At 43.4% G+C, this 132,500-nt stretch overlaps 4 protein-coding genes across 5 annotated transcripts; 2 read left to right on the top strand and 2 right to left on the bottom strand.

Annotated features, from left to right (window-relative positions):
- Positions 1 to 31,119: 31,119 nt before the first annotated feature.
- Positions 31,120 to 74,853, bottom strand: LOC311062363 (Y+L amino acid transporter 2). Of its 2 annotated transcripts, none has more exons than XM_084081348.1 (12): positions 74,739 to 74,853; positions 67,390 to 67,907; positions 65,781 to 65,956; positions 63,702 to 63,844; positions 53,689 to 53,814; positions 52,880 to 53,024; positions 52,521 to 52,644; positions 49,409 to 49,512; positions 47,965 to 48,061; positions 40,016 to 40,165; positions 37,537 to 37,720; positions 31,120 to 35,266 (listed from the first exon to the last, which is right to left on the bottom strand). In XM_084081348.1, the coding sequence occupies exons 2-12, from the start codon at positions 67,519 to 67,521 to the stop codon at positions 35,172 to 35,174; spliced, it is 1,476 nt and encodes a 491-aa protein (XP_083937474.1). In that variant the 5' UTR covers positions 67,522 to 67,907; positions 74,739 to 74,853; the 3' UTR covers positions 31,120 to 35,171. The 2 variants fall into 2 exon arrangements, with proteins under 2 accessions (XP_083937474.1, XP_083937475.1); XM_084081349.1 differs by having other exon boundaries at positions 67,390 to 67,904; positions 74,739 to 74,822.
- Positions 41,618 to 44,113, top strand: LOC311062375 (uncharacterized protein). Its single transcript, XM_084081373.1, has 3 exons — positions 41,618 to 42,245; positions 42,827 to 42,889; positions 43,585 to 44,113. The coding sequence occupies exons 1-3, from the start codon at positions 41,861 to 41,863 to the stop codon at positions 43,626 to 43,628; spliced, it is 492 nt and encodes a 163-aa protein (XP_083937499.1). The 5' UTR covers positions 41,618 to 41,860; the 3' UTR covers positions 43,629 to 44,113.
- An 11,538-nt stretch (positions 74,854 to 86,391) lies between the features above and the next one.
- Positions 86,392 to 105,766, top strand: stmn2b (stathmin 2b). The gene is made up of 5 exons (XM_084079946.1): positions 86,392 to 86,526; positions 100,200 to 100,295; positions 101,270 to 101,451; positions 102,448 to 102,639; positions 103,290 to 105,766. The coding sequence occupies exons 1-5, from the start codon at positions 86,508 to 86,510 to the stop codon at positions 103,347 to 103,349; spliced, it is 549 nt and encodes a 182-aa protein (XP_083936072.1). The 5' UTR covers positions 86,392 to 86,507; the 3' UTR covers positions 103,350 to 105,766.
- Positions 105,767 to 109,185: 3,419 nt separating this feature from the next.
- On the bottom strand, positions 109,186 to 113,131 carry hey1 (hes-related family bHLH transcription factor with YRPW motif 1). The gene is made up of 5 exons (XM_084079978.1): positions 112,916 to 113,131; positions 112,179 to 112,254; positions 111,632 to 111,715; positions 111,283 to 111,364; positions 109,186 to 110,493 (listed from the first exon to the last, which is right to left on the bottom strand). The coding sequence occupies exons 1-5, from the start codon at positions 112,999 to 113,001 to the stop codon at positions 109,793 to 109,795; spliced, it is 1,029 nt and encodes a 342-aa protein (XP_083936104.1). The 5' UTR covers positions 113,002 to 113,131; the 3' UTR covers positions 109,186 to 109,792.
- Between the last annotated feature and the right edge of the window lie 19,369 nt (positions 113,132 to 132,500).

The raw sequence follows: 132,500 nt of genomic DNA, 5'->3' as shown, positions 1-132,500 counted from the left end.
TTCAAGTCTCCATGGGGTGAGTAATCGAAAATGTCATTTTCGGGGTGAACTATCCCTTTAAGCCCATGACCCACCTAATTCCATCAGACCATCACACTTTGCTAGTTTGGGGTGGCTCAGGGTAGAAAACAGGGTTAAGCAAATATCACTGGGATTGATAGTTAAGATAGTCAAAGAGACAGTGCCCTCAATACCCTCATACCTGTCTAACCACGTCTCCAAAGTGAGTGACACCCACAGCCACAACACTAGAGGGAGAGACCATGATCTGGTAACACCCACATTTAGAACAAACATGGTAAAGCTCTCATTCTACTAACTCTGGCACCAAACTGTGGGATGCCCTGACACCATCCATTCAAAGATGTGAATCACATGGTTTCTTTCAAAACTGGCCTGAAAATAAAACATCTATAAGGAGGATAGAGGTAAATGTAAATTCCTATCGAACGGAGGTGTCACTGCCGCCGTTTTCCCTTTTCTCCTTTGTACAAATAGTGTTTTATATTTGTTGATGACATGTATTATTGTGTCATTTTGTTATGCTATGTTGATACATGAATACATAGGACCACAATGGAAACAAGTTCCCAGGACTTTTTTTGTGTTGTCCTTTTAGCAATAAAGTCTTACTGTACCATGCTGACTCGGCACCATTCCAGTTGCATACCAGCTGTTTTCAGTATGTTTGAAATAGAGCTTAAGTGGTTCATTCACCACTTAGCCTACTTTCCCTTTCTAGAAATGTAGTTGAGTCAGAAGTACAATATGGCTTTGAAATGTAGTGGAGTGAAAGTCATGACAATCCAAAAATACAAATACTCAAGTACATATCGTCTCTGCCGGGTGGAAACGGTTACTCTTCTGGATTCAAATGTAAGAAAAGTAGCAAAAGTAGCAGATCTACAAGCTTGAAACGCGTCGCTTGCGATGCTTTTGTGTGACGCTATGTGGTATTATCAAGTGGGGCGTTAATTTACGAAAAAACACAAAAAGTTAGAATATGGAGATAAGAGGTTTCTGCCCGACAACAGCGATGTACTAAAACAATGTACTTAAGTACAGTACTCAATTAAATGTATTAGTAACTGTCCACCGCTGACAGTGTGTCATCATGACAGAGCTCATGTCTCACACACAGTTGACATTATTGTGTCACCTCTCGCCCCCCCCCAAGGCCAGGCCCCCCCAAACCCAGTCATTATCTGATGCTGCAGTGTTGCTACGGAAGGAAGGAAGGTGACTTCCTGTTTGGGGGTAGATGGGTAAACCAGATGGGCGGGGCTGTGTCAGGGTGGAGCAGCATTAACCCATTAAGACCGGGAACGCATCTCTGTGTCATTTTAAGATTTCTTTGGGCTATTCAAAAATAGCAGATCTACAAGCTCACAGCGCCGCGCTATGAGCTTGTAGATCTGCTATATTTTTTTTAAATCTTGAAGATGTGTGCAAATCTTTGAATATATGTATATTTTTAAAAGCAAAATCTTTTAACTTAAGTCTTTGCTTCTGGGGGGTCCGTGGAACAACATATTTTGAGATCCGCGGCCAAATACATGTAATTTTGGGGGTGCTTGCCATGGAACGGTTTGAGAACCACCGATTATAGCAACATAAGTTTTTTCAAAAAAGCTGTTTTAGAAGACATTTGTAGAATCCCCAGAAGCAAAGATTTGAGTTAGAAATGTTCGCTTAATTAAAAAAATATATGTGTATATATATTCAAAGATTTGCAAAACATTTCACGAATTTAAAAAAATAGCCAAAGAAATCTAAAAAATCTTTCCCGGTCCAAGTGGGTTAACAGGGCTGGCTGAATGAAAAAAAAGAAAACCACAACTTCCTTTCCCACGTATATACAGTACGCCACCCAGTAGCACCGGAACACACAGGCCATGCAACACCTGCCCAAACGCACCGCAGAATGAGGAAGGAGGCACTCTCTCCAACGAAACCGTGAAACGCGAGGACATGTTCACGCCTCGGCCCGGGGAAGGGTTTGTTTAGCCACTTAAAACTCAGTGGCCTTGTGGTTACACACAGTGTCTGCCCCCGAGACCGAGAGGTCAGGGGTTCAATGCCAAGACCGGGGTCATAGTAAAAAGACTATAAAAATTGCACCCGATGCCTCCCTGTTTGGCTCTCAGCATCAAGGGTTGAACTGGGTTGGTTAATAATAATAATAATAATAATAATAATAAATAATAATAATTTATGTCAAGGACCCCCAAAATGATATGTATTTGACCGCGGACCCCCATCTCAAAATATTTTGTTCCAGGGACCCCCCCAGAAGCAAAGATCTGAGCTACAAATGTTCGCTTTAAAAATATATATATATTCAAATGTTTGCACAAATGTTCATGATTTAAAAAACAATAGCAGATCTACAAGCTCAGAGCGTGGCACTCGGTGTAGACAGCTCATCATCCAGGGTTTACGGTCTGTAACCTATAGAATTTATTCATTTATTTGCATGTAAAAATGCAATAACCTAAATATATTTAAATATCTATATCTAATGTAAATGTATTTTTATAATAAATATAAGTAAATTACTGTCGATTGGGCCGGTCCATAATGCATCCATGTGCCTCACAGATGAAAAGTTTGCCCCACGGTAAACTCAAGTCCCATGTCGGCCCTGCTTGAGCAAGACTTTTAAATAAAAAAAATATATAAAACAAAGTCTCTCGGCTGGTTAATAAAAAGAGATCTTCTCTTTGATGAGAATGACGGTATCAAAACATCCTCAGTGTTGAGCCAAAATCTTTATTTAATATCTTTTTCATAAATTAAACGAGTCATAAATTAAAGCACTATTCTATGTGGTCATACGAGAGTGTCAAGCGGAAGTAACAGATAGCAGAAAGCAGAAATAGCAGATCTACAAGCTCACAAAAAAGTGTGTCTGTATTGGTTTTATAAATATTTAACCAATGAAAAGTATAAAAAATAGCTTGTGACTAAATAATAATATTGGAACACAGTTTATCATGTTTTTTCCATTTCCTGTAAAGTAACGTTTTTGGACATGTAAGGTTTCCACGTGACAGAGACGATAACCTTATCTGTGGTAAGTGGGGCATTAAGTGAGATACTGCAGATAGAAGATTGGGCAACGGTGTGTATAAAAAAAAGCCCCAAAAGAAAGCTTGTATCTCCATATTTCCACTTATGTTTTTTTTACTAAATCAATACCCTACTTCATCGCACAAGAATGCACCCAAAATGGTGAAGATAGCAGATCGACAAGCTCACGTCACAACGCGACGCGTTGTGAGCTTGTCGATCTGCTATGTTCACTATTTTGAATAGTTTTTTTAATTAACAATTTAAAAAAAAAGGAACTGGTTGTGGACTTACACGTTTTCCACCCGACAACAACATTATTGCAGCTGCTTATAGATATAGTTCCGGCTTAGGCAAGAGGATGCAAGACATGTGGAACAATTGCAATAATGGGTGTCACAAGCAGCGGTGTGAAGAACTACTCCCCTTTTATGAAGTAAAAGCAGCAATACACAGTATAAATCGTCGCTGTCGGGCAGAAACCTCTTATCCCCATACTCTTTTTGCGTTTTTTCATAAATCAACGCCCCCTACTTGATCATACAGTACTACAGCGTCACACAAAAGCATCAAGACTGTGGCTAATTTTGAATTTGAATCCTGAAAGGTAACAGTTTTGGACAAAATGAGGTTTCCACCCAACAGAGACGAAATACTCTGTTAAGTGTATAGTAAGAGTATTGGCATCAAATGGAGCAAAGATTACAATATTTTCTATTATTTCTAATATTAGTGTAAAGAAAATGTAATTTAAACGGATAGTTCACCCCCAAAATGACCCCATGGAGACTTGAATTCATGGATATTTTCTTATTTTTGTCGCATTCCTAAGCCAATAATTTGATGACCTGCAGCGCTTCCGGTAGGAGACACAAAGAGTCTCCTTTGTGTCTCCTACCGGAACCGCTAGCTACGGGTCCGTCTGGTCATCAAATTATTGGCTTAGGAATGCGACAAAAACAAAAAAACATCCATGAATTCAAGTCTCCATGGGGTGACTAATCGATATAGAAAAAAAATGTGTTTTTTTTTTTGGGTGAACTATCCCTTTAAGTAAGTAAAGTACATTAACATTGTACTATTAGTACTGGAGTAAATGTACTTAGTTACTTTCCACTACTGGTCCAAAGGAGGAGGCAGCATGTGCCATAGCAGGAGAATTAAACCAGCCGAAAGAGATACACATGTACAGTAGCACTGCTGCACCAATGGTCAGACAGAGACAGAGACAGAGACAGAGAGAGAGAGCATGGCCTGCCATTGGCCTGGCCTGGAACTCTATGGACAGCATGCCATCATTCAGGATGACGAAAAGTTCAATTTCAAAACGACTTAGACTAATGCCTGATTTGTACCTATTTGCATGCCAATGTTGTGTGCCTGAAAATAGCCCATCTAAAAGTGCTGTGACGTTTTGTGAGCTTGTACAGTAGATTGGCTATTTTCAGTGCGCGACACCTAGTCAGGCATTAGGTAGAGTTAAACATGTCGAAAAATATTTATAAATTGCCATCCAAAAATGTCCTCACAAGTATTGTAACACAAATGTGTGTGTGCGCACACACACACGCACGCACGCACGCACGCACGCACGCACGCACACACACACACACACACACACACACACACACACACACACACACACACACACACACACACACACACACACACACACACACACACACACACACACACACACACACACACACACACACACACACACACACACACACACACACACACACACACGACATCTGCTGTCTACACATCTGCGCCCTCCCCGGAGGAAAAAGAAAGAAAAAAAAGGAAAAATGTGAGCAACACCCACCAATGATGACCTACATACAACATCTCTGTCAATTACCATTTTCCTCCGCGTGCTGAAAGCCCTTATTGTTGTTGTTGTACTGCACACCCACGGGCACAATGCACACACTACAGTGGTGGACAAAGTGTATATACTCGAGTACAAGTATTCAAAAGTACAAAGAAATGACGGAGTGCATATTCAGACAAATTGGCAGGAATTGACAAAAATGTTCAAATAATAGTGAAAATAGATCTACAACGCAATGCAGGTAATGATATGTTTACGACCCTGGGGGGAGGCCAGGGTGGGCAATTAACTGAAAATACTGTTTATCTATAGTTTAGAACAGTGGTTCTCAAAGAGGGGTCCGGGGACCACCAGGGGTCCTTGAGGGGTTTCCAGGGGGTCCGCAACTAAATGATTGGGGGTGTCCAAATTGGAACCAAATGGACCCGTTAGGGGGGTCCGTGGGCTCATGCATGGTAAACTGGGGGTCATGGAAATGAAAAAAGTTTGAGAACCACTGGTTTAGAGATATTTTTTTATATATTAGTTTTCTTATCAACAACAACAACAACAACAACACATCAGACAGTCTACAAACGTATCCCCACCGGACATGAAAATGTCCCCGGTCCCCCGCCATCCCCCCCAGCAAGTGGAAGGAAACATTCGGTCCAGACTAAAAACAGAAGTTATTTTGTTCAAATCTACAGGCTTTCTTTTCCCTTCTTCCTGAGAAAGAGAGACGGACTGAGTCCGAGAGAGAAGAGAGAGATGAGAAACGGGGGGGAAAAGCAAGTGGAAAAGTAGCCAGTAGGCAGAGAGAGAGAGAGAGACAGAAAGAGAGAGAGAGAGAGAGAGAGAGAGAGAGAGAGAGAGAGAGAGCGAGAGAGAAAGAGAGAGAGTTTCTCAGAATCTTGGAGAATGCCATACTTTAAAAAAAATACATTTAACGAAAAATATAGATCGCCAGTCATAACTATATCCCTAAATCCCTAATCCCTAATCCTAACTTCTAAATGCCTAAATCCTAACACTAACCGCAACCTGAACCTTTTTTCAAATTGTAAACCTATCTCTACATTTTTTACACTTGTTGATGACCAGGAAAATGGTCCTCACCATGTCTGTTTCTCATATTCTACTATACTTGTGAGGAAATGTGGTCCTCACAAGTATAGTAACACATGTAACACACACACACACACACACACACACACACACACACACACACACACACACACACACACACACACACACACACACACACACACACACACACACACACACACACACACACACACACACACACACACACACACACACACACACACACACACACACAGAGAGAGAGAGAGAGAAAGAGTGTTTTTCTCACAGTCTTGGACAGAGTCTGGGCCAAAGTCCTTCAGTGCGGTTCATCAGCATGTGAATGTTCCTTCCCATCAGCACAGCCAGCGTGGACTTGAACCAAGAACAGCCACACTATAGCCACCAGGCTGGCATCCCGAGGAGAGGAACGGCCACTTAATAAAGCCACATCCTGTCCACCATGAAAAAAACATCAGGAGTTCCACTGAGACGGTACAAAGGGAGGGAATCTGGCAACCCCTTGCCCGAAGCCAATGACATGAAAACCCATGAGCTCATTGCGCCCCGGCGGTTGCCAGATCTTCCCATGCTGGCGCTGACAGTCTGTGAACGGGAATATCGATTGAGCAGGGCTCTTTTCTTTGTGTGCGTGTGTGTGTGTGTGTGTGTGTGTGTGTGTGTGTGTGTGTGTGTGTGTGTGTGTGTGTGCGGGCGGGTAAATTTGGGAAATAGACATTGTTGTGAGGACCATTTTTCTGATCCTCATAAGATAAATTCTTGTTTTATGTACGATGTACTCGTCTGCCATCGCAAACTTTCACTGTGTAAAAGCTTACACAGTGAAAAACAACCAGCCTATCTGACAAGTGCACGAGTGCAGAGAAAGAGTTCTGACAACGGCCAATAGAAGTCCGGAATGACCTCAATTTGTAAATTTGTAGTTATATCACCTCCCTTTATGAAGAAAAGTTTGGACGTAGGATGAGCATGTACTGGGCTAAACAGACATTGCTGACAAGAGGAAAAGGTCAAGAGAATGTTTGGCTCTGGTATCTGAAGGTAACACGAACAAATCCATCCATACAATCGAATCTAACAAACAGACATTCCTTTCGATCTCATTTAATTTGTTTATAAGCAGCGGTGGGAAAAAGTACTCAAATGTTTTACTTAAGTAAAAGTTTCAATACTGCAATGTAGAAGTACTCTGTTAGAAGTAAAAGTCAGAAATTCGAAATGTATTTCAGTAAAAGTACAAAAGTATTGGTATCAAAATGTACTTAAAGTACCAAAAGTAAAAGTACTAAAATGTTTGAAAATAGCAGATCTACAAGCTCACAACGCGTCGCGTATAAAATAGTGCTGAAGTGGTTAATGTATGTTTTATAATATAATAAGTTATATCTGCAAAGTAACTAGTAACTAAAGTTTTCAAATAATTGTAGTGGAGTAAAAGTAAAATATTTGCCTCTGAGATGTAGTGGAGTAGAAGTAAAAGCATACTTAGTTACTTTACACCACAGTTTATAAGTGATTCCCCTTCATGTTCTTATGTCCTCTAATATGGATCTAATACTCTAATGCAATGTACTGTAAACAGTCATGCTGTCTGCACGCTCCAAGGTCCGGAGCAGAAAATCCATAACACAATAAAAGAGCAGTGATGCACGGAGCGGAGCAACAAACAGGAATGGGCTAAATAAACCACACATCAAATGACATTTTCATGCAGCCACACACGTGTTAAAGTTCACATTGTCAGAGGATCGATATATAGGTCTAGGCCCTTTCTAGCAGGTGAGTGAGGTTATCACGTGGGGAGCGAGGACAGAACACGTAACACTGACTACGATTCCATAAAGATTATTTGAGGTATTCCTGCTTTAAAAGGGAAGAAATACTGTAACATGGGGTGATTCAGGTACTGCAGGGCTGAAACGACAGTATATTTTCTTCTATTCTTCCATTATGTTTTTCAATGAACTCATCCACCGCCATTGACGTCTTTTGACGGCTGTAAATAGAGTGCCCACACCGCCAATGACGTCTTTTGACGGCTGTAAATAGAGTGCCCACACCGCCAATGACGTCTTTTGACGGCTGTAAATAGGCCTGATGGAGGGGAAGGGAACTGGTTGGAATAACGTGTTCCTTCCACACGCTACGTCCAACCAGGGAAACTCCCTCCTGTCAGCAGGTGACAAGAAGGTCAGTTGGCTCTCATGCATTGAAGGAGGCATGAGCTCGGCCCTGGCCTCCCTAGGCTGGTGAGGGGAGTGTAGCGCCCAGGATCACTTAGAAAATTGGCACCGGGTGAAAAATAAGGGTTACAAAATCGTGGGATAAAAACATTTAGAAAAAAAAGAAAAGGTAAGACCATCGCAAAATCCTGGCAGTCTGGGCTTTTGGGGCTATTTAGTGAATGGCAGTGAATGAGGTAATAGAATAATCAAGAAGCACATTTAAAAAATATATATATATAATGTACATTTTTATGTATCAATGAATCAACACAAAAATTTGAATAGACTTTTTTTTCCCTGTTTGATGTAATTAACGCAAAAAAATATTTATAACTATATTGTAAATGCGCTCTACAAGCTCACAAGCATCTAAGGATGTGAGCTCTCAGAGCTACAGACCAGTATAAGATCTCAACGACCCCTGGGGGTCCCTGGACCCCCACCTAGAGAACCAGTGATCCAGAGAGAAAAGAGAGAGAAAGAGAGAGAGAGAGACAGACAGACAGAAGGGAGAGATGGGAGACTAATCTGAAGACAAAAGAGGACAAAAGCAGGAAGACAGACAGTGATGTAACATGTGACATGCTGTAAAGTGCTGTTATGTGGCTGTCAGAGGTACCTGCTGCGTGGGCCGTTGCCAAGACTGGGAGCGTTGCTATGGAGTGGAAGTACCATCACTAAAGAGCTTAGAGAGGAGAGGAGAGGAGAGGAGAGGTGTGAGAGGAGAGGGTTCTTCAAATACAATTAGGAAATGATACGAATCTCTGGATATAATGTATATAGAAACGGGCCAGCCTGTGATGTTAATCTTCTATGACATATGACTCAAAATGTCAGCCCAATCACAGCCCCATTGACCTTCGTTATAAAATTCAAGTAAACGTTTTAACTCGATCATACTACAGCGTCACACAAATCTGCTACTTTTGAATTTGAATACTGAAAAGTAACAATTTTGGACATATGAGTTTTCCAACCGACAGAGACGACACGTGAAAACAAAGGAGTAGAAGTACTTCTGTGGCCTACTGGCAGTGTGCTGTGCACAAGACATTTGCCGCTGATCAGTCCAGCTGTTTGATAAGATCTGAACAGACACACACACAGCATATAATCAGAAACCATTACTGGCCATGCCTGTTTGCACTCAACAGGGTTTTGTCCTGGAGGCTGGCTTACATAGACCCCTGTAGACGATATATTACACAACAAAAAAGATCAAACTGAAATCCAATTTGAAATATTATAAAAACAAAACAGAGGGAGTTGGGTCTCATTGATTGTGTAGCGTGTGTGTGTGTGTGTGTGTGTGTGTGTGTGTGTGTGTGTGTGTGTGTGTGTGTGTGTGTGTGTGTGTGTGTGTGTGTGTGTGCACATGCCGCAGATAAAACAGGATAATCTTTCTCAGCGTGTATTATTCATAAACTCAGGGTACCAGAGAGATATCACACACACGCACACACACGCACATGCAAACACACACACACAAGAATCAAAGTGTGTGTTTATAAACTACAGACAGGGCGCCCTCTACTGGCCATTGCTGGTTGGTTGAGAATCATTTCCACATCAATACAAGGCCCTGGAATATGCCATAGGAACACTAATCAGGTTATTATAGCAAAATGACAAATGGCAGTTTTACAAAGAGTCAACTTTTTGTTGACTTTTTTTTCATCGTCTGTAAACTTCAAATCCTGTAATGCAGTAATTCTCAACCTATTCTGAATCAGGGCCCAAAGTGTTCGCGGCCCACCAATCTGACCACTTAACACAGCTACCGTCTGTGAGATGGGTGGGGGCAGTACATAAGCCGAGAGGGAGACAGCGTAGGAGAAACAGACGGCAGGAAAGCAGAGAGAGAGACAGCTTGGGAGAGACAGACAGTATAGGAAAATATGATCTAGGAAGAGAAGCTACTCAGAAATCTTTCAGTACCTCAAATACTAGCAGTGCATATGAGCAGGGAATTGAATTAACGAATGCCAGGGTTCAGAAAACAGTGAGCTGGGGCACATTTGGAAACAAAGAACCATCTTTCTCCCTTTCATGGCAATCCAATTTTAACATGCTTCTGTGTTCACCAACCCCCTCCTTCCACTTTGCCAGCAATGCTGTAATGTGGAGAACTTGATTAGCTAGGCGCGCGCGCACACACACACACACACACACACACACACACACACACACACACACACACACACACACACACACACACACACACACTACTACAAGCACCCGTACAATAGCTTTTAGCTATTTCTGACATGTCTCTTGTGTACGCGAGCAAATGCGACTGAGTGCTCAATTAGCAATGGCGTCACGCAAAGAGAGACACACACACACACACACACACACACACACACACACACACACACACACACAGTCACACACAGTCACACACAGTCTCACACACACACACACACACACACACACACACACACACACACACACACACACACACACACACTTTTGCTTACTTATGGCTGTCCATCGATTTCGATGATGACGTTGCTCCAGGAATGGGTTATTGAGGGGGATTGCGGTTGTGCCATTGCATGTGACTGTGCAGGCCAATGCGTGACCCGCATGGTTTGCCACATGTGGGGCAGATGAAGTCCACACATGAAAGGGGGGCCCCTGCAGCACGCTGGTGTCGCTGCACACGTTGCTGCTTTCTCCTCTCTGTGGTCTGCTCCTGGAGGTGTGCGATCCCCTCGTGACTGGTGGTGCGCCAGGTATGGCGATCAGCAGCCAGGTCTTCTAGTGCCGAGGGTTGGATAGCACAGCGCTTCAGGAGGGTTTTTATGTGGTCCTTGTAGCGTTTCCGCTGTCCCCCGGGAGACCTACAGCCTTCCTGGAGTTGGCCGTAGAGGATCTGTCGGGGGAGCCTCTGGGTGGGCATGCGGATTACATGCCCCACCCAGCGCAGATGTCTTTGCGCAAGGAACACTTGAATGCTGGGTGTTTGGGTCCGGTCATAGATATCCACATATGGGACCCTGTCCTCCCAGGTCAGACCCAGGATCCGTTGTAGGCAGCGGATGTGGAATCTCTCCAGGATTCTGACGTGCCTTTGGTACAGGGTCCAGGCTTCCGAGCCATATAGCAGTGTGGACAAACAGACTGCTCTGTATACAGCTGCCTTGGTGGAAACTGTCAGGTTTCTACTGAGGAAGACCCTGGTTTTGAGCCTGCCGAATGCAGCAGAGGCTAAGCCAACACGGACCTGGATGTCATGGTCGATGTTACATGTGGGGGACAGGACGCTTCCGAGGTAAGTGAAGTGTGGAACGATGGTGAGCTGCTGGCCATCAATGTTGAAGACAGGCACTTCTGACTGGTGGGTAGAGTGTTGCATAATGACCTGGGTTTTTGATATGTTGACCTTGAGTCCTAAGGCACTGTATATGGATGAGACCACGTTAAGTGCACGTTGCAGAGAATCTGGCGTGTGGGCAAGGAGAGCACAATCGTCAGCATACTGAAGTTCAAGGATGGTTTGTTTTGTGGTTTTGGTGAAGGCCTGGAGGCGCCGGATGTTGAAGAGACTGCCGTCCAGCCGGAACTGTATGTGAATGCCGTCTGTGGGTCCCAGAGCTTTGTGGGAGAGGAGAGTGACTGCTGAGAGGAAGAGGTTGAAAATGACAGGGGCTAGGACACACCCTTGCCTGACCCCCACTTTCACGTTAAAAGAGGGGGATAGCTGGCCTCCGACGCGAACACAAGCTTGCATTCCTTCGTGCAGTTGTCTCAAGGTGTTGAGGAACTTTGGCGGGATCCCCAGCCTTCCCAGTAAGTCCCAAAGGAGATTCCGGTTGACGGTGTCAAACGCCTTGGACAGATCGATAAAGGCGATGTACAGATCCTGGTGGTGCTCCCGGCACTTTTCTTGTACCTGCCTGGCTACAAAGATCATGTCACTAGTGCTGCGATCTCTTCTGAACCCACACTGGGACTCAGGCAGGATGTTCTCGGAGATGTGAGCAACTAAGCGAGAGAGCATGACCCGGGCAAGTACCTTTCCAGCAACCGCAAGCAGGGAGATTCCTCTGCTGTTTCCAACGTCGGCTCTGTCACCTTTCCTCTTGTAGATGGTAATGATGGTGGCATCCTTCCATTCCTGGGGGATGGTTTCAGAGGACCAGATGATGTTCATCAGTTGGTGGAGCCGACGGGTGAGGAGGTAGCCACCATGCTTCAGGACCTCAGCTGGGATTCCGTCGGGGCCTGGGCTTTTGTTATTTTTCAGGCCCTTGATGGCTTTGTGTACCTCAGTGAAGCTAGGCGGGGAGTCCATATGTTCAACAGGGGGAATTGTTGGGAAATTGGCAAAAATGTCTTGGTCAGAGGGGTTTTCGGAGTTGAGAAGAGTGTTAAAGTGCTCAGCCCATCTATTTAGGATCTGGTGTGTGTCCTTGTAGAGGGTGACTCCGTCTGCCGATCTGACTGGGGTTATGTTTTTCCTCTGTGGACCATATATGGATTTGATGGCATCATAGAATCCATGGGAGTTGTTGGTGTCAGCATAAAGTTGGATCTCGCTGGCTTTCATGATCCACCAGTCATTTTCCATGGCTCTGAGGGTACGCTGGACTTCGGCTCTGATGGAGGAGAGTCGAGTCTTTAGTGTGATGGATTGTGGATTGGCCAGGTAAGCAGCGTGGGCTTTGTGTTTTGCCTGGAGGAGTTTATGGATATCCGGTGCACTGTTGTCAAACCAGTCTTGGTGTTTACGCCTGGTGAACCCTAGGGATTCCTCTGCTGCCTGTTGGATGGCAGTCCTTATGGTGTTCCAGCAGGTGTTGATGTCAGCGTCCAAGTGGGTATCAGGGATTGCAGACAAGTTTGCTGCAAGCTGTGCCCTAAGCTGGTCTACAGAGTGCCTGGATTTGAGTGCTTCACAATTGAGTCTTTTGTTTGGTGGTGTTTTCTTCAGTTGGGGACGGATTTCAATCTGAAATTTGGCTCTGATCATTCGGTGGTCAGTCCAGCAGTCCGCTCCACGCATGGCTCTGGAGATTAGCACCTCTTTCCTGTCTCTACGACGGGTGATGATGTAGTCGAGGAGGTGCCAATGTTTGGAGCGAGGATGTTGCCAGGAGGTCTTGAATTTATCCTTGAGCTGGAACAGGGTGTTGGTGATGATCAACTGGTGTTCAGAGCAGAGTGAAAGGAGGCGTAGTCCATTATCATTTAGCCTACCAACGCCGTGCTGACCGAGTGTTCCTGTCCAGAGCCCACTGTCAGAGCCCACCCTCGCGTTAAAATCCCCGAGGAGTATGAGCTTGTCGGTGGGAGGTGTTCCATCTATGGCGGAGCTTAGGGAGGCATAGAATGTGTCTTTGCTCTCGGGGTCTGCATCCAGGGTTGGGGCATATGCACTGATAAGGGTGACATGGCGGTTGTTGGTGAGTGGTACACGCCACGTCATGAGCCTCTCACTAATACCCACTGGAGACTCTGGGATCTTGTGAAGCAGGTTTGTTCTGACAGCAAAACCCACTCCATGTAGGCGGCGGGAGCCTTCTGGAAGACCCTTCCAGAAGAAGGTGTAGCCTTCTCCCGCCTCCGTGATTGAGTCTTCCCCATGTAACCGGGTTTCGCTCAGGGCGGCTATGTCGATGCCGTATCTGTTCAGTTCATGTGCAACCAGTGCTGTTCTTCGCTGCGGGCGGCAGGAGAGATCACGCATATCCAAGAGTGTGCGGACGTTCCATGTCGCTATTGTGAGGGGTATTTTGGTTTTCTTATATATTTGTTTTCGACCGCAAGAAGGGATGGCCCGGCAGCTGCGGTAGGCTGCCCGGGCGGAGAGGAACAGACCATTTTTTAGGCCACCTTTTCTAGGCCCTTCCCATTTCAGGGTGAGCAGGGTGGAGCTGCTCAGTCACGTGCGAAGCTGCCGGGGAGACACGCTGTTCCATCCCGTGCTACAACGACCATCACTCGCACGCCGCCTACGTGCAGGGTTGGGCTAGATACTGCCAGTCACATCCTTGACCTGTACCAGCCGCCCTTCCCCATCGCCGCAGGACTTGAACAGGGATGGGGGAGAGGAGCGGGGGGGGGGGGGGGGGGGGGGTTGGGTGTAGGGGGGAGCAAAGGCCTGCGCAGTGAGTTGATTAGAGTGGTCGTAGGGCTGCGCATTCCCTACTCACACTGTCTTGTCTTGGCCCCATGCGACGTCCTCCAGTGGCATGATGAGCTCATGACGACCTTCTGTCGCGTGGGGTTGCAGAGGACTGCCAGAACACCGGTCTGTTGGTGACTGCCTAATGCGGGTCTTCGCCACAGGTTTTTCTTTAGGGGTTTTCTCCCGTAGCCTATAACCAAAAGGTTAGCCAGTAGGCACTGGCCATGAGATCCCATGCTGTTTGGCCTGAGGCTGCAAAGCACACAGTTACCGGGGACTGCCACGAGGAGGCACAGCACAGGTCTTGGTGATGGAGAGGCTATGTACTGGCGAGGAAAGACTTACGCATTCTGCTTTTCCATCGCTTGGTTCTTAGTTAGCTAGCCAGCGGCAGTTCCTGGAAGCGAGAAGCAGCAAGCAGCAGGCATGCAACACAGCAAGCAGCAAACAAGCATGCAACTGTACTATCCGAGGGTGGCTGCACTAGACGCATCACACACACACACACACACAGTCACACACAGTCTCACACACACACACACACACACACACACACACACACACACACACACACACACACACACACACACACACACACACACACACACACACACACACACACACACACACACACACACACACACACACACACACACACACACACACACACACACACTATGCTTTTGAATACATCAACATTTTTGTCTCTGTAGTATCTACAGCATTTCCAAATTCTACTATACACTTGAGGGGACTCAAAAGTAATAAAGGTACAAGTGCACTGCCCCCCCCCCCCCCCCGCCCCACACACACACACACACACACACACACACACACACACACACACACACACACACACACACACACACACACACACACACACAAAGAGAGGAGCTAACGTCATCAGGATGTTGTGTCCACTAAGCAGTAAAGCTCATAAAGTGGAGACAACAGAGCACTCTGCTGAGCACTGATGCAGCACAGCTGCTTTATTCAGGAGTCAGCTTATCAAGATGCTGCTTATGTTTTCATCAATAACCACTTATGCTTCTGATTGGTCATTTGTTGTTACCATTACATCATCCTTTTACGATTGTGTGTGTGTAGATGTTGTGTTTACGGGTCTCTCAAGCCAGTGGTTCTCAACCTGTGGGCCGGGGGCCCACTGGTGGGCCGTGAGGATATTGCACGTGGGCCACCAAATAACTGACGAAACAATTATGAAATGATGTTTCTTTAAAACCTTGAAAAGTGAGTTTTCATTGTGATACCGATAAATAGGAACTTAAAGTATACTATGTTAGTTCCATTGATCCAAGCCGGAACACAATAAATTCATTTATCAGAACATGCTCTGAAAATGCACGCTGGCCCACCCATCTGACCACTTCAGGTCAGATGGGTGGGCCGTAAACACTTGAGATTTTCAAGTGGGCCCTGATCCAGAAAAGGTTGAGAACCACTGTCTAAACCAGTGGTTCTCAAACTTTTGTTCATGTCAGGGACCCCCAAAATGCTATGTGTTTGACCCATCTAAAAAAAAATTGTTCCAGGGACCCCCAGAAGCAAAGAATTGAGTTACAAATGTTCACTTTGAATATAAATATTCAAATATATATATATAAATATATATTCAAAAGGTTTGCATAAAAAAATAGCAGATCTACAAGCTCAAAGCATGGCATGAGCTTGTATATCTGCTATTTTTGAATAGTCAAAGAATAAAAGTTAAAGTGGTTAAAATTATTGTGATGCTATATTACCACATTTTGCTGGGGACCCCCTGGAACCCCCCGCCCCAGAACATAGGGACACTTGGGTTCATATGGTCAAGCGATACCACATTCTCTAAAGTGTCCCCGTCCTTGATTCTGATTAGCTGATTCCTGAGCTAATGGGACCCCCAGAAGCAAAAATTTGAGTCAAAATTGTTTGCTTTAAAAATATATATATAGTCAAAGATTTGCACACATTTTCCAAGATTTTTCCAAAAATAGCAGATTTACAAGCTCATAGCGCGGCACTCGGTGCCGCGCTATGAGCTTGTAGATATGCTATTTTTTTAATAGCCAAAGAAATCTGAAAATGACACAGATGCGTTCCCGATCTTTCAAAGGGTTAAAACAAGGCAGTTACCGCAGTGACACAGAATTCATTTGCGCAGCAACTTCCTGGTTTGTGCCGACCGTCACTTGGACTATTTGACTATTGAGGGGGAAAAAAGGGGATAAAGATATTTGGCAACTCTAAATTATACTTTAAAAAAACAGATCAGATATATCAGATATACATACATAAGGTGGGTGGTTAATAGCAGTGGGTCGGAGGCAGTTAAAATAGCAGCAAAGACTTCAAACGTAATCGTTTTAAGACGTAACACTCAAGCTGCTCAGGACATGGTTACTGTATATGCTCTGAACCAGGCGACTGAAAGTGAACACGGTCTTATGTAACAGCGGGTAATGAGGCCCGGTCTGGGTCCAGAGGAACACTCCATCAGTCCTACACGGCGGGGTCATACCAGGATCCAGTAGTTCTCAAACCTTTTTCATGTCAAATTGACACATATTAGCCCGCGGACCACCATTTGAAAAGGTTTTGTGCCAGGGACCCCCAGAAGAGAAGATTTGTGTTTGAAACATGTTGCATTTTTCAAACACTTTTTCCAAAATGTTCAAAAATAGCAGATGTACAAGCTCACAGCGCGGCACGAAGTGGCACGCTGTGAGCTTGTATTTCTGCTATTTTTGAATAGCCAACCTATAAAATATGGATAAGGGGTTAAAATGATTGTGACGCTATTAACTAATTTAGCTAGGTACCCCCCCCCCCCCCCACCCCCCAAGGACCCCTTGGGGTCCCCGGACCCCACTTTGAGAACCACTGCAGTAGAGCAGTGATTGGGTAGAATGTATTAGTTTGGTTCCATTTGTACACTACACGAACCTCTAGTTCATTATACTCTCTATTCAATGCATTGTGAGCTTGTAGATAGAGATAGATAGATAAAGTGATCAATTCATAATGAGACACCACATTTCTCTTTTGGGTCTGGAGTTGACAGAGTTTGAGAACTCTCCCCTGCAGTAGAGAGCCATGCTGTAATCCATTCTCTGGCGGTACAATCTGATCCCTTTCTAACAACAGCTACAGGTGCTGTGTGAATTAAACATCCACCACCGCACTGTCAACTGATCACACACACACCAAAATACACAGACTTAATGCAACTCTAATCCTTACGGGTCCATTTGGTTACAATTCATTTGTACACGATCTGAGTTCCAAAGTGGATAAATTAACAATGAGGATTTTACAGTGCAGCTGGTACTCATTCCATTGTATGCACGCTCACTTAAGTTACATTTTGTGCTTTCCACAATTACATATTTACAAAGCTTTAATTGTTGTTATAATACGGTATTACCATGTTTATGTGATATAACAAGAGTCTGTGGTGATTTGAAGTGGTTATAAATAATGCACTTTTGTTTTGTTTTTGAAATATTTGATTGTATTGACTGGTTGGCTAAGTTTAAAACGTGCCACAACTCCCAAAAGTCCAAAATCCTTGTTACGTCTCGTCTGCTTGCTTTGGACTATTATGATTGGTTGTAAACACACTCACATATACAGTACACACACGCACACGTGTGAGCGCGCGCACAGTCACACACACACACACACACACACACACACACACACACACACACACACACACACACACACACACACACACACACACACACACACACACACACACACACACACACACACACACACACACCCACACACACACACAGTACTAGCAGCACTAATGGCTTAGTGCTGAGGGAGCGTGGAAACAGCCATGTAGTGCTGGCTGTGCCAAATCGAATCAACAAATCAACAAACCCTTTTGTGAGCAGACACAGAATGAAGTCCTGGGGAGTGCTGTGGTAACACTGGCCTTGACTAGTAGCCTCAACTGACTTCTACAGTTACACTGCAGGCCTCGCATAGCCTATATCTACTGTACCAGTGTTTTTCCCAAACTATATGGGTTAGGTCCTATTTTGGGGTTGATAATCATAAATTACGAAATACGTAAGAAATATTGAAAATATTTTCTATTTTCACTATAAAATAGGGCTTAAGTGGTTAATTCATAATGCTTTTTTTAATGGTTTGGGTCCCGGAGAGACACAGAATTTATCTTTTGGGACTGGAGCTGAAAAAGGTATGCATGGGAACCAACTACTGACTATGTAGCTCGAAGTGACTTCACCGGTCCGGGGAGAGCATCTCAGTTACACTGCAGGCGTCATACACAGTTACAGTAAACACACACCCCGAAGACACTCACTGTCTTCTGAGGGAAGGCAGACAGGCGGCCCTCAAACAGTGGCAGACGCCAACCATCATACTGCATATCGCCGCTGTTGCTTGGAAACTCATATCTCCACAACTGTTACTTTTCAGGATTCAAAGTCAAAAGTATGAAAAGTAGCAGATCTACAAGCTCAAAACGCGGCGCGAAGCGCCGCGTTTTGAGCTTGTGGATCTGCTACTTTTCATACTTTTGTGTGACACTGTAGTATGATCAAATAGGGCATTCATTTACGAAAAAACTCAAATATATGGAGATAGGAGGTTTCTGCCCGACAGCGTCGATATGACACACAATACTTCATTTCAACACTGCTTGACACGGGGCGGCAGTGGCTCAGGGGTAGAGTGACCGGGTAGTGTGAGCTGGAAAACCGCAAGGTTCCCAGTTCGATCCCGGGCTGGGGCGCTCCCCTAGAGTTAGTGTCGAAGTGTCCTTGAGCAAGACGCTGAACCCCTAATTGCTCCCGATGAGCAGGTTGGTGCCTTGCATGGTTTCCTCCGCCATCGGTGTATGAATGTGTGTGTGAATGGGTTAATGGCACAATCAATGTAAAGCGCTTCGGATAGAAGCGCTATATAAATGCACCATTTACCATTTACCACAAGTTGTCTGTCTGAGAGGCAGCGTAAACAAAAGCGGGACACTGGCAAAGAGAGGGGTCAGGAAAAAATACCATATCCTAGACCTAGCCTATCCACACGTTCCAGCTCATGAGGTTAGGAAAAACAAGTTTATATCCTAACTAGGAAAAACTAGTTTTGACTGCATACTAGCATTGTGTATGATCTTCTACCGAACCCAGCTCATGAGGGCTTATGAAAAACAACTTTATATTGTAGCATGCATATAGTATACATCCACATATCCTAGTCCTTGATGGGCATAGAGGGATTAGGATTAGGGAAACAAGTGTATATCCTAGCATAGTGCATCCACATATCCTAACCCATGAAGGGTTAAGGATATGTTTATCCTAACTAGCATACAGTACTGCATCCACATGTCCAAACCTAACTCACAACAAGGAACAATACGTTTGTGGAATAATCTATGATTATGAAAGATAATTGTGGATTATTATTAATGAGATAGTAATGTACTTTGTTTCAAATGTCCTGTTGGCGAAAGTGGTGAGTTGGTCTAGTGGTGGCTTAGCATAATAGACCCCTGGTGAGCTAGCAGCTTCAAAGGGTTTCTTGCATACCAAGCGGGGGAAGGTTGTGAGATAAGAAACAATAGGTGGACAGGGCAGAAGGCCAGAGCTAGCCTCCCCTTGTGTGATGTGTAACAAGAGACAGGACCAAGCGCAAAGCCTTGTGGGTAACCAGAACTTCCTGTTGCTTAAAGATCTGCCCTAAAGGCGGACCTTATGTGTGAAGTTGATATAATGGGCTGCCTGAGCACAGGATTTTAGATTCAGAAGGAACAGTGCCGTGGGTTACCTGAAATATGGGTTTTTAGTAACTTACCGAGATCCTACAAGAGAGTGAGAGACCAATAGTGAGTAACATTGTAATTTTGTACTTGTGATGTGTACGTCTGATGTGAAGTCATATCCTTAATACTCTGTGTGTTATGTGCTTATTCTCTCTCTCAGGTTTTATTACCTAACCACTAACTACCGGTGCCTAAAGTGCTAACCGTTGCTAACTGGTAACTAAGTTTTAGACTAGATTATGTTTGTAATGTTTGTATAGTAAATAAAAAACCATCAAAGACACCAGGTATGAGTAATGTGCTTACAACTCTCTCCACTCTTCTTGAACCCTTTCAATGGGTCTAGCGATTGTAGCTTAGCTGCATCAAACGCAGAAAGTGCGATTTGCTACAAAATTGAACAGTAATAAAACTAATGGTGTCCCCGGAGGGGACAACCTAGAGTTTTAAGAAGATTAATTACAAAGTCATTAACAAAGTTTAAGTGTTACATAGTAATCAACCACTAGTGTGTCTGAGAGGGACAACTAGTTGTGTGTATTGGTTACATAGTCATTAAACAGAGATTAAATGTTACAGAGTAATTAAACAATTATAAACCCGTGGTAGCCTTGGTAAACTCTAAGAAAGTATTTGGCCATAGAAGCGGATGAACCTTGAGAAAAGGTCCCGTGGTAGCTTCTGTAATTCTAGGAAAGAGAGAGGCCTTGGAAGCGGATGTTATGCATGTTATATAAAGAATAACAAACTCCTATAGCCATAGGAATGAAGACGCACGGTCTCTTTAAGATGAGACGTGAGTTGTAATAATAAAATACTATAAGCCTGGTATGGGACAGGTTAAAATAGGTTAATAGCACTAACACTGGAGTAATGAACTAGTGGTAGAGTGAAAATCAGCAACTGAAGGGAGTCGTCAGATCCACGGAGGCGAAGGGGACGAACGGAGCAGCTTGCGGCCTACAAAGAGGACCGAGGCATTGAGACTGTACGTACCTACGAGGAACCTCCGGGAGAGAGACTATCACTATCAGGTTGCTATGAATGAAACAAAGCCCCACAGTTTGTGAAAACCGTGGAGAAAAGAGACTGTAGATTGTGAAACGCTGCGTGCTAAGAATAAGGAGCTGAGGGAGAAGCTAGAAGCTAACCACAGGTTATGTAGCTAGGCTACCGTTAAAAGTTTGATTAGCGTACCAATAAGGGGGTTTAGGAAGCTAACAGTCCTGAGAGCTACTCTTAGTGTCGCTAGCTCACAGTGCTAACAGATCTATTGTCTAGCATAAAGTGCTAGCTGCTAGCTAACTGCCACTGCCACTGTTGAGTGGTGGGGGAGAAAATTAGCATTGTCTTTGTTCACTAACAAGACAGTGCTAAGCTAACCGCCAAATTCTAACACGCCTTGAGAGGAGAAGTAGTTAGGTTTGGTTAATAATCTAATCATAGATGCTTGCTTTAAGCTGATTAGACAAACCTTAAAATAGTATTCATGGTTTAACTAGGCCGTATGAGAGACCAGACACTGCAATATAGCTAAAAATTAGACTAAATGACAGTGATTAGGAGGGGATCTTATAATGGGGAGTTAAAGGCCATTGTTTACTGATAAGGGGTGGGGGAGGTTTTCTACCACTAGTGTAATACCATGTTCAACCAGACTTTATGATAGACTAAAACTGGAGCAACTAGATGGTTACGATAGCAGTGGATTAAGTCATCATTGTGGGTTAAATGCTATTATTTACTTTGGTAGAGCTAAATAAATCCTGCCAGTATTAATTCACAAAATAACTAAATGTGAATAGACCATTAACAGGCTTCTTGCATAGAATGCTACAGGGTGAGTGCTATTACAGGTTAAACACAGTGTTAATTAATTATTGTTGTTATTAGCTAAAGGCTGAACAACACTACTACGTGCTAAAAGAACTGACGATTGCTTTCACAGCCTATTGAATTAAGACTAACAAAAAAGGCCTACCTAAGTCCTGTAGAAGCCAAGAAGGCCAGGTAAAAAAGGGGAATGGAAGTGTTAGCTGAGTTACTAGAGAGGTGTGAAGCAGCTCAAGCAGGTTTTAGGAGAAATGCAGAGTTTATTCTTTGTGGTCTACCAAGCGAAAGGCTGGCATGGGAGCTAAAAGCTGATTTAGATAGATTCCTGGAGGTTGTTACATTTTCTATCGCCATACTGGAAGTTGTCGGCATCGATTCATCTGTGATCTGCAGGATACAGGATGTCTGTTGCCTTGAGTATGACGAGACTATAGAGAGAATCAAGGAGGCAACTTTGGCCAGATGGTCAAAGGCCGAAGTGAGTGAAGACCCCCCTGCTGTGAGGGAAAAGCGAGTGACTATCTCCACAGATAAGAGAGCAGCTGGAGGTTGGAATGTCACACCTGGGCCAGCAGTTCTCAGAGTCAACCCAGATGGCACCACTCCAGGGAGGAACGCAGGGTCCTGCCCGGGGGTCCCATTCTACGCTGCAGAGGGGGGTGAGAAAATTACTCCCACTGTACAAGCAGCCATCGCTGAGAAGAAAGTCCGTCCAGGGGGCCATCCGGAGGGAGTGGCATCAGAGGTCAAACCAGGCGTTGCTGTTCCTGCAGACGAAGCTGCGAACACAGTGACCCCACTCTACGCTGCAGAGGGAGGTGAGAAAGTTACTCCCACTGTGCAAGCGGCTGAACCAGAAGCTGCTACTGCTCCAGAAGACGACGCTGAGAAGGTTCCAGAGGGAGTCAACGTCGCAGAGGAGTCGGCGGCCGAGGAGGGAGTGCCATCGGAGGTCGAACCAGCTCCTGGAGACAAGGCCACGGGTGACGTGGCGGTCGAGGCAGAGGCGTCGATCGTGACAGTCACGGAGGAGGACCCACTCAACGCAGAGGGACACCATCCACCAGAGGCCGCAGGAGAGGCGCCGGCGAGGGCGTCAGAGGACGTCGTCGTGACAGCTGGAGGAGAGGAACCGTTGACGGCTGAGAAGGAGGTGCCATCAGACAGCGTTGCTGCTCCCGCAGACCAAGCTGCGGGCGCGGTGGAGCTGCCACTGGAGGTCGCGAGAGAAGCTGCAAGGGAGATGGTCGATGGAGCCGCGCAGGCGAGGGCGTCAGAGGACGTTGCCACCGAACCATTCAATGCAGAGGGGTGCCAGCCGCTGGAGGTCGCTACTGGAGAAGCTGCACCAGGAGAGGCACCGTCGGAGGTGTCAGCCACAACAGCTGTCATGGAGGACCGTCCAGAGGGCGCCGCTACGACGGACGTCGACACCAGCCCACTCAAGATGGAGGGGAAGCACACCACTACGCCAGGGCGGAGAGCCATGGCCAGCCAGCTGGGTGGTCCTACGGAGCCTCGGGGTAACCAAGGTGGCAGGCTACCTGCTGAAAGCGGCTCTGAGCCTCCAGTTCACAACGGTGGCAGGAGGCAAACCTTGGTTTGCAGACCAATCAAGGTAAAATTATGCGGTGGCAGGCTACCAGCTGAAAGTGGCGTTTCCTCTGAGCCTCCAGTTCACAACGGTGGCAGGAGGCAAACCTTGGTTTGCAGGCCAGTCGAGGTGAAATTATGCGAATGTGCGAACTGCACACCTCCTAACCTCTTGAAAAAATGCGAGTGTGAAATATGCAAGCCTCCTGACCTCTTCGCTCCAGTCCGGTGGGTCATGAGGAAATTGCGGAAGGAAAATAGAGGCGGGGTGCTACGTCAGGTCACTTCAGTTCTTACCGCCAGGATCCAGGCAAAGAGAATGCTTCGTCCTGGTGGGGCTGGAATAATTAGAAAAAAGAAGGTGAAGATAAAAGATCAGCCTTCTTCTCCCTCTGCGGAGGGGAGCAAAGCCCCACGCTCTTTCTTGGCAGCAGCCAAGAAGAGGCCCCAGGAGGGAGCTGCCAAAAAAGCAGTCCCACTGGCGGCTGGTGGTGCCAGCAACGTGACACTGGCGAACTAACTGACACTTGCGCTGCCACCCTCAGAGTAAGGGGGCAGTGCGGACGAGAAGCGAAAAGATGCCAGCGCGGTGTCTAAAAAATCGAAATGTCTTATTTGAGCGACTGTTTACATAGGAATTTCGAAATATATTTTGTAAATGAATGTATCATTTCTAGGTTTGCAATATACCACAGAAGAAAAACTTAACGCATAATGAAATGTATTAAGCTACTTGTAACTTCCAAAACTATGCCACTAAGTTCAAAATGCAACATAAGTTGGGAGGTTCTTCCGCACAACAACAATTATTCTCTACTGATGTTTGACTCATGGTATGAGCAATCAGACCTGTTTGAATTATTATTTGTTGATTGTCTAAAAAGCATTTTTGTATGTGTGCTTGAAGTTTAAGTTAAGGTTTCTTAAGGTGAAATTGTAGATCAACTATTTTAATAATCTTTTAACCCTTTTGCCCAAATTGCAATGTCAGTTACCATGGCAAAATGCCCTAAAATAGGACATTGACTTAGTGGGAGGAGAGAAAAAAGACAAGACACGTGGGTGTCAAACAACTGGGCCTTGGAGGGTTCATGCTTTGTCCTGGGATTTAGGAAAAATCTCAGGAATAAACTAGTGGAAAAGAATTGTTGCTAAATTAAATTGGTCATGATTTACTATGAGGAAAGTCAATTTGAGATCAAATATTAGCCACAATGTCCAAAAAGTATTTCAAACAAATTGAGAACATTACGTTGAACTGTTAATTGTTTCAGTGTATGGGTTTGGAGCCACTTAGAGACAATGTGTGAAATGTGTGTTGAGAAGGTTTACAGAGAGCCATACTAAATAATTGTTTTACCGAGCCGTTATCTAAAGAGCCAAAAAGCTCACGAGGAATGTTTTGTGTGTGTCCTGGATCCTAGATCAGACACACAGGTGGCAGGTGTGGAATAATCTATGATTATGAAAGATAATTGTGGATTATTATTAATGAGATAGTAATGTACTTTGTTTCAAATGTCCTGTTGGCGAAAGTGGTGAGTTGGTCTAGTGGTGGCTTAGCATAATAGACCCCTGGTGAGCTAGCAGCTTCAAAGGGTTTCTTGCATACCAAGCGGGGGAAGGTTGTGAGATAAGAAACAATAGGTGGACAGGGCAGAAGGCCAGAGCTAGCCTCCCCTTGTGTGATGTGTAACAAGAGACAGGACCAAGCGCAAAGCCTTGTGGGTAACCAGAACTTCCTGTTGCTTAAAGATCTGCCCTAAAGGCGGACCTTATGTGTGAAGTTGATATAATGGGCTGCCTGAGCACAGGATTTTAGATTCAGAAGGAACAGTGCCGTGGGTTACCTGAAATATGGGTTTTTAGTAACTTACCGAGATCCTACAAGAGAGTGAGAGACCAATAGTGAGTAACATTGTAATTTTGTACTTGTGATGTGTACGTCTGATGTGAAGTCATATCCTTAATACTCTGTGTGTTATGTGCTTATTCTCTCTCTCAGGTTTTATTACCTAACCACTAACTACCGGTGCCTAAAGTGCTAACCGTTGCTAACTGGTAACTAAGTTTTAGACTAGATTATGTTTGTAATGTTTGTATAGTAAATAAAAAACCATCAAAGACACCAGGTATGAGTAATGTGCTTACAACTCTCTCCACTCTTCTTGAACCCTTTCAATGGGTCTAGCGATTGTAGCTTAGCTGCATCAAACGCAGAAAGTGCGATTTGCTACAAAATTGAACAACGTTCATATCCTAGCATGCAGTAAATGCACGTGTCCCAGGCAGCACATGGGTTAGGAAAACAGGTGTATATCTTAGCAATTAGCATAGTGCATCCATACTTCCCAGCCCACAACAAGCGGTTAGGAAAACAAAGTTTATTTCCAAGCGTAATGCGTCCACATGTCTCCCAGCCAATGAGAGGTTAGGAAAACAAGTTGATAGCCTAGCATAGTGCGTCCGCACATCCTCCAGCCCGTGATGGGTTTATATCCCAGCTTAGTCCCAGCCTATGATTTGTTAGGAAAACAAGTTTATACATCCATATTCCCCGGCATATCTTCTCTGTCGGGTGGAAACCTCATTATATCCAAAACGAAAACTGTTACTTTTCAGGATTCAAAAGCATCAAAAGTAGCAGATCTACAAGCACGAAACGCGCCGCTTTGCGGCGCGTTTCGAGCTTGTAGATCTGCTACTTTTGATGCTTTTGTGGGACGCTGTGGTATGATCAAATAGGGCATTAATATAAGAAAAAAGACAAAAAGTTAAAACATGGAGATTATGAGGTTTCTGCCCGACAGCAACGCTATATGGGTTTAGGGAAACGAGCATAAAGCACCCACAGGTCCAAGCAGCACATCACACACACACACACACACACACACACACAACTCACGGTTGAAGTCCCTGCGCTGCGCCCGGTGCCTCCAGGGCCGGCTCCGCATCCAGTTGAGCCGTCGCGGCAGCTCCATGGTGCCAGGTGAGGAGGAGGAGGACGAGGAGGAAGAGGAGGAGGAGGAGGAGGAGGGCCACAGCGGGTCCACAGCTCATCGGCTTCTTCACCCGGTACCACCACCTGAATCATGCCCAAGAAGACGGATCCTCAATGTGGGCGCCATTAACAGGTGCCGGGGTTACACACCCCCCCACTCACTCACCGACCGATCCACCCACCTATCCAAACCTACAGTATAGAGTCCAGGAAAGGTTCGGATAGAAAAAACACGTCGGGTTAGATCTGCTCTCTCTCTCCGTCTCTCTAGGGCAGTGAACTGGTGGCTCTTGTGACTCTACACATTTTCTTCCCCCCCTCCCTGATCTTTTATGCATGAGTCAGTGGAACCCAACTCCCTCTGGGTTGCTGGGAGAGGAGGAGGAGGAGGTGGAAGAGGAGGAGGGGAGAGACAAGAGGCTGCAGAGAGTCAGGTCCTGAGTCCTGGGTGCTTGCAGATAGGGGCCGTTAATTGTGATGAATGATTTAATTGCGTTTTTGGCACGGAACATTGGAGCAAAAAAAAAAGAAAAATACAATTCTGTTTGCCTTTTAGGCTTTGCAAACTCATAGTTACTGTTAGTTTTCAGATTTCAAATGCAAAAGTAGCAAAAGTAGCAGATCTACAAGCTCAAAATGCAGCTCTGTAGTATGATCAAGTAGGGCATTCATTTTTTTTTTAAAGTATTTTAATTTACAATTAAAATACAGTATGGATATAAGAGGTTTCTGCCCGACAGCGATGATATACAAAAAATAAATGACTGAAAATGACCAGTACCAATAATCAAAATAAATAATGTATTATGGCCAAAACAGGCCAAATATTTAATTGTATATACTTACAATTTTAAAGTATTTTTTTTGCCCTATAAATACCCAAACCAGGGACTCCAGGTTGACGATGGTTAAAAGAGCGTGGACAACATGGAAACAATGACGAAAATATACATTTCGGTTGAATTAATCCAGCCGTTTTTAAACAGATGAATGGAAAGACATTTTTCCAACGATAATGCAAAACAATAGCGACTAGCTCAAATAATTGCGATCAAGGTGTGATTATGTAATAACTGTGACATGCCTGCTCATGGCCAGGTGACACGTTGTGACAACCCAGAGTGCAGAGTCTGGGCTGGCTGCCTGGTGAAACGTGATGCCCCCCTCTGCGTCAGGGCCCCCAGGGGGGCCGGCAAGGTGGACAGAGAGGAGAGACAGTCAGGAGGCGGAGCTTGGACGCTCGCCCAATAAAAGAGGAGAGAACTAGTGGTGGACAGTACTTGAGTACTGTACTTCAGCACTTATATAACATATCTGTACTGTACCGCTACCTTTCCAAAGGCAAATATTGTTTTGACTCCACTACATTTCTATACTTTGACTCGAGGACTGGGGTAGGGTTATGTATTTTTTCACCACTGGTCTTACTAATTTATGTTTCCTGTCTCCCTCCACAAAGATTAGTCTTCTGCTGCGTAATTTTAGGCATAACTAAATGACATGACTAAAAAATTAAGAAATCATGCTTATGGCCGGCACAGGCCCATGTAAACGACTCTAGGGGGACCCAGGGGACACCAAGGTGAGACCTGTGGGCCAACACCTCCAGTCATTCTAATCACAAAGTAAAGGTCATGCAGTATGCATGCATTCCGTTTGTTTCGGGGCACATCAGCTAAATGGCTAAAAGCATTTTGAGATTTTGACAAACCCATTATTTGTTGCGTTGTGTCATCTTCTGTTTCCTTTTTTTATGAACTAGGCCTACATCATCTATCAGAGATATGTAGACTTTATAAACAGCAAACTTTTTTTATATACAATGTCTGTTTTGAAATAGCTATAGTGCACACAACATTGCCTGATAGACAAACATATACATTGTATGCTCTGTACTATACCAGTGGTTCTCAACCTTTTCAGGCCGTAACCCCCCAGAATAATAATATTTGAAAAGTGCAGCGCTGTGAGCTTGTAGATCTGCTATTTCCACACATTTTCACACCTCTTCCTTTATTATTTGACTATTTGGCCAATGTTTGAGCAGTTTGTATTGTATAGTTTAATGTTTACTTTTGTTGCAGTAATGGTCTTTTATCTTTTCTTGTTTTTTGTTTAGGTATTAAAAAGTCCTTACATTGTCTCTTCACTGTCATCTGAGGACCCCCCCAAAATCATGTGCGGACCCCCCTGGGGGTCCACAGGTTGAGAACCACTACTATACAATGATTGCAACAAACCAACACAGACACAATCATTCCATTATGAGATGATGACCTCTAGTGGCATGTATAGGCCACTGCACACCAGAGAACCAAACCATAGTGGCAGATCATGTAATGGTCAGCATTACATTTTCAGGCAACAATAATAAAAGTCATACTATTCCTCCTTGGTAGAATGTTGGGTTGTATGTACCTGGGTATGATAGAAGTCCAAACATTGTCCATCATCTTTATTTGCTGCTTCTGTTCTCTGGGAGCTCAGCTAGCAAGTCCATGCATTATCATTGTAGCCTAATAGATGTAGAGAAACAGGTAAATCACACTTTAAAGCTGATTTAAACGAATAATAGGCATATAAACATGTGAACACACACACACACACACACACACACACACACACACACACACACACACACACACACACACACACACTTTTGAGAGACATGGGTCCTAAATAATTGTCAATTTGTTTATCCAGACTATGTTTCTAGTAACTTTGCTCGAGCTAATTAGCATTAGCAACGTAACTCGCCACCTGTGCAGCAAGAGGACTCTGGATGGGTGGCGTCGAACGAAAATATTTAGAAGCCTAGAATAAAACACACAATAAAAAACGAACACTACTGCCTTCTACACCAAAGGCTAATGGAAATATACTTTAAGAACAAGGATACGGGATAGGTGGGCACTGGGACATCTGGGCACCTCGATGTAAAATTGGCTATTTGGTAAATAAAATATTTGACAAATGGTCTTAATGTAAAGTATTACTAATGATGTGAACATGCACACAGGAACATCATTATGAGACTTAATTTTATCCTTATTTCCATTTTCCGAATATTATTATTTAATATATAATATAATTATTTTGTAATATTTTGGAAAGAAATAGCCAATTTAACACAGAGGTGCCCACCTATGCTGTTACCAAGAAGACCACAATCTTAAACTCACCTTTTGGCACTGAAAACCACTGGTCTATCTCTGGTCTCAACAAGGTTGCATTCACTTCACAGTCAAACAGGAGATGAGAATTGTAAAAGTGGCGCGAATCTGTCTGAGGAGTTCTCTACTCATCAGACATGTTGGGGGGGGGGGGGGGGGGGGAGACAGTGAAGAACTGAAGACCTTTTTTAGAAAAGAAATAGGCAAACATTTTCACAATATTTATCTGTGGAACCAAGTCGAACTAAATGTAATACCTCAACTCCTACAATTCCAAGTGTTTGTCAGGTTGAGTGGGGGGGTCCTAACCTATACCTCTATGGTCCTAACCTGACTTCGCCAAATGGAAGAAGCTTGCAACACACATTTTGTTATACTGCCCTCATCTGGCTGAGTCAGGTTAAGGGGGGTCCACACAGTTCAAATATGATTGTGTGTGTGTGTGTGTGTGTGTGTGTGTGTGTGTGTGGGGGGGGGGGGGGGTCGCAGCCTGAAAAGGTTGAGAACCACGGCCCTATGGTACTGATGGTATAGTCCCTCCGCCTGAGGAACTAGTCCTTTCTTGTTTACCATTTTATTTTATTATGACTTTGAACATATTGATTGCATTGTATTTTTTGTGCGCAGATGATCTCTCTCTCTCTCTCTCGGAGCTAGATGTCATCTACACACACATTTTTGGTTATAGAGAACTTCCATCAAGGGTAACACACAGCATGTCACTTTCCCAAAATGATTGACAGAAGCTGCTGTGGTGTGTTCATGAGATAAAAGTGTAATGTTGACACAGTTTCTCCATACAATGGCAGTTAAGTGGAACAGAGCAGAGAAGCAACAGATGCAGATGATGGATAATAGCAGGTAGAATGTCCTATTAAAAAGGTCAACATCACTTGAACGTCCCACTGTGTGATGTGTGTCCCGTAGCGGAATGGCAACATAATTTATCAAAACAACACAGCTCTTCCCAGTCATGTTCCCAACAGACACAGCAGCCAAAGGGAGACAAACGTAAAATACTGAAGGTCATTTTGCGCTGGATAATACACAGGTTTTCAAAGCAGGGACAGCAGCTCCCTGGGGGGACGGGGACGGGGACATATTGGGTCATTATAGGCAAACATGTTCAAAATCTTACAAAAAATTGAAAATATCAGCTCACATCATGTCATGATTCAATGCGTTGTTGTGAGCATGTGAGCTTTTTCAAAGTATAAAATAGTGCTTAAGCGGTTCCTCATTTTGCTGGGGACCCCCCTGGAACCCCCTCCTCCAGGACCCCAATTTGAGAACCACTGTCTCATTGAACCCTTCATACAACATTACATTATTTTCAGGCACTGTGACTATCAAAAACATTGCACAATGCAGCTTTAATATTGATCAAAGTCATTTGGACACAAGGCATTAAACATTCCACATAACTTGACTTTATTACAATAAAACACACCGTGTGCAGTCCTGCAGTGAGTGTACAGAACCTTGCATTGTAAAGCACTTCATTTGTCCATGTCTAACAATACAATAAATTAAAAGAAAACGGGTCGTGGCTCCTGAACCGATACCCCGATCTCTACTGCCTCCGAATCCGGGAGTTAGAGGTCAGGTCACTCAATGTTATTGTCTAACTGCAGGCCAAACAGCCATTGCAGAGCCTTGCCCTGACCTCAACATCATCAAAACCATGTATAAACCTAACCATCTGTAACGTTAAAACACGACCATTTGAACCCTAGCTTCCCTATTTTGCGTAAAGGGAAGAAGTTAGGTGTAGAGGGAAATACTAGTGGACCTAGTATAGAGCCCTGAGGGACACTGGGTCAAGCGAGTACAGGATTTAAGTAGTTAACGTTATACCTTAATTTAGGCCGGCGCGCTCGGCTCAAGGAATTCTGGGTACGATACTACAGGTTCAGGAGCCACTACCCAAGAAGAAATGGACAGAAGACAGAACATAGAAAGCGAAATAAGACACAAAATGGTTATCTAGACCTCCCAGTTTGAACAAAAAACCTGCCCCACTTAGGGCAATGGTACACGACTGATATAAAAGCCTCCATCTCGGTCTTCAGAAGGGATTAAGGAGACTAAATAACACAACAGGACAACGGACTGAAAAAGCTTGCCATTTTAAATCTGTTTACTACCAAGTGCTTGTGCGAGATAACCGGATTTCCACGGCGGTAAACACACTAAACTGACAACCAGATGGATGGCCTTGCGCATACAGACGCCGCAGTCACACATCGTTATACTGCTTTATTCTACAAGGAAGGCAATAAACATACAAATGACATCTCTGTGCTTTGTTCACTGGGGTCAGACAGTTGATGTGGTGGCAGGGTTTTAATCTAGATCGAATGCGCAGAGCTGCTGATGGTTTGATGGCTGATGGACAAACCTCATTACATGCATTTGGCTACTGACCCCCATTTGAAAATATTTTGTGCAAGGGATTCCCGGAAGAGAAGATTTGCCAACGTATTTCGAAAATAGATGACCTACAAGCTCACAACGCGTTGCATCATGTGAGCTTGTAAAAAAAACGAAATAGTGCCTATTTATACTTAGTTGCACACTGGTATCTTGCACAGGAAGTAGCAGATCTACAAGCTCACAACATGTTGCAGTGCCACCCGTTGTGAGCCTGTAGATCGGCTGTTTTTGGTGCACGATATGATAAACAACCAAATCAACTTTAAACGTTCCCATTTTGCTGGGGACCCCCTCAAAAAAAGACCACAGACCCCACTTTGAGAACCAGAGCTATACAGAACCAACCACTGTAAAGCGTTCTTTACGGAAAACTCACAAGGTTCTTTCTCTAGAACTAAATTGGAACTAAATTTCTCCCGGCATAAAACAAATCACAACATCACTTAACCATGTGAACCTCGACAATCGACACAATGTGCTAAAATTCACACTCCTCTGCTGTGCTCAGATGATGTGTGACAATATAAAACATATATATATTTGGTCTCAAGCAGGTCCTGGATTTACATTAAGAAGGCACACGTGAAGACAACAAGTACACCAGACAAACGTTCTACATGCATGGGGCGGAGTTGATCTTTCTTACAGGAAGACATGGGCTGCGCCTTAGGTCATTATATTCTGCTCCGTCCTAGCTGCTAGGAAAGGACATCTATATTAAGGTAGAAAGGTCGAGACTCGAGAGTTTGTAGATTTGTAGCTTGATTTGAGCACTTGTATGTCACACATAAACATTGAAATTTGCACTTGTAAATTGTCAGTTGAAGTCACAAAGTATAAACAATTATTGTGTAAATGTCGATCTACTGTACACGTTGTGTGAATATTCTTTAATGATTTTTTTCTTTCTGTGATTGAAATTAAGATTGCATGCGTGTGGATTACAGGTTACAGGTTCAAATTTCAGTGAGTTGAGTGCTCAAATCAAGTCTACAAGCTCTTTTTGAAGCATATCTACCATCATACACAGTAGATGTCCATTCCTTCAGTACACAACATACATAGTTAGTGAGGATAGAGGCGCTAGGACAGACGCAGCCACGGAAATTCATGCATCTTAAGATGGACGACAGTAATGACATGCAATGACTGAGTTCATCTGCAGCAGTTCCAGCAAGTAACTGATAACAGTGCGATGTCAACCTCTTACAAATAAATGGTTTGGAAGTTGCTGGTTTTTCCCAGGTCAAATGACCCAACTGTCTGTGAGAGTTCTACCTATTGTATACATACTGTAGATGCTTCTACCTTCAAAAGAATTGATGGAAATAGCAAAGTGCAAAAAAAATCTGAATTCTGCGAGTACATCCTATAGATCCATAGTAATAGAGGCAAAGAATTAAAAACAAAAAAACAATCCCAACGTGTACATGACCTACATTCTTTTACATGAACTACACATTGGCAAACAAAACTTAGCATACACAGATTCAGTCGGGCGTCGGTTTGCCCGACGCCCGATTCATACTTGATTTGTGCAACGGTGTCGAGCACCGAAAGTAACAGATGCACCTAAAATCTGTCTTAGGCTAATACTCCAAGAGTGCTCAGTCTGTTCTGCTGTTTATCCGTCCGGGTTTACTGAACCATCATGCAACTGTTCCCTGTGAAAACGACTACTGGAGTATTGAGGGGTACTGGAATCAGGAGAATCGTGAACCGTGGAACCAGGAGGTATACAAACTTATACTTTCAAAAATAAAATTAAAAAATGCTTACGTTTTGGACATACCTCCCCCTTCAGGACTGGTTCCGACTATATTGGAAATGTAAACCAAAACAAACAAACATGTTTCAGGTAATGGAAGGTTCTGGTAACCTGACCTACAGACTTTATTTTGGCTGAGCTGGTGGAGACGGAAGAGGACAGGACTCCAAACTGTCCCTCCAGACCTGAGCAGAGTTCTTACAATATTCATGTTCAAATCGGGCTCTTGGCTATTTTCGGTGCTTGACACAAAGCTCAAACCAAGTACAAATCAGGCTTCATTGTCTGCATTGAAGACACAGTTCATGCTAATGCCGAGCTGTGAGTGAGGTGTCTTTGTATAAATGGCCTCTACAACAGCATAATGTAACAAGAGTTATTTTGTGGCTGGTCCCTTAGAAGACGGGTCTTGTGCTGTGGAAAAACTAAATAACAGAAACCAGTAGCCACTAGGGGGAGCACAGAGCTAAAAGATGACTCCATATCTGCAACTGTTGGGTTTGGTTAAAACAGTGGCTCTGACACTTGTTTAATTCCAAGGACCCCCATAACTCAAGAGTTACAGACCATTAACGGTCCTTAAAGAACCATGGGTCCTTGGACCCCACTTTGAGCACCACTAGGTAAAAACATTGCACTGTGAGAACAAATGGTGTTCCTGTGGAAGGATGAAGACAGGTTTGATGGTGATGATTCATTGGTTGTATACAGTACTTTATCATGGCAAAGGTGAATCGTAGGACCCCCTCCCCCAACTTTGAAAATAAAGACAGTACGAGTCCTCCGAGGCTCCACAAAAAGTTAAGTGTCTTCGGTGGCTGTGACAGCCATGCTATTCCTATGGTTACAGGCGAGACATACAACGGCTCTACAATTAATTTGTGCATACCTCAAAGCCTTTCAGCTGTTGGGTTTTTGTAAGATTGTTATTTTTGTAAATTCTTTGAGTATCCTATGATATTTCAGGAATGTCTGTGTCTGTGTGTGTGTGTATGTTTGTCCGTGTGTGTACGGAGGGAGCTGCATGAATGCCACATGGCGCAAACGCCTCTAAAAAAACAATCCTAAACCAGTCACGTCCACGTTCGTAAAAAAGGCTAGTCTTTGGAAGAAATGTGCGGAGAGGTGGAGGGCAGCTTCAGTGGAGGTCCCGTCCCGTCCAAACCCTCTCTATTCTCTCCATGGGACACTCCATCCTTGGATCACTGGATCTTGTCAGGGTCGAGGTTGTCCAAGTCGATGTCGGGCGACACAACGCAGCACAGACACAGCTTCTGGGTGTACAGAGACATCTTGTCTACGGACCAAACCAAAAAGGGAGAAGAAGTTGAATGAGAAGACTCACAATTTTGTTTAACCACACCCCAAATTCCTGGGGGGAAAGTTTGCCAAAAATAGCTGATTTACAAGCTCACAACGCGTCGCAGTGTGACACGTTGTGAGCTTGTCTGTGGTGTTACTTAAAGCCTGTGTGTCACAGTCCTATTTCCTCCTTGATAATGATCCTTGGTTATTGTCGAAAGGCATGACCGAGACTATGTTTTGCACCCTGTCCGTCCGTCCGTCCGTCCGTCCATGGACAGATAATATCCGGCACCGTTGGCTTGATGGCAGCAAAACTGTGCACATATACTCCATGGATGCCAGAGCAGAACCTCTGCCCCAAATTATTTACATGGGCCTGTTATAGCGCCACCAGGAGGCCGATTTTTGCAAAACCCATTTTTTGACAGTACTCCTACAGATTTTGTCCAAACATCACGCAAATCGGTACACAGAATCTCTAGTCAGTAAATGAAACGGGTCTTTCAGATTTTTCATATTCCATCCTGATTGGCTAAGATTGGCTTCCAAAAATAGTACGTAACTATGGAATTAGCAACAAGAAAGAAAATAAACATTGTTGTGCGGATTATATTGATTCGAGAAAAAAAAAATCTACATTCTTTTGGCTACTTGCACAATTTATTTGTGACATGATTCAATGTTCCAAAGTCCAGTCTGTTTCTATTCACCCGTTTTGCTTGCAGATTAGAATGTGAAAATACACAGGCAAGACATCCTCGCACGTTAACCATATCAGGTGGTCTAGAGAAGTAATGCTGAGTCCTTAGACAAACAGAAAACAGAATAAGCACCAAAATCATGGCACTGTAAGAACAGCCAAAGACTGTTTTCTAGTGGCAACGTTCCGCATTAAGCTAATAGCATTATGTGCGTTTAGACCGTTTACTCCACGCGTGAATAACGTTCTCATGCTTTACAGTATATGCTCACTCTATAATCTTTATGCTACAGAAACCTGCATGTGTGCTGGATTTGAAGGCAGAAAGCTTAACTTTTGAAGGGCAACGACAACATAGTTTAGGTATGCTGGACAATGAGCCAGTGTTACAGTATACTGTAAGTCAGACACAGATTAGTCTGACTTATGTATGATTTGAAATTCCCTGACCCAATACTTACAAATATGTGTTGAAGTCCTGACTAAAAAACAGGCTCTATGCACAGCAGCCATATGGGAAAGAAATCGGGCCTCTTACTTACTTCCTTCAAAAGGTCTTACCAATACTAATTAAGGCTCTGTTTCATTTAGTGTAGCACAGTGGTTCTTGAACTTTTATTTCAAGAAACACCATAACTCTGAGAGCAAATGACTGTTCACTTAAAGTCTCTGCTAAAGGTGGAGGGTAAAGCATGAATGCAGTCTGACATGAGTGATATTCAGTCACATCCTGCATATTGGTTTAACGCTGAAATTACACAGTGAAAACTGTCCAAATTTATATCTGACAATTGGCACCAAAAAAAAGTCTGAATTATGTTTTTTAAAACCTGTAGTATTTATATTAGACAATTGGCAAAACCCCTGAAGTTTTTAGACTATGGTATTGATCTGACAATTGGCAAAAAGTCAGAAATTGGAATGTATGGAAATTGGGTTTATGCTACAACGTACTGCAATAGAATGAAGTTTTATGACTATAGTACTTTGCACAAATGGAACCAAATGGACCCTTACGGGTCCATTTGGTTCAATTTGTACACTCTCAGAGTTACGCATGCATAAGGGGCCATTTGGAACCCACTCAAGGAACCATGAGGGTCCCTGGACCACACTTTGAGACCCACTGGTGTAGCAGAGTGTTTTACAGTGAGCCAACACGCACAATATCAGCACCCTGACTCTATTTGACCAGAATAGAACAGAGCCTTAATGAATTAGAAGAGGGCAAGAGGCCCAATTTCTTTCCAATATGGCTGCTGTGCATTGAGCCTATTCCCACTGTCAAAATGTGTTGTGCAGTATGTGTGAAAAGACAGCAATAAGCAGTGGTCTACTACGGGACATCATAGAGACCATGCCTTATGCTAGGCGTTCCCAAACGTTTCGATTCCAAGAATGCCCAAATAGCTACAGTGTATAGCCTCTGGCTAAGGTTAAGTGCTTAACTGAACAAGCAAATGAAACGCCCAGGATTCGAACCACACAAACAAATCTTGAGTTTCAGAAACAAAAAAGACAAAATGGCCGGTGGTAACCCGACGGCGGTGACGTCATCTCACCCAGCAGTTTGCGCATGCAGGCCGGTCTGGAGCTGGGCGGCAGGTGGATGCAGATGTAGTAGACGGGCGCTCCGGACAGCGCCACGCCGATGCCCACCAGGGAGTTGATGGTGTCGCTGTAGAGCGGGACCACCACCAGGAACACGCTGCACAGGCAGTACATGATCGGGAAGAACAGCGACAGCTGCAGAGGAGGAGGGGGAGAGGAGGGGAAAGTTCGGGGTCAGTTGACTCTCAAACTTTTCAATTTCAAAGACCCACCGGTTTGTCAGTGTTGATTTCGTCGACTAAAAACGAAAAATGTTAGTCGAAAAAAAAATTCACTGACGAAAGCTAAATAAAAGGTAATTAAAAGCTAAGCTATGATGACTAAAACTATACTAACGATACTAAATATAAAAATAACAAATATATTGACAATTTCGTCAGCAAATAAAAACTAGACATGTTAGTGAGGGACTAGTGGAGAGGAGATCCAGTAGAACTAAAAGACAAGTCATTTTATGTTTGGTTGCGCTCGGATGCTGCCCTCTGAAAATAGCAGATCTACAAGCTCACAACGCGTCGCGAGCTTGTAGATCGGCTATTTTCAGCATACAAACCAAGTGTAAAATCAGCCATTATGACGCCATCAACACTTTTTGTGTTTTTTCGTAAATCAACGCCCCCAGTTGATCATACTACAGCTTCACACAAAAGCAAGTTCGAAAGCTCGTAAACACGACACAGCATCCTTCTTCCAATGTACCCCATCACCCCTTCTCTACACATGTCCAAACCTTGCCTCCCTTGCTTTATCCCCAAATCTTCTAACCTGGGCTGATCCTCTAATAATCCAGTGGCTCTCAACCCCAGTGTCCTTGAGGGGGTTCCAGGTGGTCCCCAGCTAAATGATGTTGAGTTGGTAACCAAATGGACCCTTATTAGATTTGTAATTCTTGAGACCCTTATGGGTCCATTTGGTTTCATTTTACGCTCTAAAGAGTTAAATTGTTATTATAAAATAATTGTTATTTTGATTGATGAACATTGGCCTGTTATCTCTCCTATGGTACCACATTAATACGGCATGAGAAATTGTGGACAAAATCGTATCCAACGATACGATAAATATTCTAAGTCTTGGATTGAGAGGTTAAATCTCATCAAACAGTGGTCGATGGCTCAAATGCCAAATACATAATGGGTTGAAAACCACTGCTCTAAACTCCAGTCCTTTCTGAGCTTGTCCCTCCTTGTCACTCCTAATGAGAACGGCAGCATCTTCAATTCTGCCACCTCCACCCCTGCCTCCTACAGTCCTTTCGTCAGTGCCACCGTTTCCAAGCCACACAGCATGGCTGTTCTCACTACCATTTTATACAGCTTCCCTCTCACTCTTGCCGGGTACCCTTCAGTCACAAATCACTCCTGACACTTTCCTCCATCCGTTCTACTCTGCCTGCACTCTTCCTTCACCTCTTTCCGTTTCACTGTCCTCTCCCTCAATCACACACATATCTAAACTACATTTCTGAACGGTTTCTACCAAGCTACAATGAGACTGTTGAACAAGGCATTGACACCGTCTGTCGCCAGACCGGACTACTTCCCCTTAGGTTGGTTTAGCCTCCCTATGTTGGTTCCATGTAGATTACATTCACACTTCCCTATGCCAATTCTACCTGGCATAGTTTCACCCGAGGTGGTTTTAACTACCGGTATGTGAAATATGTGGCTTTTACCTTTCCTGTTGCACAAACTGGTCTATTGAACAGCACCTTAAGTACTACACTGTCCCTGCTGTTACTTTTTTACCCCGCCTCATGGCGACTTGTTAGGTACTGTACACACCTGCACATTATGCTAATGTTCTAAACATCATGTACATACAGTACCTAGTACATACTCTATATGGATATATCTTTTTTTTAAATTATTTTACGCGTTTCTGCTTAATGTTTCTTTCTCTTTTCTCTTCTGCTCTCATTCTACCCCTGTCCTCTCACAGAATATGATTACTATGATGGAGTGCGCATGGAAATCATAATTTCACCCACTTCTTTACACCTGTAAACCGTGATGTGAAAATAATCTTCTATCTTACCCTTTATTTTATGCGTTTAATATCATTTAGAGAAGTTGTTAAAAAATCATGAAAAATCGGCCATTGAAAGATTATATAGTCTGTCGGGAATAACCCTCATATGTCCAAAACTGTTACTTTTCTGGATTAAAATTCAAAAATAGCAAAAGTAGCAGATCGACAAGCTCAAAACGCGTCGCTTCACGCTACGAGCTTCTAGATTTGCTACTTTTGATGGTTTTGTGTGATGCTGTAGTATGCTCAAGTAGGGCATTCATTTACGAAAAAACACAAAAAAGGTTGACATATGGAGATAAGAGGTTTCTGCCCGACAGCAACGATATCAAAAGGAACTTGTGTTTAATTGAAAAAGTTACACAGTACAACTGTGCTATAGATGGCGTGCGAGCGTACCTTGACAGGTCGGTGCATGTTGGGGGCTTTGAAGCGCAGGTATATCTGACTGCAGATGGACAGACCAATGAACAGCCAGTAGTTGAAACTGAAGTAGTTGATGAGCTTGAAGACGTCTCGCACGCACAGGTAGATCAGAGACATGACACCCTGGGAAATACACAAATACACAGAATGTAAGAACCATGTTCAGTACATGGCCATTTTACTTTCTACACATTCCAATTGTGCACTAAATTATGAAAAAAACGTATACAGTATGTATACAAAATATGTTTAACGCCCGGGATTCTAACCCTGTTTTCCCGTGCGGGAACGAACACTTAAGTCAAACGTCTTAACCAATAGTGTAAATGGGAATTTACACTATAGGCGAGGGGGGATGTTAGGCTTTTGGTGTTCAGGCAGTAGCTCTGAGCCAATCTACACATGCTCACAATATGTTACGTTCAGAAATACGTGCAGAATGAATTCCAAAAACATCATATAATTTAAACAGTAAGATCGGCAAACGGTACGAAATGCAAGCAACAAAGCTACAAAGTGGGGAGCTCATTATTCCACATTATACTCACATAAAGGCAATACGACAATGATGATTGTTACTTTACTTAAGGGCCATTTACTCCAAGCACGATACCGATGACAACTATAAACATTTTTTAAATTCTTCCAACTCAAACGGATGGCAGCGTCCACACCACAACTATAACGACAAGTGTAGTCGTGATTCTTATGAACGGTAGAAGCATTGACAGCCATTCAAATTCCCACGGACATCTGGGATGCTATCTGTCACTCGCAAAGTTTTGTTATTAATGTAGATGAGACTATTATGAACTGTCATTAGCTCAGGTAGGGCACAACTATCTCACCTCCTTGTAATCAATAATCAGAGTCAGATTATCCATATCTCCCATCGGATGCATCGTTCAGCACTCAGATCTCCCTCTTTGTGGGCTCTGACACCGCCAGACTGCGCAGCACGTTTGGCGACAGCGTTTACAGAGTGTATTGTACATCATGCTCACATAATTATCGTTATAGTTATCTAGTTATCGTGCTTAACACATTACCTACTATCCACGGTTCTACTCGTGAATCAAAATGTACCCCTTTACCTGCCACGGGCTCATTCACGGTTTAAACCGTGAATGTGTTTTTTCATTGATTTACTGTATATTACACTGTTGCGCAGCCTGTGCGTTAATATTGGACCTGTAGATGAAGGGGTTAACCGAAAAAACACGTGATCAGTCAGCTGATCACAAACAGCTGTTTGCCCAAATGTGACAAAATGGAGACGGTAGTGCAGCATCGGCCATTGCGCCCAAACATTTGAGAGAGACAGAGAGTGACGGTGATCGGAGTGAAAAGAGTGGGGGTTGGTAACAGCAATAGAGTTAAAATTATTTTTGAGACAGGTCAGTGAGTGTGTGAGACAGTTTGTGAGTCAGTTAGTGATTGAGAGAGTGTGTGTGTGTGTGTGTGTGTGTGTGAGAGTGTGTTAGAAAGTGTGAGCGTTTGAGTGTCTTTAGTTTAGTTTTAGTTTTTTAGTTTTTAGTTTTATTTCAGTCGAGAGAAGAGAGGAGAAGAGAGGATCAGAGAGGAGAGGAGAGGAGAGGAGAGGAGAGGAGAGGAGATCATTTGGTGTAGTGTGGTCGGAGAGAGAGGAGAAAAGCTTGTAGTTATCGGGGAGAAGAGGAGAGATCATTTGGTGTGGTCGGAGAGCGGAGCAGAGAGGAGAGGAGAGGTCAGTTATAGTGATCGGGAGAGGAGAAGAAAAGAAAAGAGGAGATCAGATATAGCGTAGTATAAGATAATACTGTCTCTCTCTGTGATAATATGAGGGCAAAAAAAAACTCAAACAGGGGCGCCAAACAAGTGACCGGTTCGCTACGCCAGCAGACACTGTTGGAGTCGTTGATGACTCGGGCTACTGGGGCACAACCAGCGCCGCTTGTGGACGATAAGAAGCGGTTACGCCAGTTACTGGGATTGGGCCCATCTACTCCGGTGGACGGGGAGGACGAGCAACAGTTAGTGGGGGCGACCTCTACTACGCCCGCAACGGGCCCATCTACTCCGGTGGACGGGGAGGACGAGCAACAGTTAGTGGGGGCGACCTCTACTACGGCCGCAGCGGGCCCATCTACTGCCGCGGTACCGACCGATGGTGTTCGTCGGAGCGGCAGGACCCGTCCGGAGCCCGGAGCTCACTTCAGCAGTGGTAAGATTATTTTTTATTGTGTGTGTTTGGTGGACTAGACACGAGAAGTTGTTGCCAGGTCTGCTTATAAGTTATAAGAGACACACACACACACACACACACACACACACACACACACACACACACACACACACACACACACACACACACACACACACACACACACACACACACACACACACACACACACACACACACACACACACACACACACACACACACACAGAGTAGCATGGGGACACCGTCTCTGATTATGATGTTAGCCTATATATTTACTGTGCTGGTGAGTGATGCCTCATAAAAATAGCAGATCCACAAGCTTGTGAGCTTGTAGATGGCTGCTATTTTTATTCTTTTTTTTTGTAGGGGGATGCAGGTGCACAAAGCACTCTCCTCTGACCTTGTCTATAAAAATAGCAGATCTACAAGCTCGTTGTGAGTTTGTAGATCTGCTATTTTTATGGGGGAGTAGGCAGGTGTGCTTTATTGTAAGTCACTCTGTCTGGATAAGAGTGTTTGCTAAATACCTAAATTGATTTGATCTTCATAATATTTACCAAGTATTTGATATTTCATTTCAGACTTTGACATGGTTGAGGATGTGGAGGATGGCCGGACAACCCTGGCCAGACCATCTAGCAGAGGTAAGAACTTTTTCTGTATGACACTTGTACACAGGAATACAAAATTGCTAAAACCCCACAGAACAATGGTACATGTAGCCTATATATTTACCATGCATGTGTGTGGTGCCATAAAAAATGTCCAGTTCATGTCAACAAACCTTTTCAAAATCCTCTTTGATCTGAATTGGACTGACAGTAGATTCACACACAACATGGGGACACAGTCTGATTATGAAGGATGATAATGTAGCCTACAGTATATATTTACTATGTTCTATTGTGTGATGCCTTATACAATTGCTAAAACCCCACAAAACAATGGTACATGTAGGCTATATATTTATCATGCATGTGTGTGGTGCCATAACAAATAGCAGATCTACAAGCTCGTTGTGAGTTTGTAGATCTGCTCTTTTTATTCTTTTTTTTTGGAGGGGGATGCATGTGCACACAGCCCCCCTGTGTGTTGATCTGAATTGGACTGACTATAGATTCACACACAACACTGTAGCACCACCAACACACTCTGTCTGATTATGAATGATGATAATGTAGGCTATATATTTACTATGTTCTATTGTCGGATGCCTTATAAAAATAGCAGATCTACAAGCTCTTTGTGAGTTTGTAGATCTGCTATTTTTAGTCGCTCTGTCTGGATACGAGTGTTTGCTAAAAGTCTAAATTGGTATTTTGTGTATGTATATTTACAGCTATCCGACAGCCCTGCCGACTTTCTACAGCTACTCCTGCCTGATGTTCTGCTCCAGGAGATATGCAACCAAACCAACTCATATGCTAAGCAGAGACTTTCAGAGAAGCCACATGCCAGAGGAAAGCGTTGGACAGCATTGACCGTTGTAGAGCTGAAGCGTTTCCTGGGGCTGCTGTTTCTGTCTGGGCTTGTTTCCAAACCTGAGCTTTCACACTACTGGTCAACCGATGAGAACCTAGTAACACCGTTCTTCGGCAGGACCATGAGCAGGAACCGCTTCCAGTTGATTTGGAGCAATCTTCACTTCAATGACACTCCTTCTAAAGACCCGATAAGTATGGCATCAAATCTTATATGCTCTGTGACTCAACGACCGGCTATCTTCACAACATGAAGCCAGACTGTGGCATCAAGTGTTCCATCCCGGATACCGTCACCTACCTGCTAGGAGGCCTTGCAGGTGAAGGATACCGATTGTGGATGGACAACCTCTACAATAGCAATCTCTACAATATAACCCTGTAACAATTGAGCACACACACACACACACACCCCCACACACACACACACACACACACACACACACACACACACACACACTCTCTCTCTTTATTACTTTGAAAAGAAAGACTTTGAGCTGTGTTGCACTTGATATGCCATGTGATAAAATGTGTTCAAAAGCAGTTTTTTTAAAATAAAGTATTGTTTACATGACTGATGTCAATGAAGGCGAAAAATAAACGTCAAAGACTTGAAATCATTTTTTATGTCTAAACGTGTTTCTTTCACTAAAACTCTGAATCCAAGAGAAAGCTGTATGCAACTACCTCTAGCTAAAAAACAGAACATGCTATAAACTTACTTTTTTTCCCAGATGAAAGAAGAGATTCTAAGCTTTATTTTGAGATATTCCATGTGTTCATAGTCCTAGCACAAAACATTCTGTGTGTCCCCAAAGATTTTTATGACTCTAAACGTGTTTATTTTACTAAATCGCTTATATCTCTGAATCTAAAGCAGTTTATTTTTATTTTTTATAAAGTATTGTTTACATGACTGATGTCAATGAAGGCAAAAAATAAACGTCAAAGACTTGAAATCATTTTTTATGTCTAAACGTGTTTCTTTCACTAAAACTCTGAATCCAAGAACAAAGGACAGTTTTTGGTGAAAACAAGCTGTATTCAACTACCTCTAGCTAAAAAACAGAACATGCTATAAACTCACTTTTTCTTTCAGATGAAAGAAGAGATTCTAAGCTTTATTTTGAGATATTCCATGTGTTCATAGTCCTAGCACAAAATGTTCTGTGTGTCCTCAAAGATTTTTATGACTCTAAACGTGTTTATTTTACTAAATCGCTTATATCTCTGAATCTAAGAAAAAAAATGTCATTTTTTGGTGAAAGCAAGCTGTATTCAACTACCTCTAGCTAAAGAACAGAACATGCTAGAAACTCACTTTTTCTTTCAGATGAAAGAAGAGATTCTAAGCTTTATTTTGAGATATTCTATGTGTTCATAGTCATAGCACAAAATGTCCTGTGTGTCCTCAAATATTAGTCAGAATGGTCAAAATCCCTGGCACTGAGGGAACCTTTTCTGAAAAACCCCTCTGGCAGGGAATGTGTTAAACAGAGATGCAACAACGGAACCATAGATGGTCCAATTATCAGCCCCAAAGAGATGAATACATTTTAGATCAAAATTACATAATGGGCCGTCTCTCAGAACAGTTTACATAATGGGCCATCTCTCAGAACAGTTACATAATGGGTCATCTCTCAGAACAAGACAAGAGCTGTCAGTTACAAGCAGGGTTTGTACCCACAGGTGTTTTTCCCCCATTCATATTAACTGTTTGCCTGCCACCGACAAGACTTCTTCTAAGGCCTGTCGTCGTTGAGAAACACAAGATTTTGTGTCGTCAGTTTTCCACCACATGGCACTGTTGTCAACCGTATGAATAATGCTTTCACTGCCAGGTGAAGTCAGACCCGGAATTGACCCGGAAGTAAAAAATCACACCCTGTGTGAAGAGAGTGGTGCCTTTGATGAGCCCCGTATTGACCCCGTATTGATGTTGTCATCGATGTTTGTTTATTGGACAGACATACATATATACATACGGACACACGGACAAAGCCAGATATAGGAGTGGTTGGCACCACTCAAAAACAAGACCAGGAGACCTGGTTCTGCCAGACCCGGCAGATGCCCAAGTGTCTATGCCCATGTATGGACGAAAGGGGGACAGACTTTTAAAAGCCGGACTTCACATGACGTGTCAGCCTGTGTATGCCCATATATGGACGAAAGGGGGACAGACTTTTATGGCTGGGGCCTAAGGACAAAGGGGGCATGCCCATGTATGGAGAAAACAGGTACAAAGCCTCATGTAAGCCAGACCCCTTGGGTCTGGCAAAAAAACGGCTTGTTTGTTTATTTCTATGGAAGAATGTCAATATCTCCGTTCCTCTTGCTTTACGGCAAAAACAAGCTGGATTCAAACGGCCACAGCTGTGCAAGGGATTACCCCGTGCGGATACTTTTTTTCCCCCTCTACTACGACAACCCTGTGCGTGCAATGAGGCGATGTCCGTGAGGACGGAGGTCACAGAGAAAATTCCATGATTTTTCAAAAGGTGCAAGTAAAATCGCTCTTTTTCTCTGGCAGTGGTGGCACACTATTACACTATCACTCTGGCAGTCAAAGAGTTAACCATCTTTCACCTTTCAAGCCGGCACAGCATCAGTGTCAAATTAGTTGTTGCTATATATACTGTATATAGCAACATTAATTAAAATGTATTTTTGAATACAGATTTGAAGTTTATTTCAGGTTAGGATTTGGAAGCCGTTTTTTAGAATCGGCCTCAGGTCTAAATGGGTTAACCCCTTAAAACAGAGACTGAATTGGCTCTGTACATGGACCACCTTTTTTCAGTCTACACCAAATAGCCGATCTACAAGCTCACAATGAGTCTCCTCTGCAATTTCTGGCTAATGTCCCCCCTTAGAATATGGATGCTGGGGGTCCATGTGGTTAAAGTTGTAAAAACTGTGTATGGGGTGCACGGTTCAGGCAGAAATAGTTGCTGAGGAAGGCCTGTGGGCCCAAACGTCCGTCATTTGAGCTGCTGCTGGGGGTGAAAGACTATAATAAACAAGATATCCTAAATGGATTAAAGGGAGTGCTGGTATTCCTTTCTGAGAAACTAAAGTTGTAGAAACACCACTGGTTGGAGAAAACAATGTCGCCAGATTCAGGAAGAAAAGAACACGGAAAACAAGTGGAGATTAAAAACACCCACACCACGTAACCAGGTTAAGCCGTTCAGACCTGAGGCCGATTCTACAAAATGCCTTCTAAATCCTAACAGTTTTCTGAAAAAAACGTATGTTGCTATATCAGTGGTGCTCCAACTTTTTCATGTCAAGGACCCCCACAATTATATGCATTTCGTCGTGGACCCCCATCTCAAGATATGTTGCTCCAGGGACCCCCTGAAGCAAAGATTTGAGTTTTGTTCGCTTTAAAAAATATATATATTCAAAGATTTGCACAAACTTTCTTTGATTTAAATGAGCTTGTATATCTGCTATTTTTTTAACAGACAAAGTATAAAATAATGGTTAAAGTGGTTACACAGATGCTTTCCCGGTTTAAATGGGTTAATACCCAACACAACAGCACCAGTAAACACTTTGCTGACTGCTTGCCAGAGACCCGATTAGCCTGTGGGGTTACCGGTGAGTGTGTTTACGTGAACGCACATTCCATCATAGAGGGAAATAAAAGTATTTTGTCACTGCCGGGTTATGTCCAAAACTGTTCCTTTTTTGATTATTATCCCAAAAAAAAAAACACATTTTAAAATAGTGAAAATATAGCCGATCTACAAGCTCACAAGTCTATAGATAGAAAAAAAGAAATCACAACAATGTTATTATTTAGGAAAACGCCAACGTGGGATTATACACAAAAAAGCCAAAGCTTGTTTCCATTGTGGTCCACCTTGAGACATGGTTGAAACAGGTTGTATGCACAACAAACAACCATGAAACAAAGACAAATAAATCCTTATATATAAAGTTGGGAGCAACACATATAGGACAAAAGGTACCCTTAGAGAAGAATCCAATGCAGAATGGGCTATCCAACTATGACCAGTTAGTGTTAAGATGGAGCCATGATTTGTGGTAATTTCTAAATCTTGAAAGAGAATTTATGGATTTCAGAGTAGTGGCTGTGTGATAAAACGCATTATGAGCTCATATAGATATGCCATTTTCACTACTTTTGTGCCACTCTCTTGTATGACAAAGTAGGGCATGTATGGAAAATCGTAGTAAAAAGTTGAAGATGAGGTACTAACGTTGAAGAGCAGGGCTGGGATGGGGGTGAAGCACTTGACGTGGATCATGGACAACATGTTGGGCAGGTGGCCCTCCCGAGAACCCACGAAGAACAACCTGGGAGAAGAGAAACAATGGCAATACAAGAAAGTTGCATCTACTGTACACATATGCCCAGTGGTGAGCTGTGGATTTTTGAACTAAGGGTACTGTATTTTATGACGTCACGCGCGCGCGTGTGTGTGCACATAGCCACTCAGCTCAGTGCTAGTTGAAATACTGTATTCAACATGTGATTATTAATGTAATCATATGTATTATTATTTTGTTGTATTGTTGCATTGTTAATTTGTTGTTTTTATTTTTGTTTCAAATTAATTATTTTATTTTCCTTTTAATTTTATATAAAAGCCCTTTACATAGACTCACCCACACATAAGTAGGCCTACTTAAAATAATCAGACAACTTGTCTTTGCCTTGTCTCAGAGAACTGGGTCCTCTGCTAAGCGATCCCCTTCACACCTTGCAGTGCAGAGATGTTGTCTGTCATTGTGAGAGGAATGTAACACATTCAATTCAAGTCCGTGTCTTTTCTCGAGTAGCCTAATGTTATGCAAAGCAGCCAGGTAGACGCTATTGAGAATGGCTCGCCACTGACGGCACGAACCTTGAGAGGCTATTGTTTTTAAACTTTAAGGCGTTAAAGACCGCCGCTGACGGTGCGTGCACGCGCGCCCCCAGCTCCCACAGTGTCAGAACTAAGGGTACGCCGTACCCCCCCGTACCCCCTACAGCTCAACCCTGCATATGCCTAATTTATACTCTGAATATAGCAGATATATCTACAAGCTTAGTTTAGCATCTAGCAGAGTTTCCCCAAACTTTTTCAGCTCGAGACCCTAAAGATACATCGGGTGTCTCCCCAAACGTACAAAAATACATTATGAATTAACCACCCAAGCCCTATTTAAAGGCCAGTCCACACCAATGCAACTCATAGCAACATGCAACTACTTGCAACCATTATCCCCAATGGCAGTAGCAAGGAGTTGCATTGGTTTGGTCTGGCCTTTAGTGAAAGTAGCAGATCTTACATAGCTCACAACATGTCGTGATGCAATGCGTTGTGACCTTGTAGTTTTGCTATTTACACTATTTCTTAAAACGTTTCTTTTTTTTTTTTTAATGTATGGATCTTTTTCCTTTTTGAATTTCTTAAAATTATTTTGAAAAATGTGTAGTTTTTTTCTTTTAATACCTTTACTAGAAGGATAAACCCCTTGAATCATCTCGAATCATCTCGTTTTCAAGGAAATCAAAAAAAATACACAAAACCTTACTCATGACCAATAAAAAGGCTTTGGCTTTGAGACCCAAAAGTGGGTCTAATATAGAGATACTGTATCAAATACAGACATTTGGTTCATAAATATCGTGGTCAAAGTTCATATGTGCGTACTGACCTGGATGCAGCGATGATGGAGGAGTTGAGTCCTCCGTAACAGGAGATGGCCACTGACAGAGGAATGAACCAGCGAGCCCAGCCCAGCACATCATCAGCAAAGGTCTGCAAACACATTCACAGACATTTAAATGACCTCTCTTACTTCTGATGTCATTTTAAAATCACTTAAACCCTATATACTTAGTTGATCGGTGTCCCTCAGGGCTCCATAATAGCCACCCAGTGTTTTCGCTCTACACTGAATATATTTCGCAGGAAAAAATACGATCTCCTGCTCAGGACGAATCACAGTGCGGCGCATTGCGAGCTGCCATTTTCTTGTAGATGTGACATGTAGATCTGCAATTTTTTCTATCTCTTGTAGATCTCTAGTAGATCGGCCATGGGGCGGCAGTGGTTCAGGGCCGGATGGGAACCGCAAGGTTCCCAGTTCGATCCCGGGCTCCCCCAGAGTTAGTGTCGAAGTGTCCTGGAGCAAGACGCTGAACCCCTAATTGCTCCCGATGAGCAGGTTGGTGCCTTGCATGGCTTCCTGCGCCATCGGTGTATGAATGGGTGAATGTAATGCACAAACTATGTAAAGCGCTATATAAAAGGCACCATTTACCATGAGCGTGTAGATCTTCAATTTGTCAATCTCGTGTAGGTCTCTTGTAGAGCCGCCGTGAGCTTGTAGACCTCCTATGTTATTAAGGGCAGTGGGCCCTTAATAACATTCGCGGCGAAAAATTGCCGATCCACAAGCTCACACAGCGTCGCGGTGGGAGCTTGTAGTTCGGCTGTTTTTCGCCGGCGCGACACCACCAGTACGCCGGAGCACAAATCGAGCTTAATCCTCGGCTCGCAGCAGGGCTCCTTAATAGCCTTCATCTAAACCGCTTGTTCCTACGGGGAGGAACGCTAACCATCCTTATCCTCATCCTGTGTTCCTGCTGTCAGAGCCCAGACCCGCCAGGGGAGACTTCCTCCCTCCTTGACAGGGAGAGGCGACCTTTCAGCCCCGGAGGGGCCAGACGACGACAGGGGACAAAACCGGAGTCTCGTCTGACAGCCAGAACACCGGAAGAAAGACCTCTCCAGTTTGATATGGTCTCTGTCGGGGGTGGGAAACCTCATATGTCCAAAACTGTTACTTTTCAAGAATCAAATTTAAGTAGCAAAAAAGCAGCAGATCTACAAGCTCAAAACGCGTCGCTTCGCGTCGCGTTTTGAGCTTGTAGATCTGCTGCTTTTGATGCTTTTATGTGACACTGTAGTATGATCAAGTAGGGCGTTGATTTATTTTAAAAAAACATTAAAAAGTTAGAATATGGAGATGGGAGGTTTCTGCCCAACAGCGACGATAAACATTAGGTCACATACCCCCATTTATTTTATAAATCTCTGGGACCCTAATTTACACTGACAAAAAGACGACAGCGGTCACCGCTATTCCCCCCCCCCGCGGCACAGCGGAAGCCGGCCGTCACTTGACTCATTAACCGGAGTTAAGCCTTCCATCCACATGTCAACACCGCTTTGAAGGTCACTTCTCAGACGGCCGTGAGAATACAAGACTGACCGCCATGCCTCAGCAAGGAACGTTAGAGGTATTTTATTTAAGACCGCTTCAGGTTAGAATGGTGAAGAATGAGAGAAAATGTTAGGCTACCGTCAGGAATCTTGTAATTTTAAAGGGGCAAGGCCACTTGGCCTTTTTTTGGGGGGCAAAAATGTAAAATGCCAGGGAAGGAAGTCCATTAAATAAAACAATGATCTTAATTCCACAGAAATAATTAATAAAATGTAAGGGTTAAGGATGATTTTATTTGTAACATATAGTATAACTATCAGTGAAATATATTTGTGAGAAAGAAAAAAAAAATTGTACAAAATAATTGACAAATGTACAATATTTGTACAAACTCCAGCGTCAAACGTTCATAATGCTCTGGACTAGTCAGAGCCACTGGACTTGTTTGAAGATGGGGATGAGAGACGGGGGAGAGGGGGGGCGTTAACAATTCAGAATCTCAACAAAAGACACTGGTGTTTAAAAAACTGTATTGACAGGCAAGCGGCAGAGGAGAAAAAGTGGAATCAGCTGGGCATCGAGGCCATGGCCATGGCCTTCATGGCCTCCATGAAATTCCTGCCCTGGCTACTATACAGTTAAGTCATGATGTTCTATAAGAGATTCACGGATCAATAACGTCAATAAGGACAACAATGGCATTGCAAGGCAAAGGAATCATCGGCAGTGTCTTGCAGACATTCAGTCTGGCAGTTCTTGCACTAACTAGCCAAACATTGTGTGTGATTGGACAGATCCTCAATGCGCTCGTGATTTATATTGTTTTATTTGCGTAGTCTAGTCTGCTACATACAGTTTTGAAGAAAGGCTGTCTGAGGAGGTTAGGAGGTACAAACCTATATTATCCCTCTCTGGGGGAATACAAACACAACCAGAACGCAATTAACCCATTTAAGACCTGGAACGCATCTGTGTCATTTTTTGATTTGAGCTAAAAAGCATTATTTTACACTTTGGCTATTCAAAAATAGCAAATCTACAAGCTCATAGCGCGGCACCGAGTGCCGCGCTATGAGCTTGTAGATCTGCTATTTTTGAAAAATTGAGAAAATGTGCAAATTCATTTATTTATATTCTTTTAAAGGGTTTTTAACTCAAATATTTTCTTCTGGAGGTCCCTGGAAGGAAATATTTTGAAATGGGGGGTCGGCGGGCAAATACATTTTGGGGGTCCTTGACATAAAAAAGTTTGAGAAGCACTGATATAGAAACATACGTTTTTCAGAAAACCTTTTTAGATTTAGAAGACATTAGTAAGAATCTGCCTCAGGTCTTAATGGGTTAAATGAATGGCTGTAGTACGCCCTTTGTCCACTGTGACGTAATTATCTCAAAGATTTCACAGTTTGTGGCGACAGACAAAGCACATGGGAGGTTGATGTTAGCAAGTCAGTTGTGGGTCTAACGTTCAGCACCCAGAGTGGAGCCGCAGCGAGTATCGCCCCAAAGTTCCCCGAACTTTCTTCGGTTTGGGAAGCCCTGCCAGCCCGAGCCACAACACAGACAGGCATTTACACATTTATGACGGGATGCTCACCACGGCCACCGCCTCGCTGGCCAGCACGGTGTCGGCGTCCATGACGACGTAGTAGGCCACGTTGGTGAGGATGTAGATGATGGTGACGATGGGCATGGAGATGGCGATGGACAGGGGCAGGTTCCTGCACAGGAAGAACAGCAGAAGAACAAAAAAAAAAGACTCAGCAGAGAAAAACAAAACAACTATCACAGGGATTCTGCGTGACGCTGTAGTATGATCAAGCAGGACGTTAATGCTATTCAGACAAAAAGTCTGAATATGGAGAGAAGAGGTTTCTGCCCAACAGCTGTTGATTTGTTCAAAAGACGAATTCACTAATTGACTGGTGGTGAGAAACAGAACGGTGCCGTTCTTACCTCTCTGGGTTCTTGAGCTCCTCTGTGATGAAGTTGAGCGTGTCCCAGCCAGAGTAGGAGTACAGCGCCGAGTACAGAGCCAGAGCCATGTCGCCCGGGTTCAGCTTGGACCCTTTGAACGAGTCCTCAAAGTTCTGGTTGTGGCCTAGGAAACACACGCACGCATACACACCAAGAAGAGTTTTAAAACAAGTTCAGTTCCCCACACAGGCCTCTGTTTAGAGACAAGTGTGTGAGTTATGGGTGTTCATGGGCAGTGCTGGAAAGTAACTAAGTACATGTACTCAAGTACTGTATTCAAGTCAAATTTTGAGGTATTTGTACTTTACTCGATACTTGTAACAGAGTATTTTTTACATTGCAGTATTGATACTTTTACTCAGTAAAAAAATGTGAGTACTTCCACCGCCGTTCATGGGTTGTGTGGGGTGTAGGAAATCATAGTGAACTGCCACAATCATGAATTATTAAGTTGACCATTAATTGTCCTACAAATAATTGCGATTAAAGTGATGTTCAGGGACCCCCGGCAGCCCGTGAGGAGGTTCCAGGGGGGGGTCCACAACAAAATGAGGAATAGTTGAATTTCACTATTATTTCACAAGCTAGAAGTTAAACTCAATGAGAGAATGAATACGAATGACTATTCAGCTCATAGGTTACACTCTCTCCACCTACAGTATAAACAGTTGTAGAATGATGTACTAAATCTAATCTAATCTAAATCACAACATATTTTTTCTTGTTTGAGAACCACTGCTTGAAGTAGGATTGAACAGTTGTGGTTGCAGACAGACAGACGTTCTCACCTTGTCCCAGCCGGACCATGCCAGCCACGATGATGACAATGAGAGCAAACACCTTGGCCACGGTGGAGACCACCTGCAGGATGGCCCCCCACTTCACCTTCATACAGTTCACAACCGTCAACAGACCTGAGACACACACACACACACACACACACACACACACACACACACACACACACACACGTATGTTAACAACATGACAGCATTTGACTAATGATACATCTACAGTACAGTGTACTACTTACAGGATGTGTTTGAGTTGAACATAATGATATTTACATATACAGTATTGAGTTAACATTGTTTATAAAGGGTCACACGGTGCTTCAAGAATCACCTTGACGCTGGTTTACAGGTGTAAAAATGGGTGAAATATTTTTTTGCTCAAGCTCAAATTTAGATTTTTTAGAAAGTTAGAAAGAAAGAAAAAGGAGGGGGGAGAGGGACAACAGGGAGAAAAATCCAACGGTAAAGAAGCATTGTCAAAGAGAACAAAACAAAACAAAAGATATCATACACATAGCATAAGACCAGCAGATACAGTACGTACATGAGAGTAACCACTTAAACCCTTCATTATTACTTAAACAGAACAGAGTTGGTTCAGTACTGGTTCTATACACCAAACCATTTTGCCGAAAATAGCATTTCGGCGAAAGTTTCCCCCAGAATAGGGATGCTCGGCCTCAATAAGTGGTAGCAAAAATGTAACGCAAAGCGGGATTAGATTAGCCTCTAGGCTAGCCTCTTGGCACCGGGTGAAAAAAATGGGTTACAAAAATCGCGGGATAAAAATTTAGATTAAAAAAAAAATAGCCTCTAGGCTAGAACACATGAAGCAGGTGAGCCCTACATGCTTTGTTGTTCCAGCGAAACAGGCTGAACCAGTTATCAGATGTGTCGACAGTTGACAGTTAGCCAACAGTCTGTACGTATGACCTACTAACACACATGCTGATAAACGCCACGTGTCCCTTTTCGTCTTCATCGGTAGTTTTGCAGGGGAGGGGCCCTGTCCAAAACATCTCAGCCGTTTTTATCAAGTTGTGGGAGCTCTTATTGGTGTAAAAACTACAATACATGGTTTTAGGAAGAAGTCTTAAGAAGCTACTATATCATGGACTGGCCCATTGAACTGTTGAAAATTAATCTTGCGTGCGTTTCATCTGTATGAAGTTGCATCCCTATTCTGGGATGCTAGGGATAGACTAACATTTGGGGAAAAAAATTGCAGGAGGCCCGGACCGCTGGCCTAAGGGTCTTGGCACTTAGGCTCTAATGCTTTCCCGACGACCTTTGCTGCGTGTCTCTCCCCGTCTCTCTCTCTCCCCCTCTTTCCTGTCAGTCTTCAGTTGAACTATCAATAAGGCAGAAAAGGCTAAAAAAAAAAATTTGTTGTTGCTGGAAACAGCGGATCTACAAGCTCACAACGCATCGTGCGCAATGCGTTGCGAGCTTGTAGATCAGCTATTTTCAGTCAAGAAATGTGGTGTAGAGGGGGAAAAGAATTAGGGGACGAAGTATAGACCCCTGAGGGACCCCAGTCAGCGAAGTATAGGGTTTAGGTGGTTAAGGATTTTTTTATAACCACAAGTTAGCCAGACAATGTAGTTTTATAATACTATGTTATCCTTATGAAACTAAATCTATCCGTCTATAAGTTCCACAAACCATACATGTGATTTGCATGTGTGTCTATCCTTTGCATATCTCGAGAACTATTCAACCAATCACACAATCACATTTGGCGTGTGTATTACTGATCCCCACTGGGGGGGGGAATGCAGAGCCGAGTGTGTCGATGCAAAGACGCATGGCTTAAAGCAAAATAAAATGTCACAACTGAAGAAAAAAAAATCATTTGTATATGGACAAGTTCTAACGTGCAATTTGTGAAACAGTGTGAAAGTAGCCCCCACACTAGCGCTGTTCCCTAAACAATTAACACAATATATAAAATGATTATGTTTTAGTAACATAGTTCTTGCTGTTCTACATACTGCCAACCAGGTAAAGAAATCACAGATTGAGGCTTTTATATGAAATATCCAAGACTATTAAGATTTTTATGGAAGATGCTTCTGAACATATTGCTAGTTTGACCACTTGCTCCAATCTTAAAATAATAACCGAAAATAGCCCATGCAGTACCTACAAGCTCTCATTGCGCATTGAGAGCTTGTAGATTGTAGCTATTTTCGCTGCGCAACATGCTTCCATAGAAGACATGCATGGCTTCTACGGAATCCAAATGACTGAAATCAGTGGTGGCGACTGAGAACTTTAATCCATAAAAGATGCAAATACACACAGATTCACATCGGGCATCGCCCGCCAATGACGTGACTGATGCAAATTACTGCACGCCCGTCAACCGCAAATGATGGAACGCGAGTGCCGGGTGTCGCCTGTGAATTATGCAATATGGAGCAACACAAATACCACAAAAGTGTGGAGTCCAACAATGGCAGTGGTTATCCAGAACGGACCGGCTCCCAACAGGCCTGCAGGCCTTCACTACTGTTAAATAATTCAGCACTAGATGTTCAGGGTAAATCTTCACCACCCCTTCTGATGCATCTTAGTCTGGCTGCACACACGTGCTGTGTGAACTGCTCTACTGAATCGTCTCTGTCGGGTGGAAACCTCATATATCCAAACCTGTGACTTTTCAGGATTCAAATATAGCAAAAACAGCAGTCTTACAAGCTCAAAACGAGACGCTTTGCTTCGCATTTCGAGCTTGCGGATCTGCTACTTTTGATGCCTTTGTGTGACGCTGTAGTATGATCAAGTAGGGCGTTAATTTAAGAAAAAACTAAAAACGTTAAAGTAGGGAGATGCTGTAGGTTTCTGCCCGACAGCAACGAAATGTTTCGACGAAATGCTGGTGATTATACAATCAAACGGGGAGGGAGAGAGACAGAGACGATACAGTTGATGAACATGGAGGTAACAGGGCAGACAAAGGGGAGTAATTAACAGCCTGTCTACAACATTGAGAAGACAAATGGGGAACATTGAGAGAGCTCTGCTTCTGGTTGTGTCTGCTATAAAAGCTTGGCCGGGTTCCCTGCAGTTACCTGATGGGCCATTACTCTGTCTGAATTTAATAACTCCCTCAGTAAAAGAGTGTAATACCAGCACACTGCTGGCAGCGCCACAATGGAAATGCATATGGTCGAAGTCGGGAGATAACCTTGCATGTCCAAAACCAGTGGTGTAAAGTAACTTAAGTACAGTTAGTCAAGGACTGTACTTAAGTACAATTTTGAGGTACTTTTACTTTACTTAAGTATTTCCAATCGTCTATACTTTTACTTCTACTCCACTAAATCTCAGAGACAAATATTGTACTTTTACTCCACTACAATTATTTGAAAACTTTTGTTACTTTGCAGATATACATTAACCACTTTAGCCCTATTTCATACCTAGGCTATTTGAAAATAGCAGATCTACAAGCTCACAACGCGCCGCATCGCGATGCGTTGTGAGCTTGTAGATCTACCATTTTCAAACATTTTAGCACTTTTACTTTTGGTACTTTAAGCACATTTGATGCCAATACTTGTGTACTTTTACTCAAGTAACATTTTGAAAACAGGCCTTTTACTTGTAACAGAGTATTTCTACATTGCAGTATTGATACTTTTACTTAAGTAAAACAGTACATGTACAACTGCAGTACAAAGCTCACCATTAAAAATGGATAAAAGTAGTATCCAGGCAGACACGCTAAGCTTTAATATGTGTACATGGATTTACGGGATCACGTTGGGCAAAAACGCCTCGATTTTGGCGCAGGATCTTGAGTCAAAGTCACGCTACTTGCAAAGCACCACGGACATAAAAGGCAAGAGGGTAACCTATGGATTTAAATATCCTCCAGTGTATACAGTCCAGGCATCAAACACGATTAAGAGAGTCTATAAATATAGTGTGCCGGCCCGGGAGTTAACATGTTGCTGTTCACAACCCCACAGGCACAGAGCTAATTATAAAGGGCATGGTTTGTAATCCGTCTACCCTCGCTGGGATGTCTACCACCGCTGTGCTGGCAAAACAAAATATTTTTTAATATCATAGACTATGGGCAATTAACCGAACATATATCGACACTGATATTTAGAACCAATAATAACTTCATCTTGCTCGTGTAGGTTAATCGAATAAATCGAGAAGCAGGTTTTTTGTGATGATTTTTTATTTAATAGATCTATATTTTAGAATATTGATAAGCCCGATTAATCACTTTTGATAACCCTGTATTATACTTTTGTATAAAATTGCGAAAATAGCCGATCTACAAGCTTACACATATAAGCTGACACATATAGATCTGCTATTACCACTGTATTTAAAGATCGCTGTAGCATTTCTACGACATACGGTACAACTAGGGGTGTGCCGATACACTAATTTCACGAAACGATACGATACGATATTTGGCTCACAACTTCGATACGATTTCGATACGATACGCACTTTTTTTATTATGAAAATATATGGAGGAGAAAAAAAGAAAATGCAAACAAATAATTCTGTTTTTGCATTATTCAGATATGCAAACTTGTAGCTTTTCAGCTACAAAACCCGTTTGATTTTTTTTTTTTTTTTTTTTTTCAAAAACGATATTTTTTTTTCCCAAAACGATACATATCGTCGCGAAAACGTATCGCGATATATCGCGGGACGATATATCGGCACACCCCTAGGTACAACTTTTAAAATTTGTGCCGGTGTTGTTTGGAAGTTGCGTTCATGATATATGCTGTTTTTTGGGGTAGGAAATACAGTAGGCCCTTTCCCCTAATTGTAGATGGCAATTATAGGCAAACAGTAATATTTTAATTTGAACTTTTTTTGCCTATGACAACATGCCCAAAACAGGGATGCCAGCTTGAAAGAATTGTAAATAAAGTATTATTGCCTCTGTAGTGGGAAGAGTGCGTACAAAGTATGTATATAGTTTACCAAAAAAATTAAAAGATTTTGTATACAGCATATTACAAAATATCACACCTGAGGCACACCTGGACTCGTCTCCTGCCACACCGTTTGGGAAGCACTGAACTATACAACTTAACATAGCTATAAAAGCCACACACGCTCGCTCCTATGTGTGCATTTATAACTTATAAATGCTGCTCACATAGGAACATACGCTCTCATTTATAGCTTATAGCTAGCTTGTGAATGTGAACGTTGGCCTCTCCCTTCCCACAGTGTCAACATTGACACAACAGGTGTTTGACAGCAGACCCAACTTCACACAGACTTGTAGAATATAGAACATGTCCGCCTCTAACAAACTGTTGTTGCTTAAGTCTATAGAAACAGTCTGCACTCACAAACGGACACGTTTCGGCTCCTCAGGCCTGTAGCCGAAACGTGTCCGTTGTGTGTCATGACTGCTGCTTCAAAAAACTTCAAAGAAAATGTACCTTGCAAGTGCGACTGTTTCTATAGACCAGGGGCCTTCAACGTTTTTCAGGCCAAGGACCACCTATGAGAGAGAGATGAAGCAGGGACCCCCTCTATATGTATTGTATAAAATTGTGTTTCAGATTAAACTTCTTTTTACTTGGTCTGCTCTTTTTTACCCCCTCTACACCTACAGCGCTTTGCCAAAAACAGCCGATCTACAAGCTCACAACGCCTTGCAGCGCGAGGCGTTGTGAGCTTGTAGATCTGCTGTTTTTGGCTAACGTTCTCCTCAGAAAAGGGATGCTAGGTTCAAGTGGTTAATGTAAAAAAAAATAAAAAAATCAAAGATTTGGCGGTCCCCCTGTAGTAACTCTGAGGACCCCCTGTTGGAAGACCCCTGCTATAGACTGTTCACTGAGAGCCTGCATTCTCTTAATCAACTTATGCTTAAGATAAACATGACATAGTATACATACTTTTACAGCTCAGCTGCTGTCTGCCATTGGAAGACCATTAACCAAGTAGACCTGATAGATTAGTGTACGTACATCTCTCGGTGTTGGGCAGATTGGTATTTAATCTTTTGAATTGCTTTTTCCTAATTAAATTCCCTGTATTAGACTTAGTCGTATGACAGGGTCTTGCAAAAGTAGCGAAAATAATAGCTGATCTACAAGCTCACAACGCTTGTGCAGTACATCTTCTGTTTGTTTGATTGCTGTGCATATTTTTTTAATTCTCACGGCTTTGGACAGAAAAAGGTTTCCCATGACAGCGATTATATACACAACATGTTTGGACAAGAATGTTCTATTCCAAAGACTGGGGGGGGGGGGCAACTTGTCCTATACGCAGGGGTGCACATAACTTTTTAGGTCTGGTACGCAGAAGAGCACCTGGACATGTGACTTGGTGCGCATGGCGCCCGTCCCGTTTTGTCAACGGGGGGGGGGGGGGGGTTCAGCCCGGACAGTTTTGTCAACGGGGGGGGGGGGGGGGGGGGGGTTCAGCACGGTGCCCACCGGACAGTTTTGTGAACGGGGGGGGGCGAGAAAAAAAGGACACTCTGCTTCTAAATTCCGCCGATTTTCGCCGTTTTTTTTTTTCTCACGCTGTTAGATAAAGCCCCCAAGGTTGGTGCCCTGTGCTGCTGCGCTGATTTTATCCGCCAGATTGGGACGTTCACGGCATATTTTGCACCATTACGGTGCGTTCATCATCGGTGACGAGTGCCTCTAACAGCCGCTGCTGGCTGCGTGCACGCAGCGAGGCAATGCAAGGCGATGCGAGAGGACGCGAGTCATATCTCTACCCCTGTGCCTAATGGCTGTACATGGGGCCGACGGGTGCTTTAGAGTGATTGTGTGAGTGTGGCTTCAGGAAGTAAATTCCTAGCCTCGATCTCCAGGCTTTTATTTTTTAGTTTTGCTAAAAAATAAACGCTTGGAAATTCCTGTCCCAGCTGTTGGTGCGCAAAAGCGCCTCGCGTCGCCTGATGTGGTGCGCATTTTTTATTTTGGGTGCGCATGCGCACCTGCGCACCAGTTATGTGCACCCCTGCCTATACGGCTGTCTGATTGATTGATTGAATACTTTAACAGTTTGCAAAGACAAGCACAGGGACGTTCAGTTCAATACAAGGTCTGTTAAGAGGATTCTAAACCCAAGAAAGCACTATGGCTTGTTACCATTGGGGTCCTTTGTACTCAATTCATCTAAACATTTAATGACAGACAAATATACACTATGCAAAAACTTCATATAAATGAGTTGAAAGCAAAAAAATAATATGTACTGTATGGGGGGGGGGGCTTTGACTATAGACTTTGACTTTTTACAGGGACCAGTTCTGAATAGCAGCTACCTGTGAGTGAGAGCAGTTCTGAGGAGAGTAGGGATTCACTTTTTTTTTTTATAACTGTTGGTAGGGCAGTCCACATTTTTGTGACATACTATAATAGCAGTAGAACGAATTTAATCCCTTGTTAATCCCTTGTCGCAGTGCAATTTTATATAACACTAATATAACGTTGCTGTAAGGCAGAAACCTCTTATCTCCATATTTTAACTGTGTTTTTTCGTAAACTAATACCCTATTGATCATACTAAAGCGTCAGAGAAAAGCATCAAAAGTAGCAGATCTGCAAGCTCCAGCTTGCAGATCTGCTACTTTTGCCACACTGAAAAGTAACAGTTTTGGACATATGAGGTTTCCACCCGACAGAGACGATAAACAAGTGTATTGCATCCTAAAATTGTGAATTGAACTGCCTTATCACCCAAGAACACAGCAACACACCACATTGGTAGACAATATATTGGGCCCATCATAATTCATGTATTTTAATGCACTATATGCAAAAGCTTAACTGAATATAATGCACCGAAATAGTCTCTGCTCCATCTCTGTTCTCTGTGTCCCCTTTAATCAGCGTTATTCAGAATTTTTCATAAATGTGTGTCGTGTTTGTCCTTTTCCCACCGCCCACCTCTTTCCCTCTCTCAATTAGCAGAGGTCTTTCATCATTGGTTCCAAGCTGCAAGCGAGCATTCAATCAGTCTCATCCTGTTCTTGTTCTAGGTAGACATTAGCCAATCAGATGACACCAGCTGCCAGGTGCGATTATGAAACTATCCTGATTGAAAATTCCAACCTCTACTGCGGTGGTTCTCTAAGTGGGGTCCGGGGACCCCCAGGGGTCCTTGAGAGGTCCTTTCATTCAACTTTGATTCTTAAAGGAATCTTTCTTTCACAGCTATCGGAAGGGGAAAAAATGTATTGTGTTGCCATGTTTTTTGACCGATATGAGCACCCAAACTCCATCAGGCAACAACAGATACAAAGACATAGAGATGCATGGCAGTGCCATGATGATCTCAGGGCACAAACAGTACCAGATTACAGGAGGCCAGTTTGAGTGATCAAGAAGAGGCGGACAGCAGGACATCGCTACGTGCCATCCAGCTCGTCAAGAGACACGCGGGAGTCATGATCAAGCGTGGTGACAATGACATCCTTGTGTAGGCTCTTGTATTATGCAAGCTGCAGCATGGCCCAGCTTCCGCTCTGATAGACAAAGGGCCATACTGTGCAGGCAAAGAGAGGCTTGTGCCAATCATTACAATCTGCAGTAAAGCTGGTGAAAGCCTTGTGCCAGCGCTTGCCATGCTTGTCTTGAGCAGTCGTTGCCAACAGCCAAAAGTTTTGAACTCATTTGTACGGACACAAGGAGAAAGAGAACAGGTTTAGTATACCACTCTGGATGAGTTGATGTACTGGCATCGTTTTAATTGATGATTAAAACTTTCTTTTTGATTAATAATAAATACTGCTACTTTGGCATTTTTTGCGTTAACAAAGAAGTATAAGTAGGTCACACACGGTAAATGAGATTGATCAACTTAACCGATTATAAAATAAAAATAATTTGTTTCATGTTGACACGCGTCTCGATTATTCAATATGCTAGGAAAAGAATAGTTGCAGCTCCAAGGGCATGTATTGGCAACCACTGGAGACATGTCTGCGACTGCCTCTTAACACACCCCCAACTGAAGATTCATTTAGGCAGCATGGACTAAACTTCTGTATGGTGCCACAGCCACCGCAGAAACTATGCTTTGTAGTCCTATGAGTGGCTTGCCATTCACTGAAATACCGTTTGCATCTGTGAGTGCCCTAACAGAACTGTGGATGATGACATACTCTAGTTGCAACCAAGAACTTTAAAATGTTGCGGCACATTGTACATCTGTACTGTATATAACTGATATAATCGTACATAGGCTCTATGCACACCAGCCATATTGGAAAGAAATTGGACCTCTTCCTTAACAGGTGTTACCAATGATACTAATGAAGGCTCTGTTCCATTCTGGTCCAACAGAGTCAGGGTGCTGATATTGTGCATGTTGGCTCACTGGAAACACTCTGCTACACCAGTGGGTCTCAAAGTGTGGTCCAGGTACCTGCAAGCTTCCTTGGGGGGACTCTCAGGGTGTAAAAATTGAGCCAAATGGACCCTACACTTTCAGAGTTATGGGGGTCCTTGAAATTAAAATGTTTGAGAACCACTGTGCTACACTAAATAGAACAGAGTCTTAATTAGTATAATTGGTAAGACCTGTGAAGGAATTAAGGCCCAATTTCTTTCCAATATGGTTGCTGTGCACAGAGCCTATTGTTTTCAGGAATTCTCAGGAAATGCCCTTGAAAGTGTAGCTTGCTGACGGAATATCAAGGTGAACCATGTTAAACAAGTAAGAAGCGCGAACGCTGGAAGCGAACGCAGTTCTATATTTCAGCCACACTGTAGTAGTGAACTCTGGCGCACTCTAGCGGCTGGACACAGGTAGTGCAGCTGCTATATTTCAGTCACGGAGTTTTGAGTCACATGGGGGCACGAGCCAATGAGAGCGTGAGTCACATGGGGGCGGGCTGCACACATACTGCACACAGACAGACACACAAGCCGAGCCGAGTTACATAGTAGTAGGCTCCACTTGGGCGGAGTCGCGGCTTCGCCGCGCCTCCTTCCGCGTTCGCAACAATTTCAGTCGTAAGATACGAGACGAAGGCTTACAGATGATGATAGCAGCGATGAGGCGGACGGCATCGTAGGGGGCGTGGCAGGTAGGGTAGAAGGGCTGGATCAGGTATTGGGAGAAGGTCAGGGCGATGACCGCCTGGCAGGCTGGCTCCACAATCATCAACGATGTCCACAACCTGAGGACAAACACACAACAAAACGATCTGCTTTATTACACAATATAGCCCTGCGTTTATCCCGTTTTCTTAGTCCCCACTCCTGCCCGCTCACGCCGAACTTCTGACCATTCCCGCCCACTTTTGGCCACCCAAAAGAAAACGCAGAATGAGCATTACAGCACCAGGGACAGCAACACAGCGGGCTGGGCTTAGTGCTCATCAGTAGGTTATAAATAGATGCACACCCCAAATCTCCACTGATTATCCTGGAGAGCCACAACCCCAGTTTCTTAATCCAGCTCTCGATTTCGTCTGTGAGGCCAAACAGGTTTGTGTTCCGACCTTGTAGTCCCAGATTTAAAGCATTGAGGCGTTCAAAGAGATGGGCTAGATATGCCAGCTGTGCCAGCCATTCATTATCAGTACATTTCTGTGCCAAAACGGAATGTTTCTGTCTGCAAGGAATGTCCACTCTCCTTCCGAGTTCAGAAAGGTGATTTAATATGCTGCATCAGCCACCTTCAGTGTGGTAAAGTAGCTGATTATGCTCAGAGCCTATTTCATCGCACAATACATTGAATAGGAGAGAAGTAATTATGCTAGTTTTCACTGCATTGGCAATACAAACTGCATCGTCGTCAAGCACCTGCTTAGGAGGGGATGGCATTTTGTTTTTGTCAGCATTTGGATCGCTCACAGAACCGCTTCTGACAACCCATTTATCCAATGCAAGGCTCCAGGTTGGCACACCTGGCCTGAATGAATGAAATCAATTGACCTACGGAGGGAGCCGTATGCATTCGTCTCTGTCGGTCGCAACCCCACTTTTCTGTTCTTTTCTCTTCTCGTTTCTTCATTAAAAGAAATCTTTGGTAAGACTTTATATTAAAAAAGGTCAGGTCTATAAGGCAGGACAATTTATCAAGCATCATAATGCACTTTTACGGCTTCATAACACTCCTTATAAATGTTTATAAGGAGTGCTATGCTATTTAACCTCCTATGAATAAGTTATAATAACATTTATGAAGTAAAACAAGTGAGTGTTATAATGCCTTACAAGTTCATCATAATGCATTATTAATGAGCTTATAATGCATAATAGACCTGACCTTAATGTCTAACCAAATATTTGTTTCAGTTGCCAGTTGCACGACCTCACGGTCACCTTCCGTTTAGGGTCACGACCCAAAGTTTGAGAACCACTCCACTAAATTTAACCTACACACAAACACAGGGTTATAAAACCACAAGCTTCGTGTTCTACGCTCACGACATCCTCGGTATTGAGCATTGAAATTCCCTCTGCTTTCATGTACTTGGAACAGGCTCTGTAGCTTACCTGGAGAAGCGCGCTAAAGCTCTGGTTTGTTTACAATGATTTATGGCTGTGATGCAGAGCTCTATTTAAGTGTCATCACCTGTGTAGAATTAAGCTGGGAAAACAATTGTGCATGTCAAATGCTTCCCCTCTCTATCCCCTTATATTCCTCCAAAACAGAAACCTAGCTTTTTACAGCTCGTTTTTGTAGGAGGCTTGCCATCTAAAAGAGGGTCTGTCCACGTGTGTCTGTGTGTTTTGTACGGAGCTAGTGTCTCTTAAAAGGACCGATCAGCGCCAAATCTCCTGTACATGGTGCCAGTAGGCCAAAGAAGTAACTCCCATGCATTTCTTTCATGTTTTATATACATTTCCATATTTTAACCACTTAAACCCTATATACACACGCCGTCATATCAAAACAGCTAAAATGGTCGACCTACGAGCTCAAAAGGCGACCTCTATTTTTGCTGCATGTTCACCCATTTTTGTTTTATGACACGCCAAGAATAGGGATGCTATCAATGTGGTTAACATGAGTTCTATAATGAAAGTCAAGGGGGGTTTATCAGGTTGAAACCATGGCCAATTATTTTATTTTTTTACAAATAAACAAAGAAAATGGCCACCTACCGAATAAAAGCTAAGAATCCTCCAAAGGTCTCCAGGATGTAGGCGTAGGAGGCTCCAGACTTGCGGATGGTGGTTCCCAGTTCGGCGTAGCAAAGCGCACCCAACACAGAAAAAACTCCGCCAATCGCCCACACCACCAGAGACAAGCCAAACGAGCCCGAGTGAAAGAGCACCCCCTGAAGGGAAAAAGACGGGACGATTTATAGAAAGCTCCCTCTCTCCCAGTTGGGTGTTAACCGTGTATGTTGAAAACAATTCCTTTTTTATCATTATAATTTTTTGCAATTAAATAGTGAAAATAGCCTAAAAATCGACAAGCTCTCAACACGTCATGAGCTTCTGGATTGGCCATTTTCACTACTTTTGTGCGACACTCTTGTATGATGAAGTAGGGCATTCATTTACGAGTTGAAACATGGAGATAGCTGATTTTCAGGTTTCTGCCCGACAGCGTTGAAATGCCAAAACTGTAGAACAGTTGATGGTAAAAGACTGATGGTAAAACATGTCAATGTTTATCCATTTGGGCTTGTTGCATGGTCTATCTGCATCAAATCCATACATGTACATTCATGGATACTGCACCATGACCCTAGGTCACAGTGTCAAGAGGTCATGGCTACTAGAGTCAAATTTCAACACTAACATTTCTGCCGCCTCACCCCGTCAGTCCTCCAGCATGGCGGTGTTACGGTGAAAGTGACCTGCCAAAATATGTGTCCAAAGTGTGGATTCCACATAATCCCTCCCTCTGGTCACATATTTTGGCAGGTCACCGATTTCACCGCTAACATCACCATGATGGAGGACGAAGGAAGCCAGGGGACAGAAGTATTGGAATTTGGCTTACAGTAGGTGTGTGTGTGTGTGTGTGTGTGTGGGGGGGGGGGGGGGGGGGGGGGTCTCATGGCGATGGTGTTGGTGAAGTAAAGTTGCAAGGTCAAACATGTCATTTATTTACAGTACATAAATAAGTTTGCATAAATTTGATGTAAAGGCCCCCCACTCCGAGAGCGTACAATCTCTATTATGGGGGTACCTTAACTGTTATGGTGGTGGGGTGTCCGGCGCCAGTCCAGACGCACAATTCTATTCCTGCCATGACCCCAGCAATGCAGCCATGTAAAAAGGTTCAAAATCTGAAACTGACCCTGCTGAAACAATTGGCCCAAGTCTGAGCCACCTCCCTCAGATTTAAGTAATCATTTCACATTTAACTAGTTTGGCTAGTTCAGCTAAACCACACTCATTGGGACAACTCAAACAATTTACACCACAGAGTTTAATAACTTTCCCCAAATATTCCACCCTGATCCTCACTGTGCTGAGGTCAAACAGCAATTAAATCAAACTGGAATGCAGGCCATTGTATAGTGTTGCATACTACTGTCCATTATTGACCCTTTTGTGTCTTACAGTACTTCTCTTAGTCTGTATCTTAACTGCTGTCGTGTCTCTGGCGACTGCATTTCCCCCCCCAACGGGATCAGTAATCGTCTATCTACCCAGGGGTCCTTGGGGGGGGATTCCAGGGGATCCTCAGCAAAATGTGTCAATACAGCATCACAATCATGTTAACTTCAGTCAGGTGGCTGTATTATAATGTTACCTTGGGCGAGACGAAGATCCCCGACCCGATCATGTTCCCCACGATGAGACAGACGCCGTGCAGCAGCGAGATCTCCTGCTTGAGACGCACGCCTCCGCTGCCCTCCGACGCCGTGTCCCCGTCAGCTCCCATGCTGCTGCCGCTGAGCGCCTCCTTTCAGCCGCTTACCAACCTCCTGCTGCCTGGCGTGTGCCTCCTTTTTAAGCTCAACAGTGGCCTTATACAACCTCCTTTCAGCTCAAGAGCTCACAGCGGCCTCGTGTCAACCCTCCTTTCAGCTCACAAGTGTCCTTATGCAACCTCCTTTCAAAAGCTCAACGCGGCGGACTTTATGAAGATCCACGATTCCTCATCCGAGAGGATGAGAGTCAGGATTCAAGGACGCAAGAGCGGAGGCATTTAGGGGAGGACGGATGAAGGCGCGGGAAGAAGAAGGGGAGCCGGGTGTTGTTCTGAGAAGTTCTCCTCCATCTCAGCTGGCAGTCATCATGGTGGGGGGTGCGAGGCCACACGACCTGCTAGGGACACACACAAGGGAATGTCATTATATCAAGTATCAAGAAGGGTTTTATTCGTCACTTACTCATACAAGCAGCCAAATGTTGGGTGTGACATGTTCCACAAAGACTGTGCTGACAACAGCAATACAATATCCTCCCCGTTGCGTGGAAACTGTTACTTGAAACCTCAGGTTACCTGAAATGTCCAAAACTGTTACTTTTCAGGATTCAAATTCAAAAGCAGCAGATCCACACGCTCGAAAGCTTGTATACCTGCTACTTTTGTGTGACGCTGTAGTATGATCAAGTAGGGCGTTAATTTAAGAAAAAAAACACCCAAAAAAAGTTAGAATAGGGAGAGATTTCTGCCCGACAGCAATGATATAACGAAACAATACAGGTAAGAACGACAGCTATGATAAAACCTCTTAACAGGTACGAAGAATTTCTTCAGCAGCACTTGGGGAGATTTGCTGCTATTGTGGAACCAATGTGACAGTGACTGTGTCAGCGTGTCAGTCTAATCTAGTGATGGATGGATGCTTTTTGTTGTTAACAAAACAAGCTCACTCACAAGTGCACAGATCTGCTCGTGCTCACAAGGCTTGTAGATCCGCTATTTGCGCTGAATGTTCGTCGCCCCCAGAATAGGGACGCTTAGGGCTCATGTGGTTTAAGTGTTTAAGTGCAAGCGTGTTCCAAGTGATGGCTCCAGACTCCAGTCACACCATCAGCCTGCAAAGGTCTTGTGACTGTGTTTTGTTCCTGTTCTGGTGTCTTGCTCCACCTGTTCACACTGTCTGTGGCCCATAGGCCAGTTCACACTGTCTGTGGCCCATAGGCCTCTTCACAAGTAGGCCTGTCACAATTATTACGTCGCCTAATCGCAATGATTTGAGATAGTCGTCATAATTGTTTAGATTGTTTACATATTTTCAAACATTTAAATAAATAGTGGAAATAGCATTCAACTATTATTTCCACTACTGTTTCACTATTAATGTCAAAGCCTAAAAGCCAAAGCGGAAATGTAATTTTTAGTCATACGCTTCAGTGTTCAATGACAAAAACACAATTAAAATCGTTAATTTGTGTGACAATTAATTGTCATGTAAAATGCCATAATTATGACAGCCCAATTCACAAGTCAGTCATGCCATTTGTGCACACAGTAAATCAGTGTTGTGTGCGCTCTTCCATGTTTGAACACTGAACAGTGCAACGTAAGAGCAGTTTAAATGCTAAAACCCAGCTAGGAACATTCGCTTCCAAGTGTTTCACCCTCAACAGGTCTACCTTTGGTTCAAAAAACAAAACAAGGCCCTAATAGGTGGGAACACAAGCACAGAACAATCAGACACGCACACATTTCCTATGTTTTCCTGTCCTTCAAAGTGTAAATAATGAACAAGGCCCCCTGTTCCCTGAGAACAAAGTGGCAGCTGTTTTTCCTCTAGGTCTCCAAAGGGAAAAACAAAAACGCACGTGCGGCAAAACTCCTTCCTGGTCTCCAAAACACCTCAATGTGGGAACACATGGTCATACTTCTTCCCCGTCTCCACTCTCCAAACACCTCAGTGCACAGGAGCAGTAACATGGGTATTTCTCATGACCACTTCAAAAGGAACCACCGTCCTAATGTTTGCCAAATGTTCCGCCTATCATGGCGTGCCCAGAATAGGGGTGCTAGGTTTTAATGTGGTTAAAACACACAGCAGCAATGTTACAAAGAAGGCCAATAAACTGCAGTTCATCTTAAAGCTGCACTATGGGCCCGGACTGCTGGCCTAGCAGTCCGGGCACTTAGGCTCCAATGCCTGACAGCGTGTCGCGGGTTCGAATCCCAATGACCTTTGCTGCGTGTCACTCCCCTTCTCTCTCTCTCCCCATTTCCTGTCTATCTACACACTATCAATAAAAGGCAGAAAAAGACCCAAAAAGAAAAAAAAAGCTGAACTATTTAACTTTCCTGTTTTGTCCCACATTTGAACACCCTTTCTATCCCACATTACCCAGGTCTCCTGCACAAGTGCTGAAATGTTTACAGTTTACAGCCCTTTAAGGGTCCATTTGGAACCCCTTCAAGGGACCCTGAGGGGCCCTGGACCCCACTTTGAGAACCACTGCTATAAGTTACATTGCATGAACATATTCTACTTTACAGATTGGACAAAATAAAAGAAATCCGGGAAAACAAAGTTACCATAATAAATCTTTGATGACATGTTTCTTTTCTGTCATGTGAATGGTGTGTTTCATCTATTCCATCTATGTAAATTCCAGGAATTTCTGTCTGTCTGTACATCTCTAAATTATGGAGATGCCGGATGTCATCAATATGATGTCAAAACTATTTTCTTTTCAGGCATCACACACAAACAGTCATATACCAAGTCTCAGCAGCTCTGTTGGGGGTGAGGATTCAAGGAGAAAAATAATCAAATTCCTAGTAAAAGTATCAATACAACGACGCATTGTGAGCTTGTGTATATAGGGCTAATGAATGTTTTGTAATAATAATCAAAATCTATAAGTAACAAATAATTGTAGTGGAGTAAAAAGTACAATATTTTCTTCTGGGATGTAGTGGAGTAGAAGTAAAAGTATTGAAAATTGGAAATACTCCAGTAAGGTAAAAGTATTCAAAATTGTACTCAAGTACACCACTGCTGCTGGGAGGGGTGGCAATTAATGAAACGTTTCTTCTGTCGGCTATTTGCTCGGGGGGAAATAACTCCCCGTCAAATTCTCAAAAGGTCACATGGTCAGATGGAGAATGTGCTTTTCCATCAATTCACAAAGTCTCAGGAGTCAGGACTGAAACCCACTGTATCACGTGATGGTCGGCCTGGACAATATACCGTCGTATGCAGATAATCTCTAGGAGGGAGTCGGGACATGAAAAATGTATAAATCGATACATTATATATGAATATGTGCATCTGTTAAAGCTAAGGGGAACATAAAACACAGATGTTATTTAATGCCGATTCCCCATTAAGAAGCATAGCCTACATACTGTAAACAGGAGTGTTAAATATGTCTAGTATATTCCCATTGTAATCATTGCCATATCATATAGAGTGTTTGTTCAGGGACAGGGGTCTCTCCGGCTCTTTAGAAAAACAGAAAATACATTTTCGGAGCAGGATATCAATTTCATCCAATCTGGAGAAAAAAAATAATCTGTGATGCTGGACACAACTTCAAATTGGAAGTGATGAAACAAATAAATGAGCAGACAAGGTTGAAACGCTATTTAAGCTGATAAATGGGTTCTCGCTCCTGATTTTATCTCACCTGAAAATGTATTTTCTGACTGTTTGCAAAGCGTTCTATAATTATGATATATATAGCTTTAATTTTTTAACCAAAATAAAAACCCATCACTTACAGAATCAATGTATCAATCAAATGTAAAACACCTCACTAATGCTCATTATTATAATGGTACCATTTTCTTTTTTGTCTACTCCGTGTCTCCTACCAGTGACATCATCGATGGGGAATCCAAGCTACTAGAAACTGCCGGCTTTCTTTTCCTGGAAAGTTAGCATGCTATATGGAAGCCATTGTTCTCGCAATAATAAATATCTAAATACAAAATTGGAAATCTTGCTTAAAAAATATAATCCTGCCTACAATGTTGTCACTGGTAGGTGGGTTTCTGAAGCGTCCACAGCACTGCTATGACACACAGAGACTGAGTATAAAAAAGTACCAATAGTACCATTTTATAATGACCATTAGTGAGGACCAATTATATGAACATAGGTTGAAAAAGGGTGAAGTCGTCCTTTAAGACTCATAATGTCTTTGCCTTTTAACCACATCTGAGCCTATCTGATTTCATTCTGTCCATAATAATTCATGGTTGTGCTTATGTTGACAATTGTGTACATTGTGTACAATGAGTCGTTTGTTTTTACCCTGCACTAGCCTGGCTCCAGACCATAGACTCCGCCCACTCACTAAGTGGAGGACTGGCTCAGCTTCAGTCAGATAATCAGGCTAACCCTGCACAGCACTTTGGACAATCTCAGTTGGTTTAAAATGTGCTTCATAAATAAAGTTTGATTTGATTGTTCTATCATTTCCAATTAGCCATTATGAAACATGAGGTCGGCCTCTGTCGTACTTATCTCTCATGTGAATGAGGTGATAATGGCTGTGAGGTTATAGGAGTCAACGGACCAGCGCCAGTGAACAGCAGCCCAATCAGATTAAGACTATGGTCTGTTGTGTACAGATCTGGCTATCAGCCCACTGCAGGAGATCTAACAGTAGAGCACCCTGAGGGTTCAGACTTGTTGCAACCTTATACATCAGTAGTTAAAGCTTTTCTGTGCCAAAGACCCCCAAATTGTAATATATTTGGCCGCGGACCCCACATCTGAAAATAGTTTGCCAGGGACCCCAGAAGACATTTGTGTAAAAAATATATATATAAATTATTCAACATTTCACAAATATTTTCGAATAGCCAACGTACAAATGGATAAAATGATTGTGATGCTAAAATGATTAACTCATTTTGATGGGGACCCCCCTGGTAGTGCCCCCCCCCCTCCCAAAGACCCCACTTTGAGTACCAATGCTACACATCATGATAACTTTCATGTCAAAGACGTGCATGTTGATTAGGCCCGTCACAATTATTACATAATCACCCTAATTGCAATTATTTGAGATTCATAGCAAATTATATATTTTTCTCATTTTTTGCATGTTTCCATCTGCTACAGAGGCTGAGAAATAATTGTTTTGGTGAACATTGACAATTATGTAACTTTCTTTTTCCCCCCAGAAAATGTAGGATTTAGAAGGCGTTTTTAGAATCAGCCTCAGGTCTAAATTTGGGTTAACTCTTGAGTGTATAAACGGAACCAAATGGACCCGTAATATTATGCATAATATTTACTCAACTCATATTAGTAATACCTGAAATTTCTGACCAAGCCGTCTTCTTTCCATCTCTTCTCTATTATTTTCCCCTTTCTGAAAACTGCAATGATGGGGAGCTTGGACGACAAAGAATTTCACCCACTGTTTTACACTAGTAATGTGACAATAAAGTTGATATCACATCGAAATACATCAAAAATTCGACTTCATAAGATTCCACTGACGAGCATGGGTACACACTACACAAAATGTATTCACACAACACAAAATGTATTCAGAGTGAAAAGTCTAAGGAAAGTTGATTTTTTTTTGCAGGCTGCAAAGCCTGCCAAATGTTTTAGATGCACTATTTCTTTGGAATATGTGCTTAATTTCATTCAACTTTACTGTAGTAATATCTGTTAAGAGGTTTTCGCCCCAATAAAGTCGCAATCTGTACATTTATGGTCCCTACTTGTCAAAAGTGCTACTTGTCAACCCAGTAGGCTAGGTGTCCTACCCGACACCAGACCAGGGTCTCAGTGGAAGAGAAGGGAGACCACCTCCTTCAACCACTTTAATAAGTAGGCCAGGGGTCTTCCAACAGGGGGTCCGGGACCCGTATCCTCAGAGTTACTACAGGGGGTCCGCCAAATCTTTTTTTTTTTTTTACACATTAACCACTTGAACCCTAGCATCTCTATTCTGAGGAGAACTTTAGCCACAAATAGTAGATACAAGCTCACAACAGCTTGTATCTATTATTTTTGGGAAAGAGGTTTGGTGTAGAGGGGGAAAGAGCAGACCAAGTACAGAGTCAAATATCAAGTTTACTAAGTATTGAGGGTTTAAGTGGTTAAATGTCTGACAATACACATCAACATGAATCCAACACTAATGACAGTGTTGTCAAACAAGTCTATGAAGCTATCTATGAAATCCATGAAAAAGTTCAATCTGCAGCATAGTCGTATGCAATATGTAGTGGGGGTCCCTGCCTCATCTCTCTCTCAGCTAACTAAGGGGTCCTTGGTCTGAAAAACCTTGAGATCCCTGGTGTAGGCTATATTAACATACTCTACCACACAGATTGGTAAAAAAAAATATTGTATTCATTAAAATAAGTTCCTGTTTGCAGCACCAAAGGCTTCTTTACTCAAAAGTATTTCACAAATGCAAATAATTTTTGCCTCAATATTTTTCCACTTCCTGGCCAAAGAACGGTGTGACGCCGACATCGGTTACCTATCGAATCCTGCTACGTCACATTGACGGGAACGAGAGACAAATTCTGAGGTTTATAAAACATAAATTAAAATAAATTAGATCAATTGATAAGGTTGGTTTTACGGACTTGGCTTCAGATTTACCACCAAGTAAAAATATAAAAATAAAGCATATTTGTCTGTCTTTTTGTAACCTAAAAAAACACAATTAAAACAGCCCTCCTGACACCTTTACGCACGGTTGGCAGATAGTACACATTACGCGATAGCACTATTTACGGTGTAACACGCACCCCCGACAACTAAAGGATGGGACTAACACAACTTTAATGAAAACATCTAAACCATATTCAGTCAAATAAATAACCACTGATCTCCACATCATTGTAAATAGGCCATAACACATGCCATTATGATACAGTCCATATCATATAGGAATTAGCATTTGATCCCCCCATTTTAAACCTATAACTACACCAGTGTCGCTCGGCGAAAAGCGCTGATCTACAAGCTGACACGTCAGCTTGTAGATCAGCGCTTTTCGCCAAGCGACAGCTGACACTGTCTTACAACACATGATGCTGATGTGATGGCACGCTAGGCTAATGATTAGCTCCAGTCCAGTCGACATGGGCTCAGAGATCATACATTACTCACTGATCATCAACCAATCAATTAATCTCCAGATTGGGTCTAACACTAATAATAAATCAATAATGATGACCGATCAACACAGTACCTGGAGCCTGGAGTCTTCTGGTCTTTGTATCAATGGAGCTACAGCACAGGAGAGAGAAGAGAGAAGGGACCATGTGTAGCTTTTGACCACATTTAACAAACTGCATGTAGCCAATGCCAGAGGAGCAGCTGTTAACTCCTCCTCCTAACTTGCATGATGTATGAAACCAGGCAGCAGTGTGTCGTCAGACTGGCCAGAGATTATGATCTTTAAGTCAACATACAGTACTGCATTGTGTATTTATTTATTTGGTGGTGGTGTACAGTGCAGCTGATGCCGCAAGATCAGTCCGATAATAAAGCGTCATCGATCGATCGATCGATCAATCAAATCAAGCTCGATCGATCTATTGATCCATTGATCAATCGGTCAGTCGTTATTTTGCATAACAGATTTCTTGAAGTGCGTGAGCCTTCAATCAACATGAATCAATCAATCGATTGACCGATTGACCGATTGATCGATTGACCGATTGATCGATTGATCGATTGATCGATTGATCTGTGAATCGATCTTTCTGGTTTCTTGCAAATGTATGTACAGTCTCTAGAGATTAACTACATGTGCATCCATTCAACATAAATGAGTTGTTCGTTGCATAACAGATTTCCTGCAAATGTGCTTCATGCTGCAAAATAAAGAACACAGATATAGGCTTACACATACTGTACTGTGATCACAAACACACACCTACTGTAGATAGAGAGGCTAACATATAAGCATACTCTAGTCTAACCTAAATAAACAATGTCATATCTAGCCGAAATCATGGCAGTTTGAAAGTCAGGTCAACAGGACGCAAGGAACAGTCCTGTGTACATCCAAGTTCAAGTTCAACAAAGTTCAAAATACTTGCTGCTTACTTTTGCTCTGGCTCTCACTGCCTTACTTTCAACCAGGCATCTCCACACTCACAAAACACTACATTATAACATTCCATATTATATAATAACAGCGTAATCTCAATCAGCATAATCTCAATCATAAAAGACTTTGCCGCTATCTCGGGCTATAAAATTAACCAAAGTAAATCTGAAGCTGTGCAGTTAGGTACTCTGACCAAGTCAGACATCCCAATTAACTTTCCCTTTAAATGGACCACTTCTGGATTCACGTATCTCGGTATCAAAGTTTCCCCCAATTTAAAGGATCTGGCATGCCTGAATTTGGCCCCAGTCATTAGGGAGGTTACGAGGGACTTGGAACGGTGGCATGACCTCCCATTATCATTCCTGGGACGGACAGGTTTAATAAAAATGAATACTCTTCCCCGCCTGTTATACCCTTTACAGATGCTTCCCCTATGGGTTTCAAAAAAAGACGTCAGAGATTTGGAGAAGGCTTTCTCTAAGTTTATCTGGCATGGAAAAAGACCTAGGCAAAAGTTTAAAATCTTGCAGTTGCCAACGAGTAGAGCTGGCCTGGCCATGCCAAATATACTTTTCTATAACTGGGCCTGTCATGCTCGTTTCATTTGGGAATGGCTCCAAGCCTACTTACACAATAAGAACTGTGTGGACTCGTGGGGCTGCTCACCAAATTCATTATGGGCCTTGGTAACTGGTAATAAAGATAAAATTCATAGAGAGATACGAGGAAACCCAATTATCTATACTTCTATCAGAATATAGCGACAGATTAGCGCCTACGTAGGTAGAGGAGACATAAGGTCACTGCTAACACCCATCTCTAGTAATCATGAATTTGGCCCAGGATCTAGCTCGGCTATCTTCAAGACCTGGCATTCTCGAGGGCTTAGAGTACTGGGTGATCTATTCAAGGATGGTGTGTTGATGTCGTTTCAGCAATTACAGACGCAATTCAATCTCCCAAGGGAACATTTTTTTGTTTTTTTGCAAATACGTCACTATATTAATACATTACGGTTGCCCCCACAACCTGGATCCCTATAGCAAGCAAAGTGGAGGACCTCCTATGCAAACGTAGTGATGCATCATTCACATTTCATCTCATCCTTCTATTCCTTGTTGTACTCGCTGGACTCCCTGGAGGTACAATCCATCCGTAAGTGGGAGAGCGATTTCAACAATGAATATATTGAGGACGACTGGCAAGAGGCCATCGATACTGTCAAAAAGGTGTTCACCTGTAATAGACTAAGAGAAACACAGTATAAAATCTTTCACAGACTGCACACCACACCTGTTTTACTAAACAAAATGGACCGCTCAAGATCTCCTATGTGCACTAAATGTCACACAGACCTTGGAACCTACTACCACTACTTTTGGGAATGTAAGTGGATATCTAGGTTCTGGGGCTCTGTGGCACGGGAGTTAAGTGACATCTTTAAGGTTAAAATAAAGAAGGATCCGGGAGCCTTCATTCTGGGACTCCCTTCCAAAGAGATTAATTTGACACCATTACAATTTAAGTTATTCGACAAATTCTTATTATTAGCCCGTAAATGCATTTTAATTTATTGGATTAAGGATAAGCCCCCCACCATACAACTTTGGTATAAAGAGATTTTTGGAGTACTACCCCACGAAAGACTGTGTGCAGTACACAGAGGCAACGAAGCCATGTTTCTGACGCTGCGGGCTCCACTAATAGCCTATTTCCCCGCCGAAATCTCTCGGATCCTACAAAAAGGTCAATGCATTGTGAACCCTCCCCTCAGATAGGACTTTGATGACTATGCCGATGTATCAATGTGACCATGAGCTACTGCATATGTGTGACCTGTCTTAAGTGCCTGACTATTCTCTATTTTTGAATATTTTCTGTATTTTCTATTCGTTTTTATACTAATGATACTGATGAATAATGGAACTGGAGGACCCCCCCCCCGATGAATAATGGAACTGGAGGATCCCCCCCCCCCCCCCCCCCCCCCATCTGTGTGACCATGATCCTGTTTTGTTACGAGTATGTTTGTAAGATGTTGTATGTGGAAAATTCTTAAAATTCAATAAAAATATAAAAAACCCAAAAAAATACAATAATAATAATAATAATAATAACAGCGTGAGGTGCATAGGTTGTTCAGATCAGCAACATGACTGCCTGTGGAAATAAACGGTAGATGGTGTTGTGATTTCGGTTGACCCAATATGGTTCCTAAAGAGTCTCCCTCTATCTAAGGGTGAAGTTTAATACACTCTTAGAGACTATAGTATTTCTGCATAATAAGTACTTTCTAGTTTTGGTACTTCAAGTACATTTTGATGACAATACTTTTGTACTTTTACTCAAGTACATTTTGAATTCCGGACTTTTACTTGTAACAAAGCAATCTACATTGCAGTATTGATACTTTTTCTCAAGTAAAACATTTGAGTACTTTTTCCACCACTGGACAGTGGACACACGACGTGACCAGAAGATATGGAACCAAGGACAAGAACAGAATGGAGAGAACATACATCTCGTATCATTGTGCACAGACGTCAGTCTCTCTGATAAAGTAGTCGATGGTCATCGTATCACGGGTATCAACTATGCTTACAGTACGTGATTTGCCACATGTGTACTGGGTCAAGCAGATAAAGGTTATACTTCATGACAGGTGGGTGGTGTGTGATTTCATGGTCCCATAACATGTTTTTTAGATGGAAGAAGCGAGAATAGAACATGAGCAGAGTGGCTAGTGTCCTTAATGCTGTTTTGGTGTAAACGTCTTCTTCTTTTTTTCAGTGCACAACCCAACCAGTGCACAACTAAGTGTATCTGGCTTTACGATAATGAATGATATTACTTTATTTATTTTTCTGTTACTTTTGTGATGTCTATTGGCAGGGGAGGTGGGGTGGTTCTCGAGGATTGTTCAAAATATGCTAATGGTCCAGAGCTCAAAAAGTTTGAGAACTATTTTGACTGCTTTATAGCATACCGTACTTGCAAACACTCCTGAATTTAGCTGGAAACTCCTGAATGATGACCTTTTCTCCTGCTGTGCTTCTGAATTGTATTGCAAAATATCCTTCGTTTTGGACAACTCAACCCAGACTATGGTGAAATTGAGCATGCCCATGGGTGTTAGTTACACATCCCGAATAGGCCTACAGAGTCAACGAATACTAAGTGAATACTACGTCGGTGAATACTGTTAAAGTGAATACAAAGTCAAGCCCCCCACCACAAGAAAATCTCCTTATTTTTCACAGTCTATAATGTTGGCAGGTATGCTTTTTAGCAGTCTATGGTCGTGAGCAGTCAGGTTTCCGAAACCACACTGACACAGCCTGTCAGATTGAACAGTCTCAATGGAACAGCGGTAGACAGACGTTCACAAGAACCTTTGGTACCAAGCCTATTGAGATGCCTCAGAGAGCACACTCTGTGCTGCTGTGCTTTCTTGAGGATGCACTTGCTGTCGAGCAGTGGCGGAAAGTAACTAAGTACATGTACTCAAGTACTGTACTTAACATTTTAAGGCACTTTTACTTTACTGGTGTATTTCAAATTTTCTATACTCATACTTCTACTCCACTACATCTCAGAGACAAATGTTGTGCTTTTACTCCACTACAATTATTTGAAAACTTAAGTTACTATAGTTACTTTGTAGATTTTGAGTATTATTACAAAACATACTTTAACCACTTCAGCCCTATTTAAACTATTTGTCTATTTGAAAATAGCCGATCTACAAGCTCACAACGAGTCGCTTCGCGACACGTAAAGTAAAGAATGTGAGTGTTTTTTCCACCACTGCTGTTGAGAGAGCACACAATGGTGTTTGAGAAGTGTAGGCTATACCGAGAAATTGGAAATGTCAACAATTTACACTGATGATTCATTGATGGAAATGGGATTTCCTCGGATCTCCCTGAAGTCAACAATGATTTATTTGTTTGACATTAGGAGAGAGGTTGTTATCATGGCACCATATATGATTAGGTCTTATTAGGTTAGATGTTTGTTATTACTTTTACCCCTACTGTAGCTGTATCTGTTTTTCTGTACAGTATGGGTCCTGTGTTTCATAACTGTTCCATGACAACTTAATTTCCCCTGTGGGATCAATAAATCTTCCACAATCTTTCTTCCACGTCCCTCCTATAGGGACTCTCCTCACTGTCTCGTCTCATCCAACGGCTGCTGCCTTTGTGCATGTGAGGCATTGTAACTGTAAAACAGAAAATAATCAACCAGCGGTGGAAAAAGTACTCAGATTTAGTTTTACTTAAAGGAGGAGTTCACCCAAAAATGACTTATTTTCTATCAATTACACACCCCATGAAGCCTTGATTTCATGGATTTATTTTTGTTTTTGTGGCATTCCTAAAACAATAATTTGATGACCGTGTGTATTTCCGGTAGGAGACACAAATAATCGACTTTGTGTCTCCTACCGGATACATTAGCCGGTAGAAGATGGGAATCAAATTATTAGCTTAGGAATGCGACAAAAACAAAAAAGAATCCATGGATTCAAGGCTTCATAGGGTGTGCAATTGATAGAAAATAAGTCATTTTTTGGGTGAACTCCTCCTTTAAGTAAAAGTACATATCGTTGCTGTCGGGCAGAAACCTCCTATCTCCATGTTTTAACTTTTACAGTTTTTTCAGTACAGTACAGTAAATGAATAGCCTACTTGATCATACTACAGCATCACACAAAAGCATCAAAAGTATCAGATCCACAAACTTGAAACGTGGCGCGAAGCCACACGTTTTGAGCTTGTAGATCTGACACTTTTAATATTTTTGAATTTGAATACTGAAAACAGTTTAGGATATAATGAGGTTTCCACCCAACAGAGACGATATACCACAATATAGAAATACTCTATTACAAGTTAAAGTAAAAGTACTTATTATGCAGACGTTTTTTCAAAAGTTTTAAAACATTTGTCAAAATCTAACACACCTTACACTGATCTATAAAAGCTCACAATGTGTCGCGCTGTGACATTGGGAGCATGAATGTATAATGTTTTGTAACTTATAACAACAGTATATCTGTCAAATAATTGTAGCGGAGTAAAAAGTATGATATTTGCCTCTGAGATGTAGTGGTGTAGAAGTATAGTAAAAACAGACATACTCAAGTACAGTAAAAGCACCTCAAGATTGTAAGTACAGTATGAGTAAATACTTTCCACCGCTGCTAAAAGAAAACACTCTACTCACCTGAAGCAAGCAAGCAAGCAGATGCAGGTGAATGCACTCATCAAGGGTTGAGCGGTCATTAAGCAAAGTAAAAGTCGCCTGCGACACTGATAAAATACTTACACATCAAAATGCTGAATGGGTTTGACATTTCGGTCAAGAGCAACCTTCATCAGGGCAATAAACATCAGCTGTGCAACGGGGCAATAGATGTTTTTGTCAGGTCTGAGGTGAGCACATGCTGATGTGTGAAAAGGTTGCTCAGCATCCCTGCTGAGCTGAGGTACGGACCAAGCATTCCATTTGGGCACAAGTCGAGCCAGCAAGTCATTTGGAAGGAACAGGTTATCCACACGAACCCTATAGCGTCCCTATTCTGGTCATAGTAGGTGAACGGGTCCATCGCAGCTTCAAGTCAGTTCTCACTCTAGCCCGGTGGTATTCAAAGTGGGGTACAGGGACCCTCAGGGGTCATTGAGGGGGTTCCGAATGGAACCTTACAGGTCGGTAACTGAAACAATACAAATGGATCTGTCTGCCTGTCTGTCTGTCTGTCTGTCTGTCTATCTATCTGATTGCCATGATTCAGATGAACTGAATCATAATGATAGATGAATTGCACTATGACTGCACTGGTTTTAGTTAGAATATGAAGTTTATCTTATTTGTCTTTTTAAAGAGTATTGTAGGATATACTGTATGTTGTATTGTAGGATGTATACACTCTATTCTATTCTATTCTATGCTATCTACAGTATGTGCAGTGGGAAGTGCACGTGGGTGTATAGATCTGCAGGTATGGAGGACAGAACATATCTCTGAGATGCAGATTCAGAGTTCAGTGTAGCCAGGTTGCTATACCCAGGGCTGTGTCAGTTGTGGGGTGCAGATGTCAGGACACGAGGAAGCTGTGGGGGTTATTATGCAGGTGGTTGGCTTTGTAGAGGACAGTGTTACTTGAGGACAGGAGATCAAATTCTAACTAGGAGTAGGTTCCACTAAGGTGAACAGATATTCTATGTTGAAGAGAAAGTCTTGGAACATTACTGTGATTCCATAGGTGTGCTTTAAAGCTGCACTATGTAACTTTCCTCTTCTACCCCTGATTTGAACACGGTGTCCTACGCAAGTGCTGAAATGTTTACCAAGAGCCGGCCCGCTTGCTCAGGGGATAAATTAAATCTTGACCATCGGGTCAAAATTCGTGTCAGATCCTTTGTGTAGGTGAGAAATGACCTTTGACACGATCTAAATGTCTCAATAGAAGAGCAGGGAGACAAAATACAACCACCCCAATTGTATAAGTTATATTGTATACGTACTCTACCATACAGATTGGATTAAATTAATTCATAAAATATAATGTTAAATAAAGTTACATAGTGCCGCTTTAAGGTTTGCAAAACTGAACAGTCAAAACAGATGATTGATTCAACATTGAAAGGCGTGGCAGGATTTAAAAGCGAAAAGGAAGCTTAAAGGAAGCTTAAAGGAAGCTTAAAGGAATCACATTATTTATATTCTGCCTGAGATCAACTAATCTCAACCACTCTTCCTGTGGCCTCGGGAAGGTTTCCAGTAACCTGCTGGTTCAGACCTGCTGGCAAGGTGGAACATGGTGCTCCTTGACTTCTCCGGACTGTCTCAGCTGCTGTGCTGAAGATTTTGGCATCCTTGGACACACTAATGGTCTGTACTCTACTGGTGGTTGAGTGGTTCTCAAGATGTTTTATTTCAAAGGCCCCCATAGACTCTGAGAGTGTACAAATGGAACAAAATCGACCCGTAAGGGTCCATTTGTACGCTCTCAGAGTTACAGACCTGTAAGGGTCTGTTTGGAACCCCATCAAGGAACCCTGGCAGTCCCTGGGCCCCATTTTGAGAACCACTGCATAACTAGTCTCTCAGGCCAGATTGATGACAACCACAATTTCCAAATGCTTCCGTCATTCATCTCTTTCTTGCAGTGGTGGAAAGTAACTAAGTACATTTACTTAAGTACAATTTTTAGTTATTTGTACTTTACTTGAGTAATTCCAATTTCCACAATGTCCACTTTGAGCTGCATTTCATGTCATGAAAGGTGCTATACAAATAAAGTTTATTATTATTATTGTGAGCTTGTAGATCTGCTATTTTCAAAAGATTTGTATACATTTGAAAACTTGATATGGGACATTCTGTATAATGAGTACTTTTACTTTTGGTACTTTAAGTGCATTTTGCAGCCAATGCTTTTGTACTTTTACTCAAGCATACATTTCAAATTTCGGAATTGTACTTGTAACAGAGTATTTCTATATTGCAGTATTGATACTCTTACTTGAGGAAAAGATGTGAGTACTTTTTCCACCACTGCTTTCTTGTGAAAGCCCCTCCAGGGCGGTCATTTGTTTACAACCGGTGGAACCTGTTGGACCACTACACAGTGAAATGCCAGCGCTGTGGTTAATAAGCTACTACACAGTGTATAAGGTCACATCTACAGTAGCACACTTGGCATTTTCTCTATCAGTCACAGTACACAATGGCACAGTGCAAATTAACACTGACAATTTTACAGTGTAGACTGGTACCAGAGATAATAACAAATCATATAAAATCGGGATGAATCAATCAATCAATCAATCAATCAATCAATCAATCAATTCATAAAGGTCCTTCCCACATGACACAATTATTTACAACAAAAACAGACTTCCTAAATGAACATAATCAAACTTGAGACAAAGAAAGGGGAAAAACTAAACAATTCTATACACACGTATAGCTTTGTCCACGAAGGACAATCTCATACTTTATTTCCATTGTTTCAGAGCCCTCGATCTCCATTGAACGTTGTATCTTTCTCAGATAAGGGTATCAATGACAACAACCCCACCTCCTCCAAATTGTATTGAACCCACACAATGAACAAGGCGAGGCCTGTCCTGCTCATCGATTCGAACATGTAATGTTCAAGGTTCCAAATGTGACTAAAGGCGACATGTTTATACAGTCAATCTAATCAACCCATTAGCTGAGAAGTGTGTGCAGAATGTTAACTGATTTGTTTTAAATGCATGGCTCTCAGTGTGTGTGTGTGTGTGTGTGTGTGTGTGTGTGTGTGTGTGTGTGTGCATGTGCGTGTGCGTGTGCGTGTGCGTGTGCGTGTGTGCGTGCGTGCGTGCGTGCGTGCATGTGTGTGTGAGTAAGTAGGCTATACCTGATAGCCTATTCAAAGCTTTTCCAAACAGACTGAAACTAAATACCGTAAATTGTCATTTGCCGCCCTCTAGTGGTTAATGCTTTGGTGCTACAGTTGATTTTCCTTTCTTTCTTTTTCTTTCTTTCTTTCTTTCTTTCTTTCTTTCTTTCTTTCTTTCTTTCAAAAAATCACACCCTGTGTGAAGTGAGTGGTGCCTTGCTTAGCTTGGCTAACATGTTCAATCAGCCAAGCTAACATGTCCAATGTTAGCTTGGCTGATGGCACTGATGTCACTTTGAAACATGTATACAATGTTTCAAAGTGACACACCTATTTATAGGGCTCTATTTCGTCATGCGTCTCGCTAGCCAATCAAAGCACACCCTTTCAACATATTGTCACGTGTCATGTGATGCTTGACCAATGGACACACGGACATACAGACATACATACATACATACGGACAAACAGACAAAGCCACGTATAGGAGTGGTTGCCTTCGGCACCACTCAAAAACACACCCAGTGTGAAGTGGGCGGTGTGTGGTCATCACAACATGACTCACTTAAAAAAAACATAAAAGTGTTTTTTTAAGTCCATACTGCTATTCATAGGGCTGCACATGTGTCATGTGTTTCGCTAGCCAATCACAGTCCTGAATTTGCAAAGTCAGCCAATCACATCACAGCTAGTGGTGATGACACTAGCTGTAATGTGATTGGCTGACTTTGCAAAAGCATAGATTTGCATTGACTGTGGAAGGGTTAGCGTTGTAGACTGCGTTGTAGACTATTGGCCAATCACGGTGCAGGATTGGTCAGTGTCCAAACCTCACTTATAGGGGGCGGTTACACCGCCCCAAAAAACATGTATATAATTTACAATCCAGTTATGGACTAACAGGTAATAGACAGTCACAGCTGGTTGTTTACATCCATGTCAGCAAGATATTACAATTATAGAAATTATAGAAAATGTGCCTACAGGCCCCATGCACGTCCGTGACGTCGATTCTAGTGCATAGTATATCCTATAAATGCAATTAATTAATTGGACACTCTCGTCCACTCTCGCGTGATGCAAGCTAAGGTGTCGCTCGCCGAAAACAACTCAAGCATTGTCATCTTGACTTGAAGTCAGATTTTTTTCGGCAACCAAACAGTCCCAGAGTCCTGCATCCACTTAGCCTAGTAGCCTATTAAATGAAGGCATTGGTGGAAAATGTACTCACATTTGTTACTTAAGTAAAAGTATCAATACAGCAATGTAGAAATACTCTGTTACAAGTAAAAGTTCAAAAGTATTGTATTCATTGGCAGAATGTCCCATTTCAAGTTTTCAAATTGTGAGCTTGTAGATCATCTATTTTCAAATGGCCGAAATGTAAATAGAGCTGAAATGGTTAACCTATGTTTTATAATAATAATCAGAATCTACAAAGTAACTAGTAACTCAAGTTTTCAAATAATTGTAGAGGAGTAAAAGTATAATATTTTCCTCTGAGATGTTCTAGTGGAGTAGCCTAGAAGTAAAAGTAGACCTACTGAAATTTGGAAATACTCCAGTAAATTAAAAAATACCTCAAAATTGCAATCAAGTACAGTATTTGAGTAAATGTACTTAGTTACTTTACACCACTGGTAGAGGCGGAGGCGCAGTAGCCAACCTGCTCTGGTAGGCTACATAGCGTTAGAATGAGTTCTCCTTAACGCTATGTTACTTTCCCACAAACCCGTTGTAGAGCAGGCTGCTCAGCCTCTCGTCTGTAGTAAAAAATAAAGAATACACTTTCGCTACTCACCAAAACAAAGATGGTTTTAAGGTGCTGAAAGCCTACTTTCCTTAGTGGGAACACTTGGAGCCCCCCACCACACGTTTAAAATACACGTTTTGACCAAAATGTAAAAAAATCCACCGGAAAGGAAAACAAATGGTCAAAGGCATTCTTCTCTTGGCCAAATCTGTAGGGGGCGCAGTGGAGCAACTAAAACATTTTTTTCCTGCCGGTGAAATGTTCTTTTTTCTGGCCAAAAAGTGTGTTTTAGACGGGAGGTGGGGGGCTGCGAGTGTTCCCACTAAGGAAAGCAGGGGTTCAACATATTAAAACCGTCTTCGTTTTGGTGAGTAGCGAAAGTGTATTCTTTTATTTATAGTATTAGTCACTATACGGACGAGAGGCTGCGCAGCTGCCACGGGTGTGCGGGCAGCGGCTCGAAAGTGCCATAGCGTTAAATAAGGAGAACTCCTTCTAACGCTATGGAACAAAGCTCCCCCCCCCCCCCCCCCCCCACACACACACACACACACACACACGCGCGCGCGCGCACACACGCCGGGGTTGTGCTGACTCAGTGCCTTCTTACCATCAGCAGTCCTTTCGCCTCCAGACACGCACAGGACCAGAGCCTCCACACGCAGCAGACGCACCCATCACAATCTCTTCTTGCTTCCACCAACAACCTCTCTCTCTCTCCACCTAGAAACCCAACCAACCAAGCGCCATGGCTAAGACCGCGATCGGTAAGTTTTATTATCATTTTTGTATTGATCTTGTAGTTTTAGCGAGGTTATGATACTATTAGACTGTTGTTATTTATTATCACTGCCGGCTAGAGAGCTCTCTCCTTCAGCACCAGCCCCTGCGTTAAACGCAGGGGCTGGTGCTGAGGAGAGAAGAGAGCTCTTAAGCCGGCGACACCCATTAGTAGCCTATTATAGCACAAAATTATGCTTTGCTATTGTTATTTATTATAACCGCCGGCTATATAAGAGCTCTCTCCTTCAGCACCAGCCCCTGCGTTAAACGCAGGGGCTGGTGCTGAAGGAGAGAGCTCTTATAAGCCGGCGACACCCATTATTCTAGCACAAAAGGATGCTCAGCGGCATTGATTGTCGCGGGGGAGGCTGGGGAGCGGTCGGTCCAACTCCCTCTACTCTCTTCTTGCAAGTCATGCAAGAAAAAATAGTTGATTTGAAAAACATAGCGTTTTTTAAAAGTCTATAAATTGCCACCAAGCCGGCGTGCAATTTGTCACATTTTTACCTTATCATTCCTGCACCCAAAAGAAACAGTTGCTGATAGTGTGTGTGTGTGTGTGTGTGTGTGTGTGTGTGTGTGTGTGTGTGTGTGTGTGTGTGTGTGTGTGTGTGTGTGTGTGTGTGTGTGTGTGTGTGCGGGCTTACACTTTACGATTCAATTTCTGCTGCCCCCCCCCACCCCCACCCCCACCGCACCCCCCCCCATTCCTGACGCATATTATTTTCAATTTGATTCAAAACAAAAGCAAACAAACATGTTTGAATTGTATAGCCTATACGTGTTAATATGACTACTCGCCTACCACCACCACCGCACCCCCCCCTGTGTATTTTTGTCGCTTGCCGCACCTGCCGTTGTGCCATCCTGTCACACAGCCGCGGCAGCATAATGCAGAGCCTGGCGACCCCACCCTAGACTAGAGCTCCCCGGCCCCTTCAGACACAAACCGGCCTCTCGCCTATCATGAGGGGTGGCAATTAATTCCTTTTGGCCGTGACAAAGCCCTTATGTCGGGAATTTTAGGCCACCCTTTTTTGTAATAATGACTGAATGCTGCCGAGCAGTTTTCCAGTGACTTCTATAACAGATCTCACGGATGGGAGAAAATTCATCTTGATCCAAGAATTGTATTTTCTTTTATTTCTTTTTTTATAGCGGAGAGAGATTTATGACTGGCAATGAAAGAGCAACGACTGTGTGCGTTTTGCTCCGATAGGCTGCTATGATTGTGATTTATTCGGCTTGATCATATCTTATTGGGCCCACAAATGAATTGGACACTTTATTATTATGACTGTGCTTATGTGAAGAAATTATATTGGATAACATTATTTTCATTTTTTATGACAGATGACAGGCCTGTGTCACCTTTGGAATTTCAACATTAACCATTTAGCCCTATTTTATATCTAGGCTACAACAAAAACAGCCTATCTACAATATAGTGAGCTTGTAGATCTGCTATATATATATATATATATATATATATTTTTTTTTTTTTTTAATGAGTTTGATTTCTTAAACAGACCTCTGTTGCTGAACCAGGCCCCAAGAATGAAAGATTCTGGTTTAGAGCAGTGGTTCCCAAACATTTTAATGTCAAGGACCCCCAAATCGATTGTGTTTTGTATTTGGCCGCGGACTGCCATCTGATATCCGATCTACAAGCTCACAAGATGAGCTATTTTGGAATAGCCTATAAGTATAACATAGGGTTCTAGTGGTTAAACACGATTTTTATGCTGTATTATTAACACATTCTGCTGGGAACCCCCAGGGGAAACCCCCTCAAGGACTCCTAGGGGGTCCCTAGGGGGCCCCTGGACCACTGGCATGGAGGGGGGGGCAGGGGGATGGTGGTGGGACGGGGGACGGGACGGGGGGGGTATTGCTTATCTTTCAGTTGACTAGAGTGCTGATGAATGGTAGGCTTGTGCAGTCTGACAGACAGACAGACAAACAGACAGCCATGGGCGGCTATATAATAGCGCCTGACCGGTGCTACAGGGAGACAGCCCCCCCCCCCCCCCCGCGGGGCGGCTCATCCCTGGATGTTATTATGACAGTGGGTTCCCAACCTTTTTTGGATCAGGGCCTGCACTTCAAAATCTCGAAAGTGCAGGCGGCCCACCCATGTGACCACTTGACATGGGTGGGCCGCCTCGTGCATTTTCAGAGTGTTGTTTCTTTTTAACGGTCACTCAATCGATTGTGTTTCCGGCGTGGATCAATGGAACCGACCTATAGGTCTCTTTAAGTTGTTATTTACTGGTATCACAGGTTTTAGAGGAAATAATATATAGGTCTTGACATTAGGGTGAAAAAATACCATGTCATTATTTTTTTTAGTATTTTGTTTGCAATTCTTAAAAAATATTAATGTTACATTATCATTTTGTCAGTTATTTGGGGGCCCACTTGCAATACCCTCACGGCCCACCAGGTTGGTGGATCACTGTGCTGTGTTTTTGGTGTTGTTTTTTCATCATTGGTCCTCATCGCCTCTGTCGGGTGGAAACCTGGAATATGTCCTAAACCGTTAATTTTCAGGATTCAAATAAAAAAATAGCAAAAATAGCTAAAGTTCGAAGCTGCAAGCTTGGAGCGGCAGGGCAGGGCTGCATAGGCCACAGGGCCCGACAGTGAAGGTACACAGTCATCAATCCATCCTCAGTGCCTGTTACGGTCAGTCAGCAGGCAGGCACCCAACAGGACCACGGCTATCCATGTGTCACATGAGTTGTATTTCCATACCGGCATCAAGCTGAGCCAGAAATTTAAATCCACAACAACAGTGTTTTGTATTTACTAATTGATGCATTTGTATTTGGCTGCGGACCCCCATCTGAAAATGTTTTGTGCCAGGGACCTCCAGAAGCAAAGATTTGAGTTCAAAATGTTCGCTTTAAATATATATTTATTTAAAGATTTGCACAGATTTTCAAGATTTTCCCCGCACTATGAGCTTGTATATCTACTATTTTTGAATAGCCAAAGTATAAAAGCCATACAAAATATTGTGATGCTATATTAATACATTTTGCTGGGGACCCCCGGTACAACCCCAAGGATCCCTGGGGGTCCCCAGACCCCATTTTGAGAACCAATGCACCTCAAATGGAATCGCCTCGCTCGGCAAATAAATATGTCGACATCGACCTATACACATACATTTTCGATGATGGCATACTGAATGTGTTTTTCTTCTGGTAAAGTGGTGACTATGCCATTAGCCGTAGGTCGAGGCTGGAATTCTAAACTAATAGAAAAAGCAAAGCACAAACCCATGTAGGCTCGGTGGAGGCCCCAATAGATTCTCTCATACTTACTGTACAGTGCGGCACAGTCATAAGGCCATTAACTGAGTTCCATCTCTTGGGGCCCACAATTGATTCCTTTGCGTCAAGCAGGGCAATCTTTTAATAAAAGTGCACCCTCGGCAGAAATCCTAAAAAGTTACAGTTTTGGACAGAGACGATATCCAGTATTATGCCTAAATGTATGCTTCGTCACACGACTAAGTATACATCGGGTCTCACTCGCAACTCATGACCAGTGCCACTATTAACATAACGAACGCAATGACATGCGCATAAATCTTGACCGTGTCATTCACTCCAGCAAGGTGTGGTCTTAACCCCCTTGACTGCACTGCAAAATTCATGGCCACTCACGGTCCTACAGACTAGAGTACCCCAATGATGGACATGATTAGGATGAGAGGTACATGACTTATGGCACAATGTCATTTGTCTAGAATGATTATTTTCTATGCGTGGACAACTAAGAAATCATGGTGGCCTAGGTTGGAATATAATTGTTTTACATCCAGACCCCTTGAGATTGAGATTATGATCATTTTTACACAGTCTGAAATATGAAGCCAATACCTAAGTGACGTAAACAGGCCATTCTCTCCTAATGGCCAGCAGGGTAGCGCCTGCACTGGTTGCAAAATTAAGTCTGATTATAGAAGTTTATGGGAAAATTATCCTACTTCTCACTTGATTTATTACCTCAGTAAAACATTTTCCTAATGGGTTTATGTCCTCAATTGCTAGTTTCTCGTCTTCTTCAATACACCATGATGTTTACTTTGTAAATTATGGTCCCATTTATAGAAAAAGAATTGTGCAGCAAATAACAATATTTTGGAAGAATCGTTGTATCGGTGATACAAGTATGAACTTTTGTACAAATCATCTTTGGAGGTCACTCTTCGATTCAAGAAACCGGGCCACTCGTAAATCAAAGATGGCCGCCATTTATTTCAAGATGGCCGCCAAAATTAGACGGATTTTGCATTTCAGCATGTCTTTGCCATACTTTTGTGACGTCAATCACCAAATCACCAAATAGCACTCCTATAGGATGTTTCTGAACAAACAGGAGTTACCATCTAAATTCAAACATTTTAAAAACACGCCGTAAAAAACAGGGTATGCTTTGGGGCGTGGCTATGTTGTGATTGACAAGTCACAACCACAGCGATCACTTTAGAGGCGTAGCAATGCGTGACCCCAGCTCCACCCTATACTCTTCTAGCTGGAAAAATAATCCATGATGGTGACTGTCAAATCCAAGATGGCGACAGTCACATGACATTCCCAAGCTTGGGGCTTCAGAACAGGACTAACACAAATCAATAGGTGATGGTCATTTATGTCCATTATTTTGTACATGCTTTTCGATCTCTCGCGTATAGCCAGACAATCAGAGATCTCCACCTTTTGACACACGTCTGGAGAAATCTAAATTCAATATATGGGCTTGAACTGTGGAGAAAACCAATCACTTAACCACTTAAACCCCAGCATATTGAGGGGAAGACTTTCACAGAAAATAGCTATTTTCAGCCAAAGCTTTCCCCACAATAACAGAAAACAGAAAAGATACTAGTATAGAGCCCTGAGGGACTCCGGTCAACCATATAGGGTTTACACATGGTAAAATGTCACCGCAGACATGTCAGTATAGGTCAAGAGTTCTGATCGTCATGCTGACTTCGTGAGACTAATATGGTTTACACCATTACGACCGCAATGTTCTTGGACCCGATCATGAAAGTTTGTTTTGGTTTTGTTAACATAAGTGTTAAATAACTATAACATATTCTGACAGTAGCCTACTCATTTGCTGTAGAGTATTTGTTCAGTAACAGGAGTCTCCCTGTCTCTCCAGCCCTTTAGTAAACAGAAAATGTATTTTTAGGTCAGGATACCAATTGTACCCAATCAGGAGAGAGAACTCACACAGCATACAGGATAAACAAGTGAATGTCACAAAGAAATGAGCAGACACAATTGGAACTGGAACACTATCAAATTGAAGCTGATACATGTACTCTCTCCTGATTGGCTGAAATTGGCAACCCAATTGAGAATGTATTTTCTGTTTATTAAACCGCTTGGCAAATTCAAATTCGCCACCCCACTCCCAGAATCCACCAGTAGTCTAACGCCGGTCTTTTTGGAATACATAATAGAGCAGGGTGTGGTTTGGTTTGAGGGAAAGAAAATGTCTTCGGCACAAAAGAGTCGCATGGAACCGTTTTATCTGACCGTTAACAGACCCCAGGATCCATAACCCACATTATCCCACTTCACAGCCAATCGGGCCTCAGCATTACCCTCGTAACGTTGTGATTATATTGTCGCCCAGTGGCCTGGCTTACAACAGACTTATCTGTTCTGTTCAGCTGCCACGGCCCACGCATACGTGAGTGTAGAGAGCCTAAGAGGGCTGTAAAAACACTGTGATCAATGGGGACACTCAGGGGTCATTGTAGAAAATGGAACCAAATGGATCCGTAAAAAGGTAGGGGTTCTAAAACCTTTTAGTGTCAAGGACCCCCAAATGTATTTTGCTGCAGACCCCCAGTCTGAAAATGTATACCTCCCAGAAGAGAATTTGTGTAAAAAAAAGAAAAAATATTAAACATTTTCATATAGCAAAAAATAGCAGATTTACAACGAAGTGACACGTTGTGAGCTTGTATATCTGCTATTTTTTAATAGCCAACGTATAAATGGATAAAGTGTTTAAAATGATGGTGATGCTGTACACAGTATTAACACATTTAGCTGGGCACCCCCTGGAACCCCCAAAGGACCCCTGGGGGTCCCTGGACCCCACTTTGAGAAACACTGTCCATTTGGTTGTACACTCTCAGAGTTAAGTTAACAGAGGAATTTACAGTGTAGATTGAGGTCCAATCGTATCAATTGGGGTTCCGTTGCCTAATTCATATCAAACTCTGGTGTTCTTGAAATTAAAAAGGTTTGAGAATCGCTGTGATTTATGGAGCCACGGTTTGCCAGTCAGTCAGTAGTGTTGCCGGGCAGGTTTCCCAAAGCAATATATTATTCTATATGGTGATTTTAAACTTTTCAACCCTGATGCCCCAGCTCTAAGAGACAGACAGAGAGAGAGAGAGAGAGAGAGAGAGAGAGAGAGAGAGAGAGAGAGAGAGAGAGAGAAGGTGGAATGGAGCAGCATGATGATTAGACTGCGGGTGGAGGGGGAGGACACCGGTGATGTGTGTGACAGCAAGTGCCAGTGTGCTGGGTGAAAGTGTCACACTCATAGTACGCACGCACGCACGCACGCACACACACACACACACACACACACACACACACACACACACACACACACACACACACACACACACACACACACACACACACACACACACACACACACACACACAGGAATGATGCTGAGCTGACAGTAGAGTAACTGGGTAACACAAGCATGGCTGCCTCCAACTCCCTCCAACCTATTTTTAAGGACTTTCGTGCTTGATGAGACGTTGAGGTTTCTGGCATACAGGAAATAAGACCATTAGGCCTGTATCGTGACAAAATGGGTTGGACTGGGTTTAAATCATGGCATCAGCACACGACCATCCTCAGTGTTCATTTGGGTGTAACAGTTAATCAAACTAATCACTTTAATCAATTCAAGTATTTAAAAATATATAATTGCAAATTGATTTTAATAGAAATAATCGATTTTGGGGCGAAACATTTACATCTCTGATTCAATATGATCTACAGGTGAAAATTGCTGATCTACAAGCTCACAACAAATTTGCATTTCCAATTAAATATGATCTACAGGTCAAAATTGCTGATCTACACGCTCACAACACGTCGCATCGCGACATGTTGGGAGCTTGTAGATCAGCTATTTGCCAACACTATTGCATGACAAAGTATTAAATAGGGCTAGTCAAATATTCAATTATTTTTTGAAATCTATTAGAATTTGTACTTTGATTCATCAAAATATCCCAAAATGTAACTTTTATGATAAAATAAAAAGCACTTCTCGATTATTTGATTAATCAAAAAATGTATCAATAGAATGATCGATAAGAAAATAATCAATAGTTGCAGCCCTGAATGTTGCACTCTGGGAGAGTAAACATGTTAGATCAACACTCTCCATTGGAGATTGTGCTGTGCGAGGCTGTGTGAGGCTACCATTCATCAGTATGCATCATTATAACCATTGGTAATGACTAATGGACCACTGAAGTAATTACTGAAGCTACATGCCTTTTTCTCTCTGCTTCAACACGCTGTGTCATTTAACACTGTCAGCACAGCAGAGAAGAGATTCCTTTGAATTGGGAGGAATTGCAGTCCGTTTCTTCATATCATAAACTATAAAGGAAACAGGATCTTTTGAATCTTTTGATTTGGTTCTAGATGTGACACATGAGTCCATTAGTTAAATGGAAAAGCAATGATGTCTTTAAAAAGAAGAATCAAAGAATCAGCTCAACTCTATGTTGGGGTGTACAGAAGAAGGTGGAATTAATTGTCTTACGTCATTGCAGTTTCAAGAAAGGTGGAAAGAGACAAATACACAGTGTGGCAGTGTGAAATAATTACATAAGGTGCCTGGTTAAAAAACAGAGGGATGAGGCAGTAAAAATTGCAGCTGATGTAATAACGGACAGAAAAGGAGAGGAGAGGAGAGGAGAGGAGAGGAGAGGAGAGGAGAGGAGAGGAGAGGAAAGGAGAGGAGAGGAGAGGAGAGAAGAGAAGAGAAGAGAAGAGAAGAGAAGAGAAGAGAAGAGAAGAGAAGAGAAGAGAAGAGAAGAGAAGAGAAGAGAAACACAAAAAAATAGCAGACCTGCAAGCTCATAGGCTATTTCATAGGCTATTTTGTTGAAAATGTAAAAACCAAAACCTCCTCACCTATTTAAGGACATGCCCAAAATAGGGATGCCAGGTTAAAAGTGGTTAAGCCCATTTATTCTGATACAGTAATCATTTAGAAGATTGAGGGCTTCATCTTTCATGTCTTGTGCGTTAGCTCCGTCTGACCCGTGTTCTCTCGCTTGCTCTCTAATTATACCAGACGCTCCGAATGACCCTACCTGTCTCCTCCAAACGGCAAGCCATTAGCGGGTCAACAACGTTGGACTAAAAACTCGAACGCAGGAAACATGACAGCCACCAAAGGAGCGCCTCGCGGTCTCTCCTGACGCCCGCTCCGTAGGTACTTAACACAAATTACCTGCTCCGCTGAACCGCCAATTGCTCCACATCGCGTTGTCGTGCGCGGGGGGAGAAAATGTCCGCCTGCACTAATAGGCTCTATGCACAGCAGCCATATTGGAAAGAAATTGGGCCTCTTCCGTACTTCCTTCAGGTGTTACCAATGATTCTAATGAAGGTTCTGTTCCAATTAGTGCAGCACTGGTGGTTTTCAAAAAGTTTAATTTCAAGGACCCCCATAACTCTGAGAGTGTACAAATGGAACCAAATGGACCCTTGCGGGTCCCTGTACCGTGTAGTAGTGTTTCCAGTGAGCCAACATGCACAATGTCAGCACCCTGACTCTGTTTGACCAGAATGGAAGAGAACCTTTATTAGTATCATTGGGAACACCTATGAAAGAATTAAGGAAGGCCCATTTTCTTTCCAATATGGCTGTTGTGCATAGAGCCAATAGAGTAGCCAAGTCCTGACGTCACTCCCACTACCACTGGGGCACAGAGTTATTTTTGTATTGGAATTCTCATATAGGCAAATCGTGTCGTTTATGTGTTTGGAGAAAAAGATCATACTCTTTGGATAAATTAGTACCTTTTCACCATCAGTTGATACTTCATATCCATATGAATAAAATCTCTGAGTGATTTGTTTATTTTTGGAACACAGTTCTAAGATTAATAATAATAATGTTTATTGTCCCCAAGGGGAAAATTGTCTTCACAAGGTCTGTTCACAACAAAAACAACATAACAACATGACAACAAAAACAACATATCACAAGACAAAGACATGAGGTCCCCACTGTAGCCTACACGGAAAACCCTCCTATGGACGGGGCAGTTGGTTTAATGCCGCGATGGCTGAGGGGACAAAACTCCTGCTAAAACAAACCTTTTTCCACTTTAAGGTTCTGTATCTCCGACCAGATGGCATGAGGTCAAAGTAGCGATACAGGGGATGATCAGTGTCATTTGTTATTGAAAGTGCTAAGTGTGTGATGGCCTTATTGTTCATATCAGCAAGTGTGGGTATGGGAAGTCCGATGATTTTGGAGGCAATCCGGGTGATACTGTAAAGTTTGCCTATGGGAATTCCAATACAAAAAATAACAGACTTCGGTTCTCTATTACAAAACAAAACTGAGGTTGGGGTGGTGGTTATAGACCTATCACAATATATCACCAGATCAAATTGGGTGGGTGGAGGGGTCGTTATTGGAATAGCCTTCACCCTCGCCCTCACACACATGTATTGCACTCCCAGGGGTGTCTGACTTCCTCTTCCTCCTACACGCCCTCCCCACCCTTCTACCACTCGTCTTTTCTTTGTCCTCCACCTGCTCCACCTCTCCACCCTCCATCCTCCCATCTAGGGCTGGGCTGTTTAACCAAAAATATATCGAATCCGATAATACCGATTAATACCGACTTAATCTTGCTCATGTAGGTTAATCGAATAACTGAGAAGCAGATTTTTTTTGTATATAATTTATATAAATGTCTCATTGTATTGCATTGTACTATATAGTTCATTGGACAATAATAGATCATTAGCCACAAGCGTTACAAACGTTTGAAATAAACGTGTTGTTGATTTGAAGGCATATGGCCCAGCCCTACTCCCATCCTCTCATCCTCCCATCCTTTTCATCTAAATTTCATTTCTCTTGGTTTCGTCTCATCCTCTACTCCTCGCTCCACTCCCCTCCCTCTCCATACACACCCTCCCGGCTCTCCTTTTATCCAAAATCTCTCTACCACCCCCGCTGCGCTCTCTCTCTGTCTCTCTGTCTCTCCCTCTGTCTCTCTCTCTCTCTCCCTCTCTCTCTCTCTCCTCTGGGGAAGGGGGTTAACAAGGCCATTGGAGAGTTGGTGAGAGCTGTAGAGACTTGATCACATTACTTTGGCGTCTGCCGGTCTGCGGGGCTGCAGAGCCCAAGAGAAGGAGAGAGAGAGAGAGAGAGAGAGAGAGAGAGAGAGAGAATGACGGCTGTTTTGCACTCGTATAAAGTCTGTCGACTGTGTCGACCGAGAAAGACGTCGTATTTTCAGCTGAAAGAGCGTCGGCGCTCTTTTCCGCTTGAAAAATATGTCCTTTTTCATGGCTGACACGGATATAGCTTGTAGACGGGCTATTTGTGCCAAAGGCATTTGGTGTAGAGGGAAAACAGGAGGGGGCTTAGTTTAGACCTCTGAGGGGCAGGGATTTGAGACTATTTCAAGCAGGCCCCCAAAATCATAGGCAAAACACTACGGTTTTAATGACGATATAACATTAATATTGTCTCTGTCGGGTGGAAACCTCATACGTCCAAAACTGTGACTTTTCAGGATTCAAATAAAAAAAAGAGCAAAAGTAGCAGATCTACAAGCTCAAAGCGTGTGGCTTAGCGCCGCGGTTCGAGCTTGTATATCTGCTACTTTTGATGCTTTTGTGTGACGCTGTAGTATGATAAAAAAAGTTTAAAAAATATATTATATTGTATTATTTCTTAAAATCCGAAAATGTGTTGTCACTGTGATACCGATAAAATAGGAAAGTCTACTATATATCCTGGTTCTGTTGATCCAAGCCAGAACACCATCGATGTGCACTACTGCATGTGTTTACTGCAAGTCTGATTCGATTTGATCGCTCTGACACGCAATGATCCGCCGGCGCCTTAACTGGTCAGATGAGTGGTACCGCGAACGCTTTCGACATTTTCAAGTGTGGGCCCTGAGCCAGAAAAAGGCTGGGATACGGCTGCCATAGGGTTCAAGTGGTTAATCTCACGCTCTTAGTTACACCACGGAGCATCTCTTTTTACAGTAAAAAATCTCACATTCTGCTTTGTTGCTGATTCCGTCAAACATGAATCGATGTGACACACTCGGGGTGGCCCGCAGGCCTCTCTGTCTCGCACACACCAGCGTGATGGATTGTGCTGTGCTGTACTACGGCACTTGGCATCACAAACATCCCTCTATGGGCTCCGGCGTTTCCACGCGGCGCAGCAGCTGAGGCCGCGGGCAAAGGCAAGGATAGTGTGCCAAATCTGCAGCACGCTGCGGATATTCTAGCCTCTCTCTCTCTCTCCCTCCCTCTCTCTCTCTCTCTCTCCCTCTGCAGGGAAAAATATTGTACTCTACACTCACATTACACTGGAGTGAGTGCCAGAGATACACAGAGATAAGAAAAAAATAATAATAATCAAGGTTAGACAAGGTTGGTTGTTCTCTTTCAGTTTTCCCCCCCTTATGTGTGCCCTTCGGTGTACCTTTGTACCACGTTTTTCTGTTGGTACTAGTGCAGATTGGCGACAGCAGATAGGCCATGGCCCATTCGCCATGCCAGCTTTACTTTGCCGATATTCCTTCTTCGGCTTATGGATGCACTGAGGGAGGGAAAGACATATTACTGTGTTATGGTGATAAGCTTGCAAGGCCCTTGTGCTCACCGCACTGTGAAAAAGCAATTTCCGCTGCCCATTCACGGACAAAGGAGATAATACATTCATAACGTGTAGCTAAATGGGCGTCTAGCTAATGATTAAACCATGTTCAACCTGGTGTCCCTATTTTGGGGGCATGTCATAATAAGGCGAAAATGGTCGAAGATTTTCTAAAACGTTGCACACACGCGATTGTAAGCTTGTGGATGTCCTATTTTTGCATAGTGGTTAAGCCTACAGCTTCTTCCAGATTCTTTCAGATTACCTTTTTACCTGAAATATTTGTTTAGAGTCTTCCTTCCTTTCTTACGTTCTTTCTTTCTTTCGGCTGTGGCTATACCTTCCCCTAAAACCAACCAAAACTGAGAATGTGTTTTATTTTTGTTACCAGTCAAATGGCCGGGAGGCAGGGGTGCTTGTCTGGCCTACGTAAATAAATAATGGGTTGAGATGAAATGCATAGCTAACGATGCGTGGGGAATGCTGTTGGTGGCTGAGACAGACATGCTGCTGGGTGAAATTAGGCCACAAGACACCGTAGACCATTATTCTTTCTTTCCTTTCCTTGCCACACCATGACGAACACAACGCCTTACCAAATGACTACAGATCCCACGGGGCTTCAGTCCCCCCCCAGACTCCCTTTGATGTGCGTTCACTGAATATTTATTTGTCCTAAACATCAGAAGGTGCCATTTGCAACGAGGACCTCCTGTGGAGAGGAAACTGGGTTAATGATGTTTGGCATGTCTTCGCATGTGTGTGTGCGTGTGTGCGTGTGTGTGTGTGGTGTCTTTGTATTTAGCTAATCCAATATGAACATAATTATATGTCTATGAACATGTGTACATGCATGCACGTTTACACACTACAGACACGCACACACACACACACGCGCACACGCACACGCACACACACACACACACACACACACACACACACACACACACACACACACACACACACTCTACAGGGACTATTTTCCGTGTTGTTTGTTGACTAGTAAGGGTTCATGCTTACTCTGCCGACTCTGATTTGCACTTGCAAGTCGCTCTGCATAAAGAGCATCTGCTAACTGCATAGATTGCAAATCGTGCGTGTGCACGCACACAAACACACACACACACACACACACACACACACACACACACACACACACACACACACACACACACACACACACACACACACACACACACACACACACACACACACACACACACACACACACACACACGCCGTTCGAACCAGTCAGTGTCCACCAGGGCAGGTTAATCAATGGCAGCAATGTGCTGATTAGATCCACTTCAAGTCATAATTTGAAGAAGGTCAGAATGTGACATATAACTCCTCCAGCAGTGAGCCAGCAACACAGCATGACTAATACATCTCTGGTTCACAGTAAATTATACCCAAATGATAAATGTACTGTCATATACAGTGTGAGAACCATTATCAGTGATGGATACTATTCCATGACCTACTTTTTCATGGTCTTGATTAGACGCCAGGAAAAAGATGGGTTAGAATGGCTACAGTATGTGAAATGTATTCCTATTAATTTCATAAATATGAATATAACCATGTTTGTTTTGAGCTAACCCAATGTGAACTTAATTTTGTGTCTATGAATGCGTGTGTATATTTCACACAAACACACGCACGCACACACTCATTACTGTGGCTTCCATTTTGTCGCCCACAGCTTACAAAGAGAAGATGAAGGAGATTTCGGTCCTGTCTCTCATCTGCTCCTGTCTCTACCCCGAGACCCGCAAGAACATCATGGAAGAGTTTGAAGGTAAATATTTTTATCAACTGCTTTTCAACAAACCACTGGAATGATAAAGGATAAATGGTTTAAGGTCAGATTCTACAGCAATTTGTGATATCTGGACCAAACTTTGAGACCAACTGGTGTAGCAGATTCTTTCCAGAGCGCCAACATGCACAATATCAGCACCCTGACTCTGTTTGACCAGAATGGAACAGAGACTTAATTAGTATAATTGGTCATACCTGTGAAGGAAGTAAGGAAGAGGCCCAATTTCTTTTCAATATGGCTGCTGTGCATGGAGCCTATTGCCAGTGCAACCCAGGCCCAAGCAAGGCTCTGAAATCCCTGCGCTACACAGCAGACAAGTCTGTTCTGTTTAATAAACCAATATCTCAGCCAATCAGGAGAGAGAATCCATTATTTACCAGCTTCAATTTGATAGTGTTCCATGAAGTTCCAATTTTGTCTGCTATGTTTTGTTTTCATGTCATCACTTCCAAATTAGCTTATCCTATATGAATTATTTCTCCTGATTGGATGGAATTTGTGTCCTGACCTGAAAATATATTTTCTGCTTATCAGGCGTTGTAATTTTCTTGAGGTCACAAAGGCCAAATACCAGGGCAGGAAGGTTTTCAAGTAAAACTATGATTTTAAGGCCATGGAAATAATTTAATTGCATTCATAATCTTTTCAATAGATTGTATGACTATCAGTGAAATAAATAAAGAAATGGCTATTGATTATCTGACTTCAGTTCATCTATGAAGTTAATATTATGTTTTACATAATAAATGAGTGCATAATTAATGAAATAACACAATTTAAATACATTAATGGGGGGCTAAAAGGCATAATAATAAAAAAGATATACATATTTATCTAGTAATTATTCAGTCTGATTAAAGGTAAGGCAGAAATCTTCTTAATGCCTATTCTCCTGTTGTACCTCCCTTAAACTTAACTCTTTCTTTCTTTCTTTCTTTCACGCACACTAGCAGTAGCAGACATGGACATCAAGCCCATCAACAAGCGAGCTTCGGGCCAGGCGTTCGAGGTGATCCTGAAGCCACCGTCTCCGGTGTCGGACGCGGCTCACTGCGTCACCAGTCCACCCAAGAAGGACATCTCACTGGAGGACATCCAGAAGAAGCTGGAGGCTGCCGAGGACCGCCGGAGAGTAAGGCTGTTGGTCCTCCAAGGCTTACATGCCTTAATGCTAGCTTTGACCTTGTCCAACATGTGAAGGGTAGCACCCACAATTGTGGAAAGACGCTAGACTTTTATTATCATTTTAGTAAAAGTAACAATACCACAATGTAGAAATACTCTGTTAAGTAAAAGGCCTGGATTAAAATCTTACTTGAATAAAAGCACAAAAGTACTCAAATTGGCAACAAAATATACTTTAAAAGTACCAAAGTAAAAGTGCTCAAATTCTCCAAAATCTTTCAAGAATTGCAGATCTACAAGCTCACAATGTGTCGCAATTCGAACAGACAAAGTATAAAACAGGGTGCGCAGTAAGTGTTTAATGTAATGGAGAGGCATCCTACTAAAAGTAGCCTAGTCTGTGACCTGAGAATTGCAAGCGATAAAAATAAAGTGTCTGTCCTTGTCCTTTTGGAGTGCGCACAATTGACCAAGCATTTTAATTGACAGACTTGAAAAATGAGTAGGTCACTCTGGTAGTGTGAATATCTAGATGGAAGACAGTTCTCCGTCTCCCTAGGTGACCATTATCGGAAAAGTTGAGAAGGAGTATGGCATTCCCCACGGAAGCATTTCTAAAATGCGAGAGGAATTGTTCTCCCAAACTCAGGAACAATATAGAATGGAATAAACGCAGAAGAATACATAACTAGAAAAGAACACCATAACAACATTTAAGAACTGACAGGGAATACAAGGAACTGAAGGTATACAGTATACACAGGGATAACCAGACACAGGTGAACACTATACTGACATTCAACACACGGATAAGCTAGAGGACTAACTGGACACAGGTGTAGATAATTAATTATCACAGGGAGGTGAGACAACTACAAGGATGACAGGAAACACTAGAACGTTACTACAAAATAAAAGTACACACAAGACAGGACATGACTCTCTCTGACTCTCTCTTTCCGACTCTTTCTCTCTCTCTGTCTCACCCCTCCTCCCCCTGCAGTCCCAGGAGGCGCAGGTGCTGCGCGCGCTGGCGGAGAAACGTGACCACGAGCGCGACGTGCTGCTGAAGGCCATGGAGGAGAACAGCAACTTCAGCCGCATGGCCGAGGAGAAGCTCCTCATGAAGATGGAGCAGATCCAGGAGAACCGACAGGCCTACCTGGCCAACATCATGGAACGCCTGCAGGAGAGGGTGAGGAGGAGGAGGGTCACGAAGGGGAGGAGGATGGAGCTGGGGAGAGGAGACAGAAGAATAGAAGTTTAAGTCTGGGTGAAATGGGAATTTCTGTCATTTTATTCTGAAGTTTCAGTTTGAAACGGTAGCCTTGAGCAATGGGAAGACATTAGCCAGAGTATGCTATGTTTGTAGCCTGCAATCCCCTGCATCTCACGCAGCCCTTGGGAGAAAGAGATGGGCAGTGTGAGGCATGTTTATGTTACTACGCTGCTTAAGTTATATCTCACCTCCAATGTTTTCAGATACATATTTTAATGTACTGTTTGAGTTTAAAACGAGTAATGCACCGTCTGGCCGTCATCTTGAGTTGGATAAAGAACGTAGCAGCCCAATTTTCAGGTGCGAGGGAGGAACACTAGGAAAGGAAAGGAAAAGGAAATGAAAGGAAAGGAAAGAGGAATAGAGGAGAGGGTGAGGAGTGGAAATGGAGAGGAGAGGAGAGGTATAAGAGCAGTAGCAGAAGTTACTTTAAGTACAAGTGATAAAACCCCTAACCTGTGTGTGTGTGTGTGTGTGTGTGTGTGTGTGTGTGTGTGTGTGTGTGTGTGTGTGTGTGTGTGTGTGCGTGCGTGCGTGCGTGCGTGCGTGCGTGCGTGTCTTCCCAGGAGAGGCATGCACAGGAAGTGCGCCGGAACAAGGAATTGAGAGAAGAGGTGACAGCGTGAAGCGCCACCCGGGGGCCCGGTTTTACCCCCCTCTCCTTACCCCACCCCCCACCACCACCTCCAAGATGACAACACCTCCTGCTCCCCACCCCACCCTCCCCCACCCCCTCCATACCCACCCCCGCACCCCCCATACTACTACCACCACCACCAAACCAACACAACAACAACAACAACACCGGACGTCAACGTGGGGTAGCGTCCAATGCTACCCCGATAGCATTAGCAACAAGAAAGAAACAGGGGGGAAGGGGTTAAAAAAAACATAATGCAAAAATAATAATAATGAGAAAAAAAATGTATGTGTCCTTAAAAACAAAGAATGTTTTGCTCTCTTTTAATCGTTGAGGATAAAAGCTGAATTGGCGACAGTGGGTATCGTTTTGATCTTCTTTTCTTCCTTTGTAAATACTTCTTTTTTTTGTTATACAGTAACGACACAAAGCAGCAGAAAGTATTGATTGCCGTGTGCCATTTTTGATATGTTAGTTTTCTTCACCCTATGCATATATACAGTATATATATATATGGATGTGATTTGCTTTCTGGTTTACTGGTCTTATTTCCAAACCGAGGAATTGTTTTAGTTTTTTTGGAAAGTCTCTCTCGTGTATATGGTAACAAGCTTTGGTGTTTGTCGTGAGTTTGCAGGCTAGGCTATAGCTGACGTTTTCGCTCTGTCCGGTCGTGTCCCGACCCGGCCCTTTTTTCTGTTCCATGTACCCGCTTTTTAGTCCCTTCCTCAAAGTGTGCACTTGCGCACTCCAACCCTTTAGACGTGGGAGAAGTCTCACGTCAGAGGGCGATGTCACACGACTTTATGTGGCTGTAATAATCTGTTAAGGGAAGAGTTCACAAGTGAACACTTTAGTGGGCGTGAAGGAAGGGCCGCGCGTACGCGAACCTACGCGTCTGTTTCATTGTCGGTGTGGAGAATGCAAGCTGTCACTGCACATCCACTTCTGGGTGGCCCATGATAGGGGGCGCCACAGGGGGATATTATAGCATTTATTGAGCCCATTCTTTTCTGTCATCTCTCTTTCTCTCCCCACCTTCTACCCCTCTTCATCCCTCCCTCCCCTCTCTCATGTATCACCACACACATGCTAGCGTACACACTCGCGCCCGTAACGTTCGAGTGGATGAGAATTTAGCCGATCGGACGGCTGAATGGAACTCGCTGAATCCCGTCCATCTGGCGTGTTGTAAAGACCGCCTGCCATCTTTGGCCAATAGCAGAGGATCCTAGGACGTAATTACATTTGTAATATCAGTATACTGTACATCAGCGGTTAGGTGAGGGGCATATTACGCTGCAGATACCGTACAGGCTTTGAGTGTAGATGAGAAACAGACTGCAAGATCAGAGCATCCTGGCCACGTCGAGTCAACCGCTAGTCCGGAGAAGTTGCCAACTATACCTCCAGAACTTCCAGAACTAGAATATCACCCAGCACCCATATTAGCTCGCGTGAAGCTCTCGTTCCTGCAATGTTGTGGCAATGAGACCGAAGCCAAAAAGACCAGAGGTTCTGACCTCGCCATGCGCTATAACAATCTCTAGCCAGTATTTGTCTTGTAGACGTCAACCCATAACCCTATGACCCCTAGCATCCCCATTTTGAACAAACATTCAGCGAAAATTGCAGCTCTACAAGCTACAAGTTGTGAGCTTGCAGTATAGATTGTCTATAGAACGTAGATCGGCTGTTTTCAGCGAAGAGATTTGGTGTAGAGGTACACAACTCGGGGGCCTAGTATAGACCCCTGGGGGACTCCGGTCAATGAAGTATAGGGTTTTAAGTGATTGACTGCGGAACACAGACGAATGCCATTTCAAGGGCAGCGCCTCGACTCATTAGAATAAAATTTAAGCCATAAAAAGTATCGCTGAGACAATGGTACATGGACAACGATATTGGCCATATGTAAAGCCTAATTTATGCTCCGTTGTGCGCAGAGAACGGCCGAGAACTGCAGATCTACAAGGTTGTCTGTTCTCGGCGAGCGACACTGTCGCGCGACGAAGTATGAATCGGGCGTAAGAGTGCATGCGCGTGTATTCAGATATCCAGGGGGGTTCCGGCACCTCGGGAGCTAGAGTTTGAACCCTGTTGCTCATATACAGCAAAACTACAAATGTGTGTGTGTGTGTTTCTTTCAGGAAGGTTGAATAGATAGTCTTTGTGCTACAGTATGTGATCTGTCTCCACTCCAGTAATCTATAAACCAGTTTAAGTACAGTATGTAAGAACTGACTTATCTGTCGCACAGTGATGACCTCAGAGTCCTGTGCCGATCCACTCCACCTGCCCCTCTCTCTCTCTCTCTCTCTCTCTCTCTCTCTCTCTCTCTCTCTCTCTCTCTCTCTCTTCGCTCTCTCCTCTTCCCATCTGTGTGTTGCCCATCCCCCCAACTTTCCCTCCACATATATCTGTAAGCAATCAGTGGTTAATAAAGATTTGGGGTTCAGTGAATGAAATGGTCTCTCGCAGTTGTTTCTGTTTTTGCAAACTTTGGAAGCCAATGTTAGCTAATCAGGATGGAATATGAAAAATCAGACAGATCCAACTTGATCACATGACTATAGAGATACTGTGTACCGATTTGCGTGATTTTCTGACAAGGAGTAATATTAAAAAAAAATGTTTTACAAAAGTCGGCCTTCTGGTGGCGCTAGAAAAGGCAGATGTGAAAAAATAAATCTAGGGAGTGTGTGTGCAAAGTTTCAGGCGGAATGTAAACCTGTTCTGTGACATTCACGTTCTGTGACATACAACAGTCTCTCAATATCCAACAAATAATTCAAATGATTCTTCAGTGAGTCACGAAATTACCCCCTGAAGATGGTCAGGATTAGACAATTATAGACATTTGCATAGTGATACTGAACTTATCAGTATCACTATCAGTATAATTATTGCTCCATTTATGTGGACACAATGATGAAATTGGCCCCATCATAAAACAATATTTATGTCCTCAAGTAGTGAGTTGTAAAATCTGATCTAGAGGCACTTCATCATGTGGATTGATTTGTGGAGTGATTTTGACACATTGATAAATAGAGAAAATAAAATGATATGTCTTGGTTTGATTGCTTTACATGGCTGTCCACTCCTGTTTTAAGAATATCCATACAGGTCAATAATCCTTGCAACCAGTAGAGGGAGACAATAGATAAGATTTGAACACTGAGACATGTCTTTAGGCTCTTGGTCAGAAAGATTACATCACTCTCCTCCCTGGTCTTACATCATGGCCAAACATGATAGTGATTAAAGAGAAACAGATAGAGAGATATGGGGTGTTGGGGAGGAAAGAGAGAGAGAGAGAGAGAGAGAGAGAGAGAGAGAGAGAGAGAGAGAGAGAGAGAGAGAGAGAGAGAGAGAGAGAGAGAGAGAGAGAGAAGAATGTTGATGGCTAAGCGTTGATGGACAGAGCAGAAGGGAGTGCGAGTAGGAGTGGAGAGAACAGAAGTTGCAGATGGTACGAGCTGAAACCATGACCCGGGTTCAAGCCTCTACTGGGCACTTTCTCAAGACTCATTAATACCTTGTTGAGCGGCTAGCTGTGTCATAAGACAAAGAATATACACTTTCATCTGTAAAATGACATTTTTTTCATATGACTTAACCTTTTGATGTGTGGATTAACCACTTAAGCCCCCACTTTTCAAGAAATTCAGTTCAGCATTCTGGAAATGTTGAACATTTTAAATGTTTAGAATATTTCCACACTCCATCGTTGTGGACAAAACTTCAATCAAATTTGGCCCCATTCATAAACATAATTGTTCAAATGAGCGATAACATTTGAACTTCTTGGAGGCAGTTTATCATATTTGTAGGCATGATTTCGGGAGGGATGTGTGTGTCAAATTTTCGAAACAAGGTGGTAAGTCATTACAAAGAAAGAAAGAAAAAACATTTATGTCTATAATGACATGCCCAAAATAGGGACGCCGGGGTCAAAATGTTTAGCCCTCTCCCTCTCTCTTTCATCCCCTGTTCTGCACTTTGATCTCCCACTCCTCTAGCTCGCCTCACCCCCTTTCTACAATCTTCTTTCTTTCTTTTTCTCTTTCTTTCTTTCTCTCTCTCTCCCTCTCCCCAGCCCCCTGGTTCTCCAGCGCTGCGCGGGTCGGTTCCCACGCGGTGCTGGGAGCCCGGCCGGCTGGGCAGCTCGAGACCAGGATATCCCCTCCTTGTTAATGGCTTCCTGTGCACGCAGGCACGTGCACACGCGTGCACGCACACGCACACACACACACACACACACACACACACACACACACACACACGCACAAGCACACACAGAGGGAGAGGGCCGCCCAGAGAACAAGGGCCCCATCTGATAGCAGGCGTTGCCACGTACACACACACTCCCACACACACGCACACGCACACTCCAATGCACACGCACACGCACATAAAAACTAAATACGGTGAATGAATGCAAGGCCAATAACACATACACAAAAACCAGTTCACACACTCATGTAAAGTAACACGCATATCTCGCACGTGCGCACACACACACACACACACACACACACACACACACACACACACACACACACACACACACACACACACACACACACACCTCAACACAACTCAAGCCACAGGTTATTTCCTCATATAGCCCTTTTATTGCATAGAAGTCGTCATTATTACCACAGCCATCGACAAACAGTGACGTAATGATTTACAACGCTTGTTTTTTGTACAAAATATACAAACCCACTGTACGGTCGGCCAAAACACACACAAAGCCAACCCCTGGCTACATAAATACTACAGATTACATCCACCTGATTTTAAGTGACAGATGTTTAGACGTTTTGAACTTAGTGGACAACAGTGGTTCTCAAAGTGGGGTCCAGGGACTCATAGGTTCCAAATGGACACTTCAGGTTTGTAACTCTGAGAGTGTGCAAATGGAACCAAATGGACCCGTATGGGTCCATTTGGTTCCATTTGAACCAAGAGTTATGGGGGTTCTTGAAATTAAAAAGTGTGAGAACCACCTGTGTAAAGTAGTGTATACATGGGGGGTAATAATGAATTATATACCACCACTGGAACTGGCTGTGAAGATTTTGAGTAGGCTATTAGCACCTGTTTGCATGCTAGCCATTTGGCAAAACATGGATGTTGATGTAGAACGATCTCCATAGTTATCGAGGAGGGAGTGGTTGAACTCCACTCTCTGGATGTAAAGAATTTCCCAAATTTCTTTTCCAAATTGTATTCAGAAAAATATAAATAAAAATCCAAAGAAATAAACACATTAACACATTGTGTTAAAGTGATTAATTCATAATGTATTTTTATAAGTTTGGGTCCCGGAGAGGACATGAAATTTCAAGCTGAAAAAAAAAGTGTGCTTTTTAGAGAAGCAAACAAAAGCAGAAATAAAAAAAAACAAGGAGACCCAAGTGGGACATAATAACGTGTAGCTCTAAACGGCTTGCAAAACAAACCTAGCCAGTAAACCTGTGACCAAACGGATTTGTCGAAGAGAAACATGAGTTGAGGCGACGGACAGTAACAATGGAAGAGGAGGGGGCCCATATGAACAGCAACGTACACGGGGAAGGTCGCGGGGGTAAATCACAGCGTCCTGCTGGCTAACTTCTGTTTCCCAGAAGGTTTCTCAGTCAAACAGACACCTGGCGTTGGTTATTCCACACCATAAAATGCTGTAAAAGACCGAGGGGGCAACCCCTCAGCCACCTCAAGTCACCCCTTTCATGCCTCACTGAGTTTCTGTTTCTCTCTCTCTCTCTCGGTGGTTGTGGTTTGGGGGGGGGGGGTTGGGGGTTGGGGTGGGGTAGTACAGTTTTGCCTGTGAGCTCCGTGGGAAAACAAAAGGGGGGAACAGTTTTTTTCTTCTTTTTTTGCCCAAGGAGGAGCCTGGGACGGGGGCGACTCGCTTGACCATCTGGAATAACCATCCGCTGGCCGAGAGGGGCCGACAGCAGCATGCAGTTGACACGGGTGAAAGGCTGGGCGTGGACGCAAAGATCAATCAGCACCGTCAATCACTGGTGTTGTTGTTGTTGTTGTTTTAAAGTCTCTCTCTGTCTTACGCTCTCACACACACACACACACACACACACACACACACACACACACACACACACACACACACACACACACACACACACACACACACACCCCTTTGTACTAAAGCAGTTCAGGAAACAAACTTTGCAGTCCCGTAGCTACGTATATCTCGTCTATAGGAAGTCTGCATCATAGACCAAACAAACGACTACAAAACAACATGGATAGTTCTCTAGTGAGGAACAATAAAGCAGTCTCGTCCGTGATAAAGTCCAGCTGCGGGGGGTGGGGGGGTAGTCCGGGCACACAGTCTGAGGACGTCCCATGCTTGTTGGGGGGAGGGGGGGGGGGGGTGGGCTTCGGTCGCACTCAGAAAGCCCCGATCTCCAAACCCCAGGGTCTGTAGGGCTTCCCCACGCCGGACCCGGGGGCCGAGGAGGGGCCGACAGCGGCGGCGGCAGCCATGGCGGGGGAGAGGAGGGGGAAGGCGCTGAAGGGGAAGGGGAACGCCGCCGAGAGCGAGGAGAGGGACAGTTTGGAGGCCGCCGCGGAGGCGGACAGCAGGCCGGCGGCGGGGTGGTGGAGGACGGACGCGGCCCCGGGGACCCTGATGGGCCCCGCCGCCGCCGTCTCCGAGTGCGGGGTGGCGCTGCCGCTACGCCTGCCGGACGGGACGTGGCTTTCGGACGGAGAGCCCGACGACGGCGAGGAGGAACGCGCAGAAGAGGAGGAGGAGGAGGACGATGACGAGGGAGGGGTCGGAGGGCTGCTGGTCCTGCTCCGCGGTAAGGGGCCGCCGGCCTGCTGGTGCTGGTGGAGGAGAAGCGGGTGGGGCGCCAGATGCGTGGCGGCGGGCGAGCCGAAGGCGGAGCCCCAGGCCAGGTGGCTGAGGCCCGTGTGCGCCTCCCGCTGGCCGGCGTAGCTGTTGAGGTGGGACACGAGGCGGATGCGCAGCGGGTCGGCGCTGTCCAGGCCCTCGATGATGCTCAGGTAGCGCGCCGTCTCCGCCAGGCACTCCCTGAAGCCCAGGCCGCGGTAGTCCATGGCCAGCGCGTGGGCGTCGAAGTAACCTGGCAGGACACAGAGAGAGAACAGAGGATGCGTTGTTATGGCGGAACGTCTGAGACGGAATGGTGTTTGATAAGGATCAGTGCGGGGTTAGCAGAGGAGTCACGATACTCGCTCTAGTAGAACATCTCTTAATTATAAAAAACATTATAAAAACATGTAGTTCTGGTCCAGATGGAATTTATCGACTAATCGGTTCATTGAATTGACCAAATGTGTAAAGTCTCTGTCATACAGAGAGTAGCCCTTTCAGGTTGGTGAGGTTGATAACTGAACATTCTAATGTTGATTTCCCAATGACTTCACGACGTTTTAAGTTACAGACTTAAAGGGCAGAATTAAAGGACTAGAATTAAGAAGATGTGTCGTCATCGTTTTCCAGGAGATAATTAATTCAGCGTGGGAAAAAAATCATAAAGAAGGAATAATCATCAAACAAAATCTTGGTCGACTTATTAATCAATTATTTGTTTATGATGAGGTGATAGCCCTCGAAACGTCATGTTTTCAATACAACAAAGACATCCTGCATGGTTTCTGTGCTCTATGGCCGTTGAAAAGTAAACAATTGATCTCAACAGGGCAAGGGGAGAAGTGTCGGACCGGTTTGCATCATTAATATCACTGAGTAGGCTTAGTCCTTCATTCATCTTTTTGTTGACTGAAGCTGTTAGTCATCCATGAATAAGGATATGGGGATTAGTCGCAGGGAGCTCTATTTTCTCTCTCCCTCCATTCCAGATAGTCTAGACTACAGATCCCATACTAGACAGACTGGTCTACTACCGTACCTTTTCCTCCAGCAGCGTGAAGCATCTTCAAATGGTCTACGGTCATCTGCAAAATCTCTGCTTTCTCCAGTTTGGCTGAGCCCTATATGAAACAAAAATGACATATTGCTTAATAAATAGAAGAGAGCCTACTTTCACTGTCATGGAAATCCATTCAATTTCAGAATGTCAATGCCCCTATATTCCATAATCTGTGTTAATTTACCCATTTGTAACTCTGAGAGCGTGCAGATGTAACCAAATGGACCCTTACGGGTGCATTTGGTTACATCTGCACGCTCTCAAGAGTTCAGATGAACTCTCAGGAGTTGCTTTGTGTGCGGCAGGACCCCCGGGGGTCTCGTCTCACCTGTTTCTCGAAGGCGCTTGGCACCAGTCTCCTGAGCTCCGTCAGGCTGTTGTTGATTCTGTCGCGGCGTCGCTTCTCAATGATCTGCCACAAACAGACGACAGACAAACTCGTTAGGTCAGTAGTTCGCAGACTTTTTCGTGCCGAGGACCCTCAAATTGACATGTATTTGCCCAGGGACCCCCATCTGAAAATGGTTTGTGCCATGGGCCCCCAGAAGAGAAGATTAGTGTAAAAAAAAAACATAGTTGTTCAACATTTTTCAAACACTTCCAAGATTTTTCAAAAATGTTCAGAAATAGCAGATGAGATGTACAAGCTCGCAGCTTGTAGATCTGCTATTTTTGAATAGCCAACATATAAATGGATAAAGTGGTTAAAATGATTGTGATGCTGTAATAACACATTTTGCTGGGGACCCCCTGTAACGCCCTCAAGGACCCCCTGGGGGCAACCAATGCGTTAGATCACCATGCACATTCCGTGCGCAATCCCACCGTGACAGCTTTCGGATTAAAACTTTAATAATAAGAGATGATAAACTTACTCCACGGCGCCGTTTCCTCGCCTGCACCTGAGTGGTTGTAGTGGGAGACATGGATCCCAGAGGAGAACTCATATTCCTGGAGGAAAACATATAAATACATATGGTTTTAATAAATACTATTCTCTTACAGATTATAGGCTATTATTGACCAGTGGTCAGTTTGCTTTGCAATCTATCCAGCTATCAGTGGTGTAAAGTAACAAAGTACATTTACTCAAGTAGCCTACTGTACTTAAGTACAATTTTGAGGTATCTTTACCTCAAAATTAAATTAGTAAATGGTAAATGGAGTATTTCCAGTTTTCAGTACTTTTACTTCTACTCCATTACATCTCAGAGGCAAATATTGAACTTTTACTCCACTAAAATTATTTGAAAACTTAGTTACTTGTTACTTTATAGATTTTGATCAACATCAACATCTTCAAGTGCACAGCATTGTGAGCTTGTAGATCTGCTATTTTCAAAATATTTGTATACATTTTATACAACTTGAAAACATTCTGCATAATGACGCTACTTTCTACTTTTGGTACTTTAAGTAGGCTACATTTTGATACCAATACTTTTGTACTTTTAATTCAAGTACATTTTGAATTCCGGACTTTTACTTGTAACAGAGTATTTCTACAATGCAGTATTGGTACTTTTTTACTTAAGTAAAAAATGTGAGTACTTTTTCCATCACTGTATAAAACTAAATCCAAATTAAAGAAAATAATAAAGTAATCACATACCCGTTCTCATCTCCACTCTCTTTTTCCACCTCAATATTTTCATCCAGCTCGCTGTCCGAGGAACTGAAATCATGATTCCGTTTCATGTTGATGGCGATGATATTCCCTCACTGCGATGTGTGTGTGAGTGTCTGTGTGTGTGAGCTGTGAGAGAGAGAGAGAGAGAGACACAGACAGTGTGTGTGTTTGTGTGTGTGACTGTGTATCTGCTGACGATCCGTGCCGTTTGAAGCGCTCCTCGTTCCCACGGTGTCATTTCAACGCCGCTTGTTGCCGGGCCAACGAGGGCGGGGCCACCCCTCCTGTCACGGGGGGCGAGGGGGGGGGCGTCCAATTAGAACCCGGCGGTGAGGGTTTGAGCGACAGCCCCCACAAACCCCCCTTTAGACTGTGGTATAAAGTAACTGAGTACATTTACTCAAGTACTGTACTGTACTTACAATTTTGAGGTATTTCCTACTTTACTGGAGTAGGCTATTTCCATATATTGTACTTTTTACTCCACTACAACTATTCAAAAACTTTAGTTACTAGTTTTACTTTGTAGAAAACTGGCAATTTGAAAATAGCCGATCTACAAGCTCACAACGTGTCCGCATGCCAGCCATTGTAAGCTTGTAGATCTGCTATTTTCAAAAGATTTTAATGTATTGTATACGTATATTGTGATACCTTGTGAAATGGGACATTGTGCATAATATAGCCTACTTTTACTTTTGGTAGCCTACTACTTCAAGCACATTTTGATGCCAACACTTTTGTACTTTTACTCAAGCAAAATTGGCTTACCAGAACTTTTACTTGTAACAAATTGTTTCTACATTGCAGTATTGATACTTTTACTTAAGTAAAGAAATATAGTAGCCTACTTTTTCCACCACTGCCCCCTTTTAGAAGGCTTTTGACAGCGGGCCAATGGGCCGATGGTCCGTGACTTGTCTCCACTCCTCCCTCCACCAGCTATAGTGCGTCTCTGTCTGCGCAGTGGACTGGTGGATGAACATGAAGTAGATCAGGACCCAAACTAGTGAAAATAATTTGAAAAAAAATTGTTGGCTGGCCTACTGTTGAATATTTAAAGCAATAGGCTAGAACGTTTTTTCTTTTTCTTAAAAAATAAAAAAATGAAGTATAGCCTATGACCAGGCTACTTTAACTCAAGTACAAACTTGACACCAACTTTCACTTGTAGATAGATAGATACCTTTATGGGAAATCAGTCGCCCAGAGGCAGCACAGCAGTTAAGGTTACAGAGTTACAGGTAAATAGTAAAAAAAAAAAAAAAAAAAGTACTGATGTGTGCAGCAATACAAGGCAAAAAAAAAACCTAAAAAACAAGAAGCATCAACAATACATTTCATAGGTTACAATTGTAATTGAGTAACATTTGACCAGGAATATCTTGGGTTTAGACTTAAGTACTGGTGTTGAGTGAGTACCACCACTGCACACAGCAGGAGTAGTGTCTAGGGGTGTGGGTGTGGGTGTGGAGTGGGTGGGGGTCAGTAGCATGCAGCAGTCACAGTCCCCGGGTCTTGGTGAGGAGTGGCCGGGCGGCCGGCTGTCAGCACGCGCTGGGCCGTGGGAAAGTTCCGCCGACTCACCAGCCCCAGGGTTGCCAGTTTTTGAGAAAGAAACAAGCAACCGGGGGGGGGGGGGGGGGGGTCTATGAAAACAAGCCCAAAAGAAGCGAGCCCTTCACCCTTTAAACATAATTACATTGTAAGTACATACATAAGTACATCTAATTTACAATCTAAATATTCTTTTTTTTTCTTCCATTTTTTTGTTGTTGAAAATAGCAGATCTACAAGCTCACAACTGAGCTTGTAGATCTGCTATTTTCAAAAAATAATTTGGAAGAAAATTAAAAACAAAATTAAGGAATACTTTTTTAAACATTTTAACAACACAAATCTTGTAGGGTCCCCTGGAATAAAATGTTTTCAGATGGGGGATCCGGCCCGCAGACAAATACATATTAATTTGGTGGTCCTTGACATGACTATATTTGAGAAACAACATTAGGAAACAAGCCCAAAATAAGCAATTAGGCTACGTAGAAACAAGCCCAAAAAAACGCAAACGCCAATATTTACGAGCAACTTTACAGAAAAGCAAGCCCAAAGTTGCTTATAATAAGCCGACATGGCAACGCTGCTGATAACCAATCAGGGGCCCGACGACGGCCGTCGGTCTCCGGCGCTGGAATGAATGGAGCAATTGGTCGGGGGCGACGGGCGGTCTAGCAGCACAGCGTGTGAACCTGTAATCCAATCCCAACCCTCCCAGCCCAGAGGAAGCTATGAGGTCTAATCTCAAACCCACAGTCAGCGAGACCTCATGCACCGTGCACGTAAAAAAATAAGAAAGAAAAAGGGAGAAAAAAGGAAGCTGCTTGCCATGGATGGGGACTTCAAACACGCAAGCACGCATGCACCACGCACGCACGCACGCACGCACACGCACGCACGCACGCACGCACGCACGCACGCACGCACGCGCACACACACACACACACACACACACACACACACACACACACACGGCATGTTTGATTGATTGATTGATTGATTGATTGATTGATTGATTGAATACTTTATTAGCAGTTTGCAAAAAAAAAGCACAGGAAAGTACAGTTCAATACAAGGTCTGCTAGAGGATTTTAAACCCAAGAAAGCCAATGGCTTGTTTCCATTGGGGTCCCCTTTGTCCTCAATTCAAAACATCATATAAACAGTGTGTGTGTGTCACAGTGTGTGTTCTACACATGTAGACTATTACTATACTTGTGAGGACATGAACATTTTAGGACAGTAATTCTATAAATGGCACTTCTACTTTCTTTGTGTATGTGTGTGCCATTTTTAACCTAACCCAAAAGCCTGAGTTTATTTGCTCACCCGCTGTGTCACACACCCAAAATAGCTGATCTTCAAGTTCACAACATTGCGCAGCCACTCCTTGTTTATTTTACCACCATAAAATTGACACACACACACACACGCACGCACGCACGCACACACACGCGCACACACACGCACACGAAAACACAAAACAAAAGACGTAATGCAATTACAGTCAGATCCTCGCCCCTCTGTCTGTGAGTTTCTCGACATGACTAGCTGTGGCTTCCTTTTCCACATAATGGAACACACTCCCACATCGTTTGACAGACATTGTGGTGTTGTGTTTGTGTACTATCATCTGACAGACATTGGGCTGTGTGTGTGTGTGTGTGTGTGTGTGTGTGTGTTTGTGTATCGTTTGACAGGCATTGTGGTGTGTGTGTGTATACACGACCCGGCTCAGTTTACTTGGAGACAAATCCTCGGTTGAGCCACTGAGAGTGAGTGGCCCCCCCTCTGAGGGAGGGGGCCAATGTTATGAAAGGAAAACGCACGCCACTAAACACAACGCTCTTGTCATGACATAGGCTACTAAACATATCATTGCTGTAGGGTAGAAACCTCCATGTTTTAACTTTTTATTTTTTTCCCCCGTAAATTAATGCCTATAGCTACTTGATCATACTAGAGCGTCACACAAAAGCATCAAAGGTAGCAGATCTGCTTGTAGATCTGATACTTTTGATACTTTTGAATTTGAATCCTGAAAAGTAACGGACACGTTTTGGACATATGAGGCTTCCACCCAATACAGAGACAATATCGTTGCTGACCTCTAGATTTAAACTTTTAAAAATGTTCTGTAAAATAATGCCCTACGTCGACATACTACATGTCACATAGCAAAAATAGCCAATCTACAAGCTCACAAGCTGTCGCATCGCAATGCATTGTGAGCTTGTAGATCGGCTAGTTTAGCTATTTTTCCTTTATTTTTGTGAAAGTGTGTCTGTGGCTTTTATGAATATTCAACCAGTGTAATTTAATGTAATGTAAATGAACCAAAGTATCAACAAGAGTCTTGTGTCTAAATAATACAGATCTATTGGAATACAGGTTTTCTTTTTTGCCAGACCCAAGGGGTTGGGCTTACATGAGGCTTTGTATCTGTTTTCTCCATACATGGTATGTCACTTTGTCCCCCGGCCCCAGCCAAAAAAGTCTGTCCCCCTTTCGTCATAGAAGGGACATACTGTAGAAGGGACACACGTCATGCGAAGCCCGGCCATTCAGATTTCAACCACTAGGGGTCTGGCAGTACCAGGTCTCCTGGTTCTAGTTCTTATAGTAACGGTGTTGGACATGCAAGGTTTCTACCTGACAGTGATGATAGAGATGTTGTTTTATCACAATGACAATATAATATAATATTAAAGGAGGAGTTCACCCAAAAAATGACTTATTTTCTACCAATTACACACCCCATGAAGCCTTGATTTCATGGATTTATTTTTGTTTTTGTGGCATTCCTAAGACAATAATTTGATGACCGTGTGTATTTCCGGTAGGAGACACAAATAATCTACTTTGTGTCTCCTACCGGATACATTAGCCGGTAGGAGACGGGAATACAATTATTGGCTTAGGAATGCGACAAAAACTAAAAAGAATCCATGGATTCAAGGCTTCATAGGGTGTGCAATTGATAGAAAATAAGTCATTTTTTGGGTGAACTCCTCCTTTAATATAAATAATCAGTAGGACTAGGGCTAGGCTATTGTGGGACATGCATTTAATATTTTCCTCTGCACTATAAGGTTACATTTGTAGACAGTGTGCTATGTTACATATGTAAGTAAGCCTTGCCGAGCCCTGAGGCCCATAGGGCAGGAGCCTATCTCCTGTTTCCTTAGCGTGAGGCAGCTTGAAGTACACCCTCTGGACATGACTCTAGTATGTTGCAGGGACTTACAGTGTTGCCAGATTCTGTGAGAGAAACAAGCAACCAGGTCTAGGAAAACCAGCACAAAATAAGCGACTGGGCCACATGCGCACTATACATCAGCTATGTGAAAATAGCCGATCTACAGGCTCACAACGCGTCGCGATGCGACGCGTTGTGAGCTTGTAGATCGTCTATTTTCAAATAAAACCTTGCGGGGCAATTGTAATAAACAGATCTGGCAACCCTGGGGACTTACCCCAATCCAACCCTTGATGCTGAGTGCCAAGCAGGGAGGCATTGGGTCCCATTTTTGAGGGGCGGACATTCTAACCACAAGGCCACTGAGCTGGTTACACATGTGTAGGGCTGTTATTTCACAAAATTCCACAGAATTTTACATGTCATATATAATTTGTTTTACAGTATATGCTTAATTTATGCTTAGCCTAGTTGCACGCCGGTGTTGTGCAGCGAAATGAGCTGATCTACACGCTCACAATGCATCGCGCTGCATCACGTTGTGAGCAACTGTGCGCACCTAGTAGAACGGTATAACGGCTAGGGACCAATCACTGTCGCACAGTCTGGCACCAACATTCATACTCACTTTGGGCAAAACCGAGAAAATGCTAAATGGTGGAAACATATATAATTCTATTGTATGACCTACGGTTCCAGAGTTATAGGCCAAAAGGTGAACTGGGCTGCTAGAGAGCCGCTATGAGGCCGATTAGGAACAATGTGTGTGTGAGTGTTTTCCTTGGCCTTCTGGCAGCGTGCAAGAACGGTTTGATGCTGATCGGTGAAGTGGTTCACAAGTTTAGCCTCAGACAGACAGACAGACAGACAGACAGACAGACAGACAGACAGACAGACAGACAGACCTTCTTGATAACTCCTAGGAGCCAAACCATAATAATATATTATTACATGTTGTTTCACGCCATGGCTCTGTAGAACTCTAGCCTGCGCTTCAAACTTGCTAGCTTGCTTTATGCCGGGAGGAGAAACGTATATAGCTCTTTGACTGTCTACCATAACTTCAGTGGCAGCACAGTCATTTGCCAAGACCTGCATCTTTCTTCTGCAAGCCTCTTTCAGAGCCAAGAGTCTGCGTGCATTGTCTTTAAGCCTCATTCTGAGCCAAGCCGCCTGTAAGAGCGTCATGTGTGTGTGTCCAAATCAAGTCATCTAATAAACAGTCCACACTGATGTAACATGAAGGTTTCATTAAGATTTTTGTTTTTGTTTCTTAGGAAGGATTTTACACAATTTAACATTAGATTACCACCAACTGGCACTACCAAGCTGCCTGTTCTGAAATCAATCAGCTCACAATAAGATAAAGTTAGTCGTCGTCACTCGTCACACCATTGGCCCATTGCTCTAGTCGGGGCCGTGCAGACATTTTGGGGAGCAGGGATTCAAGCAAAAATAACTCACACCACCAACACGCATTATGCCCACCCTGATGTTTCAACACACCACCACCATAATTACACATTATGTTCATAACATGAGACCTGTTTATACTGAAACACATTTTTCCACGATGAAACCACAGGTTTGACATGTTTTCATCAAAGTAATGCAATCTGTCAATGTTCAGTTGTTTGGACCAATTGAGTCATCAGTGGTTTCCTTGGGAAAGAAAATTAGGAAAAATTAGGAACCCAATGCATAGTGCATGCCATACAAATTTGATCACCCTGTCTACAGCAGCAATTCACAAACATCACTTAGACTTTAGTCTGCATAGTTCTTCCTAAACTGATAAGGTATTTCTTCCATCTTTATATTTGATAAAATATAGTATTTTAAATTTGTTTTTGAAGGGCACTTTTTGAATATGACGGAACAAGGGCAGGGGACCGTGGGTCCTGTCTGTGCACGTGCTTGGTTCTAAATTAGTTGTGCAGAGTTGGACCTCAACAACCTTTTATTTTATTTTATTTTTAGCGGTGCCAACCGCTCTATATCTGACTTTGTCTGTGTGTCTGTGTGTCCGGGTGTCCGTGTGTCTGTCCGGGTGTGTGTCTGTCCAATAAACAAATATTGATGACAACATCAATACGGGGCTCATCAAAGGCACCGCTTCCTTCACACAGGGTGTGATTCTTTATTGCAGATTGGATTTAGGAAATATTTATCCCCAGGGGCCTCACCATGCTTCAGACCGACTCTGAGTGTGATTCGGTTTCATCGCGGTTTCACATTTTTGCTCCAGACTGGAGAAAAATGTACTCAAGTATTGTATTTTTGTATACTTTCACTCTACATTTCAAAGGCATTGTACTTTTGACTCCACTTAATATTTGCCTTTTTGTACAATATTTTTAGTAGTCTGTACTTTACTTTAGTAACAGTACTCAAGTAAATGTACTTAGTTAAGGTTCCATGTTGGATCCCATGTTGGATCTCATGTCCCATGATCCCATCCATCCATGTTTCCATGTGTCATCTTACGCGGGCGGTGGGTGACCGATTGCGCCGGTGGTGTGCGGCTTTGGTTGGCGGTCGGCCACTGGTCGCGCGCGGTGGTCGGCGGTCGGTCTGCGTAGAGGGTTGTTTTAGGAGAGTCTCTCGTAAAACATCCACTCTGTTCACTAGCTCCGAGACATTAGCCCGTTCTTCTCCCGTCTTCTTCATGCTCTCCACCAGGCTCTCCACCAGCTCAGCTAACATGTAGTTCTTCATCAGAACAGGCCTTGGAGTGAACGTCTGCCTGCACTGTGGACAGCTGAATCTCTCCCTTTCATTCCTCTCCTGGTTCCAGAACCAGGAACCAGGAGAACCAGCGGCATTCTTCTGATTCTCCTGGTTCCAGAATCCCTCGATACACATACTGCAGTAGCTGTGCCCACATGGAACCGTCACTGGCTTGTTCGGAAGATCCAGACAGATAGAACAGCAGAACCGTTCATGGTCTAGTTGAACTAACCGCTTTGCCATTGTGCAATCTTTAGCTTCACAAACAGTGTTCCAAACTGAGAATGACAATCCACTTTAAAGGTCAATTATATGTTTGTGATGATGACGTTGTGTTGTCGTTATATAATGACATCATTAAGGCTATCTAAAGTTCAAGTTGTGACGGGCAGTGTCTGTGGCGTATACATGTATGCAGATATGCCCATATATGGATAGGTCATGCCCGGCATCATCGCCATTGTTAGGCAATAGTTTTGCGATATCAGAGAGCAGCGTGGAGAGAGAGATAGAATGTGCTAACTTTGGCAATGTGGAGGTGGCATCAACGATCATAATATAATATATACCATTTCCTGAAACCACAAACTCCCAAACACAGTGGCACCGTCACTCCTCCTGTCCCAACTGTCGTCCCACAGTCTGGGATTTCCACCGACACGCACACCACACAGTAAGAGGTTGAGGACATTGTCTGGATGAAGCCTTCTACCTGTGCCCTGGACCCCTTTCCCACCGCCCTTGTCAAATCCACAAAAATCATCAACCTCTCCCTCCAGGCTGGCCATGTTCCATCCGTTCTAAAAAACATTCTCACACCCTTTCTAAAAAAAACACCCTAGACGAAGGGGAGGCATGCGTTAATCCGACAGACCTTTTCTCCGACTATGTGGAATCCGCGTGCGGTTAGGGTTAGGGTGCGGGTTTGCCCAGACGAAGACACTCTTGCCAACTACAGGTCCATCTCAAGCCTCCCATTCCTCTTAAAGATACTGGAGAAAGTAGTGGCTGCACAGCTTCAAAACCATCTCAATCTCAACAACCTCTGTGAAAAATGTCAATCTGGCTTCCGTTCCGCCCACAGCACAGAAACCGGCCCGGTTAGGCTCACAGACGACCTCCTGATGGCAGCTGATGTTAGCTTCCCCTCTCTGCACATCCTCCTGGACCTTTCTGCTGTGTTCGAAAACTGTTGACCATGACATTCTACTCAACCACTTATACTCCAATACCGGAATCAGTAATGCTGCACTTGACTGGTTCAAATCCTACCTTTCCGGAAGGACAGAGTACATCTCCCTGGGAGGTTCTAAACCGCATAGCGTACCCAGCCTGTCACCTGTTGTGTTCCCCAAGGATCTGTCCTCGGTCCCACTTTGTTCACCCTGTACATGCTACCTCTTGGCCGTGTCATCAGCAGGCATGGAATATCTTTCCATTGCTCTGATGATGACACACAACTGTACTTAAAGACTGACCCACTCCATCATCACCCTCATCCACTCTCACCTCCTGCCTGGAGGAGATAAAGGCGTGGATGAAAAACAACTTTTCCAAAACTGAAGTGATTCTAGTATGCACCCCACACCAGATTCAATCATCCCCCACAACCAGCATGACCTTCTCCGGACAGGATGGACCCTCACCTGAACTTTAAGGCCCACATCAAACATGTGTGCAAAACCCTCCTTCTTCCACCTCAGAATTCATTCACTCACTCTGGCAAATTCCGAAACACTTGTCCATGCCTTGGTCTCCTCCAGGTTGAACTACTGCAACGCACTTCTCAACGGGACCCGTAGCAAGAGCCTTCAAAAGCTCCAATTTATCCAGAACAGCGCCGCTAGGATCCTGATGAGACTGCGTAAACACGAAAACATCACACCCATCCTCTGCTCACTCCACTGGCTTCCCGTCTCTCCTCGAAGATATCTCTGTTAACTCATCAGTGCATCCACGCAACGCTCCTTCCTACCTAATTAGTCTCCCCACGAACCTCAGCTCACAACCTCCGCTCTACAAACACTAACCTCATACACACATACTGTAGGACACTATCTGACATGCTTACTGTGCATTTTCTTGTATTTCCTTTGTCCTTCACTATAAAAGCACTGTTGAGGGTGTATAGGGTTGTATTATACTTTGCCAATTATTTGACAGTGTAGCGTTTAATGTGTCTTTTTACCCTGCTGTATCTACAGTAATTGTTCTTGCCCTGTGATCTGTATCTTAACTGCTTTGCTTCCTTTGGCGACTTCATTTCCCTCGCGGGATCAAGGCGTAATAGTCATTAAATGCTGTAAAATATGGAGGGTTAATTTGCCAGTACCATACATGTCCATTTGTACTGTCTCACAGTTAAGTGAACATCGACAGACAGAGAGGAGTCTCCTTTGAATGAGTGGAAACACTTTAAAGATGTTTTCATCTTGTTGTTGTCAGGCCTGTCAGCACAAAGGCTACAACTCACACACACGCAGGCACACACACACACACACACACACACACACGCACGCACGTGCGCACACGAGCGAGCACATGCATGCATGCACGCAAACAGTTGCCAGGTGGTGGTGGGATTAGGGTGTGTGTATGTACAGATTGTGTGTGTGTGTGTGTGTGTGTGTGTGTGTGTGTGTGTGTGTGTGTGTGTGTGTGTGTGCGTGCGTGCGTGCACGTTAACGGTCAAACGTGCAAACACAGGTGTGATTCAAATTACATGACATGATTAATGAAATATATTTATGCATATCCACACAAGGCATGGCTGAAAGCATGTCAAAGTATCAACTATTTGGGGGATATCCCCATATATTGTCTGTAACAAAAGTCAATTTTATCTGTATTGTATATCATTGCGGAACATAATTCCTTTCAGTCTGGGTTTGTTGGTACGCGACTGACTGTGTGTGTGTGTGTGTGTGTGTGTGTGTGTGTGTGTGTGTGTGTGTGTGTGAAAAGAGAGAGAGAGACAGCCAGGAGAGTGTGCATAGTACAATATGCGTCCTTGTGGGCGTGTGCGGCATTCAGTTTATGTGGCCTGCGTTCTGTGTGTGTGTGTGTGTGTGCGCGTGCATGTCACAGCCAGGGGGAGTTGTGGGAGTGGGTGGGTGTGTGTGTGTGTGTGTGTGTGTGTGTGAGTGTGTGTGTGTGTGTGTGTGTGTGTGGGGGGGGGTCCCTTGTTGTATTTCAAGTTCACGTACAGTTCCCACGCTGTTATTTTCTGCCCCGGCAGCCTTTGTTCCCTCTCAGCCGTTCTGGTCTCATCACATGTTGTGATTAGTGGGACGGCCTTTTCGCTCGGGGTGGGGGAGTGTGTGTGTATGTGTGTGTGTGTGTGTGTGTGTGTGTGTGTGTGGGGGGGGGGGGGGGGGGGGGTTGGCGGTTGGGTTGGGTGAGCGCCCTTTGAAGGTGAGGTCCCGCGACACGACTTCATCGGAAAAAAAAGAACTCCCGCAAAACACCACTAGGCCTATTCCATGCTGGGAATGCTCTCTCTCTCTCTCTCTCTCTCTCTCTCTCTCACACTCACACTCACACACACACACACACACACACACACACACACACACACACACACACACACACACACACACACACACATTCCCTCAACATCTCTCACTTTCTCCGTACCTTCTCGCTCTAATCCGTTTCTCCTCCCCTGTTCTGTCACTTTCCGTGAGATCAAACCATAACGTGTTAACCTTGTTACTTCCAGGACACACACACACACACACACACACACACACACACACACACACACACACACACACACACACACACACACACACACACACACACACACACACACACACACACACACACACACACACACACACACACACACTCTCTCTCTCAGATTCAGAACACTGGGGAGATTGATCCGCAGAGTTCAGCGTTAGTTCAAAAGGTAGACATGTAAGGGCAGCTTATTTAGCAAAACCCTCGGCCACCCTGTTCCCCCGACTGTGGTGACAGTGCTGGATTCTGTCGAGGGTCCCATCAGAGAACCCCCCCCCCCCTCCCGCCGGCACCCCTGACGTTTCCCACTGGCTGCCTGTGCCGTGTGACACAGCCGAAAAGGGATCCTTCTTTATTATGAAGCCACAAGGGAATTCTTTGCGATGAGAGAGAGAGAGAGAAAGAGAGAGCATCAGTTTAGGCATAACTCCAGTCTAGACTGCCTTTGAACCACAAATTAGTGGTTGGGGTTTTTTGGAGCACGCATTCATGCCTTTTAAGTCTCCTCTTGAACGGGACGTTTCACAGACAGGTCACCTGAGGACTAAGATGTCGTCCTTGCCCACAGGCTCCAGTCATGTCTTCTCATAAAGACGTTTGCTGTGGTCTTGTCGCTTGATTCGATTTGCCGCGCGACTCCGTGTTCATCTCCTGGAAGAACGTTGTCGTCTGGAAACCTTCAAATCACATCATGTCTATTTTTCAACATCACAAGTCTGTGGCTTATAAGACCAAGGGTTCCCAAACCGTTCAGGCCGCGACCCCCCAAAATAATCGTATTTGAACTGGGACCCCCCACCCTGACAAGCACTTGGAATTGTACGAGTTAAGGCATTACATCAGCTATTTTCACTATTTTTGAAAGAATTAATTAATTCTAGGGATGCACCGATATATCGGCCACATATCGGTATGGGCCGATATTTGCCATTATCGGACAACATCGGTATCGGCAAAAAAACTTTTTTTACTCTATGGTCATATTCAAGGGCTTTTTTAACTAACTCCAGCACTGCTAAATTTCAACAGATCATTGTCACCAAATGTGTACAGCTCTCCATTGTAGGCAAAGGCTGAATGACAATCGCATTGTTCTGGATGCTGTGCAGAAGGCGTGCTCAGCCAACAGTTGGCCTGTGTCAAACACTCTGATATTGTTGTAGTGGACCCCCAGCCCCGAAATATGAACCTCTTTGTCCCGATAGTGGTAGTAAAGTAGAGTGATCTGATGAAGCAGGTGTTGGAATTCCTCTGGTGTTAATTAATTCATTATTGTGTCGCCCAGTCACAGTGCAACCTCCATTGATAAATGGCCAATGCATGTAGCCGATTGGGTTGGGTTGGCCAATCAAGGAACGGGCGTGCATCGGGCATGGACATGCTGCAGGTGGGCGATCGTGCGCGCAAATCGGCTTCGTTAGCAAACAGTTTCTGTTGTGTGTGACGTTTTGATATGAGCTTGTAGATCTGCAATTTTTTGGAAAGTATCTAGCGTTCGGGCCACTACATGGCCCTCACGCCTATATATGCACATATATGGAGATCCCTGATTTCATCAGTATGAAAGACCCTCAATAGTAGCCATAACGGCCGGAGTTCCAAGTTTATATGGATCCTTACATGATTTGCTTGAGTCTGATGTCATGCTGTTACAGCATGACACACGCCATAATTGTGTGTAGCTGCAGTGGGAACTGGTTATGCCTGAGTCGTTTATCCTGTGAGTTATCTCTCTTAAATTGGATACAATTTTATTTAAGTTTACTTTATTTGCGACATACAGTGACGATTAAAAACAACCGCAAGTTTTTCCTCACTTTTCTACAGCAAACCCCTCTCAGATGTACGAGATGCTGTCAGGCAGCCAGACAGCCTGCGGAGGGCGTGACACAGCGCTGACTCACCCTGGACGGTGAGAAGCTCCAGATCAGCGGCGGTTTGTAACCACACGGTGACAGATGTTCAACCTCTGGAAACAATGAGCGTCGGTATACGAGGTTGAGGAACAGTACTAATATAGACACACGCACACACATGCACGTGTGCACACGCACACACACACACACACGAACAAACGCAGGCATGTGTTTGTATCACTATACTTGTGAGAACGTCAACATTTAAGGACGACAACTTTATGAATGCCATTTTTACCTTTTTAGATTTTTTTTTATCCTAACTCTAAATGTTATAGGCCTATACTTGTACACCGGTGGCGTGCACCGAAAATGCGGTTTTCATTTGTATTCATCGCACTCCCCGTGTGTAACTCCAACCTGTAAGCCTAACTCACTGAAGCAACCCTTTCTCTTGTGAGGAAGAGGAAAAATGTCCTCACAATGTCTATTTCTCACATTCTACAATACTTGTGGGGTCATGTGGCCCTCACAAGTATAGTAAAACAAGTGTAAATACACTTATGTGTACACTCACACAAGAGGGGGCGGGACTGGGTGTTGTTATTGTTTATAAATAGAGCGGAGGAAACGCAGCCTTTGTCTTCCCCCCCGACTGGGACAGGAAGTGCCTGCTAATTCTGACTGAGATGTGTGTGACACCACACAGTATTGTGTCTGTGTGGGAGAGAGAGAGACAGACAGACAGACAGACAGAAAGAGAGACAGACAGACAAAAAGACAGAGAGAGAGAGAGAGAGAGAGAGAGAGAGGGGGGGGACATATTGGTTCGTGCGTGTGCATGCGTGCATGTGCTGCCCTAGCCTTGTCATTGTCCGGTGGGACTGTGGGAAGGGTGAGGGCGACGTTATTGTTCGCCCTCCTTGTCGGCTAATACTGTCACTTCCCCCGGGGGGACCACGGCCTCTGTCCTGAGATTCTCCTCTCCTTCACCCCTGTTGACATGCATTCTTCACAGTGTGTGTGTGTGTGTGTGTGTGTGTGTGTGTGTGTGTGTGTGTGTGTGTGTGTGTGTGTGTGTGTCCAGCGGAAGTGAAGGATGTGTCCAAGTTGACCCAATGACACTTGTCCGGGTGCCGTCTTGTCTTTATTCCCATGGGAATAAAGAGTCTCTCTCTCTCTCTCTCTCTCTCTCTCTCTCTCTCTCTCTCTCTCTCTCTCTCTCTCTCTCTCTCTCTCTCTCTCTCTCTCTCTCTCTCTCTCTCTCTCTCTCTCTCTCTCTCTCTCTCTCTCTCCATCATTCTGTCAGAGGTGGAGAGAAAGTTTCTGTCCAGGCAAAATGTTTATTCAGTCAACACTTGTGGGTTTTCTTTGTGTGTTTAAAAAAGAAAAAAACATCTTTAAAGAGACACAAAGGGCTTTTGTTTCCTCTCACGTCAGCCTACTGAAAAGGAGGTTTCTACGTCCACCGGTCGCCGATACTGCGTCGAACGACGAGAGGTGCAAGTCTTAGAGTGTGAATTACAATTGACCAATTTACAATTTAAGCATTAAGCAGACGCTCTTAACCAGAGCGACTTACAATAAGCAAGGTAAACACATCACATCAAATGCATGAGAGACAGTCTAGTGCCTCAGTAAACTAGGATCACAGGTAAACCAAGAACCTAGCATCAGTCTCTAAACAATATTCTATCAAAGTAATAATCTGTACATTGAAACTGGATACCAGGTAAACAATGAAACTAGCATCTGTCTAGATAACATACTATCTCAATTATATTATCGTTTTCAAGAAAGAAAATAGAGATTAGTCTTAGATTATAGCAACAAGGCTGTGGTTTAGAAAAAAAAACTCTTAGTAGTTCTGAAATCACTGTAAACAACAGCCTTGCATGGATTATTATTTTTTATAAAATGGTTACTAAATGGTTACCACAATTTCATGAACATCAGAGACATACTGTGTCCCAATTAAAAGTGTATTAACCACTTAAACCCTATGTCTAAGCCAACTCTCTTTGCCAAAAATGGCAGATCTACAAGCTCACAATGGGTCATGTTGCGACACATTGTGAGGTTGTAGATCTGCTGTATTTTCGCAGAATGTTCGCCTCAGCGTAGGTGCTAGGGTTCATGTGGTAAAAATAGTTTTAAGCTTTAATAGGTTGACATGGAGAACACTTATCGGAGAATATGGTGCCTCCGGTGGTGGATAGTTTCGGTCCTCCATTATGATTCGTTGATCGAGAAATGGGTCATGCAGCTCACATGTGCAACTTTTAGTTTAAAGGTTTGTTTACACTTTTTTCCATCATCCAGTCATAGGGGAGTCTGGCTGAATGTAAACGTTGCATTGCAACCAAATTGTTTGTGCAGGCAGTCAGGGTTAGTCAGGGATTGTTTTGTTGTAGAAATGATTCTGAAAAATATTCATTAAAATGTGATCAGAAACTGTTTTTGTAAAATCAAAATAAGACAAAGTAAGACGTTTTGAAAGAGTTTGTTTGATGTCTTCTGATGTCATGTGGTCACAAGTGAGTGTTTATAGCATTATACAATGGCTTTGAACGTGGCTCAGCCAATCATTGCCAAGGACGGCAACTATCCGATTTAATAATTAGAGTTTGTTAGAGTGCATAATCAACACCAACGGAGGCACCTATCAACAAACAAGTGTCCTGCCAAACCAAGGAAACATCATCAAGGACATTCATCAGTCCAGACACAATCTGCTCTCAGCCAGGCAAGCGACAACGGTGCAGCCGAAGCCATTCCACCAGACTTGCAAACGGTTTTCACCTGGCAACCATCTGAACTCGTGCTGAGCCCTGTTACCATGTTGTATTGACACATAATGAACATGAAACTCCAGCTCGGTGGCCTTGTGGTTAGAGTGTGCGCCCTGAGACTGCAATACCTGTCAGAGTCATACCAAAGACTATACAAATGTACCGAATGCCTCCCTGCTTGGCACTCAGCATTGAGGGTTGGATTGGGGGTAAATTCCTGCAACATACTAGCGTAATTTCCCGTTGGTGTATTACTTGAACATCAAGCTGCTTCACGTTATGGTACCTATGGCCCATCGGTCTCCTATCCATGCCACATTATCCATGCACATGAAATTGTGATTTTATATGCCATCCTGCTATTTTTATGCTGGGTATGTTTTCCTCCTGCCTCAGTAGGGCCATCTAGCCATTATATTTGTGTTTATATGTTTGATTTGATTCTGCTTTCCTGTTATTTGACCGGGTGCATTTCGCCTTTCCGACATGTCGCCTTTCCGACGTTAACGAACCCTATACCTAACCCTAACCCTAACCGCACGCGGAAGCCACTAGTCGGAGTGGCGAGATGTCGGAATGGAAGGAGCACACCTATTTGATCGGTTAGGAGTTCCTTTCTTCTCTTTTTTTCCCCTGTAACCTGCAATATTGTGGATTTTTTTTCACTGATTCTGATCACATCACAGTCAGACAAGTGTCAAAGCAACCATGCATGAATGATTCACTGGACAAAATTGATTAATAAAGTCAAAACTAAATATAAATCTAAACTGGTGTAAAATCCTAAACATGTCACAGGGCGTGTCAGGTGAGGACCCAGAAGCAGAACAATGCAGACAGGCAGGTCAAATGCAAAGTTATTAACACCTAATAGGTTTACAGCAGACACAGGCAGAAACAAACTGAAACAATGATTAAAATCTGACAAGTGAACACTGAACACAGGGAGGTTTAAATAGACACAGACTAACAGGACACACGTGAAACATAATTACAATCAACACATGATTGGCTGAGACTGAACAGGACACAGGTGAACAACAATTGCAATTACAGACTGGTGAGACAAGACAGATAGCAACAACTAGGGCAGACAGGAAACATTAGGAACAACACTACATAATAAAGGTACCCAACAGACAGTTCATGACACATAAACTAAGTTATGATTTTATTCATTCATTCGATCAGTGCAGTAAATTTACCTAGAGGCAAAGTTTACACAAAAAAATTATATCTTAACCACTTTAAACCTGATCTATCATTTATAAAGGCTAATTGTGAGCTTGTACTGTAGCTATCTTAGCCGTGGGACACCGGCATACGACGAAGTACAAAATAGGGCTTAAGTGGGGATTTCACACATATTTCTTGTGTGTGTTCTTTGCAGTCAGAGTGAGAGGAATGGAGAGACCGCTGGGTATGAGGGACGAGGTGAGGACAGACCCCCGCCTGTCCCAGTCCCGGGGGTGGGAGTGGGGGGTGGGGGGGACAGGACAGGACAGGAGGAGGGAAGCAGAATGCGTGGGTTTCGGGGGCGTGACCCATGTCTGGTGTCAGTGAAACTCCTGATGGGTGATCAGCAGTGTGGCCATGCATGTCTGTATTTTTTTGTTTTTTAGTTGGGCTTGTTTCCAAAGTGTAGATGCTTATTTGGGCTTCCTTCCTAAATGTTGTTTAAACCAGTGGTTCTCATTTACATAATAAGGACCTCCAAATTCATATGTATTTGTCTGTGGACCCCCATCTGAAAATAGTTTGTGCCAGCAGGGTCAATACAAGATTTGTGTTGTTAAATGTTTAAAAAAGATTCTGCATTTTTCACTTTTTTCCCCAAGATTTGTTTTGAAAATAGCAGATCTACAAGCTCACAACGCGTCGCGTCGGCTTAATCGCTTCTTTTTGTCTTGTTTTCGTGGACCTAGTTGCTTGTTTCTTTTGCAAAATCTGGCAACGCTGGTGACCAGGGAAAAAGACAGGGAGAGAGTGACAGTAGAGAGAGAGAGAGAGAGAGAGAGAGAGAGAGAGAGAGAGAGAGAGAGAGAGAGAGAGAGAGAGAGAGAGAGAGAGAGAGAGAGAGAGAGAGAGAGAGAGGGAGAGAGAGAGGGAGGGAGGACAGAGAGACAGACAGTGATAATGATGGTGTTGCGTCGATGGAACCAACTGTTAAAACAGGACACTGGCGGTCTCCTTGAAGAGTCCCATGACATCCTGGGCTGAACGGTGACACCATGCAAGCCACACATCACATCCTGTGGCTGTCATAGCTGCTCTGTATGTGATGACATGTCACACTGTATGGAATGGACAGCTGGGATACACGACTGTGTAGCTTTATCCACTTGAACCCAATATATCGTTGTTGTCGGGCAGAATCCTCTTATCTCCATATTCTAATGTTTTGCATTCTTTTTTTTAGGTAACAGCGTCATACAAAATCGTCAAAAGCGGCAGATCCACAAGCTAGAAACCAGCATAACAGGAAAACTGTGATGCTGTAGGAAACACCTACAGGCTCAAATATGGTACGACTACCATACCCTGCTAAGAAACACGAAGCACTCTTATCATTGCTACCGTATAGGAAAAACTATACAGGCTCCTCTGTGGGAATCACCCGACAGGCCCTCAATGCTGCTGTAGGAACTCTACAGGCTCAAATATGGTACGACCTATGCTACCATACCCTGAGCAGTCTTATACTGACTGGTATAGACAACACACTGACACTGCCACCACTTATGATTGACACTATAAGAAATAGGAATTTGAACAAGATGAACAAGATGACACCAGGCAGTATCACACAATAAGTTCTAAAGTTTAATACACACATAGAGAATATGTATACAGTATTGGAAAGTGGACACATGACGTGACCAGAAGTTATGAGACAAGTGTAGCAGAGTGGCTCACAACCTCAGCCTGATGGCGTGAAAGTCTAATATATCTCCTAAGCTATAGGGAATTCCCTTTGGCTTAGTGGTTAAGATGTTGGCTTTCCACGCGGGAGGCTCGGGTTCGAATTCCGGGCATTACGCAAGGACAAGAACAGAATGGATGGGATAAAGACATGCATCTTGTATCATTGTGCACGGACGTCAGTCTCTGATAAAGTAGTTGATGGTCATCGTATCACGGGGATCAATTATGCTTACGTAGATGAGTGATTCACCACATGTGTATACTGGGTCAAGCAGATAAAGGTCATAAATCATGACACACCGGACAGAGACGATATACTTCACTGACCAGGGTCCCCCAGGGCTATATACTTGGTCTCCTCCTTTTTTGAGCAAAGTGGCTGGAAAGTGGTGAAGGCGCCTGAACATCTAGTTTTCAAGAAAACATATACATTTTAATATCTTGAATATTTTTTGAAACATTTAAACAACACAAATCTCAGATGGGGGTCTGCAGATAAAACATTAATTTGAGGGTCCTTGACAAAAGGACAAACAAAAATGTTCCATATTTTAACCCGTTGTGTTTTTTTCCTAAATGAATGCCCCACTTCATCATACTACAGCATCACACTAAAGCATTCAAAATAGCAGATAAACAAGCTTTAAGCGTGGCGCAAAGCAACACATTTTGAGCTTGTCGATCTGCTATTTTTGCGAATTTGAACCCTGAAAAGTACTGTAACAGTTCACAGGTTAATTTCCTCCCGACAGAGACAATATACT

This window comes from Gymnoscopelus microlampas (genome assembly GCF_963454915.1).
Source record: "Gymnoscopelus microlampas genome assembly, chromosome: 15".
NCBI lineage: Eukaryota > Metazoa > Chordata > Actinopteri > Myctophiformes > Myctophidae > Gymnoscopelus > Gymnoscopelus microlampas.
The sequence above is the reverse complement of the archived record's forward strand: the minus strand, read 5'-3'. Positions and strand labels throughout refer to the sequence as shown.

Bases quoted from the DNA above. Each gene is read 5' to 3' on its own strand.
- LOC311062375 (XM_084081373.1), top strand. From the start codon at position 41,861: ATGAGGGCAAAAAAAAACTCAAACAGGGGCGCCAAACAAGTGACCGGT. The intron at 42,246-42,826 runs GTAAGATTATTT...ATTTCATTTCAG, and splicing joins CGGAGCTCACTTCAGCAGTG to ACTTTGACATGGTTGAGGAT. The intron at 42,890-43,584 runs GTAAGAACTTTT...GTATATTTACAG, and splicing joins GGCCAGACCATCTAGCAGAG to CTATCCGACAGCCCTGCCGA.
- LOC311062363 (XM_084081348.1), bottom strand. From the start codon at position 67,521: ATGGGAGCTGACGGGGACACGGCGTCGGAGGGCAGCGGAGGCGTGCGT. The intron at 53,025-53,688 runs GTGAGAACGTCT...TGTGTTTCCTAG, and splicing joins CATGGTCCGGCTGGGACAAG to GCCACAACCAGAACTTTGAG. The intron at 40,166-47,964 runs GTTAGTACCTCA...TGTATTTCCCAG, and splicing joins TCCCAGCCCTGCTCTTCAAC to GGTGTCATGTCTCTGATCTA.
- stmn2b (XM_084079946.1), top strand. The intron at 100,296-101,269 runs GTAAATATTTTT...CACGCACACTAG, and splicing joins CATCATGGAAGAGTTTGAAG to CAGTAGCAGACATGGACATC. The intron at 101,452-102,447 runs GTAAGGCTGTTG...CTCCCCCTGCAG, and splicing joins CTGCCGAGGACCGCCGGAGA to TCCCAGGAGGCGCAGGTGCT.
- hey1 (XM_084079978.1), bottom strand. From the start codon at position 113,001: ATGAAACGGAATCATGATTTCAGTTCCTCGGACAGCGAGCTGGATGAA. The intron at 112,255-112,915 runs GTATGTGATTAC...GTTTTCCTCCAG, and splicing joins GAGAGTGGAGATGAGAACGG to GAATATGAGTTCTCCTCTGG. The intron at 110,494-111,282 runs GTACGGTAGTAG...GTGTCCTGCCAG, and splicing joins TCACGCTGCTGGAGGAAAAG to GTTACTTCGACGCCCACGCG.